The 121,896-nt window shown below is 44.7% G+C and overlaps 5 protein-coding genes across 6 annotated transcripts; 2 read left to right on the top strand and 3 right to left on the bottom strand.

The window, feature by feature from the left end:
- Positions 1 to 1,526: 1,526 nt before the first annotated feature.
- SCPEP1 (serine carboxypeptidase 1) lies at positions 1,527 to 23,217 on the bottom strand. The gene is made up of 13 exons (XM_033138742.1): positions 23,086 to 23,217; positions 17,467 to 17,612; positions 16,582 to 16,671; positions 14,922 to 15,077; positions 13,435 to 13,509; positions 12,691 to 12,763; positions 12,503 to 12,540; positions 11,197 to 11,325; positions 10,376 to 10,469; positions 9,696 to 9,809; positions 8,687 to 8,824; positions 5,361 to 5,524; positions 1,527 to 3,124 (listed from the first exon to the last, which is right to left on the bottom strand). Exons 1-13 carry the CDS (start codon positions 23,141 to 23,143, stop codon positions 3,059 to 3,061), a joined length of 1,341 nt encoding a protein of 446 aa, XP_032994633.1. The 5' UTR covers positions 23,144 to 23,217; the 3' UTR covers positions 1,527 to 3,058.
- Positions 23,218 to 27,329: 4,112 nt separating this feature from the next.
- Positions 27,330 to 39,003, top strand: COIL (coilin). The gene is made up of 7 exons (XM_033138741.1): positions 27,330 to 27,601; positions 30,097 to 31,267; positions 32,313 to 32,399; positions 34,135 to 34,182; positions 36,145 to 36,214; positions 36,804 to 36,892; positions 38,796 to 39,003. The coding sequence occupies exons 1-7, from the start codon at positions 27,345 to 27,347 to the stop codon at positions 38,883 to 38,885; spliced, it is 1,812 nt and encodes a 603-aa protein (XP_032994632.1). The 5' UTR covers positions 27,330 to 27,344; the 3' UTR covers positions 38,886 to 39,003.
- A 5,539-nt stretch (positions 39,004 to 44,542) lies between these two features.
- TRIM25 (tripartite motif containing 25) lies at positions 44,543 to 59,006 on the top strand. Of its 2 annotated transcripts, XM_033138739.1 has the most exons (9): positions 44,543 to 45,480; positions 47,197 to 47,292; positions 48,944 to 49,177; positions 50,011 to 50,167; positions 51,121 to 51,180; positions 51,425 to 51,517; positions 55,425 to 55,451; positions 57,201 to 57,308; positions 58,429 to 59,006. In XM_033138739.1, exons 1-9 carry the CDS (start codon positions 44,845 to 44,847, stop codon positions 58,956 to 58,958), a joined length of 1,941 nt encoding a protein of 646 aa, XP_032994630.1. In that variant the 5' UTR covers positions 44,543 to 44,844; the 3' UTR covers positions 58,959 to 59,006. The 2 variants fall into 2 exon arrangements, with proteins under 2 accessions (XP_032994630.1, XP_032994631.1); XM_033138740.1 differs by lacking the exon at positions 51,121 to 51,180 and having other exon boundaries at positions 44,544 to 45,480.
- Positions 59,007 to 71,854: 12,848 nt separating this feature from the next.
- Positions 71,855 to 80,962, bottom strand: LOC117040761 (meteorin-like protein). The gene is made up of 4 exons (XM_033138738.1): positions 80,591 to 80,962; positions 78,452 to 78,861; positions 76,671 to 76,730; positions 71,855 to 72,334 (listed from the first exon to the last, which is right to left on the bottom strand). Exons 1-4 carry the CDS (start codon positions 80,719 to 80,721, stop codon positions 72,018 to 72,020), a joined length of 918 nt encoding a protein of 305 aa, XP_032994629.1. The 5' UTR covers positions 80,722 to 80,962; the 3' UTR covers positions 71,855 to 72,017.
- Positions 80,963 to 98,167: 17,205 nt separating this feature from the next.
- DGKE (diacylglycerol kinase epsilon) lies at positions 98,168 to 117,233 on the bottom strand. The gene is made up of 11 exons (XM_033138737.1): positions 116,079 to 117,233; positions 109,611 to 109,770; positions 108,795 to 108,914; positions 107,012 to 107,155; positions 105,085 to 105,242; positions 102,664 to 102,715; positions 101,831 to 101,944; positions 101,598 to 101,669; positions 100,293 to 100,420; positions 99,937 to 100,048; positions 98,168 to 98,618 (listed from the first exon to the last, which is right to left on the bottom strand). The coding sequence occupies exons 1-11, from the start codon at positions 116,537 to 116,539 to the stop codon at positions 98,424 to 98,426; spliced, it is 1,716 nt and encodes a 571-aa protein (XP_032994628.1). The 5' UTR covers positions 116,540 to 117,233; the 3' UTR covers positions 98,168 to 98,423.
- Between the last annotated feature and the right edge of the window lie 4,663 nt (positions 117,234 to 121,896).

The following is a 121,896-nucleotide window of genomic DNA, read 5'->3' as shown; positions in this document are numbered from 1 at the left end:
AATATATCCTACAACCTCTTTGTGGCCAGATTTATTGGGGGGGGGGGTTAGAGGTTCAGATGTATTATATGTCTCAGAAAAATGGGCTGATGCACAGAAGTAAAACTGAACCAGATCCTCTGTCACTACGCTTGCTGAAAGATCAGCACAAGCGTCTTGGGTGGAAATGGGCAGAAAATGTATGCAGCAAATAGCCGTATTAAGTTGTCATCTTTTAAAGGGAGAATAAAAATAAAAATCTAAGGCTATGTTGTGCAATCCTCCGCTCCTCCAAAGTAGTGCCATGCCCTCAGCTCCAATCACAGCTGTTATCAGGTAGGAATTAATAGCTCCAGCGGTAGAGCATGAGACTCTTAATCTCAGGGCTGTGGGTTCGAGTCCCACGTTGGGCAAAAAATTCCTGCATTGCAGGGAGCTGGACCAGATGACCCTCGTGTTCCCTTCCAGCTCTATGATTGTTTATGCATATTAAGGAGTGGCAACACAGATTAGGTTTCTGAACATATTTCAGCTATGTTTATAGCCGGGGGGAGGGGGACTCTGGCCCCTCCAATCATCCCTGGCCCTTATAGCATCATGGTGAGAGGTGATGGGAAGTCAGAGGCGCTACAGGTTCCCCACTGCTGCTTTAGAGGAAGGTGGGCTGGTTGGTTTCTATCCCAAACCCAGAGAAATGGTGGCATCATGGCATACACAAAGCCTAGGCCTCCACAACAGGCAGCCCGAGAATGACGGAAGCTCTGTTTTAGAAAACAAAGGTGGGCATCTAAACCTTAACATATATGTTAACTGTCTATGGAGAAGAGTGGATCGGGCATAATGCTTCTCTAAAAAGTATGTTTTTTTCACTGCCCTATATTGAAAGATTTTTTGGCAGAAGGTGACTGAAACCATCAACAGGACTGTATGGAACAACTTTACATTTGCAGAGCATAATATCCTCTTGAATTATATATTCAGCACGTGGAACCTTACAAAAGGACAAGGCGAGTGGACTCTCCGTGCCCTTATCTCAATGAAAAGACTGATCCTGATGAATTAGAAAAATACACATGCGGCTCCCTTCTACAACTGGATTGAAGACTCATACAAACTCGCAACATATGAACAACTTGCATATAAACACAGACTTGGCATGGACAAATTCAATGACATTTGGAATCCAATCTTACAAATACTGTAATAGGTTAAGATCTGGTGAAGTACAATGATAACCTTGTAGAGTATATAGTTTTAGGATCCCCCTCCCCTTTATTTTCCCTTCTACACGGGTTTCGTTTCCCTTTCTCTTTCTCTCCTTTATTTATGTCTCACCATGTTTAGTGCACATATAATTATGTACTTTTTGAACTTTCAATAATGATGTTTCTTAAAAAACAAAGAAACCCATATATGTTAACTGTCTACGAAGAAGAATGGATCAGGCATTTCCAAAACCGGTATTCACCGGAAACATATAATTGTCTCTTAAGCGTATGTTTTGAAGAGTGCTGCGTGCAGAGTTTATATGCATCATCATGCAAATGTGGCTTCCATCCATTTATTATTTATTCAGAGTCATCAGAAAGACATGCATTACGTAAGTAAGCAACGTGGTTTCCATTTCCAACATCCGGCATATTTGAACAAGACACAGCGCTCTCCTGCTGAACAAATGTTCGAGAGATGTATTGCAATTTGATCTTGGGATGCTGCTATATCAACTTCTGAACTGGGGGGGCAGCGGCGGTGGGGACAGCCAGGAGAGGATAACGCAAAGCAGCATCCGGCAAGACCTTTTTCCTTCATCTTTCACGGAGCAACAAAGGTCAAGAGATCTGCATACCCACCATGGGAGTTTCTGGCTGAGGGCCTCATTTCATTCAAGGAGGGATTGTAAACAGCAAAAACCAAAAAAGCCTAGCAACTAGTCCTCATTAAGGTGGCAACAGCTGCCCTTACTGCCAGCTGCCCAATTTAACAAGAAAACGTGAAGCACAGGAAAGAATACCTACGGGGGGGGGGGGAAACCCCACAACCCATTACAATGTCGTGCTGGGTTTTTAAACAAGGTTGAGTTACTGCTCAGATCGTTTCCACTGGGGTCAAGTTGAAGTGGGGAAACTGGGCAGGGGTGCAAGGGTTAAGCATTGCCCCGTTCCCTGCTAGTCCCCTGCCACTGCTGGTTCCTCTGCCCAAGACTGTAGCCTCAATCACATCAACAGTGAAAAACAGGGGTGCAGAATGTTCACCCCCTGCATGCTGCAATTGCTGTGGCCCCACAGCCGTGTTTCAGACCCCTGCGCCGTAGATCAAGCTTCAGGAGGTTGCAAAAGGAAGAATGGTATCTTTGGGAGTTTAAAGCTCTGGCTGCAAGCCCAGACTGCCTGCGCCGGTGTAACAGTGCTTTTCTGAATGCGTGTATATATATATTTAAAAAATAGTCACCTTAAAATTAGATGTAATAAAATTTTCCTATCATAATTTGCATCTTCCCATCCCCACCCCACACATTTTAAGAGCCTGTGCAGTTCGGTGTCACATGCCCTTTTGTCTCCGGGGTCAGCCAAACAGCCCCACCAAGTCCGACGACAAAGTTGCTCCTAAATCAGTGTATTTTGTAGCCTTGTTTTGTGTTTTCTACATACAAGGTTGCCCCGAGCCATTTACAGCAAACGCTGTGGTTTAATAATAGAAGGGCTCGTCCAACAGGGCCTCTGCTTTTCGCTCGTCCTCCGGGGGCTCGGCAAACCTCAGCTGGTCCTAAGCTCTTACCTGTTTTAAGGGGGGGGGGGCAACAGTGCGGAAAGCAGATCTTCGGTGAATTACTTTATCGTACCGAAGGTCAGTGTGGGTACTGCGGAGGCAGAGGCTGTGGTTTTAAAGGAGTGCGAAAGGCAATGCTCGGCATCGCCTTTAAAAAAAAAAAAAAGCGCCTTGCATAGCGTACCATATAGGGAAAGGACTCAACCTCGCTGAAGAGCTACTGTCCCGCAAGGAGGGTTCGATGTGCAATGAGAACATTCCAACAGCATGATGCGCTCTTGTGGGAAAGCCAAGCCAGCTGGCCCCAGTTCTGTTAGTGGCATTGGCGGGTCACCATCTTGAGCATTTTCAGTGCCATATCTCCTTGGTCGGCTGGTACCTGTTAAGGAGAAGAATGTGATCTTTACTCTTTTCCCAGTTGTTACTTTTTTTATTCCACCTTTTCTCCAGAGAGCTCTTACACTAACACACTTCTCCCTGCCTCCATTTAATCCTTGCATCAGCAGCGTGAGGTAGGTTAGGCTGAGAGATAATCGGCTGAGTGGGGATTTGAACCCTGGTCTCCTAGATCCAAGCACAGTGGTACCTCGGAAGTCGAACGGAAGCCGTTCCGGAGGTCCGTTTGACTTCCAAAACGTTCGGAAACCAAGGCGCGGCTTCCGATTGGCTGCAGGAAGGTCCTGCAGCCAATCGGAAGCCGCGTCGGACGTTCAGGTTCCAGAGAACGTTTGCAAACTGGAACACTCACTTTGTAGTGTTCAGGAGCCAAAACATTTGACTTGCAAGGCATTTGGGATCCAAGGTACGACTGTAATGCCCTTTTATAATGAGGATGGGGTTTTGGGGGGTTGTTTTTGTTTTGATTTTGATTTTAACTTGTGAACCACCCTGAGACCTGCGGGTATAGGGTGGTCTACAAACTATTAATGATAATTATTATTATTATTATTATTATTATTATTATTATTATTATTATTTCAGGACTCTATCACATCATGTTGGCATGCATAGACTGCTATTAACTTTATTATTTGTCTGTCTGTCTGTCACTATGCATTTTTATTATGTTTTTATTATGGATGTTCTGTAACGTGTTTTTAATGTTCTATACTGCCCTGGGATCTTTTGATAAAGGGTGGTATGAAAACTGAACAAATAACAAATAATAATGAGCTAGAGAGAATGCCACAGGTAGCCACAGTGAATGATTAGTCATTTAGAAAAGGGGGGGGCAAACCCCAGCTATAATATTATTATTCATCTTAGGATTTGTTATCTTTTAAAGACAGTGAGCCAGAGATGCCAGTGTAAGGCTCCTCTCTCCTCCCCACACAGGATATATATATATATATATATATATTTGCATAGGTGGAGAACCGTAACAGAAATCTGAGGCCCACTGATTTCAAGCACAACCCAACAAAACCTTTAACTTTGTAGAGAAGACGGGATCGAAAAATTCCCAAAGAAACCAAGGCCAGTGCAATCTCATCATATCACTATTGTCTAAGGAAAGGTCTCAACTTATGGGAGCCTGCCATCTTGAATAAATTATTCAATCATCATTGTGCCCGCTCCACACTTCCACGCTGTAAGAAACAGCGACGTCATGAGATTTGTCGCATGCTGGCAGTTGGTGATTTCAGGATTTCCCCTAACTACGGGGTTTAGTCATTTTTATGTGGCCCCTTAAAGAAAAAAGCAATTGTGTTCACTTCCCTTTCCCTTTCATCATTTGTAGTTCTTATTCAGGCCCAGGCAGGTACCAGAAGTAAAAAAAAAGGTAAAGGACCCCTGGACGGTTCAGTTCAGTCAAAGGCGACTATGGTGTTGCAGCGCTCATCTCGCTTTCAGGCCAAAGAGCTGGCGTTTGTCCACAGACAGCTTTCCGGGTCATGTGGCCAGCATGACTAAACCGCATCTGGACACCCTGACGGAAGCCAGAGCGCACGGAAACGCCGTTTAACTTCCTGCCATAGCGGTACCTATTTATCTACTTGCGCTGCTGTGCTTTCAAACTGCTAGGTTGTCAGGAGCTGGGGCGGAACAACGGGAACTCGCCCCGTCACAGGGATTCGAACCGCTGACCTTCTGATCGGCAAGCCCAAGAGGCTCAGTGGTTCAGACCACAGCGCCACTTGCATAACTAGAAGCAGCCTAGCCTTGGCTCTGTAATAAACAGCTCCCCACCCTATTTGGGGTGCCTTTTGTGGAACTGTTATGACTATCAGCCTGGTGGTCACATATAACCTGTTGGTTTTTATATATTTCTCTCTCTTAAACACACAGGCCTGAAGAAAGATACTTTGCAGCTTGAAAGCTTCTAGCAGTATTTTATAAAACCAGCTGGACCAATAAAAGGTTTCAACTCAATTGTTCCGCGTTCCTTGTTCTGTGAAATATTAAGACGGCTATTATCATTATTTCCTTTGGCACCTTGCATGCGTAGAGATTCTCCATACTGTGCTAAATCCCTGCTCTCCGAGTCATTGCACCCAAAAATGATGTACTGCGACTGCCAACAAAGTAACTCCTTGAAAAGTCTGGAACAGGAGCATCTAATTTAAAGCAATCAAGTCTCCTTTATATTCTGTTCTGTTTCTTTGCCAACTTACCATGTGCCCAGCCTTCAGAATCCAGAAAAAGTCCAGGTTTTCATAGGACTTATGGAAAGCGGCCGTCGCTGCGGATTCTGAGCCTACATATAAAGGCTTCCATCTTTGCGCATTAAACCTTTTCAGCATGGGCCACTTCAGTTTCCGCAGCCACGCTTCCTGGCCTAAAGAGATAATGGGGGGGGGGGGGAGAGAGAAAATGCTCGTGTAAGAGAAAGGTGTCCTGTTTTGCCAGACATCACACGCCACAAAAGATGGTGGCAATAGCGGGAAATGTCATTATTGGGTTTTGCCGTCTGTTTTAGAAGACCCTGGAATACCACACTTTTCCCCCCAGCCCTGCAATAATTAGTATAATCAATATGAAAGAACAAAAAAGAGCTCTGCAGGCCCAACCAGCTGCCCATAGGAAGCCTGAAATGGGGGAAAGTCTAAGTCCAGTCAAAGGCGAATATGGGGTGTGGCGCTCATCTCACTTTCAGGCCGAGGGAGCTGGCGTTTGTCCACAGATAGCTTTCCGGGTGATGTGGCAAGCCTGACTAAACTGCATCTGGCACAACGGGACACCGTGATGGAAACCAGAGCACAGGGAAACGCCATTTACCTTCCCGCCACAGCAGTACCTATTTACTTGTGCTGCTGTGCTTTCAAATTGCTAGGTTAGCAGGAGCTGGGACCAAGCAACGGGAGCTCACCCCGACACAGGGATTCGAACCGCCGACCTTCCGATCGGCAAGGCCAAGAGGATCAGTGGTCTAGACCACAGTGCCAACCGCATCCCTAACTAACAAACTAAACCCTAACTATTGACCATGTGATTCCCAGTAACTAGTATGCAGAGGCATTCCCCCTTCTCCGATCCTGAAGGGTAGGACACAGTTGTCATGGCTAGTTGCTACCCGTAGCTAAATCCTTTGTGAAAAGCTTTATCAACAAGGGAGAAGGTTGTCTAAGATGATGGTGTTACTGGCCATGTTCAGATGCAACACCCGATGGTGGTTTAGCATTAAGTGAAAATGCCGATATGAGCCTTCTCTCTTCAACCCCAGTCCCTTCTCTACGGGCTTTGTGACATCCCTGAATGCCACGTGAAAGTCTACAATTAACCAGGTTCAGACAGAACAGGAAACCCAAGTTCAGAACAGGGCTGGGGTTTTGAATCAACTTCAAACCATGGTTTGAGATCCTGGGAGAATTATGGTTAATTGTAGACTTTTACACTGCTTTCGAGTGAGATTACACCCATGGGCACAAGCCTCTTTCATAGAACTGCAGAGTTGAAAGGGCCATCTAGTCCAACCCCCTGCAATGCAGGAATTTGCAGCTGCCCCATATAGGGATGATCGAACCTGCAACCATGGCGTTATCAGCATCACCCTCTAACCAAATGAGCATATCTTGACTTATTAAGTAGAGATCTGATTCAACAAACAGGCCTGATATGTATGTATGAAATCTGACAAACTGTAGTTAGTCTTAATGGGTGGGGAAAAAACACAGGAAAAATGGGTGGGGAAAAACACAGGGGGGGACCCACTATAAATAAGTCAGAAATTAGATTATAACACAAAAAACCCTATCAAAAAAGGCGTATAAAAATTTACTGCTCTCTGGCGCCATCTGGTGCTGCATGTTTATAGCACATTCAAATCACTGTTTCTTTACTAGCATAGATGAGTCCAATATCTTAGGAAGCCAAGCTAGAATTGTTAAGGAACTGTAGTTTGGGATTGGACATTACAAACTGCATTCTCCTCTTTGTGGCTGTACTGGATGAGAGAGGACAGAGCACTCGTGCAGGAAACACTGTCAATGGGCACTGAATCCAAACCAGAATGAGGAACCAAGGGGAGGAATATTGAAATAGAGTGACTCAACTGGCAACAGGATGAGATGTTACAAAAATGTGGGTTGCAACTGCCCAAGGGTAACCATGACATAATTAGGGTATATGCCTGTGACTTTTATAGTCACTGCCTCTCGTCTCCACCCTATCTTTCCTGATACTAACAATTATCGTCTCTGGAACTGCCTTCAAAATTACTTTTCTAAATTGGCTGCTGTGGATTCACGTCTTCCCGGCAGGTTGTTTGCATCTTAAATGCAAACCTGAGCCAGCAAGCTTGTTCCCGGTCAGGTCTCCACAAACAATGTTGCCTTAGGTGTAAAGAGATAACGACATAAAAGTGGATATTTGAATATAGGGTTTTGTACATTTTGCAGAAGTTCTTGTTTAAGCCTAGGACAAGACCACCTGGTTATAATCCAAATATTTGGGCAGGCATTCAAGCATGCTTCCAGAAGCCAGAGTTCTCATGGCTACAAGTCAATCTGTGTTCTCAGGGCATTGATCATATTGCCTTCTGATCAAACAGGCCGTGAAAGCCAGTCAGTTGTGCATATTATCAACTGCACACTGCAAGAACCCAGCCTGAATGGCTTATTAGCATTGCACATGTTTGCAGCTCCTCTTAAGCTGGGCCGATAAGACAGTTGCAGGGAGTGGGGGGGGGGGACACAAACAAATATTAGGTTTCTAGACCTTATAGCTTTGAAAACATTGGAGTAATGACTGGTGAAGTCTCAGAATGCGGCAGAGCCAAGTATTCAAACTCCTTGTTGTTGTTCAGTCGTTCAGTCATGTCCGACTCTTCATGACCCCATGGACCAGAGCACGCCAGGCACACCTATCCTTCACTGCCTCTCGCAGTTTGGCCAAACTCATGTTAGTAGCTTCGAGAACACTGTCCAACCATCTCATCCTCTGTCGTCCTTCTCCTTGTGCCCTCCATCTTTCCCAACATCAGGGTCTTTTCCAGGGAGTCTTCCCTTCTCATGAGGTGGCCAAAGTACTGGAGCCTCAACTTCAGGATCTGCCCTTCCAGTGAGCACTCAGGGCTGATTTCTTTAAGAATGGATAGGTTTGATCTTCTTGCAGTCCATGGGATTCTCAAGAGTCTCCTACAGCACCATAATTCAAAAGCATCAATTCTTCGGCGATCAGCCTTCTTTATGGTCCAGCTCTCACTTCTGTACATCAAACTCCTTAGCAAGCAAGTTTAACACTTACACCAAGGTTTCCCAAACTTGGGTCTCCAGCTGTTTTTGGACTACAACTCCCATCATCCCTAGCGAGCAAGACCAGAGGTCAGGGATGATGGGAATTGTAGTCTGAAAACAGCTGGAGATCCAAGTTTGGGAAACCCCGCTATGCTATATAGTATCATGACTGTGAGATGCAAATGGGATTTCAGAAACGCGACGCCTTGCCAATATCACCACCCTCCCTATCTCTACTGACCCCCTGACCCTTGAAATATCCTTACCTATGGTAGAAACGATGAGATCCAACTGCCCATTGTAGACAGTGACATTGACCTTGGCTGCAAGCAAGTCGTCTACGATATCTATTGCATTCTTCATGAAGTCTTCAGCCATATTCGCAAACACGTCTTTTGACTGGCCTGGAAGGATGATGGCAAAAACATTAAGAGACAGGGGGCAAGGAAAGGAAATATTATCAGCATGGCCTTACCACTCATGGGGCCAGGCCCTGAGTTATCCGAGTCAGTATGATATACTGCCAAGGAGAAGTGGAACGTTTTATGCGTTGGAGAAGAAATCAGAACACCCAATGGCATGCACTTTCTTTAAGAAACAACTGTCAATCGCCTTCCGTTTTTTTCTGTGCAAATAAAACTGCGTATCAACTCCAACAATGAATTTGCATTAAAAAAAAAATAGAAATGCAAATTTTAAAGTCTTCATGTATATACCCGGTATGCCCTTCTCATTAAACCGAGAAAAGTAATTGAGAAGAATATACTTCCACATGCTCTCTTAAAACTAAACAAGCCTTCCGAGGCAGACACGACTTTTCCACCAAGGTCCACAACTGCCATCAGGTCAGAATGTAATTTAGACTCACAAGGCTTGCGTCTAACTAAGTACTACTCAGAGTAAACCCATTGATATCAATGCAGCTAAGTTATGTCCAATAATTTCAATGAGTCAGCAAACTTTTTCAGCAGGGGGCCGGTCCACTGTCCCTCAGACCTTGTGGGGGGCTGGACTATATTTTGAAAGGGGGGAAAAATGAACAAGTTCCTATGCCCCACAAATAACCTCGAGATGCATTTTAAATAAAAGCACACATTCTACTCATGTAAAAACACTGCTAGCCTGGGATGATGGGAGTAGTCCCAAAACATATGGAGGGCCAAGTTTGCCTATGCCTACTCTATCAAAAGGACCGCCCCCTCATTTTTCCAGAGATCAAAGTATACAAAATACTGCTTATGTTACTAGGAAACTTTCCAGAAGTTATGGCCCTACCTCCCCATTTGACATGGTCTGGAATTATTTTCAGCTTCTTCCTGATGGGCCCGTTCATCAAATCACTCAGCTTGTCCTTACTTTGATGTTGTACATGACGCTGGAAGAGTTTCACTTATGGAAAGAGGAGGGGAGAGGGAGAGAGAAATAGAGAAAGGCTTTTATTGCAGACTGCATGAGCAGATTTATCTGGAAAGATGACACATATTAATTATGGAGCATATAGCCTTGCCCTTCAGTTCCAAGAACTGCAGGGCGATTTCTAGTAGACCAAAAATTAAAAAACAAAAACAGCCTACAATAGCTTGGGGGGAATCGGACAGCGTGAGGCAGCAATGAAACATCCCATGAGTAGCAGCAGAATCAAAACTAATAGCTAAAAGACAAATTAAAAAGCCATGGCTTGGCACCAAGTCATGCAATTTGGTGCTAGGAAAGATTCCCCGGGGAAAATATTTCCTTCCCTTGGTCATATGACCTGTCTAGTCATATGATCCAGTGCAGCACCGAAGGCCATAAATGAGGCCTTGCATGCAAAAACATAGAAATTCCCAAATCCTACGGCTGCCATCAAACGTGACGGTTGGAGGGAATGTGCCTGGGGCACAAAGATTATTTCTGGCAATGACAAATCCGCCCTCAAATAGGGAGTTTCCGATAATTGCTCCCTCTGAACTTACACACAGGGACTGTTTCACTTGCAATGGATGCAGCAGCTGTAGATGAAGTCGTATCCTGAGTCAGAATGTTATAGAAATTCACACCATTCGTGTACTAGAAAAGAAAAGGGAGAACGCAGGGAGGAGATTGAGAATGAGAACTTCTCACCAGAAGGCATCAGTACACCTCAGCTTTATACAGCTCTGGGTTTTCCCTCATGACAAGTCAAAATTCAGCTTTTTGGTGGGGGAGAATGAGCTTTTCAGAGAAGGAGATTGTCCAAAAAGTTGTTGTTATTGTTGTTTTTACATACACTTCCTGGTTCTGTTTGCAAAAAAAAACTAGACTTATGGCAACCCTACCAGAAGTCATGAGTTATGCCTCCTTTGCACCCAGTCATCCAACTGTCTCTGCTTCTTCAAAACTACTAATCCAGGGGTCAGCATGGCTTATCGGCCATGGGGCAGATCACTCCCGCGGAGATCCTGCGTGGGCTGGACTGGCACAGTGCAACGCTGGAAATGGCATCTGTGCATGTCCGTGGCACTGAATCGCTTCTGCGCATGCCCGGACGCCAAAAATTGTGCCTGCGCAGAAGCGATTTTCGATGTCTGGGCATGCGCAGGCATGATTTCCAGCACTGCAGACATGCACAGACATGATTTTCGGAGCCGCGGAAGAGTCCCTGTGCTGCGCTGCGCAGCTTTAGCACAGCACGGGGGAACTCTCCGAGCAAGTGGCTCGGTTCGGGGGCGGCTCATGGGCCGGTTAAGCGGCCCATGGGCCTTAGGTTGCCGAGCTCTGTACTAATCTGTTCACACAAACTCCTTACAAAGCTTACCTCCTCTATGGTATCTTCGGCCTTACTCCAAAGCAATGTAGCCAGCTTGAATTGCCTTTTATTCATAGCATCAAGGACCTTTTTGGCAGCCGTAGTGACTTGTTTCAAACCTTTATCGTCAAGGTAAGACTGCAGTGCAAAATAGGGGAAATGAACATACATGAAAATCATATAACAAGATGTGTCGACCACCCTGCCATATGCTGGGGACAAGGTCTCTATGTTGTTGTTGTTCAGTCGTACAGTCGTGTCCGACTCTTCGTGACCCCATGGACCAGAGCACGCCAGGCACGCCTATCCTTCACTGCCTCTACAACAGGCATACAAGGTCTCTATACTTTCAAGAAAACAGTCTACTTGAAAGGCATGATCTATTCAAAAGGATGTGTGGTCCAAGGATGGGTTAAAGATCAAGAAAAAGACAGCAGGGACCTTGAAGTTGCTTATCAACACTTAGCACCTAGAGAGCGGCCAGGTACACCCCAAGTCATAGTCTTCTGCACTGCGGTAGGGCATTTTGTGTATTTTAAAATTTGTATCTATACATTTAAATTAGCACATGTAATTCTTATGCAAGTCTGAATCCTCTTTTATTTGGTGATGACTGAAGCTCCGTACATACCATATCTATAAAGCACCCCACACAAACACAAGGTATCCCTGGAACTGCAATTTACTCATCACAGCTCAACAAATGACAACTTGCAGGATTATTTGGGAGGGAGGGAGAATGTGCTTTAAATGCATGGTGTGTACACAGTACAAGGGGCTGCCCTAGCATCTGAGAGTAAAGGTAAAGGGACCCCTGACCATTAGGTCCAGTCGCGGACGATTCTGGGGTTGCGGTGCTCATCTTGCTTTACTGGCCAAGGGAGCCGGTGTACAGCTTCCAGGTCAGCTTCCAGCCGCTTCTGGCGAACAAGAGTAGCGCATGGAAACGCCGTTTACCTTCCCGCTGAAGTGGTACCTATTTATCTACTTGCACTTCGATGTGCGTTCGAACTGCTAGGTTGGCAGGAGCAGGGACCGAGCAACAGGAGCTCATCCTGTTGCGGGGATTCAAACCGCCAACCTTCTAATCGGCAAGCCCTAGGCTCTGTGGTTTAACCCACAGCGCCACCCGTGTCCCAAGCATCTGAGAGTACTGCAGCCCAAACAAGAGGGAGTGGCTTCTGCATTTCACATGAAAATATGACCACCTCCCTATGGAAATAAGGATTCTGGGCTGAATGGGCATTAGATCTGACGGTTCTCATGAAAAAGTAAAAAACAAACTGCAAAAAGCATGGACCGAGTAAAGACTTACAGTGCTGTAAAGGTAAGGTCCCCAGGAAATCACAGAGTCTAAAGGGTAAAAAAAGAGAAATAAATAAATCATGAGTTGCCATGATACAATAGACTTCCTTAACAGCCAGGTAAATCCACTCGGGCTGGAAAAAAAAACCAATTACAAGGATGACAGGAGAGATGTTCTCAAGACTCCCATTAACATACCTAGAGGAGAAATCCACGAATCGCCAAGTGCTACACCAAGAAAATTGCACTTTATGGTCCCAGCTTGAATAGCCTTTTAGAAAACAAAACAAAAAAAGTCAACAAGAGTTTGTGTAAAATGAGATCTACATCAATACAAACATTTTGAGTAGGGTACAGGCAATTTGACAGTAACTCCTTCAAGAACACATGAACCTATAAACAGGGCCTGTAGATTTCAGGTGCTGTTTCAGAGCGAACAGAGAGGAAGCCCGTATAGTCGTACCTTGGTTCTCGAACGGAATCCGTTCGACTTCCGAAAATGTTCGAAAACCAATTGGCTGCAGGAGATTCCTGCACTCAAACAGAACCCACGGAAACCCACGTTGGACGTTCAGGTTCCAAAAAAACGTTCACAAACCGGAATACTCACTTCCGGGTTTGTGGCGTTCGGGAGGCAAAACTTTCGAGTCACAAGGCGTTTGAGAACCAAGGTACGACTGTATTCCTCAACTGATGGCAATGGTGGCAGGTGATTATTAGCTGGCACCCATGAGAAGAGGCATGTTGCTAAGGAAGAATCCAATCTCTTTAGCGCAGAGATTGGAAACCTGTGGCCCTTCAGACTCCATCAGCCACAGCCAGCATGACCAATGGTCAGAGATGAGGGAAGCTGTAGTCCAGTGACCTCTGGGGGCCCACAGATTATTGCCTCCCCCCCCAACCCGCCCTCTGCTTTAGCAGGGAAAGTTTTGATCCACGTACCTTATGCAGTTCCAAAGCAACGCCAGCAGCCATTTTGCCTCCGTAGGATTCTGAAAAGATGTAGAAAGGGACTTTCTACAAGAGACATCCCATGAAAAGCAGTTAAAGTTTTGAACACCATACATTTTATTCACCTGCCCCTCGTCTCCCAACAGACAAAAATAAAAGTTTCAGAGTTTCCTTCCTCCCCAAACGCACCGGGAATTGAACTATTCTGAGGAGCAAGGCCAGATGATAAAGTCTTCAATTCCATTTGCAATCATTAAGGGTAAATAAAACCACAGGATAGTGACCATACACATCACTGAACCACTCTGGTATGGCCTAGCCCTAGAGTCAGAGATTATGGGAACTGTAGGATCCCTTCTGAGGATTTGGTCATCAGATTTTTGCCACATTCTCTTTCCAAAGATAAAACAAACTCCTCCACTATAAACTAAGTATACCAAATTGATGTGCAGGAGATCTTACGCATTCCAGTTTTCACTTCTTAAAAATGAAGGACTGGAATATTATTTCATCCGACTCATCTCAAAGGAGCCCAGGGCACCTAGTTGCTCCATTTCATTCTTCCAACAACCCAGTGAGGTACGATGGAGCCAATCACTCTCTCAGCCTAAGGTTACCCAAAAGAGCTGAGCAGGGATTTGATTTCCTCAGATTTCCTCAAATGCATTGCTTCACACCGGCCCAATTTGAGGAAGCGGAGAATGTGAGGCAGTTAAGTGCAAAAGTGCAGGAAATACGCTAAGTGTTGAGACTCTCGTGCTCCAATCCCTGTCAATACCAGCTCAGTTCTCTACAATGGCTTTGGAAACACTCATGTGTTCCACTTTCTGGAAAGTCATTTGGCCTAGTAACTTAAAAACACAAAATGGGGATTCTAAAATGGAAGTATACTTCCCCTTTTCATTGGCTGTCATTTGCAGGGCAGGGAAATCCTCAACACATATGGGGCATTCAGATGTCGTGATAAAACGATGGTTTATCGAGACAGGAATGAGCTCACATGCTCCTCCCATCTCTCCCAATTTCCGGTGTATTTCCTGTGGTTCATCATAGTTCAGCATTCTGTCTAAACCCTAAACAGAGATTGATCCCGAGTATGGTTTGTTACAACAACCCACCGTCATAGCCCTTGGTTTGAAGACATGCCAGTTTTTCAGATTAATGGCAGTTTAGGGTTTGGAGGAACACTAAACCGTGGTTAATCAAACCGGAAATTTTTTTAAAAAAAAAAAACCTTCCAAATTCCACCATGCAACCAATGGCCTCATATGACACACATCACGGCAGGGATGGTGGGTGGAGATAATAGTGTCATAAGTAATCGCCATAATGTGTACGTTTGACTTCAAAACGGCAAACGTTGGACACTTGATTATAGGCTTGTGTGGCCATTCAGTGGACTACTTGCAGCTCTAGCTGTAGAAGTAGCATTTCCTATCTAATATTTAAAATTATTCCATCTTTATCTCGTCTCTTGCCTGGAATTCTGGCTTAGACTTGAAGAATTCTCTGAGAACCACCATCAGGTCCGTGGAGACTGTGCAGAGATTTGTGGCGTACGCAAGAGTATCGTTCACATAGCTGAATCCAGTGCCAACGGGGTTATCGACAAACAGCAAGCTTGCCGTCTGCAGCTGCGTCACAAAAAGAAAACAGAGTAAGCCTTCTATACAAAACACACACACACGCAGAGAGAGAGAGAGAGAGAGAGAATGAGCACTAGTGTGGCTAATGATGACTTGGCAACAGAGCAAAGCGTGACTCTGCATTTGGTAAAGAAAAACCCTCGCCAGAGTTCTCACATTTCCCTTTTCCATCAGGTTCAGGTGTTTGCAACAGATAGGTCCAAACTGGGCAAAACCAAGAAAATAATTTTGCTTTTGTTTTTTTAAAATAAATTTTTATTGGTTTTCACAAATTAGAACACTGACAAACAAATAACCCTAAACAAAGAAAATAATTTTGATGCCCCATAAGTGGAGTTGCTCAGAGGCATAGCTACCAGGGGAGGGAGGGTGGCTAACCAGGGTTTTTTTTGGCCCAGTTGAAGACTCCAGAGAGGCGCCATTGAGGCTCCCAGCCTCTGTGTGCGTGTGTGCGTGTGTGTGTGTGCGTGTGTGTGTGCGTCTTTGACCTGGGTGAAACAAAGCCTATTTTTGCCCCTGCTGTTCCAGGTCATTGTTTTTTTTTACTGCACTGTTTGAGGTTTTAGAAGATAATCTGTAAATATATATACGAAGAAAGCCACAGTACAAACTCTTTAACATATGCTTGCAGTTTTGACTATCAGCATAAGCAGCAATGACTTTTACCACCCACATAACATACAGAAATTAAGCAAGTGAGGCTTTTCCTGGAATTAGGATTCCATTTTTCACGCAGGAAGATGTTCCACCCACTGCATTTCTGCTTGTTGGGCTCGTTTGAAAGGATCGGGGCCAGTCAAAACTTCCATTGTTTGGTTTTAGAACATTTTTAAAATACTGTATAATTTTCATTATTACCATTTCCAAAATCACATTCACATTCAAATATGTATTTCCACAATTAATATCAATATTTATTATAAAACATTCAATAACTTCCCTTCCCCTTCCCAGATTCCTTTAATTTCCCCCACCATCCCTGCATATTCTTATACAGTATGCCCATTTGTCTCACTTTCTCCCTTTATTCTTCCTTTTTTAAATATATTATACCATTGAATTTACCTTAACCCTGCTAGCGTTTTCGCTTGTTTACAGTTATTTTCCAAATAGCCTCCTTTTTATTGTTGCAAACCACTATGACACATTTCTGCGATACAGCAGTATTTAAGTATTTTTTTTACAAATAAATGAATACAGTAAATAAAATAAGTGCCAACTCTGGTTCCAAGATGAAAACATGCAGGAAGGATCCTAAAACCCACATGTTGTATGGGCAAAGGAAAACAGAAACAGGAAACAGAAATTGCAATATAGTATGACCAACTGCAACGTGCAGAAATCATGATCTGGAAGAGCCATTCGTATTATATTCCATGGAACACTCTTTTTCCTGCTTAATCTCATAATCATGTGAGCAAGCATGGTCAATTCCGGCTTAGACAACAATGGGTGGGTAATGAATCTTCTAGTCACAAACCATGATACATACCCAAGTTGTCTTTCTTGGCTTTAGATCACTATCTAAAGGGCCAATCTCTTCAAAGTTTCCGAATCCTGTGCCTGAAGCCCCAGGGCCACCCTGTGAAGCCACACAGATTAGGGGGGAAAAGCAGAGAAAAACAGATTATAAACCTTTTATAGCCCTTCCCTTCTTTGTCTCCACAAAATCCCCGTGAAGTAGGTCGTTGGAGGTAGATGGTTTCTCCTATGGCTGAACGTGGATTGCGTTTCCTCAGCAGTCACCGCAAGGTGTTAAACTACAACTCCCATCATCCCTGACCATTGGCTTTGCAGCCTGGCGCTGATGGGAGCTGGAGTCCAACATCAACCCGTAGAGCTGGGCAATATCCGGTTTTCAACATCATGATGCTTCACCAGCTAAAACATCACAATACTGATCTATCACAATGTCCTAGGACCTAGGTAAAAGGTAAAGGATGCCTGGATACTTAAGTCCAGTCAAAGGCGACTATGGGATTGCGACGCTCATCTCCACTTTCAGGCCAAGGGAGCCGGCGTTTGTCCACAGACAGCTTTCCAGGTCATGTGGCCAGCATGACTAAACCGCTTCCGGCGCAACAGAAATCCGTGACGGTAACCATAGCAGCGCACAGAAACGCCATTTACCTTCCCGCTGCAGCGATACCTATTTATCTACTTGCACTGGTGTGCTTTCGAACTGCTAGGTTGGCAGGAGCTGGGACATAACAACGGGAGCTCACCCCGTCACGGGGATTCGAACCGCCGACCTTCTGATCGGCAAGCCCAAGAGGCTCAGTGGTTTAGACCACAGCGCCACCCGCTGCTGACCACCAGAGTAAACGGATAGCATAATCCTTCTGCAAATCACACCCCATATCCTGCCCGAACTTACCTGAAGCCACATGATCAGAGGGAACTGGGTGAAATTCTTTGCAGGGCTGTCGGCATAGTACAGCCACCAGAACATGCTGGCGTTGGGCCTGACAGTGACATACCCCCATGCCTGCTTCGGTTCTTTGGGTTCCTCTAAATACACAGCTGAAAAGGAGGAGGAGAAAAAAATACCGGTTGCTACACTTTATAGAAAGGTGGTCCAGGCACTTGACATAATAAATATGGACAGGAACTCTTTTGGCTCCATTACCAAGATCAACATTCAACTGTTTTCAACACACAGAGCTGCTTCTTCCTTCACTGTGTCAATGATTCTTTAGAAACTGCTACTTGTGCAATGGGTCAGGCTGCTATTGCACATTGCAACTCGAATCCAAGAAAGCAGTTGCATGCCGGATCATCGCTGAAAAATTACTAGACACACCCTTGCAAAAGATTCTCAGGCAATTCAGACAAACCGCAAGGCTGAGGTCAGAGTATCTGCAGAAGCCCAGAGGCCTACTCTTAGATACGCTCAAGGCTACATTGCAAAAGGGTATTTTTGGTGTGATTCAATGCAATAATTTGGGTTGTATTCCACACAGCACTCTCCCAGGACATTCTATAATAAAAAGATCTCAAAGTAGCTGTCTTAATACAAAGGAATTTCAGAAATAGACTGGAAAGAGAAGTGGCTGAATTGCAACTAATCACCAAACTTAAAACCATGGAGAGACCTGGTCTGAACAAAGACATTGGATTCTTATCTCATTATACATGACAAAGCTATCTTTAGCCATCTCACCCCTTGCCTTTCCCTGCAAGACTAATTGCAGCCGTTAAGAGTCGTCAACAGGTTTTCCACACCTATCAGCTGATCACCGATTCCCACCACCCTTCTGAGTAATACCCCTCCCCACTCCCTCACTGTATTTAAGGGTCTGGTGACTTCCGTTTCAGTGTATCTGAAGAAGTGTGCATGCACATGAAAGCTCATACCAAGAACAAACTTAGTTGGTCTCTAAGGTGCTACTGGAAGGGATTTTTTATTTTATTTTGTATTCACTGTAAGGATTTCTGCTTGCACAACAGAACAACCTCCCACTCTCCAGTGTGGTGTAGTGGTTAAGAGCGGCAGACTCGTAATCTGGTGAACCGGGTTCGCGTCCCCGCTTCTCCACATGCAGCTGCTGGGTGACCTTGGGCTAGTCACACTTCTCTGAAATCTCTCAGCCCCACTCACCTCAGAGTGTTTGTTGTGGGGGAGGAAGGGAAAAGGAGAATGTTAGCCGCTTTGAGACTCCTTAGGGTAGTGATAAAGCGGGATATCAAATCCAAACTCTTCTCCTCCTCCTCCTCCTCCACGTCACCTAAATATATTTTGGGGGTTCCTCTGGAGTAGATTTGGAAATTGTGCAGGGGACACATGGGGAAAGGAGAGGAGAAGTCCCAGTGTGCATCTGCCCAAACAACCATGACTTGGGTGGGCAGTCACCTCAGCTTGGCACTGGACATTTCAAGAACATCGCTAGCAGAAGAGAGGCAGCGTACGGCTCTTTCCGTAAAGTCTTGTGAACAGCTAGGATATTCTATGCAAAACCAATCAGGAAAAGGAGATAACTAGGTGACCTTCGCCCCCCCCCAGCTGTGTACTTAACCGTCTCGTTTGGATTATATCTCAGAATTTGTCACATTACTCAGAAGGCACTGGACGTTCTGCCTACACCCCAGGAAGCTATGTATTTTTCCTCTGGCATCCCAGGCATGGCACTGTTAATCTGGGACATACCTGAATATATTTATGCATTCAGCTTTTTGAAATGAAAATGGATGTGAGTAAGAGGTTGTGGTCTGGTTCACACATCCAGCAGAAAAGAGGTGGTGAAATGACTTTGGACTTACTAAAGTGGTACCTCGGTTTTCAAACACAATCCGTTCCGGAAGACCGTTCAAGTTCTGAAACGTTCAAAAACCAAAAACTCAATAGCCAACAGCTAGGCCTCAGGATCTTGCACTCAGTGGAAGCCGCGTGGCATGTTCGACTTCCGAGGCGTGTCCGAAAACTGAAGCATTTACTTCCGTTCAAAAACCAAAATGTTCGTCAACAGAGACGTTCGAAAACTGAGGTACCTCTGTTCTTCTGACTGCATGCAGGGCATGTCTGAATGCTCCTCCACTTAAGAACTCCCTAGAAGAAATCTAATACATCAGGAAGAAAAGTTTTGTATGTTATCTGCCTGCTGTGCTAGTTTTCTGCTTACAGAGATCACACACATAACATCCAGTAGTGCAGCTCTCCATCTGCAGTCAGAAGAGGCAGGCCCATTTTACCATCTCATCCTGCTAGATCAGGCTTCCTCAACCTTGCCCCCCCAAGATGTTTTGAGACTACAATTCCCAGCACCCCTGACCCCTGGTTCTGCTAGCTAGGGATCATGGGAGTTGTAGGCCAAAAACATCTGGAGGGCCGAGGTTGAGGAAGCCTGTGTTAGATGCTACCCACCATCCTCCTTGATCCAGCAGGTAGGGAGGCAGGAGCTGACATCATGACAGGTCAGAGGAGGCCATTTCTGCATCAAGTGGCCTGGTGTGGAGCTGTTTAAGCAAACAGGAAGGATTGTCACATTTCAGTCTCGCCACACTAACTGCGGCAAACAGCTTGATAAACACGGGCGTAGAAACCAACTCCTAGGCAAGTTTTTGCTGTGTAGGCTTCCAACAAAACCTTTATTGTCGTTCACTGCATTCCACCAATAGGATTCAGCCTTCCTCCAGAAACTGATGCCACAACAGTCAATGCAACTGCTCTGGGTGAGAGTAGCCTCCCCACCCATCTGTAGGTGTAAAGCTATGGTTGCAGATGGACTACTCCCAGAAAACAGTGCCACCTTTTTCTCACGTGGCTGTTATGAATTCTTTCAGCAGAAATTCAGCCAGAGCCAGCCATCGCTCCATCTCTATGCTGGGAATCTAATCCCCTGTTGAATGCATTTAATTGTTAAATCCAATGGGGGGGGGAGGGTTGGACAAATTTAGTCCCAGAGAGTAAAAGATGTACCCTGTGTGTGTTTCTATGCCTTTTAATTTCCCAGTGTTCCATGGGATTTACTCCCATGAAGAATGCAGAGGGTGGTCACTTTGGAAACACAGGGCAAATCCTGCAAACACACAGAATTTTCACACATACACTTATTTATGATTTACTGACTGATTTGCAGACTGCCTTTTAAAGGAACAGTTACCTTTCTATTAGTGTCATCCGCATGAATAATAATAACTACAGTAGTACCCCTGGTTACAGATTTAATTTGTTTCGGGGTGCCGTGCACACCCCGAAAAATCCGTAACTAGAGGCGCCGCTTCTGCGCATGCATGAGCAGCGGAACCCGTAAGTGTGGAGGTTACACAACACGAGGTACCACTGTAATTGCAAAGTATAAACACGTAACAGACAAAGTGGAGTTAAAAACTGCATTACTGCCCATAAAAATGAGAAGTCACTAGTGCAACAATGGACATGAATGAAGACGGTCAAATTAAAAATTTCAAAGATGGGGGATGAATTCTGCAATCACAGGGCCACCACCAGAACACACTTGCTCTGGTACCCATCACTCTAATGTCTTTTACTGTTGAGACAGACACATAGCTAATGGTCAAGGACAATAGGAGTTAAAGGTCAAAGTCTGGGGTGCCACAGTTCCCCATTCATGTGTTGGCTAATGTGCTGCAGCAGGGGGCACCATGAAAACTGCCTAGTATGGATACTCAGTGTGGTGCCCTGCCCTTGCTTTTAGGCTCCACGCTCCTGCCATCTCTGAGCTCTGGCCATATTAGCTGGGGCTCCCAGGAGCTGGAGTCCCATAACACCTGAATGCCACCCCACACAGACTACCCCTGCGATATTGAAAGCTACAGGGTTAGACTGCAGGGGACACTTTTAGTCATGGTGCACACAGGGGAATTTCAGCTCTTCTTTCCCTAACAGGCTGCATAAATACTACAATGCGATCAGCTTTGACCTCCAAAAAAATCATTTTCTTCCGTTCAGAGACATTACAGGTACAGGGGCCCCACCCTCCCTTTGCACCTGCACATCCAGAGACAAGGGCTGGGTGGGCAGAGGGGTAGGCAACCTAAGGCCCGTGGGCCGGATGCGTCCCCAATCGCCTTCTCAATCCAGCCCGCAGATGGTCCAGGAATCAGCGTGTTTTTACATGAGTAGAATGTGTCCTTTTATTTAAAATGCATCTCTGGGTTATTTGTGGGGCATAGGAATTCATAACTTATTTATTTATTCAAAATATAGTCCGGCCCACCACATGGTCTGAGGGACGGTGGACTGGCCAACCAATGTGTTTCACCACAGAGAGCTAGCTGCACAGATAAGCATCTGAACCATTACAGAATTCAGGCGGCTTAAAAGTAATCAAGGCCACCTGGCAGAAAGAGCTTCTCTGTAAAAGCAGATTCATTGTGCAAATCCTATACCCAGGACTTACGTTGGGGAGGGCAGGACACCCAGTTGCCTTCCTCCTCTGTCTGGCTCTCTCTAGCAGATTCGGAATGAAATGTCTCAACAACAGTTGTTTTAAATTACTTTCTTTTGACCCCAAGTGCTCAGAAAAATCTGTCAAAGTACAGTGGTACCTCGGGTTACATACGCTTCAGGTTACAGACTCCGCTAACCCAGAAATTACGCTTCAGGTTACATACGCTTCATGTTACAGACTCTGCTAACCCAGAAATAACGCTTCAGGTTTAGAACTTTGCTTCAGGATAAGAACAGAAATTGTGCTCTTGCAGCGCAGCGGGAGGCCCCATTAGCTAAAGTGGTGCTTCAGGTTAAGAACAGTTTCAGGTTAAGAACGGACCCCCGGAACGAATTAAGTACGTAACCAGAGCTACCACTGTATCTACTTTTAGCTAAGTATTTTTATTTATTTTCTTGATTGGGGGGGGGGGCAGCTGCCCCCACCTTTGGCTATACACCCACAATCCTATAACCAGAAGCAAACCCCACTGAATCCGACAAGTACCACTCCCAACGTACAGGGTTGCGGCTGAAAACAATGCGAGACCCAGAAGCACATTCCTTAAGATATCAGCATAGGCATAGCTGGGTGGGAGGGTGCAGTTGCACTCCCCCGACTAAATCAAGTAAATAAATAAAAAACACTTGACCAATTGCATTGCAGATAATTCGGTTCTGCTTCCCCTAACATAAATCCTGCCCCCCCCAAGCAAAAAACAACAACCCTGGCTACACCCATGGATACCAGTGAGCCCTGCTTCCAAAGAGATGTAAGTAGTTGGGAAACAATAAGTGAGCATGCATTTACAGTTCAGTTTACTTGTGTATAACAACAACAAATAATAGTTTATTATTCATACCCCGCCCAACTGGCTGGGTTTCCCCAGGCACTCTGGGCGGCTCACAACAGAATATCAAAAACGCGATAAAACATCAACCATTTAAAAACTTCCCTAAACAGGGTTGCCTTCAGATGTCTTCTAAATGCCCAGATAGTTGTTTTATTTCCAATCGGGCACTTCCCCTCTCGTAAGAGCTTAAAACAACACACACAAACAAAAGCCATACACTAAACTGCAGAGGTCAGTTCCCCTTAAAACTCACCTGAGCCCAAAGTGGCCAGAGAAAACAGCGCGATCGCTTGCGGCAGTTTCAGCAACATCTTTACTCTCGCCCCGCGATTTCCTGGCTAGCGGTCATATGACTCTGTCTGCTTGTCAGCTGTTTCTGCGAGAGGGAAGTACGCCTTTTATTGAGGGAACCGGGCGGCAGAGCCGGCCAAGGGCCGCCCCCTTTCCGCCTTAGCCGGGGATTGATTTCCACTTGCCAGTTCCTGAAAGCTTTTGCGCGTTTGCACCTTGGGTGTGGCGAGCGTTTTGGCACTCTGCGGGAAGATGGATGAGGGACACTTGGTTTCAGCGCGAGCAAGTTTGCGCAGAGGAATGCCAGCAGCACGCTGTCAGACATGCAGGCGCTTGATTAAATCGGGTGCAATTTGGTTGTGCAAATGGGAGGGCTGAAGAACTGCTGGGTTTCGCACCCGGTCGTGCTTTCAGTGCTGCGATACCAGTTTCCTGCGTGGCTGACGCAGGTGCTTTTCCCAATTCGGTTTAGCTCCTTTGCTCTCTGCTTTTTTTGGTTTTTGTATAATTTTCATTAAGTTTTTCAGTTTTACATTTTTAGAATATTCATTTAAACCACCTTAAAATTATCAAAGACTTCCCTTCTTTTCTTTACATGGTTCATTTTGCATGCCATAAATCCCTGCATGTTTTACATAAACTAAACCAGTTACAGGTAGGTAGCCGTGTTGGTCTGCCATAGTCAAAACAAAATAAAAAATTCTTTCCAGTAGCACCTTAGAGACCAACTAAGTTATAGGTAGGTAGCCGTGTTGGTCTGCCATAGTCAAAGCAAAATAAAAAATAAAAAATTCCTTCCAGTCGCACCTTAGAGACCAACTAAGTTTGTTCTTGGTATGAGCTTTCGTGTGCATGCACACTTCTTCAGCATGCACACGAAAGTTCATACCAAGAACAAACTTAGTTGGTCTCTAAGGTGCTACTGGAATAAACTAAACCATTTTTTATTCCACTTTTACATCCATCAAAACTTACTTACACAGTTGAATTTATCTTAAAGCTGCCAACGTTTTCAAGTGCACACAATTTTCACCCATATATTCAATAAACATTTTCCAATCTTCTTTAAACGTATGTTCCTCTTGTTCTCTTATTCTTTATGTTAAGTCTGCAAGCTGTGCATATTCCATCAGTTTAAGTTGACATTCTTCTTTAGTTGGGACCTCAACTCGTTTCCCATTTTGGGGCTAACAAAACACGGGCCGCAGTAGTAGCAAACATAAATAGTCTTTTTTGAAACATGGGAATTTCCATCTGGATTATCCCAGACTAAAAGGACTCTTGAGTTTTTTGGGAAAGTGTTTCAATTCATTATAAATTATTTCCCAATACTCGTTTGCCCTTTTACAAGTGCACCAACCTTTGCTCTCTGTTTTGATCCCCAAGAACCATTCAGTGTTTGAATCTGAAACAGTTTGGGACATTGCTGACCCATCGTGGATAGCTGAGTTGGTTAGAGCATGGTGCTGATCTTGCCAAGGTTGCAGGTTCGATCCCCGTATGGGACAGCTGCATATTCCTGCATTGCAGGCGGTTGGGCTAGAAGATGATCCTCATCCAACTCTATAATTCTATGATTCTATTTTGTGATAGACTAATAGGTGTGGTTTGGCACCCCGGCAGCACAAACAGTTTCTTGCGGCTGGAATGCGGCCCAGTTGGGGTTGGGCAAAAGGAGGTTGGACTGGATGACCCTTGTGGTCCAAGTCTATCTATAGTTCTAGGAAAAAGGGACACGGGTGGCACTGTGGTCAAAACCACTGAGCCTCTTGGGCTTGCCAATCAGGAGGTCAGTGGTTCGAATCCGCGCAACGGAGTGACCTCCTGTTGTTCTGTCCCAGTTTCTGCCAGCCTACCAGTTCGAAAGCATGCCAGTGCAAGTAGATAAATAGATACTGCTGGGTCAGGAAGGTAAACGGTGTTTCCATGCACTCTGGTTTCTGTCACGGTTTTCTGATGCACCAGAAGTGGTTTAGTCATGCTGCCCACATGACCTGGAAAGCTGTCTGTGGACAAACACTGGCTCCCTCGGCCTGAAAGCGAGATGAGCGCCGCAACCCCATAGTCGCCTTTGACTGGATGTAACTGTCCAGGGGTCCTTTACCTTTACCTTTACCTTTACAGTTCTAGGATTCTATGATCATTTCTCCCAGACAAAGGCCCCTGAAATGGGGGCATCTCCAAGTTTGTGCATGCTTTATCTAGGGAACAGCCTGGGCCAAAGGGACATGGCAACAAACACAAACATAGCAAAGCTGCACAATCACAGGACTGTGAAGCAGGGCAAAGTGACCTCAAAGAGAGTGAAGGAAAAGGTGTGGCACCAGCAGACACAATGCTGGATCTTGATTATTGTCAGACACTAGTGTTGAATTTCCCGTCTATCACTTGTGCTCTGCTTTCCTTCGGACCACATCAGCGAGGCCGGCCGAGAGGGTGGTCTAGGCAGCCCAGGACCTCCATACGCACTGTCCAAGCCTGCGCCCTGGAGAGAGGTCCCTTTGGGCACTGTGATTCCCCTAGTGGTTTGACTTCACCCCTGGAGGTTGTTTCCTGAGACATGCACTTATGCCAACCTAAGTCTAGAAAGCAGGAAGTTGAAACCCAACATCTGGAGAGCTGTAGGTCTGTGCACTCCCCACTGCAATGATCAATCTACTGGTGTCAAGACTACTTTAAAAAAGGCATTGAAGTGGGGGGTGGCGGCAGGGGATGAGCCCAGAAAATTCAAATGTGCCACTTATTTTCTTTTTCTTTTTTAAGTGTTGTTTGATAAAAGAAGGCTCATATCTCTGCCTACGATTATGGAGTTCTGTTTGCTCGTTTTCTACATGCCATAAACTCCTGTTTTCTAAACATGCTGCAGATACTGTGTACAAGGTTCTAGCTGTGTCTTATGTTCACATTTTTCTTTACATGCTTTTGTGATATGGTGGGCCAGCACGTTCCTTGCGTAGATGCTGGCCTTGACAGGCCAGCATTAACATTATGAGAAGCCCTCAGTTTAAATCCATTAATTCTTAGGGTTTGCACATTTTAACCTGCCTCTGTGCCTTTAACAGCAGCTGGATGTGGGTTGACATTAGGAAAAAAGGCTATGCTTAACCTGTTAATTTCTGTTTGCAACAGGGTTGTTAAACATGCAGGAATTAACCAGGGTTTCCTCCCCCTCCCCGGGTCAGCTGACAACCAAAGACATTGCCATTGCTATTAACAGTAATCCTTCTGGTTGGTTAATTGGTTTGGCAACTTCCAGGCACATGATGTGTGATGGTAATTATTTTCCCCAAGAGTTAAATTATAACTATGAGATTCAGGTGAGGGTGAGGGTCACATGACTTGTCAATCCCAGCAGGTATATAAGAGGACGACCCGGCCTGCCCAGGCCTTTCTATTCCCAAATGTTGCCCACAGAGCGCAAGTATGCTCAAATTGACACCAGGTGTCAAGGAAATAAACAACTATCTGACTTTTAGAAGACACCTGATGGCAGCCCTGTTTAGGGAAGTTTTTAATGTTTGATGTTTTATTGTGTTTTTAACATTTTGTTGAGAGCTGCCCAGAGTGGCTGGGGAAACCCAGCCTGATGGGCGGGGTATACAAATAATAATAATAATAATAATTACAACAACAATTTTATTATTATTCTTCCAGTACACTGACATTAATTCCCCTGCCTTCCGAAATGATATGCCGTTTTTTTCGGAAAAAACGTCGATGGAATCTTTCAAGGATTTCGAGAGGCTGCAAGTTCGAAGTGGGTATATAGTGGCAAAAGCAGCACAGTGTCGATTGCACGGTCGCCGGGTTTTACGTTGTCATGATCCACCTCGCACGTCTCCCGCCCCTTCCCGATTTTGGTAACGATATCGAGTCCTCCTTTTGTTTGTTTGTTTGTTAATGCACTTAGAAAATGCGGAAATTTTCCTTGGAAACATAAAAGTGCTGGGGGAAATCTTAATTTTTTTTTTAAAGGTCCACCTCTTTCTCCAACACACACACACACACATATATGTGACATATTGTGATTCTTATTATTTATTCAATTAATAATACGCATCCCGCTCGCAAATTTTAAAAGCAATAAAGCATAATGTAGAATCAGAAAAAGAACGGCGTGCTCCGGCAATAGCTTTCTCCCTTTTCGTCCCTCGCGGGGCGCCGTAGCCGAGGCCCCTCCCATCTCCCTTTCCCCGACCTTCCTCTCCCGCCCTTACCAAGATGGCGGCGGCCACCGGCGACGAGGCCCCCGTGCGCCTCCGGCTGCTCTTCGACTACCCTCCCCCGGGGACGCCGGCCTGCGGGTTGTGCTGGCTGCTCCTGGAGCCCCGCCAGGTGCGCCTCGTCACCGACCTGAGCAGCCTCGTCCGGGACAAGTTCGGCTTCAGCCGCCGCGCCAAGCTCAGCCTCTTCCTCGACGGGGCGCTGCTGCCGCCCACCGAGAGCGCGAGGATCGTGCGGGACAACGACTCTCTCCGGTGGGGCTGAGAGTGGGGCTCGGGGGGGGGGGGAGGAGAAAGAGGTGGGGGGCCGGGGTGGAAGTGAGAGTCGTCCTCGCGCGCACCCCCGCCTCACTTTGGCTTATGTTTATGGGGTTCCCCGCCCCTTTGTTCTGGCAAAATACAGGATGGGACAATTGGGGGGTGGGAGGACTCCCCCCCCCCAATCTGGAGCTCAGCAGGTATTATTATTATTAATTTGTTTTATTTTATGATTGAGTTTATATACCGCTCTATACCCGGAGGTCTCATGGTAGTTCACAGAAAAGGTCATAACATATATAATCAGAATAAAAACAGCAACCCAGTAACAACAACCCCCCCCCCCATCCCGAAAAGAGACACATTTTAAAAGAGTATAAGATGTCAAACAGATTGACCAAAGGCCTGGTTAAAAAGGAACAATAGTGGCAAAATACATTCCAAGGTATGAACTGCAGGCTATACAGTCATGCGGGTTATTTCTGGGTTCGGCGATTCGCATATGCACAGAAGCGCCAAATCGCGCTGCGCACATGTGCAGACGCAACGCTTCATGTTGCGTTCTGCTCATGTTGCGAACAGAGCTCTGGAACGGATCCCGTTCGCAACCTGAGGTACCACTGTACTTGGCTGTTACAGATATCTTTTACACATACACACTATGCCATGTAGGGCCAAACTTGGCCCTCCAGAGGTTTTGGGACTACAACTCCCATCATCCCTAGCTAACAGGACCAGTGGTCAGGGATGATGGGAATTGTAGTCCACAAACAAGTTTGGCCATGCCTGCACTATGCATACTGTTGCTAGCTAAAAGTTGTTATTATTGTTTATTGAGTTTCTATACCACCCAATCCCCGGAGGTCTCAGGGCAGTTCACAGAAAAGATCACAACATATATCATCAGAATAAAAAGGGCAGCCCAATTTTTAAAAACCCCAGAAAAGAGCCACATTTTAAATGGATGTCAAACAGATTGACCAAAGGCCTGGTTAAAAAGGAACATTTTTGCCTGCCGTCTAAAGGTGTATAATGAAGGCGCCAGGTGAACTTCCCTGGGGAGAGCATTCCACAGATGGGGAGCCACTGCAGAGAAGTCTCCGTTCTCGTGTTCCCACCCTCTGGACCTCTCAAGGAGGAGGCACACGAAGGAGGGTCTGGGTGTGTTCATAAGGGTAGAGCTTGAGAGACTTCTTAATCTCAGGGTTGTGGATTCCATCCTCACATTGGGGGGGGGGAAGATTCCTACATTGCAGAGATGGATGGACTCGATGACCCTCGGGGGCCCCTTCCAACTCTGCCTTTCTGTGTGATTACAGTTTGTTGCAACCTAACAGGATGGCCCCCTCTGGAATTTGTCACGCATGTGTACGTGTGCACACTCATACATGTGAATCTGTAAATCTGTCTGTGCTTGGAGGCCCAGAGCATAACACACATGACCTTTCACATGCCATGCATTTGGAGAGGACCCCCAGCTTCACACACAGAGAGAAAGCCTGAAATATAGGACAAAACGATCAATACTGAACATAGCATTTTACATTGAAATACAGGGCAATCCTGTATTATACAGGACAGGTGGAGCAATCCTAAACGCCTCGCAGGGTAGCAGGGGTATTGAAACCCTTGATGTTCATGTTGCTTGAGATAGAACATAGGCAACTGTGTCAGCTGCAGGCTGGTACAGCAGAGAGACCTAGGCTCCCTTGTGCCCTCGGCAAGGAGCTGTATTGGCGACCCCGTCCCTTGTGCCCTTGGCAAGATGTATCAAGCAGTGGAGTCACCTGGGGAGTGTGTGGACAGGCAGGCTCCTAACCACTCCAAGCCAGAGTGAAGAGACTTGGTTTTTGCTCCCCCAACCCCTAGGTGTGTCCATGACTGGTTTGGGTTTCCAGTGCAGCCATGGCTGCCCCAGCCCCATTCTGCCATGTCTTGAGGCTACTGCTTGTAGGAATGTTGCTGGCATGCTGTTGTTGGGTGTAATAGCACCATCTATGTAGAGATGTGCTTTTGGAAACCATCCCCACCTCTGTAGCATGATGCAGGGTTATGGTTGCTCACCCTAATGCTATTTACTTTCACGGAAAATGTTTCCAGTGTGAAACACGCACTGCAAACAGGTTGTTCTACTGAAATCCCTAAGATTTCATGGCCAAGTGTAGGATTAAAGTTTGGCGCGAATGGATGTTTTTAGAGTAACAATGTATAAATGAAAACAAAAGAAAAAAGAAACAAAATTCCTTCCAGTAGCACCTTAGAGACCAACTAAGTTTATTCTTGGTATGAGTTTTCATGTGTATCTGAAGAAGTGTGCATGCACACGAAAGCTCATACCAAGAACAAACTTAGTTGGCCTCTAAGGTGCTACTGGAAGGATTTTATTTTTTATTTTGTTTTGACTATGACAGACCAACACGGCTACCTACCTGTAAATGTATACATGATGCCATGATCATGACAGAACTTTCTCTTGCATGATATCCCGACAGAGTCAAATTGGAGGAGGTTATCGGGGAAGACGACAATGATAAAATTGCCAACGGTTTTGGTAACCAATCAAAAAAACGAAGGAAACGACACCGGCAGAAGTTGGAAGTGAAAGATTCTGACAGCGAAGATGAAGGTCACAGAAAAAGAAAGAAGGGCAAATGGAACTGTGAGCGTCTTTCTTGTCAGGAAGAGAGCGCAGCAAACATTCAGGACCCGAAGGCCCTTAAGAAAAGGAAAAACGCGATCGGAAGATCCTCTACCGCAGACAGTGGGAGCGATGATAGCACTTGCCATTCCAAGAAGCTTAAAAAAAAGGTTGACCGGGAAAAAGAGCAGGGGGCAGTGAGAGATAAAAAGAAAAGGAGAAAAGAAAAAGCCATAGAAATAAATAACATTTCACAAAAGACCAACAAGACTTTTTCTTTGAGCCCCAGCCAAAAAAGTGCAGCGAAAACCCCAGTGGCACAGTCCGGCACAAAGAAATGTGAAACCTCAAGCGACTCTTCCACTTCATCGAGCGAGAGTGACCACAATATAGCAGATGCAAAACGAAAACACTCAAATCAAACTAAGGTGGCATCGCAGCCCGTAAACAAACCACAACTGGCTTCTTCTGTGAAATCTGCTGGTAAAGTTGCCACTAAACAGAGAGGCAGCAATCCTCCTAAGGCAGCATGTAGTAAAAAAGCCAAGAGTCCGTCCTCAAGTTCAGATTCAGATTCTACTTCAGGAGAGCAGGAGGAGCAGAAGAGCAACAACTTGAAAAGTAAGCAGCCGTACAATAGCCAAGGAACTGCGGGAGGCTCGGCTTCAAGAAGCAAACCCAAAAGCTCCTCTTCAGAATCTGATAGCTCAGACTCGGAGGCCTGTACTGCTAAGAAACCCAAGACAAATCCTGCAGTCGTTCAGACGTTGGGAGGGAATGGCGGCAAACAGCTGCCAGCTGTCACTTGTGGACCAGAAATAAGTCCCAGCGACAGCAGAAGGGGTCGTGGCAGAGGAGAAAACCCCTTTTGGAGAGGGCCTAGGGTTCGTGGATGTCGTGGGATGATCAGGGGCCGGGGAAGAGGAAGGGGAGAGAATGCTAACTTCTTCCACAATTACAACGGTGAGCAGCAAAAGCAGCAACAGTTGCACGAAGTAGCAACAAACTCTTCAGTTATTATACAGGTGAGTCTGCTGGCGACTGCCTGCTTTTGTCTCCATGACATGTGATATACTTCTCGATGGAACACTGTTTGATAACTCACAAAATTAAAAGAAACAAGCTTGTTACTGTTAGTGTGATTGTGGTGATCCTGCCTACAGCCTAAATTACATACAAAATAATAGCCCACAAATTGAGCAGTGTGGGTTAAGAAATCCAGTGCTGCCATTCTGCTTGCAGAAAGGGTTTAGCTTAAGAGAAAGGGATATGGTTTTTCGCTGATTTTCTACTGCATTCCCCTGGAAATCTGTTCCAGGGAGTTGAGGTGCTTTTCAGGACAGCATGGGAGGAAGTGCTGGGGGAAGGGGGAATTGAAAAAAGGGAAATAAAATAATAATAATAATAATAATAATAATAATTATTATTATTATTATTATTATTATTATTATTATTATTATTATTATTATTTACCATTCACCATAAGGTCCCTGGTAAAGCAATTTGAAATCAGAAGAATAGAGTGGACCTAAATGTGTACCTTGGGTGTCAAAAACCAAGATGAAGAGGTGTATGAAAATCATAAAGTGACGGTAAAATGCACATCCGTGGGAAGGGAATTCCACAACTTAGGGGCTGCCACAGATAGTGCCTTCTCCCAGATCTCCCCCCAAAACTTCTGAGGGCAGTGGCTTCCCCCCTGCTGATCTTAAGACCTGAAGGTTATAGAGAAAGAAAACATTTTTCAGATGTTAGCAGACACTTCCACAGCCTCAGAAGAATTTCAGCAATTGGAACAGCAGCACTGGGTTTCACATTTTGTCTCCTGCAGAGGAAATATAGATAACCTCTGAAACTTGACGAGCAGGACATGAAGGTGGTGGCTTTCCATCCCTGGTTATTCCCAGTATCAGGAACCCAGAGGTAGAGTGCATCTGCATGTGGAAGTTCTCTCTTTGCCTCTGGTTTTTCCTGCAAATTTTTTCTGCTTTCTTTTGCCCTCTATATCACATTAATGCTCTTTACAGGGTTTGATTGTGGATGATAATGTATTTAATCATTGTTTCACAGAATCCACCAGAAGCTCCAAAGAAGGACTACAGCATATTGCCTCTGTTAGCTGCTCCTCCACAAGTAGGAGAGAAAATTGCCTTTAAGGTATGAAATCTCAAAACACTTTAGTTCCTCGCTTCTTGCTTAAATAATTTTTATCCTGCTCTTTGGTCATCTTGCAGCTGTATGGAGGGAAGACACTAGTAACATTGACAGGAATTTGAGGGCTGGAGTCAGACTTCTTATGGCGAGTGTGTTAGCATATTCTGTTGGGTGAGATAGACTAAAAAATACACACTTGTAGTGTTAACTTAGTTCTGGCATGAAGCCTTTAACCTGTCAAGCATATATTTTAGGTGGCTGTGATACTTGAAAGACCATATTCTCGCCTATTTACTTATATACTTGGGTGGATTAAATTGTTTCTTGCACTCTGTCAAGCTTGTTGGAAAAAAGGAGTGCAGAACATAATAAAGACTGCAAACAGAAGTCCGAGAAGATTGCACAAAAACTCAGGTAAATTACTTTAATAAAAAAATGTGTGTTTAAACTGGAAATACAAACACTAGGAAGATAGCGACTGGCTAAAAGGAAATGAAACTTCATCTCTCTAACAGTTATTAAATGGAGAGTAGCCACCATTGTTGAGGAAGTTGGTGCTTTCAACATAATTTCTCCTTCAGACTCAATCGGATAATGATGATAATAATAATAATAATAATAATAATAATAATAATAATAATAATAATAATAATAATAATACTATTTCTACCCTGCCCATCTGGCTGGGTTTCCTCAGCCATTCTGAGCTGCTCACAACAGAATATTATTATTATTATTATTATTATTAATAATAATAATGAAAAAGCGATAAAACATCAAACATTAAAAACTTCCCTAAACAGGGCTGTCTTCAGATGTCTTCTAAAAGTCAGATACATATATTCGGGCGTATAAGGCTACTTTTTAATCCAGGAAAATCTTATCAACAGTCGGGGGTCGTCTTATACTCCGGGTGGAGAATCTGCGGTCGAGTATATCTCAAACTATATTTTAACTGGAAAAGTTGGGGGTCGTCTTATACGCCGGAAAATACGGTAGTTTATTTCCTTGACATCTGATGAGAGGGTGTTCCACAGGCGCCACTACTGAGAAGGCCTTCTGCTTGGTTCCCTGTAACCTCACATCTCGCAGGGAGGGAACCGCCAGAAGGCCCTCGGAGCTGGACCTCAGTGTCCGGGCTGAGCGATGGGGGTGGAGACGCTCCTTCAGGTATACTGGGCCAAGGCTGTTTAGGGATTTAAAGGTCAGCACCAACACTTTGAATTGTGCTCAGAGACGTTCTGGGAGCCAATGTAGGTCTTTCAGGACCGGTGTTATGTGTCTCGGCGGCCACTCAATAGATGCATCAATTGGTTGGTTCCTGTAAGGACCGGTAGGGCAGCAACTCTATCAGAGATGTTACTAGAGAAGGAGAGTCAGGTGGAGACATCATCTTCATCCATGAACAGGCACATCCTAAGTTGAAACCAATCAGAGCTGTCTTACGTGGAGTCACGCTACATGTCCGCCCAGCCCGCTATTGTTTGCTCTGGTTATTGCCCACAGTTCTAGACTTGAGGAAGAAGCTTCTCCAGCCTTGCAACTTTGAAATGCTAGGGATTGAACCTGGGACTTGATTACTTGCAAATATGGACCAGAGTTCCTATTATTCTGACATCTATATCATTGGGTCTTATTCCCAGGTAAATGGAGTTCAGATTGCAGCCTTATTTGGATGATGTCATCTCTTGGAATTAGCAGCTTGTCTCATGTTTACTGTTTGATTTTCTTTTAACAGCTTTTGGAGCTAACTGAAAATTACACTCCTGAAGTATCTGATTATAAGGTATTGAGACTGACTACTGTTCATTGTGTTTTGATTTTAAAAAATCAAGCTAGATTGCATCTTGGCCTTTTAATATTGCCATTTCTCATTGCTTATTCTAATAATGGTTAGGAACACAAGACACATCAGAAGGTTGCGTAGTTCAAATTTGGATTTCACCAAGCTCTTAGAATCATAGAGCGGAAGGGAACAATCCCAAGAAAATCCACTACATAGCTTGTGGGGGGAAGAGAGAAATGTGCTCTGCTAATTTATTGCCAGTGGGGGAGCCTTCATCTCCTGGATTGAGGTTCTGTTTTGTGTGGCTTAATAAAATAAATGAACATTCCACAAACTGTGTCTGTACAGTTTTACCTTGGTTTTGGAACAGCTTAGTTCTCGAACATTTTGGCTCCCGAACGCCGCTAACCTGGAAGTGAGTGTTCCGGTTTGCGAACTATTTTGGGAAGCCGTACGTCTGGCAGGGCTTCTGATTGGCTGCAGGAGCTTCCTGCAGCCAATCAGAAGCCGCGCTTTGGTTTCCAAAAGTTTTGGAAGTCGAATGGACTTGCAGAATGGATTCCGTTCGACTTCCAAGGTACAACTGTATACATTTATTAAGAATTTACCAGTATGTAGGCTGAGGAACCCAGGTGGCCTGAGGGACCCAGGTGGCGCTTTGGGTTAAACCACAGAGTCTAGGGCTTGCTGATCAGAAGGTTGGCGGTTCGAATCCCTGCGACAGGGTGAGCTCCCGTTGCTCGGTCCCTGCTCCTGCCAACCTAGCAGTTCGGAAGCACGTCAAAGTGCAAGTAGATAAATAGGTACCGCTCCGGCAGGAAGGTAAACGGCGTTTCCATGCGCTGCTCTGGTTCGCCAGAAGCGGCTTGTCATGCTGGCCACATGACCCGGAAGCTGCACGCCGGCTCCCTCGGCCAGTAACACGAGATGGAAAGAATCCAGATTATTTGTTTCATTTATATATCACCTGTTCCTCCATGGAGCTCAACATTGCACATGGTTCTCGCCTCCCCATTTTATCCTCACAGCAACCTTGTGACGTAGGATAGTCTGGAAGACGGTGACTGTCCCAAGGTCACCCAGGGAGCTCCATGGCTTAGTGGGGATTCAAGCCCTGGTTTCCCAGGTCATAGGCCAACACTCTATAACCATTGTACCATGCAGTCTCATAGTGCATACCAGGGTTTCCCAAACTTAGGTCTCCAGCTGTTTTTAGATTACAGTTTCCATCATCCCTTGGCCACTGGTCTTGCTAACTCGGGGTGATGGGAGTTGTAGTCCAAAAACAGCTGGAGACCCAGGTTTGAGAAACCCTGGTGTATAGCAAGAAGCCTGTGCAGGTGGGTATTCCCTTACTCTGCACCTGTTGGGGTGGGGCATGCTCTAGAATGACCCCATTTTCTTGACAGGGAGCAGTTTCTTCCATAAGAATTTGAAGCTGCTTCTGTGCTTATCCTGGCTTCCGATTCAAGGCTTGAGTGTGAACTTGTTAATTCACACATGCACATACTGCATTCCTTTGTGGGGATCCCTGCCTATGAAGGTTAAACCACCCAAGATTAAAGGAGAAAAATCTGTCTTTGCCCTTGCTACAGCAGTGTCTTTTAAGTGCTTTTAAGGTTATTTTCCCCCGTAGGAACAAATGGTACTAATTCACTGTATATGTGAAAGAGAAAGGCACATCAGGCATGGGCTAATGCTGCTGTATCTCTGCTGAGCCTGCTACTGAGGATCAAGCCTGCTCTTATCTTTAGCCCCATCCATGAGTTCTGTTCCTGGGCCACCCTTGAGTGTGACGGAACATTCAGAACTGACTTGTGTATATAATGGCATTCTAATGACTTATGCCGATCTATTGCAATTTGTACAGGATTTAAACTTGGGACAGATGACATTTGTCCATTTACTCTTGACCTGGAATAAACACCGTTTTTCCTCCTTTATTTTTCTTTTCTTTTCCAGGAAGGAAAAATTGTCAGTTGGAATCCTGCTAACAAACAGCTAGAACTTGAGATTCTTTCTTTCTCGTCAGGTAAGAGATACGCAACTGCAGAGTTGAATGTGAATATGGGTTGTATTCAAGCAAGTTCTGCTTGGAGTAAACCCACTGAAATTAATGGTAGCTCAGTTGGTTAGCGTGTGGTGCTGATAACGCCAAGGTTGGAGGTTCGATCCCCGTATGAGACAGGTGCATATTCCTGCATTGCCGGGGGGGTTGGACTAGATGATCCTTGGGGTCCCTTCCAACTCTACAATTCTATGATTCTATGACCCGAGTTAGTCATGTTCATTCATTTCAGTGGTTCTGCTTTCACAACTAACATTGGCTACAACCCAGTATATTTTCTCATATGAAAGGCAACAACTTCTCTTTTAAAGTTGACTTTCCTTTACTCATTGTACATCATTCTGCTTTAACTGCACGTTACAGTGCGATTGTTAATGCATCAGAAATAAGTCCCACTGTGTTAAACGGGACTTAACTCCCAGGAAAGTGGTTATAGGATTGCAGCCACAATTATATAACCACCCTTGCAACTTCCATTCACATTCTGAGTACCTCCAAACCTTTGTGCGAATGTTCTAATTGTGTTTGTTGTGGTTTTTGTTTCTTCTTCAAGTTTCAAAAGAGCCAGGGAAGTTTGATCTGGTTTACCAGTCTGCAGATGGAGCCGAAAGAATAGAATATGCTGTATCTCATGATAGGAAGGTATGTAATTTCCTGAAATTACTTTTCAGTAGCCTCCTTTAAAACTCTTCCGATGACCTTTTATCTCTTACCATGTTCGTAGGGCACATTCCATTCTCTACTCAATTGCAGTGTCTCTGTGCGTGGAGGATTCTCAACCCTTTGCACTGCAAGTTACTTGCCGTATAGGACAGGCTAGAGGAGAGAGGAGAGGTGTCCCAGACTGTCCCCCAACTGCCTGTAATACTGCATTTGTATGTGCCAAGGTGTGTTTGGAGGAGACATGAGGGAACAGAGCTCTGTTGAGCCCTGCTGGAATTCTTTGTGCTGGAGGGTTTTTCATCTACATTGGAAGTGTATTGTCCTTATAGTGTGTTCAAAGGGCAATATCCAAATAATTTGGGGCAGTGTTCGACTAGCTAGTCCTGTTAGTGCAAAGATTACTTTGCAAGGAGACTTTCCTGTGCCCTCTCCAAATCTGCTCTGGAAGGTTGGGGGAACCCTTGCAACATATTTAGGGGAGGAGAAGGGAAAACATGATGTTGCACAAGGAGAAATCCTCGCACTTTCGGAACAGTTGTATTTGTGCTGTGTTGAATGCAAGCCTCATACTCAAAGCGGACCAAATGAAACCAGTGCATTGGTTTCACTGGTTCTATTGCTGATTAAGACACTAAATACCACACCAAGAAAATAATTGGCCCCAATGCAAATTCTTTCTCTAGTTCCCTATTTTTAGTATTTATAGAAGTCCGCATTGTTTCAAATGTCGTGTACAAATGAAATACTGCTTCATCAAGGCAAGTATACTGAAGTGCTGGCACTTTGCCTGCTGTTTTAACGTTGAGCATGCAATCATTTTGCCATTATTGCGATAGGGAAGAAGCCTAGGTGACCTTTGGGTTTAACACACTCCTCATCCAACGTGGCAACAGGGATGAGATTGGAAGCTTTTGCTTCTGCTTTTAATTAACTGCAGCTTTATGTGTCACTTAGCCCTGACAATCTGCCCCCCCCCAATTATTGTTTGCTTGAAACAAGGCAACTTCAAACCAAGGTACACGAAGCTGGCTTGTTTCATTAAGTCATAGAGATTAACCACAGGTTGACTGAAATAAGAAGTGAAGGCTTCTGATGATCTGATGGTCACACGCCATGGGAAGTGGGAGGATGCTTCAGGCTTGCTTAAACTCATTCCTGCCATGTTTATCATGATGTCATGATGCCTGAATGCAGCCAGGGAGAGAAACAGATTCAGCCTCGAAGCTATCTGTCAGGGAACTGTCCCCGGCTCAGCGCAGGGTGGTGGAAGGGCTCTCGGGATGCTACAGAGAGCCTCAGCCCCACCTGACCAGCAGCACCTCCTCGTCCAGCGGAGGGAGCAGCGAGGTCTCCAGTGGGGAGGGGCAGGCAGCTCGGGAGCTGGAGAGCCGAGGCTCTGGGGATGTTGGAGAGACCCTGCACTCCTCTCGCTCAGCGGGCAAGGAGGGAGACACGCTATTTCCGTTGCCCCAAGTACGCAGAGGGGTGAAACGAAAAGAGGGGAGGCGGAGATTTCGTATACCGAAACTCTTATGTTGGCGTCAGAACCGGAAGGGGCCACTCCCGGATTCTGCAGACGGTTGATACAGACATGGATTTTTAGCTCTGCACTGTACATAGTATGCACAATAAAACTACTAAAGAAACGGCTGGAGTTTTGCCTGGTTTCTCATGAGCAACCATCCAAGGACCTTACACTATCAGACATAGGTCTTGTTCAGTAATTTGTCTCTTGGGCAAGTGTGTGTTAAAATTGATTTTATTATACAAAAATAGTTTAATCACATTAAATTTATTTAAAAGGATTAATGCTGGTGAAATGGCATGTATCTGATCTGTTCATGTTGAGTCTTACATGCATTTCCTCCCCCCCCCCCTTTAGATAACTGAAAGTTGGGATGCGTTGATTGAGCCCAGACTAATAGTTGACCCTCCGAATAACGAATCAGGCACTGGAAATGGAAATCCCTAGGCTGTGAACTTACTTATCTGTAAATAGTCTGTGAAATGCTGTCCTTCTGTTTCTGAAGATAGTGTATGCATATTGCTGTGTTTTTTTTCTAAAAAAATAAAGGATTTCAAAAACTGAAATGAGGTTTAAGAAAAGTTTGTGCCATGGTTGAGGTGCTTGTTCTGAGATGTTTACATTAAGAGCTTGCTTGTGTTTTCATAGGGCTATGGGGTCTGTTTTCAGTGGAGCAACTTGATCTGCTCCCTGCCCCCTCCATTAAAGAAAAGAATAGGGAGGTCAACATTTCATTGGGAGTCTCTCCCATGGGTCAGATAAAAGGGTGAGGAAAGCAGGTCTTGCAAAAGAAACATCAAAACTTGAAAAAGAATTGATACAAAGTAAAGGTAGATTATATCTCACAGGTATATGATCTTCTATTAGAATGGGAGGTAAAGGAAGAACAAGTGGAAGCGGTAATGGTGAGATGGGCACAAGACCTGGGTTATAATATTTACATGGAACAATGGGAAAAACTATGGCGGGAAGACATAAAATTTACAGCCTGTTATAATCTCAGGGAAAACATAATGAAAATGATGTACAGATGGCACCAAACCCCAGAAAAACTTGCTAAAATGTATAAAAATAGATCATCTATATGCTGGAGATGTAACACACAAATTGGGTCTTACTTGCATATGTGGTGGAGTTGTACAGACATCTGTGTATTTTGGAAGAATATATATGAAGAACTTAAAAAAAATTATTTAAATTTACATTTAAAAAAGGCCAGAAATATTTCTATTAAGCATATTGCCAAAAGAAATAGGGAAATCGAAAAGAACATTGTTCATGTATGGGATAACGGCAGCCAGAATTTTAGTAGCAAGAAATTGGAAAAATACAACAATACCTAACATGGCAGAATGGCAAATCCTAATGGTAGAATACCTGCAGCTAGCAAAGGCGACAGGAAGGATAAGAGGCCAAACAAAACAAACATTCTATAAGGAATGGAGAATTTTTAAAGAATACTTAAAAAACTATGGTATAAAAGGAAACCTCTTGGCAGAACTAGACTGACCCTTGTATAAATATAAATTCTTAGGGATCTATAAAGAAACTAAATAAGAAATATCTAACTGTGCGGTATAAGGTAATAAATAAAGTACAGTGAGACTAATTAGAAGTCATTTTTAATTTATCTCTTCACAAGTTTTATAATTATTTGCACTGTTGGGTATATAAATGACGTTTGTTATATTAACTTTGCTGTTTTTGATATTGCTTGTTTTATTGTTTGTATGCTTGTTCGTTTATTTCTTTTTCTTTATATAAATGTATTTATTTTAAAACAATAAAGATATATTATAAAAGGGGGGTGAGGAAACGACAACTGTAAGATTAGGTAATAAATTGCATTGTGAAAGCATGCAAAACATACTTCCTGCAACCTAGCTGCCCAAGATGGGTGTAAAAGCTCACAAATGGTCTGCAAGGGCTTCCTCATTCACAGAGGGAAAGGTTGGCTTTTAGCAAGCTAATCTGTACATGCAGTAAAGGACGCAGGAGGCACTGCAGTCTAAATCTCTTGGGCTTGCCGATCAGGTCGGCAGTTCGAATCCCCACAACAGAGTGAGCTCCTGTTGCTCTGTCCCAGCTCCTGCCAACCTAGCAGTTCGAAAGCACACCATTGCAAGTAGATAAATAGGTACCGCTGTGGTGGGAAGATGAACAGCGTTTCCATGCACTCTGGCTTCCATTGCACCAGAAGCGGTTTAGTCATGCTGGCACATGACCCAGAAAGTGTCTGTGGACAAACACCGGCTCCCTTGGCCTGAAAGTGAGATGAGCACCGCAACCCCATAGTCACCTTTGACTGGACTTCACCATCCAGGGTTCCTTTACCTTTTTACATTTTACATGCAGCAAACAGCCTCACCGAACAAAATTCAGAAATGTGCTTTTCACATAGGTGTACCTTACACAGGTGTGAGGGAGGGGAGGCATTGTGGATGTGACTGCATACCGAGCACTTGACTCGCTTTGGTTATGCATTTAGCACACTGCAAAAATTATGTAAGCGATACAGCTTCCCACGTTCTTACTGCTCATTGTTTGCAATGTCATGGATCACGTCCAGCTGAACTTCCCAAGAGCACAAGCCGAACTTGCCAGCAAACAGCACAAGCTGGCGCAGCATCACGAAACCTGCTGCGGTGTGCTGAGTCATGAAAGTGTGTGCGTGGCAAACCCTACCTCGGGGCTAGGGTTCACCGTTGTTCAAACACTCGGACAGATCGTAATATTAGAAAATGCCTCTAAGCTTGTGGGGAGTGTGCTTTGTGGCGGAATAATGCCTGGTTCATCATGGGTTAACCTATCACTCCCGTGTTAGGTAGGTGTTCCCTGGGAGGCGGAGCTAGTTGGCATTCTAAAAGGAGGGGGAACAACCTTGAAAGGCAGTTGGGGGTTTGGCAGTTGGGTGTGGAGGTTTAGAAAGAGAAACTGCGAGGTTAGGCTTTGGGGAATGGGAGGAAAGGTCATTACCATTGCTAAAGGGATGCAGGAAATATTATAACTAAGCTGAATTACATGAGAAGAAGATTTGTATAAGTAATGACCCGAGACATCCATGTTTTCAAGTTACCTAATAAAGTTAAAAGTGCTTAAACGTTCGCTGACTGTGGCAGCGTATCAGTACCTTAAGAGGTGTGACTAAGAGGAGAGAACAAAGCTTTCCTGTGGAAGAGGAAACTGTTTGCTTATTCTCCTGTCATACAGAGGGCTGGACAGTGAATCCCAGTGTGCCACGTACCCTGTTTCTCCTAAAATAAGACATAGCCATAAAATAGGCCATAGCAGGATTTCTATGCATTTGCGAAATATAAGCCGTTCCCCAAAAATAAGCCATACCCCGAAAATAAGCCATAGTGACGTGGTACCTCCCATTAAAACAGCCTGGGGAGGCGTGGCTATGCAGCGTACCGATGTGACACGGTTAAAATAAGACATCCCCTGAAAATAAGCCATACTGTGTTTTTTTGAGCAAAAAAATATATATAAGACGGTGTCTTATTTTAGGAGAAACACGGTAGTTGCCTAAAGTGAAGGCAAACTGCAGTAGGTGGGAACCCTGGAAGGGAGATCCCATAGGTGGCAAGAGGTTTTCAAACGTAAAGCACTGAGGTACCCCAGAGACAACTCCCATATAAACACTGAAGGATTCATCCTAGTTGTCAGTGAAACTTAGGGAGAGTCACGGTTGGGGAAGTATCTACAGGGGAGGGAGTAGGATCCCTCACATGCTTCTCTCCACCACTCCCAATTAAACAAACGTCTCATACATTGTTTTCTCCGCACATGCGTAGGTTGCAAAGGAGCGGCGAAACTCATGGACATCAGCATTTATTTTAGGCATGAATGTCCACCTGTCCATTTCGGCAGGTGTCTTACTCATAAGGTATCCAATTCCAACAAGTGGGATTTGGAACAAAATGTTGTGTAGCCTCACTTCCTAGTATAGGGGACAGGGAACCTTAGCCCCACCCAATTGTTGCTGAACTACATCTCCCATCATCCCTGGCTACTGACCATGTTTGCTGGGGCCAGCAGGAGTTTTAGTCCTGCAGCATCTGGAGAGCCTACGGTTCCCCACATGCCCTAGCAAGAGGGCTCCCAATTAAGGGCAAGAAACCAGCCATATCCTCCACAGTACAGTCTCCCATATTTGGGTCTCCAGGTGTTTTTGGACTATTAAGTCCCATCATTCCTGACCACTGGTCCTGCTAGATGGTGAGAATTGTAGTCCTTTTCTTCCTTGGCGATCACTTGCGGCCAAGTAAGATTGTCTTCCATGAACACAGTCTTAACAGTGAGTCCGTAAGTGACTGTGGAAGCCAATTCTGGATCCACACGTCCTTCCACAGTGGAGACATAGGTTTCCGGGCGGGAGTTGATCACGGTGAAGGTTTGCCAAGCGTGCCTTCCTCTTAGCACGTTTCTCCCTTGCGTCCTGAGTTTGAGCGTCTTCAAAGTCCATGACACCTTTGGTCAAGGCTGTTCTCCAATTGGGGCACTGTGTTTCCCAGTTGTCGGTGTTTATACTACATTTTTTAAGATTTGCCCTGAGAGAGTCTTTAAGCCTCTTTTGTTGACCAAAAGCATTACGCTTTCTATTCTTAAGTTAAGAATAGTGTAGTTGCTTTGGAAGACGATAATCAAACATCTGCACAACATGACCAGTTCAATGAAGTTGATGTTGAAGAATCATTGCTTCGACACTGGTGATCTTTGCTTCTTCTAATTCGCCTGTCCCCCCCAAGTGATGTGTAAAATCTTTTGGAGACACCGTTGATGGAATCTTAGGAGGAGTTGGAGTTGGCATTTACAAGTATGTCCACGTTTCACAAGCATACAGTAAGGTTGGTAGTACAATAGCTTTGTAAACAAGCATTTTGGTTTCCCTGCAAATGTCCTGGTCCTCAAACAGTCTGCACTTCAACAGCAGCTGGAAACCCTACTCCCGAGTATTATAAACTGCAAAGGGTGCAAGGCGGCCAATTGATTGATTGTCTTTTCCTCCAACTCGACTGCCTCCTAAACTGCAGTAAGCAGGCTGTCTTCACTGGGCTGGTGGGAGAAGATTAATTCCTACTTAAAAATAAATAAATCAGCAAACCTCAAGGCCCGTCCCCATGGCATTCTCTTGTGCTCCTGTCTTGGTTCCCATCCTGCCAACACTCCTCACCTGAGCTTGCTGTTAGAGGGAGCGATTAGTCACCAGCAAGATATGAACAATGATGTGCACCTTTATACAAACATGATACACATTCCTCCTGTGCCAAGAACTGGTTCATGTCTATCGCTTGATTTTCCTTACGTTGATCACTTGGCATTGATGGATGGCGGAGTAATGCATATAAACTCTATCCAATGGTCGGGCCCCGTTCACACGTGTGTCGTCCTGTTAGGACAGCAAGCAACCAAGCGACAAGAAATGCACACACACCTTCAGCAACCTCCATCTGTCCAGCATGGACATTTTTGGGAGACGCGGCACTCGGTCGCCATCCTGACGGACCCTTCCCTGGGAATAAAGCCTCGTTTATAGGAGCCAACTCCTAAGGGGCTGAGGTCCCTTCGCCACCCCCCAATAAAATATTTGAGGGGTCCGTGGCACCCACAAAGTTAATTGGTATTGCCAGTCAAATGGTGTGGGCGTGGATGTGTGCACCGTGTCATGTGATCGATTGTGCGCTCGATTATGCGCGGCGGGGTTTACTTGCCCCCCCCCCAATATTTTATTCAAGTTGGCAACCCCCCTGGCCCATTCGACGGGTCTTCCGAGCAAACCTTTGCACAGTAACGGTGTGCGTGGACTGCAGTTCACTCCTAAAGCAAACAAGCATGCAAACATGGGCATAGCCAAGGGCGCGGGGCGTGGCAGAGAGGGACAGCTGCCCACCAATCAATAAAAATCCTTAACTGCATGGACATAGCCAGGGGAACCTCAGGGAGCTATGTATTTTTTTATTGGTTTTGGGAGGGAGCTGCCCCTCGCTGGCTACGCCCATGACTAGCTGAGGTTCTGCCCCCTCTAATATAAATCCGGCATGCAAAGGAGCTCCCTTTCGGCTGAGATCGGTTGGGCTTACTCGCGAGCAAGAGGCGACACCTCCCTCCCTCCCCCCGCGCGCGCAGGAATTGGCCGGGCGGGGACGAGCACTGGGCGAAATGCAAAAGAGGTGCTTCCGTGCTTTTCCTTAAGCGGTGACGGGAAGATGAGCTAGACGCTCACACGCGCCGCAGCCGCTCCGGACGCACCACCCCGTCCAGGCGCGTCCCCGCGGCTCTCCGGGGGCCACGTGATTTCCTGGAAGTGGGCAAGGCGCTTAGGTGGCTTTAAGTTTCGCTTTCCACTTTGCAAACCCTACCAGTCGCTGGTTGTGTGTCTCTGTTCCTCTGGCGCGCCCCAGCCATGGCTCAGCTGCTGCGGGCGCCTTCGGCCCCTTGCCTGGTGGGCTTGGAAGAGGAGCTGACGTGCTCCATCTGCCTGTGCGTCTTCGAGAGCCCCGTGACGACCCCGTGCGGCCACAACTTCTGCCTGCCCTGCCTGGAGATGACGTGGTCGGGCTTGCTGAGGAACTTCTGCTGCCCGCAGTGCAGGAGCTCCTTCGACAGTCGCCCCGAGCTGAAAAAGAACACGGTCCTGTGCAGGGTGGTGGAGCAGTTCCAGAGCACCCAAGGAGAGCCAGCCGAGAAGAAGAAGGGCCTTGGAGATGCCACCACCAAAACCACCGCCACCACCACCAGCAGCAGCAGCCCTTCGGTGGCCTGTGACAGTTGTCTGGAGAAGGTGGCCGACAAGACCTGCCTCACCTGCATGGCCTCCTTCTGCCTGGAGCACCTGCGGCCGCATCTGGAGAGCCCCGCCTTCAAGGGCCACCAGCTGGTGCCTCCGGTGAAGGACCTCCAGCGCCGGAAGTGCCAAACCCACCAGAAGCTCCTGGAGTTCTACTGCAAGGAGCACAACAGCTGCATCTGCTGTTTTTGCTTGGTCACGCACAAGGCGTGCGCCACCGTCCCCTTGCAAGAGGCCAAAGACGAGAAGGAGGTGAGACGGGGCCTTGCGGACAGGTGTCTGCCGGGCTTCCGGTGCCGTCCAGGTGTACAGTCTTGCCTTGGAAGTCGAATGGAATCTGTTCCGGAAGTCCGTTCGACTTCCAAAACATTCGGAAACCAAAGCGTGGCTTCTGATTGGCCGCAGGAAGCTCCTGCAGCCAATCGGAAGCCCTGTCGGGTGTTCAGCTTCCAAAAGAACGTTCAAAAACCGGAACACGCACTTCCGGGTTTTGATCGTTGGGGAGCCAAGGCATTCGAGATCCAAGGTATGACTGTATTGGATTCCCAAATCCCGTCAGCCCTGGCCAGCACAGCGAATGGTCAGAGGGGCGACACAGGGATTGTCATCTAAATTTGGAAGGCGTGGGGCCGGGGAAAGGCTGGTCTGTGTCGCAGATGTCACTCGTGCAACCTTGCAGTTAGGCACTCGCCTGGTAGGCACAGAGGCAAGTGAGCAGGCTGGTTGAGGAGGGTCAGAGCACTATGGTTCGGCAGCAGAGCGTGTGTTCCTGGCGTCCAGGAAGGGGACGTAGTGGACGGACAGAGCCCACCACATGCCAACCCAGCTCTCAACCAAGCCAGAACAGCACCAGCCCTGAGCCGCTTTGTGAGGCCTTGCAAAGTGGCTCACTGAGGGCGGTGAGAGAAGCACGCTGTGTGCCCTTTGATCCATGGACATAGCTAGGATTTATGTTGGGGGGCAGGACACCCGCTGGTCATTATCCTCTGTCTGGCTCTGTCTAGCACAGGCATAAGCAAACTCCGGCCCTCCAGATGTTTTGAGACTACAATTCCCATCATCCCTGACCACTGGTCCTATTAGCTATGGACCATGGGGATTGTAGTTCCAAAACATCTGGTGGGCCAGAGTTTGCCTATGCCTGGTCTAGCAGATTCAGAATGAACTGGTCTCAACAACATTTGTTTTAAATTCCTTTCTTTTGATCCCAAGTGCTCAAAATCTTTCTACAATTTCTACTTTTAGTCAAGTATTTCTATTTATTTATTTGCTTGAGGGGGGGGGGGCTATGCCCAGGGACTGGATCAAAGGGCATGTGGTTGTTGCACTTTTATCACGGCACCCTCCCCGGATCCTGGCTCAGGAAGCTCCTTCCCTCCCCTGCTATGGTTTCTATGCTGGGTGAAGAGGAGAGACAACTGGGCTGGTGGAGCAAGGAGGCATGTGTCTGCCATTCAAAAATCACAAGGTGAGGAAAACTGTGAAGCCAGCCAGGGCCTTTACATAGCTTCTCCCTGTTATTTCAGACATTGCAATATACAGTTGTAACTTGGTTGTCGAATGCCTTGGCATTCGGACATTTTGGCTTCTGAACGCCGCAAACCCGGAAGTGAGTGTACCAGTTTGCAAATGTTCTTTGGAACCCGAACGTCCGACGGGGCTTCCGATTGGCTGCAGGAGGTTCCTGCAGCCAATCAGAAGCCGCGCTTTGGTTTCCAAACGTTTGGGAAGTCAAACGGACTTCCGGAACAGATTCCATTCGACTTCCAAGGTACCGCTGTACCAGTATATTGCAACATTTAGCTGGTGATGTATCACGAAGTTAAAAACCAGATAGCGCCCAGCAGTACATTAATGTCCGGAAGGAAGCGGGTTCCCCTTTCTTGCACAAGAGCAGGAACGACGTGTCTGTGGATGTCAATAGCTGATCTGTACTCTTAAAGCGGAGCCTCTTGTATTCTCTTACAGTCCCAACTGAAGCAGAGACTAACGGAACTCTATGCTCTGAACGAGAAGGCTTCGCAGTCCTTGGATCAAGTGCGAGTGCAGCAGAAGCAAACCAGTGTAAGAAATGATTCGTGTTTTCACAGCTTGGTTTTGATGAGAGGGGCGGGAGATTGGCGCACCCCAAGCGACCCGTGCCTTGAGTTGAAAGGGAAGACCAAGATGGCGGATGTGAGCCTCAGTCAGATTTCTGGTGACCAGCTGGTTAACATCAGCCTGCCGTATCGCAGTCTTACGCTGCTGGTGGCAATAAATATTTTCTATTATCCCTGGAAACGGCTCACAAAACATGACGAAACAGACTCACTTTCCTACTCATACTGAAATACTGCCCCTCAATGTGGCCAAACTTAGATTCACAAAATGTTTAGGTGTATGCGTATCCCTGTGTCTCCCCAGAAAAAAGCACTGTGTGTGTGTAATGTGTGTGTGTGTATTATAATTTTTATTAAATTTTCTAAATTACATTTCAGAATATTCATTTAAACAACCTTAAATCGATGACTTCCCTTCTTCTCTTTCCGTGGTTCAATTTGCATACCATACATCCCTGCGTATTTTACAACATGAACTAAACCATTCAGTAATCCAGTGTTACACCCATCAAATCTTATTTACAGAGTATTTCCTTTTAAGGCACAACATGCAACGAAAGGTTGTTGCGTCTCCCTGTAGGGCTCAGGTTTGGGAGCTGCCTTTTGGTATTTAAAACCTGACCATTTTATTATACCTGTAGAGCAGGTTGTGTGCTACTTCTGGAGAGTAGCAAAGGGGTCCCTCTTTCATTTCCTCCTGAAACTCCTTGCGGCATACATCTCTACTCATCCCTTAGTACTTCCTGTAACTATGCTGGCGACTTGAGTAGACCCATTCCATTCCTTCTCTCCGCTCCCCACAGCCCCACCTTCCACCTCCGATTTCATCTACCAATTCCCTTCTTAACTGATACCCAAACATTTTGTACATCCTGGAAGCTCACGGTTCCTTGTCAATCCCTTTTGGGGTTGTTGTTGTTGTTGTTTTAGTTTTCTTTCTCATTTCCAAAATTTCTCTGTACCTCAGAAGTCTCTCCCTTTTTGTACAGGTGACTCTTTTCCAAGCCAATAGGTACATGTCCTCTTGAGTGGGGAGTAGAGAAAGAATATACAGTTTATTAAATCTATTTTTTAAAAAAAAATCCGTAAAAATGCCTATTTTAAAATGCATGCTATGGTCTTAGTGAATAAAACATTTCATTTTTTTAAATAATATTTTTTATTAATTTTCAATTTCAATCCAGTAATAGCCTCATTATAACAATACCAAATCATAATACAGTTACTAATACCAATTGTTCAAATACCAAATTATATAATTTATGTGGCCTCCTGCATGCTAAAATTGATGGTTTGATTATTTTCTTTATTTCTGCGTTCCAAAATCTTACTATTGACATTCCGGTCAAAATAACAATCCCTTATACAACAGCTGCAGTATTAATAACTTCTATTTGTGTTGACATGTTAAATGATTTATGGAACTGAAACATTTCCGAAAGCTGTGTTCAACATTCACTTGAGGCTCCAGGTTCCTTATTCCTAATCCCCCACCTTTCAGCTGTATAAAAATCTGACAACATTAAGCTTATTCAGTACTGATCATATAGAGTTCTCATTTGGCCTAATTACCCATTATCTGAACTCTTATTTCCAAATGCTTTTTTTTCCTTCAGGATACAGCTAATCGGAAGTTGGACCTGCTGAAGGCAGAATTCCTGGAAATTATTGCTTTAATTGAAGAGGAAGAAAAAGAAGCTGTGAAGAAAGTCCTAGCGGAGGAGAAAAGAGTCCAAGATAAATACGAGTATGTCTATAAAGTGCTGGGTAAGAAGAAAACCGAAATCCAGGGAGCGAGAGACCAGATTGAAGTGACCTTGACAGAGGATGACAACATCGCATTTTTAAAGGTAAACCTCTGTTTCCCTGAACCAGGGCCGGATTTAGGTTTGCTGAAGCCCTAAGCTACTGAAGGTAGTGGGGCCCTTTATATGTCCAGCTGTCCTTGCGTCAGCAACAAATTGTCGCTGTGTTTTGTGCTGAATATATGCCATATGGTAATTTATGGACCTAATAGGTATCTAAGGCCATTTGCATATGCAGAATGTAGGCACCCTATATATAGAAATGAGCAAACCAGTGATATTTTAGGGAGCAGGCTAGCAGACGGGGCCCATTACTTACATCATAGGAGTTTACACAACACAAAAAACAGTTGCTGTATGTAGGTTTTATTTTATTTGTTTTTTATCTTAAATTTAGGAAATGTACATCCATTTTTCCCTTTAATTTTTGGGGCCCCCCCAAGAGAGTGTGCCCCCAAGCTATAGCTTGTTTAAAAGGTAAATGTAAAGGGACCCCTGACCATTAGGTCCAGTCGCGGAAGACTCGCTTTACTGGCTGAGGGAGCCGGCGAACAGCTTCCGGGTCATGTGGCCAGCATGACTAAGCCGCTTCTGGTGAACCAGAGCAGCGCACGGAAACGCCGTTTACCTTCCCGCCGGAGCGGTACCTGTTTATCTACTTGCACTTTGAGGTGCTTTCAAACTGCTAGGTTGGCAGGAGCTGAGGCAGAAGAACAGGAGCTCACTCCGTCGCGGGGATTCGAACCGCCGACCTTCTGATTGGCAAGCCCAAGAGGCTCAGTGGTTTAGACCACAGCGCCACCTGCGTCCAGACAGGAAGGGGGTGTGACAGTGTGTACGAGCATAAATCCTCACGAGATCATCCGCTTTTATTTCAGAAGGCAGCAAAACTCCGGCAGTTACCCATCAAAGATGTCTTCATACCTAAACTGGAATTGGATCAAAACTTGATACACACCGTTTATCAAAAAGCCTTTAGCCTCAAAGAAAACGTGAAACAGTTCTTGGCTCAACCCCAGGAGAAGAAAAAAGAAGGTGATTGGCCTGTTTCTCATTTACTAGCATGTGTCCTTTGCTTATTGTATCTCAGTGCACACTATATTAAAGTTTTAAAGACTAAATGGTTTTGGTATAAATTATGGGAATCTCAGGTCCAGGGTCTCTCGAACTACTGCTTATAATGACAGAAAATCATGTTTTTGTTAATTACCCATTGCGTATTAATGTGCCCATGGGTGAAGGTGGGAGCCCGATTGATTTGTGAATTCTGCATAGTAACTGACTTGGAGTGAGGAGACCTAGGTTAGAAACACAGGTATATTATAAGTTAGGTGCCAAAAATCTGCTTAAACCAGGGCTTCAGTCGCCAAAAGAGAATGCCTAGTTGCCGTTTTGGGGCAGCCGACTGAGAAGTCGTATTTTTCAATACAACTTTTCGGTTCCTGAAATACATTCTGACAGTGCAGATAAAATGTAACGGATAGAATTCTACAGGGTGTGTTGCTAGTGTGTGAAAACGGGTCAAGATCCAAGGAGCCCCAGGCATGCGCCTGCAGGTGGGGGAGACATCAGGTGCCATCCTGGCGCCCGGGCATCTTCCCTTGGTTACATGTGGCTGATAGCCAGGTTCAAAATGCGCCTGGCAAATTTCGAACGCTATTTGAATCCTTTGGTCCAGTCTCTTGGCCTCACACCTCTCTTGTCTGTAAAATGGGTTTATAAATAGTGTCCCCATTGCAGTGGCGATCCTGGGTAGCTTACTCTAACCAGCTGAGCTATCCGCCCGCCAGGAATAATTCTTTCGGCGCATCGCCAAGGAGCAGATTTGGAACCGTTTGCCAAAGTAACTTTCGGCGACAGATCCAAACCATACCGCCAGATGTGTACACCTGTGGCGTTGTTCCTGGGGTGGGGGAGGGGAGCCAGGGCAAAGCACATCGTGAGAAGCTGTGCATGTCTGTACATGCATGCATATATTTTACTTTCAGGAGATACAAAATGGAAACCGAAGCCTTTTGTGCAGCCAGGGGAGAAAAGTGTTGCATCCAGTAAGTAAAACTGCATGTGACCCCCGTTGCTTGCGAAATTCTTTTTGCAGTAGCAAATACGCGTCTTAACTCCAGCCTTGGTTGCTAAGTGGGTGGAAGGTCCTACGACAGACTCATCGCTTCCGGTCATGCACATGCCCGTTCCTCCTTTTGCCTGGCTGTCTTTTAAGATATGCAGCAAGATTCTTGCTTGCTGCTGAAGACCAATATCTCCACCCTTCTAACTGGTGTTTTCTTTTCAAAGGCGCACCAAAGAGAGACAACCCCCCATCAACATCTTCGCAGGAGAAGACGGCAGAAGAGGCTGCTGCTGCTGCTGCTGCTGCTGCAGACACTAGTGAGTGTTGAGGACACAAATTATTATTGATAATTTCCAGAGACTTTTTCTTCTCTCTCTCTCTCTCCCCCCTCTTGTGCAAGCAAGCAGAACTCTTGAGATAAGAGGTTAAAGCAGGCATAGGCAAACTCAGCTCTCTAGATGTTTTGGGACTACAACTCCCATCATCCCTAGCTAATAGGACCAGTGGTCAGGGATGATGGGACTTGTAGTCCCAAAAACATCTGGAGGGCTGAGTTTGCCTATGCCTGGGTTAAAGGGAAGCCAGGGGCTCCTCCCAAGTTTTCTTAGTGTTACATGGTGCATACGCAGCCTAATCTTTGAGAAGGTGGATATTTATTGTCTTTGGGCAGGCAGCTATATTTTTTGGCCTTCCCAAAGAGAGACGCTGTGGCGTAGCAGTTAGAACACTGGACTAGAAGGAGCCAAATTCAGACCCTCACTCTGCCGTGAAGTTCGTAGAATAACCTTGGGCAGGCTATACGTTCTTAGCCTAACCTACTTCGCAGGTAGAGAGATTTGTGTACGCCACCTTGAGCTCCTTGGGGGAAAGGTGGAACAATAAAAATGAATCATTCTGGAAATAATAATAATAATAATAATAATAATAATAATAATAATAATAATAATAATACCCCACTCATCTGGCTGGGTTGCCCCAGCCACTCTGGGCGGCTTCCAACACATACCGTATAAAAATGCAGATTTTGGATTCTAAGATAACGGTAGGTGGCCTGCACACCTTAAATCCCATTTGTTGCAAGCCTAATTCTGGACATGTCCCTAGATTTGACTAGGCCACTCCCTCCCTGCCCAAGCAATAGTGCTTGAGGCCCTCCATGTTATTTTTTTTTTAAAAAATCTTATTTATTGATTTTTCACAAAAAACTTTACAAATTTTAACATAAACCACATGCTTCTTTGCCCACTGATTTCCCATCTTCCCTTTCCACAATTTTCATATTATTTACCCTTAAATGCTGCGCATTTCACCTCTAGAATTCAAGACATCCATTTTAACCCACTTACCTTAATAATTCATACAGTCGTACCTTGGAAGCCAAACGCCCTGGCTCCCGATCGGATGGGCTCCCGAACGATTCGAAACCCGGAAGTGAGTGTTCTGGTTTCCGAACGATTTTCGGAAGCCGAACGTCCTGTGCGGCTTCCGTGGCTTCCGATTGGCTGCAGGACGCTCCTGCAGCCAATCGGAAGCCGCGCTTTGGGTTTTCGAACGGCTCCGGAACGCATTCTGTTCGAAAACCAAGGTACCACTGTATTTCAAACCCTACTCGAATCTTTTCTTTTCTCGCTGTAGGAACTCTTTAAATACATCTCGAGTCCTCGATGAATTTTTCGTCAAGAGACCCTCCTATGTTACTGCTCCTTCTCTTCTCCCAGCTTCCTATAGGCGGTGCTGTTGTAAATATTAGCTCCTTGGTGCAAGCAGCGTGTCTTGTGCTGTTCTGCATACCTCATGGCCCTATGGAAAGGGTAAATGGGCGTTTCAGTTGCCGAAGTCCAAAGGTGATTGTGGCCCTGTTGTTTCCTTGTGTGCAGCAGGCCTTACCTGTATTTGCCAGGTGATGACATGGGCTGTGCCCTTTGTTTGACATTCAGTCCCTCCACCCATTACGTTTGTTCAGGAAGAAAGCATACCTGGTTACTGCAGTAAATAAGGCGTGAGGTTTCTGGAGACTGATTGGTGGGCCCCTTTCCCTGCCCATTTTCCACGATGATACTGTTGAATCGCATGCAATTTCTTCCCCAACTCTGCTTGCCTTTAAGAAAGGAAGATTCTTCCCAAAATGAGGTGCGTGTCTGCTGATGTAGCTCTGCCGCTTCTTTTCTGATTAAAAACGAGGCTACAATAATTATAATTTGTAATTTATTGCTTATACCCCGCTCATCTGGCTGGGTTTCCCCAGCCACTCTGGGCGGCTTCCAACAGGAGATTAAAAATACATTAAAACATCAGTCATTAAAAAAAACTTTCCTAAACAGGGCTGCCTTCAGATGTCTTCTAAAAATAATAATAATTTATTACTATATGTAATATTATTATTATTTATTCATATGCCACCATCTGACTGGGTTGTCCCAGCCACTCTGGGTGGCTCCCAACAGAATGTTAAAACACAATAAAACACCAGACGTTAAAAACCTCCCTGTGCACAAGTCCTTTGCGAGCATCGGCAACAGGTGTCATGTTGCATCACCCACTTTCCCTTTTTTTGTGCTTGTCTTGGTTCTTGGCTTCCTGTGTTGTTGGCAGGACACCTGCCCTACCGACTGCCTGTCGGAAAAACACTCTGGGGCGGACGGCAAACTCCCTAAGACTCTGGAGTGTTTCTCCCAGCGGCTCTGTCTGGCTTGGATTCCCCATCAGACCAGAGCGCTGGTAATCTGCGACTCTCCTCTCATGAAAAGAGCACACAGGTCTTTCAGCATCAAGCAGCAACAAGAAAGGACTCATCTGTAGAACTAAGCTACTTTATTTAGTCTTATATACAGAAACTCCTTTTTTAAATTTTTTATTAATAAGTTTTATTACATAAAATGTATACAAAAGTTTGTAAATTTACATATGGGTACAGACTTACATAAAAAACAAACGAAATAGCAAATAAAAGGAAAAGAAGAGAGAGAAAGGAAGAAGAAGAAGAAAAGAAAATAACGGAGTGGAAGGAAATAGAAAAGGAAAAAAAATACATTTTAAAAAAAGAAAAGTTACATTACAATTGGTTGACTTCCACCGCTGCGTATCACTACTTATTTCCAACTAAAATTTTTCTGCCATTCTTTCCTTTAACACCATGCATTTTTTTAAATGTTACTGCAATTCAACTTTAAATTATTCTACTCCAAACACAACCAAAACCTTTCATTTGATCCTTGTTTACTTAAATATTCATTAAAACATTTCCATTGATTTTGAATCACATTTTTTTGATTTTTGCCTTATCCAGTTAGTCAATTTTGCCATCTCTAGATATTCAGCCAGTTTGCTCTGCCATTCTTTCTTGGTTGGTACGATATTATCTTTCCAGTGGCTGGGCTATCAGGGTTCTCGCTGCTGTAGTCACATATAAAAAAATATCTACTTTCTCTTTTGGTATATACAGAAACTCCTTAAGCACGCCTGTGTTCTGTGAACACCAGTACAGAACTGCGACACTGCTAAAAGCGAAACTAAAACACAGTAATACTACTCAGAAGGAAGAGATCACAGTCTTAACTCAGACTCATGTGATTTACACCAAGCATACCATCATAACGATTCTGCTGTAGCAGCATAGGATAGATAAAAATCCCAACACTGCCCAGTCCCCCCTCCCAACCTATTTATTAGACAAACCACCAGAATCAAGTCGCAAGTTCACTGGTATTTCTCTTGAAGAATACCACCCGCAAGGTAACGCATGGTAGCTTATAACAAATGTGACGTTTGAAGAGGTTTTTCTTTTTTTAAAAAAAATGTATAAAAACGGATGATCAAAGGCAGATAAACTTAGATAACCAGGAGACACTGAAGAAGATGGCAGAACGGAACATGGTTCAATAAAAAACATGGAGGATGCAGCTAAAAGAACAAGGAAGAAGTTTACATTTTTAGAGTTTAAAAGAAAAAACGGGTTAGATTTGTTTGGGGCCTGCCTTACATCTGCTGCAGAATGAGATGTTGGAGGTAGACCGGACTTCAGGCTGCAGCTGGATAAATTCAACTCTTGAATGAAAGTAAGTTTCAGTGAATCGTCCAGATGGCAAACCTCTATTCGCTAGGCACAGGTGTGCTCCATTCTTAGCGTACGCTGAAGTTGGTTGTTTAAAAAATACGTTGTTTCATTACGTTCCCCAGTAACCACAAGCAATACTATACTGTTTCATTTCTCTCTTTTTTTTCCAGAGCACAGAAGGAGACCTGCTAAACGCTGTAAGTTCACACTTGCAAAAATTGCATTGTTTAAATTTGAGGAATAACCGACCTATCTTTTGAGCCTGGTGTCATAAGAGTGCTCTGCATGCACCTACCCAGACGTGTGGGGCAGCTTGGCTCGCAGCCCTATCCATAAAGTATCCCTGTCATCATGCTGTTTTATGTGGTTCTAAGCTAACAAGGTCCTAAACATATATCTCAGCTGGCCAAGAGGCACATCTTCAGCATATGACAAAAAGTTGTACAACGAGGATGACGGTTGCACCTCTGTGGGGAAGGAATTCCACAGTTTCAAGGGTTGTAAGCTAATTCTGTGTTCTAAACTCTGTACAGTCGTACCTTTGATCCCGAATTCCTTGGTGCTAGAATGTTTTGGCTCCCAAATGCCACAAACCCGGAAGTGACCGTTCTGGGTTTTTGAAAATTCTTTTGGAATCCGGACGTCCAACGGGGCTTCCGCGGCTTCTGGTTGGCTGCAGGAACTTCCTGCAGGCAATCAGAAGCCGCGCTTTGGTTTCCAAATGTTTTGGAAGTCGAACGGACTTCCGGAACGGATTCCATTCAGCTTCCAAGGAACGACTGTATTGGTTTTAAGTTGTATCATTGTTTTGCTGTAAGTTGCTTATGGCGGGTTAGAAACCTTGCAAACGAATAAATGTTTCTCATGTCAACTCCTACTGAAGTTACTGCAAACGAAATCACATTTCAGATGTGATCAAGCCACCAGAGGGAGTGTTAGAGGCAGATAGCGGCCAGGTGAAGCAGACTTGAGAGTCTGCATAAATTGCTTGCTAGGAAAGCATCCTGGCTATGCTACCATGGGCAGTGAACAGAAAAAGCTGCCTCCTTCGGAGCCAAGATCCATTTGCTTTCCATTTATGTACTGCCTTCCCAACCAAAAGCATTTTCAAAGGTGTCTGCTTTGTAAAACCGAATAAAGAGATGAAGACTCGGCTTTCTTCTTCTAAAATTTATCTGTGTTGCCTTGCCTTGGACAAGAGGGTTCAGCCTGAGGAGGCCTGTCAGTGATGTTGAGCGTCTAGATTTTAGGAAACAGATCTACTGCAAAACTCAGGAGAGATCTTCCAGTAAATCCTGATCTTCTTTCTGCCCACCCTTCTCCTAGAAGACTCAGAGGTGTAGGGAGAATAAGGATGTTTTAAAATGCCTCTGCTGCCTTGCTAGATCTCCAGTGGTCCCACAGTGGGAGGGAAGGAGCTCTGAAGTGCAATTGAACACAAGGACCAGGGAATGGGTGTTTTTTAAGTGATTTGAAAAGGGCTTTTCGTCACCTGGGTTAAATGATATTCATCAGCTCCTGGGTCTTGGGACAACAACAACAACAACAACAACAACAACAACTTAATATTTATACCCCGCCCATCAAACATTAAAAACTTCCCAAAATTATCAAAGTTTCCTGCTTTCCAGTTCAACGGCTGCTCCTGTATTAATCATTGGAATAGCGTGCAATCTTAAGCCCAGTTGTATGGCGAAAAGACCTTTCAGAATTGAGGAGACTTAACTTTTGAATGAATGAATGTGGCTACAATTTGGCTGCAAGGTCCTGTTTGTGCAACCTGTGTTGTCAGGTTGAATAAAGCCTTGCAGAAATTAAGTTGCCTTGTTTTGGTGATGGTTGTTTAAAATGTGTGCATTGTAAAATAATAATAATATAATAATAATAATAATAATAATCACATGACTCCGTTTCCCTTCCTCCCCCATTCTTCCCCCCTTCCCCAGCACAAAGTCCCAACCAGAGAGCACGAAGTTCTAGCAGGCCTCAAGCAGGGGTTCCGTCGATAACTCTGGAAAGCTTTTTAACTAAATCCCGAGAGGAGCTTTTGGAATGTAAGTCACCTAATTCTGTGTTTCCAAATTCACTTCCCGGAATTCCACCACGCTCTCAACATTCTGTCACATTGTGCCGGACTGGAAAGGTCCAATGTATTTTTTTTAAGTATACACTAGTGGCCAAAATTGTGGAAACCTTTTGGGGAAAGTGTCTTTCCGAGGTTTGATGGCTCATAACACCCGATTGGCTCTCTAAACACTCGTGCTCATTGGCTACCTTCAAATGAAGGAAAGCTACTACATATCAACTAAGCAAGTTGTGCTTCCTTTTTCTGGTTATTTGGCTATAACGTTGGATAGAATACAGATAATTGAACTAACCTTGCCGCATTACATTCCTCATTAAATTATCTTTCCATTGATATACAATGGTACCTCAGGTTACGAACTTAATTTGTTCCGGAGGTCTGTTATTAACCCAAAACTTAACCTGAGGTGTGCTTTTGCTAATGGGGCCTCCCGCTGCCGCCAGTGCGCGATTTCTGTTCTCATCCTGGGGCAAAGTTCTCAACCCGAGGTACTGCTTCCACGTTAGCAGAGTTTGTAACCCGAAGCATTTGTAACCCGAGTTACCACTGTATAATTTTATGGCATTACTCCACAAAAAAGTGGTGTTATGAGCCATCAAACCTCAGAAATACACCTTTTCCAAAAGGTTTCCACAATTTTGGCCAGTAGTGTATTAAAGTAACAGTACAGTGGTGCCTCGCTAGACGAAAATAATTCGTTCTGCGAGTATCTTCGTCTAGCGAAGCACCAAGGCAGAAAGCAGTTTTCGCGCGACAAAAAAAAAATTCGTCTTGCGAGGCAGCCCCATAGACTTTTTCGTCTTGTGGGGCAGCCTTCCGCTAGCGAATGCCTTTCGTCTAGCGAGGCATTCGTCTAGCGAGGCATTCGTCTAGCGGGGCACCACTGTATAAGTGTCCCCCGCCCCCCCCGTTCTCACACACTTTGTTATTTCTTTTTTCTCACTCTGTATCTTTCTATAAATGAAATTCTCTTAATAGCAAAGATTATCCTGCTCTTCTTCCCCACCCTTTCCAACTTTCCCCTCTTGCTCTGTAAAATGTCAAGTGGCCGTTCTTCTCACTTCTCCCCTGAACTCCCTTCTCCGCAGTTGCGACAAAATTCACTCTGGATTTCAACACCGCCCACAAGAAAGTGCTGCTCTCCGAGAGGAACACCAAGATATCCGTGTCGGAAACCCCCCAGAATTACGCCCACCACCCTCAGCGCTTCACCTACTGCTCCCAGGTGGTGGCCTTCCAGTGTTTCAAGCGGGGCATCCATTACTGGGAAGTGGAGCTGGAGCACAACACTTTCTGTGGGGTCGGCGTCTGCTATGGGAGCATGGCAAGGCAGGGGGCGGAGAGCCGCCTGGGGCGTAACGGCAGCTCGTGGTGCATCGAGTGGTTCAACTCCAGGATCTCGGCCTGGCACGACGACGTCGAGAAGTGCCTGCCCAACACCAAGGTGAAGAAGATTGGCGTTTTGCTGAATTACGATGGTGGCTTCGTCATTTTCTTCGGCGTCGGTGAGAAACTCATCCTCCTCTACAAATTCCGGGCGCAGTTCACGGAAGCTCTCTATCCAGCGTTCTGGGTGTTCTCCAGTGGAACCACTATCTCGCTGTGCCAGCTGAAGTGAAGAACGGAACCGCCACCATTTGTTTTGCTTTGTCTGTATGTTAACTCACTCTCTCTCTCTCTCTCTCTCTCTGTCTCTCTCTCTGTCTCTCTCTCTGTCTGTCTGTCTCTCAGAATCCTTGGCTTCAAAGCAAAAGTTCGCCATTTTAAAACTTCACCTTGCTTTCTGGGAATCTGAGGGCTGCTAAATCAAAGCCACAATCCACCAAGAATATTGTCTAGCAGAAGCCTCTCGATGAGAGTGTCCTTAGGAAACTTTCAGAGGTGTTTTCCTGTTGCGGTGGACTGTATTTGTCAGGTACACGGAACTCCTGGCATGCGTTGTACATGCAAGTTGGGAGCATTCTCTGAGCAGATCCTTGCTTTGCTTCTGCCGCCATTCCTAACACGCTGCCAGGAGTTCCGAGCACAGGATATCTAAGGTGCCCACTGTGTATCCCCGCTGCTGTGTCCCTGCCGGAAGAATTCAGTTCTTGGCCGTATGGGCACAGGCACCTGGAGGTGCACACTTACGCATGCCCAATCAATCACACTGTCTCAGGCAGATCAGGCTTCAAACAGATTTCTCTTTGAAATAGTCTGTTGTGATGCTTAGGGCTGTAACTTTGCATTGGGAGTTGCATTTTGATCAATGAGAACAGGGCACGGCTCTTGGAAGAAGAGCAGGGGCAATAGGTTGGGTATTGCTGCATGGAGGAGGGACGCAAAACAGTCTCTTCAGACCCGTGATGTTACGAAAGGAAACCCCCTCACCACCACCTTTCAATTGCTTGGAGCGTCCATGAAGATGCAGATAAGCCCCTCTTAGCTCAGTTCATTTCTTTGGAGTCATGGGAACTAAAGGAGCTGATGCTGTTGGAGGCTTTGAACCATATTCAGCATGCCAGGACAGGAAGGTTGGGCAGGAAGTGCTATGGTTGCACTTCCTGGTCAAAGGCCATTGCTGAAGGGGAACGGCTTCCTTTAGAACAACAACATCACAACAGCAGTCCATGCTTAACACCCTCTATGACGTTGACTGCCTGGAATAAAGCACTTCACTTCTCATCCCGGTCCTTGAAAATCTTAGCTGCGTGCGGCATTTTTTTCTGATTTTTGAGGTATTGGGAAGAGGCTGTGGGTGAAATGTAAGATCTTTCAGGCTAGTCTGGTTGATGGAATCTTCTGCTTTTCACTGTTGGAGGAGATTTTGATCCCTCTTGTTGGACACATGCAGTTCTCCAAGGGCAGACTTGGATAGCGTTTTGACTTAAAAGATCACTAGTGTGAAGAACTAGCATGCCCAACACGGATCATGTCTCTGAGTGATTCCCTCCTAGTGGGCATTTCAGACTTAATGTGTGATCTGCCAGTCAGCAAACTAGGAAAGACCTGAGGAAGCGGGAAAGCTAAGGCCAACATCCTTAGCATTCCTATGCCTTAGATACCTGCCGCCGTGCCTTTCTGACACGTTACGCATCGTAAGCAATTGAAGAGAACTTTGCGACCCTCTTTGTTAAAGAGGAACAAGCTGGAGGCACTGCTAAGGTCTTAAGAAAATGTGTGTTTTGTACTGTGTGCTAGTAGGCGACACGTTTTGCCTTTCTAGGGCCAGGACACGCACACTTTGCAAAGATGCTTTTGACCAAATCTCTTGCCTTGAAGCTCTCCAGTTTAGAAGCCCTCACATGCCAGGGGTCTTCTGGCAGAGGTGAAATGAAAACTGAGACGCATTGATGCTTGGCATAAGCTGAGACCTCTGGAGAAAGCCTGAGATAAAAGCAGAGTGCCACAGCAAGTTGGCCCACATGTTTAAGAATCAAGCCATGGGTTTCTTTCAGTAGTCAAAGGGTCGAGTGATAAGACACTGTTGGGAAAGAATTCCTTCCCAAATATTCCAAGCAGTGACATCTCGGTATCCCTGCTGCTAGCTGGGCTTTTGCACCAAACGACTCTTTTTCAGAATAGTCCAGGAATCTGAGGCACAAGTTACTGAGACCTCCAGTGGAGCTTATGAAAATGCATTAGATCGTTGGTCCTCTTCCAAAAAACCCCAAGGAAGTTCAAGAAAGCCAGGAAAGAGTGATGAATGAGCTGAAAACAAAGTAGGGTGTGAGGCACAGACATGGGGAACGTTAACAGCCTTAAGCTGTAGTGTGACTTTGAAACAAAATACAGAACAAACCACTGTTGAGGTAATGTTGGTCCCTAACAAACCATAGAGGGTTTGGGTAGAGGAATTGCTGGAATAGAGATCTGATGATTCTTCTCCAGTCTAGCAAAACCTTGGTGTTCAGGAACTCTGGGACCACATTTCCCCCTAATGACCCATGTATTGTAGGATCTGAGGACATCATCTCCCTCCATAGAGAGAATTTTGGATGTCTGTCCTTTTCTCATAAGGCCTACTAGCTTTTTTTTTTTTTTTTTTGGTAGAAGTGCCCTTGGGGACTACTTTCTCAAATGAGTTGGGTATTTTACTTTAGGTATTCTTCCTACAAATGCTTGTGGGCTCTTGACACACTTCTCCATGTATTTAAAGAACCCACAAGATACAAGGCGCAGTAGAAGCAGTTCCCCTTATCCAAACTTTGTGTGATTTGGGATGTTTCCTGCACTGACGCCCAAGCTGTCCTCCTGCTCTCATTACGATCTGTCTTCCTTGACCTTTGCTGAAGTCTTCTGATTATATTGCATTGGGTTTTGAGATGATGATCTTTGGGAATCCCACTGCTTTTAGTCTCTTGCCTGGCATAAATATTGACCGTTGGCTAAAAGTTGATCGCTGTTTTTGATTGTTGAGATAAAAATGAAAGGTAGTCTGTTTCTTCTTAGGTTAAGGCTTGTTTCCTAGCCTAGAATACCATGGGGGCGTTGTCTCATGGCAAGACAGGCAGTAGAATAATACTAATGGATCCACTCAAGCCAAATTTAAACGTATTGCGTCCTATTGGTTTTGAGTGGAAGGATGCAGAGCCTCATTTTTCAACTCTGCCTAGATAATCAATGATGCAATGTGCTTTTTCTGCTGCTGTTTTCCCAGTCCTGATGAAACCCCTCACCGAAAAGCAATGTTTGCCTAGCAGTGTGGCTGTGTTTACATGAATACATGGCTGGCTCAACTACAATAATCTAGTATGTAAGCTACAATTTTCCGCCCAGCTTTTCTGTGTAGTAAATGAAATGAAAGCTATCTTGTCTGCAACACCGCTGGGAAATAACTTCAGTATGCTTGGAAGCTTGTATCAAAGCACAGAACATAAAAAATATATATCAAAATTTAGCTAATGTTTCTTCTGGTTCAGATTGTGAACCATGTTGGTCTGTGGGTTGTTTTTAAGAAGCAGAGGTTAAAAATTAGAGAGTGAATGTTTTTGGCATTCCCCCTTTATTTTTCCGCTGGGCTGCCTTTGTGATTGGCCTATTGGAATCTCAGGCAAGACTCTGTCAAATGTAATATTGCAATGTATCCAAGACTGCACAGCCTTTGTTTTGCAGTATGGCTTGATGTTCATTAAGCGAAAATTCAATAAAGTTTGATTTTATTATCGTTACCGCGGAGGTGATGATTGTTGGAAAAGATGACCTGCTGCCTCTGCCGGGGAATGAACATGGGTTTAAAATTAATCCTGAAAACCTGAATTCACTTGTAGGGAATCTTAATTGAAAACAGTGGGACCTTCGACAAGTAAATGCTAGTGAAACTTGCATAGGATTGCAGCATCCACCTACACCATGGGTACGCAAACTAAGGCCCGGGGGCCGGATCCATCCCAATCGCCTTCTCAATCTGGCCCGCAGACGGTACGGGAATCAGCGTCTTTTTACATGAGTAGAATGTGTCCTTTTATTTAAAATGCACCTGTGGGTTATTTGTGGGGATAGGAATTCATTAAAAAAAAAAAAATAGTCCGTCCCCCCACTAGGTCTGAGGGACAGTGGACCGGCCCCCTGCTGAAAAAGTTTGCTGACCCCTGACCTGCACTGTGAATCAGGAAGTCTTTGGTCCAGATCAGGGGTCGGCAAGGTTTACCAGCCATGGGCCGGATTCACTTCCATGGAGATTGTGCGTGGGCCGGACTGGCGCAGCGCGATGCTGCAAATCGCGTCTGTGCATGTCCGCGGCGCCGGAAATCACTTCTGCGCATGCCCAGATGCCGGAAATGGCGCCTGCGCAGAAGCATTTTTTGGTGTCTGGACATGCACATATGTGGTTTCTGGTATCTGCGCATGTGCAGATGCCATTTCCGGCACCACTTGGTGAGTCCCCACGCTGCGCTGCGCTGGTTTAGTGCAGCGTGTGGAAGACTTGCCGCGCAGGTGGCTCGTGGGCCGGTTGCCGACCCCTGGTCCAGATCTCACTAGGAGATGCATCTATCTCACCCATTGGGGGAATTCTCTGCACTTGTGTGCTTCTTCCTTAGGTGCATGAGTTTACCATCTCAATGTTGACAATGCTCTAGTTATCTCCCGCTTGGACTACTGCAGTGCACACTACGTAGGGCTACCTTCAAGGTGACCTGGAAACTACAATTAATCCAGAATGCGGCAGCTAGACTGGTGACTGGGAATGGCCACCGAGACCACATAACACCGGTCCTGAAAGACCTACGCTGGCTCCCTTTAAAGCCCTAAATGGCCTTGGCCCAGTATACATGAAGGAGCGTCTCCACCTCCATTGGACACTGAGGTCCAGCTCCGAGGGCCTTCTGGTGGTTCCCTCGCTGCGAGAAGTGAAGCTACAGGGAACCAGGCAGAGGGCCTTCTTGGTGGTGGCGCCTGCCCTCCCATCAGATGTCAAGGAAATAAACCACTATCTGACTTTTAGAAGACATCTGAAGGCAGCCCTGTTTAGGGAAGTTTTTAATGTTTGATATTTGATCATGTTTTTAATATTCTGTTGGGACTGCCCAGAGTGGCTGGGTGGGTTATAAATAATAAATTATTATTATTATTATTATTAGGCATATCCATAGAGTTGCACTGATTTCAAAACTGACCACAGTTCCTCATTGAGAGGTTCTGTTTGCTGACCATTCAGAAATTGAGATGCAACCACAAGTTGGAAGCAAGCAAGTATTTCGGTGAAACTTTACTGAATTGGATGGCCCTTGTGGTCTCTTCCAACTCTATGATTCTATGAATTGTTCGAACCTTGCTTTGGGCGCACTTACTATTTTTTCTTTTTTGAGTTAAAAAATTGTTCCTCTACATTTTGAGCAGAATGTGCAACTTTTTAAGAAACTGCATAGCTCCGCACTCTGACCCACTGCTTCCACCCCCCAGCCCAGCCCTCCCCTCCCCTTCTCCTCCGTCTTCAATTGAGTGGCTGCTACTTCTCAAATAATCAATATGTCAGTTAAAAACATGTCACGGTGTGGTCATTGTATGGTTCCCATTCAAAGTCCATGTCATTTAGACTTTCATTGGCAGCTATTTTGTCCCATTAAAAAGTTCAAGACAGCAATTTGTGAATCCTGCTCAGCCAAGTAGAACTGTGAAAAAAGGAGTTATTTTAAAAGTCAATTAATTGTGGTCTATTGGAGCCCTCCTCAATTCACTTTTTTTCAGGCCTTGTCACGGGCGAGCATCTGTCAGGTCCGTGTTTCCCAGGCTGCTATCAGATGCCGTTACATTGTAAATAATGGGTTCATTCAGGCTCTTTATTGGACTTTGTGTGGTAGACACATTTGTATATCATTTTACGGTGTAACAATTCCATTTACATAAAATATAGGCAATTATGTGAGCAAGTCCGAAAAGCTGTGGGAGGGAGGGAGGACCCCCCATTAAAATAATAATAAGCTAATTGAAAAGAAGGAGATAATTTAGGAGAAAATGCCAACACTTCGAATTCATGGTTCCATGATGATTCGGGAACAGAGTGTGTATGTTTAAAGATAATATCAGAAATACTCCGAATGATACCTTTTAATACTACATATAATGTGTATTCAGTTGGATAAATAAAACGACACTTTTTTCCCCCTTCAATGATATTTTATTAAGTTTCAACACTCTTAACATATACAACCGAAACACAATTTCATCTTTTGTCAACTTCCTACCCTGTTTTTCCATGTTGTTGTTTCTCCCCTTCTGCTGCATCCTATCTTCTATCTATTAATTACAACCATGATATTATAATCTAATTACTTCTGTTGCTCATAGCTCAGATCCAGCCTCTTTCCCCCCTACCTTCTGTTGAAATAGGTAGTAAAACTCCCACTAGTTTTGCACATCACAGGAGCCTGCCCATAGTTTTCTTTTTAGCACCGTAGTTTGGTTAAAACGGCTGAGCTAGTGATTGTAGATGAAACTGATTTATATTTCTGCTGAGTTTACGCTCTTCCCACCATAGATTGCTCAGCCAAACGAATAAAGCAAATAAGTTTGTTTCCAAGACGCCAACAGTTGGTTTGGCTCCTTTGTGTGGATCAAAAATTCTTAGATCACGAGAGACTCCTTGCGTGTTTGTTTGCTATTTTTAATTCCGTGTGTGTGCAGATACATAAGGGGAAACTTTTAAGACCTCACCCCCAGTTCAGGAAGTTTTGAAGAAAGGGGAAAAAAAGCTTTTTCTAAAGGAAGAAGCACTTTTTGTTTCTAGTCAATTCCCTTGCACAAATTGTGTGCCTCTTTCTAAGGCAATGCTTGCTATCCATAAGCAGCTGCAGTAAATATTTTTCTACAAACAAAAAAATATGCCAGAATAACGAGCAGCATTTCTTTTAGTCTCTTAATTAATCAACAAATGTTAATATATACTTGGCAGCCCCCAAAAAAGATGCAGAAGAGCTCTGATAATCTTGAAAGCTTGGCATTGTCTTTTACCAACAGATGTTGTCTTTGGGGTTTGTTGCACCCAACATGTTTGACAAAGGCTGCGGTCAGATGGTTAATGTGAATCCTTAAATTCACCAAGGAAAGTCAGGGACTATTGAGAACTACTTAACTAGATGAGATAGTGTGGCACATTCATGTGTTTTGAATTCAGATCTCAACCTTGGTCCCGCTGGAAGTGAGGTCGGTGGGTAGGTCTTCCTTACATGGCAAAAGGCAGTTTTGAGCAGCGTCTGCGTCTTCTACAGGCAAATTTGAGGGGGGTGGGGATCAGCCAAACTCCCTTCCCAGGCCCTACCTCTATCCCTCCCAGTTGGAATCCAGGTTTCATAGTCAGCCCAGCCCGTAAGCTTCTTGTACATTGCAATTATTTATATCCCGTCTTCTAACATACAGATCCCTGCTGTAGAAACATCGATGAAAATGAAAATAAATTGCAAGACCACAATGAAAATTAACTTCTGTTTTGGTGTCAAGACACAGGGCAGGTCATGGGAGAGGAGGACAATCTGGGTTGGAGCTAAGCACTCAGGGTCACCGTTGCCTGTCTTGGTTTCCTCCTCGTGGGTCCGTAAGAAGAAGAAAATGAGTTTGGATTTGATATCCTGCTTTATCACTACCCGAAGGAATCTCAAAGCGGCTAACAATCTCCTTTCCCTTCCTCCCCCACAACAAACACTCTGCGAGGTGAGTGGGGCTGAGAGACTTCAGAGAAGTGTGACTAGCCCAAGGTCACCCAGCAGCTGCGTGTGGAGGAGCGGAGACGCGAACCCGGTTCACCAGATTACGAGTCTACCGCTCTTAACCACTACACCACACTGGTCAGTGGTAGATGGTGATATGATTTTACCACTGTGCGGTAAACATGGGTCTCTGTCTCATGCGTACTTGGGGGGCGGGGGAGAAGAGGCCACTATTTTATGCAGATGAGATGTGACGCTCATCTAGCCTCCACACCAGGGTGGGAAGAGTAGACTCGTGTATGAAGCATTTACGGATGCCATGGTAAAAAAAAAAAGGTAAAGGACTCCTGGATGGTTAAGTCCAGTCAAAGGTGACTATAGGGTTGCTCATCTCGTTTTCAGGCCGAGGGAGCCAGCGTTTGACCATAGACAGCTTTCCAGGTCATGTGGCCCTCAGGACTAAACCGTTTCTGGAGCAGCTGATCCCTGTGACAGAAACCAGAGTGCACAGAAGCACCATTTACCTTCCCACCGCAGCAGTACCTATTTATCTACTTGCCCTGGCGTGCTTTTGAACTGCTAGGTTGGCAGAAGCTGGGAAAGAGCAACGGGAGCTCACCCCATCACAGGGATTCAAACCACTGACCTGCTCGGCAAGCCCAAGTGGTTTAGACCACAGCGTCACCTGCATCCCTTTGGGATGCCATGAATAGCCGCTGGTGTTGCATGCAGCCGCTTTCTTGAGTCTTTTCTTTGATATGCGAGCTGCATTGTGTATTCTCTGATTCTTTTATTTATCTATAGCTCAATTCGATGCCAGTGTAGGGCGCTCAGCTATAAGCAGCACTCGGGATGTTATTTTTAGCTTTTCAAGGTAAAAAACAACACAGTTGGCCCATGCTGAAAATGGATAAAGCACCCCACTGGCCTTTTCTTTTTATAAAAAAAACAACCACCCCAAAACACCAATTTGGGCAAAACGTCATTGGTTGGGTCTAGCACTTGTAAGTCCCACATCTTGCATGTTTGGTCAGCTTTGGGAAACCTGTGACTTGCCAGATGTTAGGTCAGGAACGATGTAAGTTATAGCCCAATAATATTGGGGGGGGGGGATACATTCCTCATCTCATTGCAAGGTTGTGTTTCCACATACCCCATTTGCTTAATGCACAGCAGCATTAAGCTGATATTACTGTATATCCTTTTGAATTCAGAGGCCAGTTTGCTCACCGGAGCAAGACGGTTTGAGCATATTACACCGATTCTGGTCCGACTGGCTGCCAATTAGTTTCCGGGCCCGATTCAAAGTGCTGGTTTGGACCCATAAAGCCTTAAGCGGCTCAGGACCACAATACCTCAAGGACCACCTCTTTCCATATGAACCTCCCCGGACCCTAAGATCATCTTCTGGGGCCCTCCTTCGTGTGCCTCCAAAATTGGTTTGGAGGTTGGCAACACAAGAACGGGCCTTCTCTGCAGTGGCTCCCCATCTGTGGAATGCTCTCCCCAGGGAAGTTTGCCTTTAGGTGCCAGGCAAAAACATTCCTTTTAAACCAGGCCTTTGGTTGACCTGATCGACATCCTATACCCTTTTAAAATGTGGCTCTTTTCTGGTTGTTTTTTTTAATTGGGTTGCTCTTTTTACAGTGGTGCCCCGCTAGACAAATGCCTCGCTAGACGAAAAACTCGCGAGATGAACGGCATTCGTCTAGCGGAAGCTGCCCCGCAAGACAAAAAAGTCAATGGGGCTGCTTCGCAAGACGAAAAAATATTATTATTATTTTTTAGCGTGAAAACCTCCGCGCTCCATTGCCACTTCGCTAGACGAAAAATTCGCTCTACGAAAAAACTCGTAGAATAAATTATTTTCGTCTAGTGGGGCACCACTGTATTCTGATTATATATGTTGTGATCTTTTCTGTGAACTGCCCTGAGACCTCCAGGTATTGTGTGGTATAGAAACTCAATAAATAATAATAACTTTTAGCCAGCAACAGTATGCATAGTGCATATGTGTAAAAGATATCTGTAACAGCCAAGTATAACCTGGAGTTCATACCTCGGAATGTATTTTGCCAACAGCATAGAAAGCCTTGAGCTTGTTTGGAGGTTCTAGCAGCTATCGTATACCCTTGACCGAAGAACGGTACACTCCTTCTATCTGGGATGGTCGTCCTCTTCCACCGAGCGCGCAGCTTCGGGAGGGACGCACATGGAGCGGTGAGGGAGGAAGGGGACACCCACCTAGCCAGCCAGATCAGCCGAATCAACCCTGGCGATCAATGGGGTGACAGATGTCGCAGCCAGATCGCCTTCACATATGTAATAGTTAATGTACGACTCTGTAAAATATTGCATATATGATAATAAAAAAAGAAAAGAAAATGAGCCACCCTGGGGGGGGGGAAGCCAGTGTGGTCTAGGGGCTAGTGTCAGACTAGGACTTGGGAGAACAGAGTTCAAATCCACACTCGGGTGATGATAAAATAATAATATATTATTATTTATACCCTGCCCATCTGGCTGGGTTTTCCCAGCCACTCTGGGCAGCTGCCAACAGATTAAAAACAGAATAAAACATCACACATTAAAAACTTCCCTAAACTTTGTGACTTTGGGCCAGTTACTGCATCTTAGTGTAACCTACCTCACAGAGTTGATGTGGGCATTAAATGAGGGGGGGGGGGAACCAAACACAGCACCTTGAGCTTGGAGAAAAGGCGGCCCACAAACAGGAATCCCAACTTGAATAAAACATTGGGGGCCCAGTAAGCCCCGCCTGCATAAAATTGATCGCATGATGTGGCACACGCACATCGTTTGAATGGCAATGCCCATCAACTTTGGGGGTGGGGGTGGCTTGGCCCCTTCATGAGGGGGGCAGGGGGCAAAGAGACCTTGATCCCTAGGAGTTGGCTCCGATGGCTACAGATGCAGTAAGGAAATAAACAGGATGGAGATATTTTTATTAAAGATTTTCTTGATTTACAAAGGTAATGCAATGTCTCTCTCGTATTTTTCCATATAACATTTTTACAAATCGGTTGCTGTCATTGAGACATTAGGGAGAGAAGGGGGAGAGAGGTGGGTGGGATGGGTGGGGTAGGGTGACGATGTTTCTGTTTTACTTAATATGTGTGGGGTTTGGTGTCAGCATTGTCTGTGCAGGTTCTCTGTTGTTCGCTTGTGCTCCTTTAGTGGCGAGAGAGGTAAATATTTTAAAAATAAAAATAAACTGTTTATAAGCTTTGGGGGGGAAAATAGGATGGAGATGAAAATCAACTTCCATGAGTTAGATGTTGGGCTGGAAAGGTCTACTTTTAAATAGCAAAATTAAGAAATGACCGCATCTCTTCAGAAGGAAAATGTCGAACGGTGTCTTACAATATGCTGACTGCTGTCCTTTTTATTTTCCTAACAAAAGAGCAGCTTTAAATGGAAGGGTCTCGATTCAGTGCAGCTTAAGGGAGAATCCTTTCACAGGAACAGAGCAGAATAAGCTGCGCGGACTTCCATTCACATAGCCTGCCGTTTATAGGGGTGGTCCCAGTCACTCAAAAGCTCATTAAAGAGTTTTTTTCTCTCGCACAGACTTCATGATAGTGTGCTGAGGAGTGTGTGGTGGTGTTGGTGGTGGGGGAGAGTGAGTGCCTTTGCAGCCTGCAACCACCGCTTGAACTAAAAGAGGCGCAGGCCTGTGCAAGCAGCAGATGCGAGCGACTCCTGCACCTTTGATAACCTGTAAATGCCAGAGGTTGCGGCAACCCATCTCAATCTCCCCAGCAAGCCAGGCAAGGGGCATTACTATGGGTCATGGAACCGTCCCAGCCCGGCCAAAAATCTCTGAAGAGAATACATGATGGGGGCAGACAATCCCAAGGCCATTCTGGAGTATGGACTCCATCCCTGAGGTTCCTTGTACCACTGGCGTAGGAAGGGTGGGGCGTAGCGCCCCAGGCAGTGCGATCCTGGTAGGGTTCCATCTCGACTGCCCCCCACCCGCGCTGCGCGCCCCGCCCCCAGAACGCACACCAGCTCCGCCCCCGCCTGCTTCCCGCCCCTGGTGCTGGAGTGTCGGAATACGTTTCACGGATCCGCCATGGATTCATATTTATTTGGTTATTTTAGGAGTTTTTCGAGGTCTATTTTTTGTATAACTGCGCACAAAAGCGAAAGTGAAAGCATGAATGAATAGTGTGGTTCACTTATGAGATTAATCCGCCTTTATTTTATAGTTCCGGTCATGTTCAAAGTTGTTAATGAGCGTTAAACTTGCTTCCCGCCTTTTTGGAGGGCAGCAACAGTGATTTTATTGGTTAAGGCATTAATGATGATGTCACGTTTGTTCCCTAATAAAAGGCAGAGGCACCCCGCCTAGGCGTTCGTTCACGTTTACGTTCAGTTTTGGGTTTTAGTTGAAGTCAAGTTTAGTTTAAGGGATTAGGAGCGGGCTGGACGGGTTGGATGGGTTTTTCTTTAGTTAGAGTTAGGTCGCGGAAGATCATTCGGTTTTAGTTTAGATAGGTTCTTTTAGGTTAGCCTAGGGTTAGGCCCGCGGAAGATATTTCGGTTTTAGTTTATTTAGTTAGCCTCGCGGAAGATTGGGCGCGCAGGGACTTTAAGCTTAGGAGAACTTAGCTTAGGGGACGAGCCTATGCGGGTTCTGCCGAAGCCACTAAAGATACAACCGGTGTCTGTCTTCCTTTGGGGTTAAAGGGGGGAGTAAAGTAAAATTTTTAATTTCTTTAAGCTGGTCCGTCTATTCAGAGTCAGGGTATATATTTTATTTCACGAGGCAACTTTTCATTAAAGAAGGCAATTAGGAACTCACACATCATCGGAGTCGTCAATTGGCTTACTCAACATCCTTCAGACTGTGAGACTTGGCCGGCGACCGTGCTCAAAAGCACGCGGAACGCTGGCCGCTTTCCCCGCAACTGGTACCTCGTGCATAACCAGTCCAAGGCCGTGCACGAGGAGCTCCAGCACCCAAACCCCGACACTGGAGCATGAAGCTCCGCCACTGCCTTGTACCACACTGGACACAGGTGTGGCAGTGGAACATGGAACTTTCCCCAAATAGTACCAACATCTCCTTGTCTCTGTCCCTGTGGCAGTGTGCCAAGTTGGCTACACTGCCGGGCTAAACAAAGCCTCTGTAGCTGGTTAGTGGAGTTCAGAACACACCTGATATCAGAGACAATACAATTATGACTCATCCTTCCTCTGTTCTTTTTTTTTTTTAATTAGCAAAGTACTTTACATTCTTTATTGTTTGCCCTCACAACAACCCTGCGAGGTAGGCCGCTACAACTTTCCCCCTTTTACCAATCAGCAACTGGGTTGACTTAACTTTGCCCATAACTGCACAACGAGCCCATTGCAGGGAAGTGACTTATTAGCTAACATGTCGCTCCCTTTCCCTTAAAGAAAACGCACACTTCTCTTTTGACGTTCCACCTCTGCCAAACAACACGAGCGCCATCGTTCTCCCTTATACGCAAAGCTGTCCTGGAACTGGTCCTTTGGATCATCACGACAGGCGTGGCGGCTCATTAGTCAAATGGAAACTCGCAGGGATTCGCCCCCCTCTCAATGGCTTTTTGATAGATAGCACCGAAGTCTTTAAATCGCGGGGCACAGCCCAGCCAAGCTTCCCCAAAGTGCTCGTTGCCCGTGAAGAGGAAGTCGCCGGTTCCTTTCTTCACCTTACACTGCAGCAAGGTCTTGACGGGTCCTCGCCATTCGCCGCTCACTTTATCTTGCTGAAAGATCCGGTTTTTCTGCCTGTAGACCCGCTGCGCGCCGACTTCCACCTGGGACATGTGGTTCTCCGCATCGTGGGTGACGTTGTGGATTGATCCTCTCACCACTAGGTGTAAATTTTGCGTGTTTATTTAAGGGATTTGTGGATCACCCTTCCTCTAAACGGGCACAGGGCAATCCGCAACAAACATAAATTTAAAAACAGGTGAGAGCATTTTAAAACAACAAATCGTCGAAACACTGACTCATGTAATGGTGCTAAGGATTAAACACCACATTATCAAGCCTGGGAAAAGGAAACTGTTCCTTAGTTGACATCTGAAAACCAACAATGTGCAAGACAGGTGTAACTCTAGGGATGGAGATTCCCTGAGCCTGTGGGTCAAACTTGGCCCACCAGTGGGTCCAATTTGGCCCATGATGCCATTTCCCCCAAACCATGCCCATTAGCTGACATCACTTAACCGTCCTGCGGTCCTTTACCGTTTTTTTACCTTTTACTTTATACAATAATGGCTTGGCTTCCCCCAAATAACTATGGGATGTGTAGTTTGTTTAGGTTACTAACAGTTGTCAGCGGACCCCCCTTCCCCTCACAGAGCTACCGTCCTTAGCGTGGTTTAACAGTCAGTCCCTCTTTCCAGAAAATGCTGGGAATTGTAGCTCTGTGAGGGCAAGAGGGGTCTCCTGATGCTATTCAGCATCCTTGGAAAGCTACGATTCCCATGGTTCTTTGGGGGGAAGCCATGACATTTTTGAAGTGGTATCATGGTGCTTTAAATGTCCCTTGGGTGTGCCCAAGGTCTTCTACTCTGCTCAAGCTGGTAGGTCATTTCCCTCCTTCTCTCGCTTGGCCCTTCAGCTCTCTATATTGGACAAACAGGCCAAACCCTACGCCGAAGGATAAATGGACATAAATCTGATATCAGGAATCACAAGACAGAGAAACCAGTAGGAGAACACTTCAATCTCCCAGGACATTCTATAAAAGATCTCAAAGTAGCTTTTCTTAATACAAAGGAATTTCAGAAATAGACTGGAAAGAGAAGTGGCTGAATTGCAACTAATCACCAAACTTAAAACCATGGAGAAACCTGGTCTGAACAAAGACATTGGATTCTTATCTCATTGTACATGACAAAGCTATCTTTAGCCATCTCACCCCTTGCCTATCCCCGTAAGACCAAATTGCAGTCGTTAAGAGTCGTCCACAGGTTTTCCACACCTATCAGCTGATCACCCATTCCCACCACCCTTCTGAGTAATACGCCTCCCCACTCCCTCACTATATTTAAGGGTCTGGTGACTTCCGTTTCAGTGTATCTGAAGAAGTGTGCATGCCCACGAAAGCTCACACCAAGAACAAACTTAGTTGGTCTCTAAGGTGCTACTGGAAGGAATTTTCTGTTTTATTTTGTTTTGACTAAAGCAGTTAGCCGCACTGTTTTTCAGTTGATTAAGTAACTGGGTCACAAGCGAGGAAGTTCCTTCTTACTGGGCCTGCAAAACACACACACACACAGAAGACTGACAGATGTTGTGCTGAAGGCCACACGGTGGGGGGCATTTAGACTTAAAACATTCACAGAGCAGAAGAAATAGCCCTTTAAACTGACTCTATTTATGGCTTCACTTCCTTGTCCTGAGTTCAGCAGTCACCATCACCAGGTGTGTGTGTGTGTGTGTGTGTGTGTGTGTGTGTATGTGTGTGTATTAGATCAAATCTAATTGTGCAATTGACCCCCAAAGCACACTTAGCTTTATGGTTCTTAAGAGCGGAGGCCCTCGGACCTCAGGAGCAACTTGGAGCAGGAGGAACAAGAGCATTATAGTTTGTCAATAGACTTGACTGAAGCTGAGGGTGGGGGGAGAGAAGGGGAACGGAACAGGGGGACATCTGTTATGCTAAAAGGCTAGTGGCTCCAGGAAATTGGATTAACGAAGGAAGTTCCCGAAATCTTCCTAAGTAAGTTCTTTGTGCCCATGACATGAGTGAGATAATTATCCTCAGAGGGGAAGATTTCAAATGCTGCCTTCTTTTGCAGACAAATTCCATGATTGATTATTTGGCTTGGGGTGCCATATTTTCGGTCGCAAGTGGGAATTGTCCTCTGAGAGCTATAGGTGTGGAAATGGGCTTGTGACCAAATTAGGGATGATTTATTCACCCACAGGCTTATATATAGAGAGAGAGGGGGGGCGTGTTTTGTCAGGCAGAATTCAGGATGCACTCTAGGGCCTTCTCGGTAGTGGCACCCGCCCTGTGGAACACCTTCCCACCAGATGTCAAAGAGAAAACCAACTACCAGACTTTTAGGAGACATCTGAAAGCAGCCCTGTTTAGGGAAGCTTTTAATGTTTAATAGATTATTGTATTTTAACATTCTGTTGGAAGCTGCCCAGAGTGGCTGGGGAAACACAGCCAGATGGGTGGGGTATTTATTATTATTATTATTATTATTATTATTATTATTATTATTAGGACCCAGATTTCAATGCAGAACATCACCACGAATACAGTGGAGACAGATGTATGTGATGGATTATTCTGAAGTTCACAGTCAGTCTGGAATGGCGACAAAAATAAAAGTCCCCCCCCCAGCCCTCCCCTAATAGTGATTTGAATTGGCTTTGAGGAGACCTTTACACAATGAGCCAGTTCATACAACTTGCAGTGCAATATAAGTTCAGTGGATCTTACTCCCAGGAAAGTGGTTACAGAAGACAGAATGGCCACCACTAGGCATGATTGGAGTTGGCACGAAAGTTTTATCTGTGACGACCCGTTTGCTCATGAAAATCATTGCTTGATGTTTCAGTGATGTGAACCTTAAAGACCATTAGCAGCGTGGAACCATCGTAGGGCTCAACCCAGTGGTTCATACCAGATCCTGCCAGAACCAATTAGTCCTGCAGGAGACAAATTTTCGACAGTCAAACCAGTCAAAGGCACTAATGATACTACTTTAAATTTAAGGTGCCTGTGTTGCCATTGTCTCAGTGTGCGGTCTAAGACAGTAGCCTTTTATATTTAGGAAAATACATGAAGCAACCTTGAAGCAGGTTAGATTGTTTGTTCATCTGGCCCTTTTGCCATCTACTGTGGTTGGAATGTGGCCCTCCAGGGTCTTAGGCACACGGTTTTTCTTGTCCCCTGCTGCTGTAGGGATGGGGAACCTCTGGCCTTCCAGATGTTGCTGGAGGACAACTGCCACAAGCCCTTGCAAACAGGGGGTACCATGGCAATATCTGGTTGAGGCACAAAAGTCTCAGCATCATTGTCTCTCCAGGCCATTGTGGATTTCAGGCATCCAAAAAGCACTTTTGCTTGAGAGAAGGAATAGGGAACGCTGACCCTTAGACTGATATACCTAGCACAATAATTTAGCTCCCAATACACAGCAGGAACATTAGGCTTCCAGATGATTGGCGGAACAATTAGCTTGCCATGCTTCTCATCTGGGACCCCAATAATCTTCCCTTTACCTATCCACCTGTGATCCATTCTGCTAGGCTTATGCACCAAAGTCCCTCTCACAGAAAAGAATGAAAACTGCACTTAGAATCATAGAAGGGCCCTTGAGGGTCAGGTAGGTAAAAGGTAAAGGACTCCTGAACGATTAAGTCCAGTCAAAGGCGACTATGGGGTTGTGGCGCTCATGTCACTTTCAGGCCGAAGGAGCCGGTGTTTGTCCACAGACAGCTTTCCATTTCATGTGGCCAGCATGACTAGACCTCTTCTGGCACAATGGGACACCACGGTGGAAACCAGAGCGCATGGAAATTCTGTTGGCCTTCCCGCCTATTTATCTACTTGCACTGGTGTGCTTTCGAACTGCTGGGTTAGCAGGAGCTGAGACAGAGCAACGGGAGCTCACCCCATGCAGGGATTCGAACCGTCAACCTTCTGATCGGCAAGCCCAAGAGGCTCAGTGGTTTAGACCACAGAGCCACCCGCAGCCCTTTTCCTTGAGGGTCAGCCTTCTGCAAGGCAGGGATCTTTTTGTCCAACGTGGGGCTTGAACCCACAACCCTGAGATTAAGAGTTTTATGCTCTACCAACGGAGCTATCCCAGAGGGACATTTCTGTTCACATCAGGTGAGCATGTCCCATGTTATGTTATGATAGTTGTGCATGGTGAAGGGAGCATGCCTGCCTACTCTACCAGGGAAACAAGCGCTGCCTGAGCATGTGAACCGGGTATGTCCCATTATTTCCTTGCTCAAGGAGAGGTACATTTAGGAATGCAAAAGTAGCCTTCTGTGCTATGCTCCAGCTGATCAGCAAGAGGCCTTTCATTCAGGCTGCAGTCCTACCTGCGCACTTACCTGGGAGGACACCTGATGGGACACAGTGGGATTTACTTCTGAGTCTAAATATGCACAGGACTGCACCGTTTGCACCTCTCCAAAAATGATGTTCTCCCGCCAAGTTCACTTACCAAAATCACTGCTGCAAATAGCCATGAGAAGTTCCATGTTGTCACAGGGGCGGCACATAGCTGGGGAAGGAAAACACGAAGTCGATAAGGAGGATTGCTAGAGGGCTTTTGAACGAGTCCCAAATGGTAAGCCTGCTGCAACGACCTCATTGCTCCATAATTTAATAGAGAATCACCTGTGGTTGAGTTTGTGTATATCAGGCTCTTTATTTCCTATGTTAGGCAGTAGTGGTTACATACGGGTATTGACCACTGCTCCAGAGAAGATGTATGTACATTAAGGTATGATATTCTTATTTCTCTTAATATTATTTTGGACTATTTTGACTCTTGTTTATGCTGGTCACTGTCCTTCATACAATTAGTTATATATATTTTGTTATTCTTTATAGTGATATAGTGAAGAAGACCACGTCGAAACAGTGTATTTATCTGGAACGCTCTCTCACCGGATGTATTGGGTTACTTAGGTTGTACAGCTATTATTATTTCGCTGCAAATTATAAAGACATAATTGTGCCCATCATTCATCGGTCTATGTGTTGCCTCTTTCACACTAGGCTTGAAGTTCGCAACACAGGGGTTTATCTTATTCTTCTGCAACGACCTCATTGGCATCTGGATCAAGTGTTGCCTTCCTTCTCAACATCTGAGAGCATTTGCATGGTGACCACTTTCCTGTAACATGGGATGGGGGAGTAGGATCTTGGGTCCGGCAGACATTGGTGGACCAGAGCTTCTTTCACCCCTGGCTCTTGGCCCTCTTGTCTGGAGCTGCAGCCCAACATCTGAAGAGTCACAGGTTCCTCACCTCTGACCTTGAGGGGTCTTGTGATAATCTGCTCAGGAGCATCTGTTTCCAAAGCAGTACATAATTTATGTCAATTGCTCAGGCCTGTAGAGGTCAGCTTGATACCCTCCAACATTCCTCCAATGAAAACAGGGACATTTGACAAATATACGAGGCGTAAGGTCTTTTTAAGACAAGCACTCTCTGGAATTAGATACCTTGGATGGCTCACTAGGAATGCTTGCTCATACCATATTCAACATGTTTCTTCTTATATTATTTTAATTCTTTTTATAGTTTAACTGGTGGGGATGCAAGAGGGGGTCTTCTTGGTGGCTTGTAATTATTTGTATGTTTTAAACAGATTATATATACGTACAGTTGTACCTTGGAAGTCAAATGGAATCCAAAATGTTCGTACTTCCAAAACGTTCAGAAGCTGCAGAAGCCCCGTCAGGTGTTCGGCTTCCAAAAATTGTTCGCAAACCGGAACAGTCACTTCAGAACAGTTCATTCGGGAGCCAAAACGTTCGAGAACTAAGCTGTTCAAAAACCAAGGTACGACTGTACAGAGCTTTAATACTACCAAGGTTTAACTATTTTTTAATGTTTGTTTTCCCTATATTTCCCTATGTTTTTATCTGTAAGCTGCCTTGAGTTCCATCAGGGAGAAAGGCAAGGTATAAATATATACTAATTAATAAATAAATAATAATAATAGCAGAAAAATGGGTAAAAAGTTTTATTTTGCTCTTCAGGGCTGACGGATTGGCTGGCTTTTCTTTCATTTTATCTTTTCACCTGGTTGTAGCTGCTGATGCGAATAGCTTGCTATTTCTTTTATATATATATACTTTTGGTATTTTATTGATCTAATTGTTTTATTAGCAGCTTTTTGGGGGGAGGGATGGGGTTATTTCGTGTGAACTTCTTGAAGAGCCCCTGTTTGAACACAAATTGGGAAAAATGAGACCCACACGTAATTGTTTACCTTCCACGAGCGCCATTTTCTGGAAGTCTGGGCCTGTGACGCTCTTGTTGCTTAGCAACTCATACTGGAAGCTGGCTGTCCTGCGGCTGATGTCCCTCTGAGGACTGGCCTGCAGGAAAAGCGCCACCCGCTGGGGCGTGCGGGTGCTGAAGCAGGAGACTTGGTGCAGGCGGGGCTCCTCGGCATCATTCAGCAGCAGGTGGAGCTGCCCGTCCCGCTCCACGTAGATGTTGGCACCTTGGAAAGTGTTGGACGGCTTGATGCAGACGGCGGTGTGCTGAGCGCTGGACAGGTTGGGCTCCAAGATGACGCGGAGGGCTCGGGCCGGGTACATCCATTCCAGGAAGCCCTCGGTACAGCGCAGGTGGACCTGCTCCACCGCACGGGAGCGGGGCTCCCAGCTCAAGCCGCTAGAAAACAGAGGGATGGGCAACTGTGACAACCAGGGTACAAGGAGTAAGAGGCAGCCAGAGAAAATAAGGCCCAGGGCTTCCATTTTATTCCCACTAGAACTGCCAGGTCCACTCCCTAAAAGGGATCCTGTGAAAAGATAAAGGTAAAGGACCCCTGGACGGTTAAGTCCAGTCAAAGGCAACTATGAGGTTGTGGCGCTCATCTAGCTTTCAGGCTGAGGGAGCCAGAATTTGTCCACAGACAGCTTTCCGGGCCATGTGGCCAGCTTGACTAAACTGATTCTGGTGCAATGGAACACCATGACAGAAACCAGAGTTCACGGAAACACCGTTTACCTTCCCGCCACAGTGGTACCTATTTATCTACATGCACTGGCGTGCTTTCGAACTGCAAGGTTGGCAGGAGATGGGACAGAGCAACGGGAGCTCACCCCGTCGCATGGATTTGAACCGCCAACCTTCTGATCGGCAAGCCCAAGGGGCTCAGTGGTTTAGACCACAGTGCCACCCACACCCAACTGTTACCCAGAGGAACCTCAACCCCCCTCCCTGTAACTCATACATATTTTTGGCTTGGTTATTAACTTAACTGTGGATAGCTCAGTTGGTTAGAGCATGGTGCTGATAACACCAAGGTTGCAGGTTCAATTCCCATGTGGGATAGCTGCATATTCCTGCATTTCAGTGTGTTGGAAGAGATGGTTCTCAGGATCCCTTCCAAGCCTACAATTCTAAGCTTCTGATTGTATGCTGCTACTATTTTCTGCCTTATACACAGAACCTGCATTTTGCTTTGCACCTAGTTACCAATACATATTATTTTGTTGTTTTTGTGTGTTGTTTCATGTTATTCTTAATTTTTTTTTAAAAAAAAAAACTACACACACAAATTCATACATATAAAACTAACCATATTGGCCTTTTGACTGGTGTGCATGTTTCCTCACATAGGAATTTATCTCTGGACTGGAGTCACATTCACCAATAGCAATTTTAGGACAGATATTTAGGAAGTCAGTCTTTGAGCGTGAGTAGGCCAGAGGCTAAAAGGGGAAATTGTCTACTCAGTCAAATATCAAATCTAACTAAGTGACTTATGGATGCCAGTTCAGCTTTCAGCACCTATATGCTTCAGATTACAGAGCAGAACACAGCCACTTTTAGGTAGCCAATTGACGCATTCTGTACATTGTCGAGACAAAAAAGTTTTAGCTTTTTTTTTAAATAAGTAAAAATGTAATTATACAAGGATCATTTCAGAACAAGAAGTCCGTATTTAAGAACTGCAGAAAGTTAGAGCTTGATGGGGTCGGGGGGAGCCTTTTGTGGCGCAATTCTATACATACAGACTCAGAAATAAGCCCCATTGCATTCAGAAGAACAATATTTTATGCAGTTGGAAGAGTGTATATTGCCCCAGCCTTAAAATGCCTTTGAGTTCAGTGGGAGAGGGAAGTTGAAATTGCTTCCACTGAACTCAATGGGACTTAAACTTATCAGACTGTTGCCAGGACAATGTGCCAGGTATTTAAAATTATGCTATTATGCTATGTGAATTATGCTGTTAATGTTGTGCACTGCCCTGGGATCTTCGGATATAGAAATTGAATTAATAATAATAATAATAATAATAATAATAATAATAATAATAATAATAATATCCATTTCCTCGGGCGAGTAAGTTCCGCGTCGCTTTGCCTCGCCCTCCCCGGCGCCCGCGGCTTACCTGCCCTTCCAGCTGCAGTAGTCAGCGGCGCACGGCTGCAGCCACAGGCGGAGCAGCAGCGAGAGAAGCAGCAGCATCCGCGGAGGCGGCGTCCCTGCGCGCTTGCTCCGCGCCTCCCGCTCCGGGGACATCAAGCCGCGGCTTGGGGGGCAGCTGGGGGCCGAGCCAGCGCGAAGCCAGTCCCTCCGTCGAGAAGGGAAGGAGAGGGGAGCCCAAAAGGTGCTTCGTTCGTTCCCTTTCTCTCTCCGCGGGAGGGAGAAGGAAAGCGGCCTCGTTGGAGAGCGCTGGATGGAGACTGGAGAGAGACAGAGGCGCGCGCTCTGCGCAACAGGACGAAGCGAATGAAACGGGAGAGCCTCTGAGTCTCCGACCCTCCCTACCCGCGTCCCATGCCTGAATTTCAACGAGGTCTAATCTGCGGTTGAGTTGACAGATGTCCCTGGGTTTTCCAGGACTCCCACTTCTCCCCCCAGCATCGCCAAACACAGGGGCTGCGCTTTGTTGCAAAGAAGCCCCCCCCACCCCCCCCCGCCAAACCAAATTATACATACATAAGAGAGCAAGGAGCATTCTCGCCATTATTGAATGCCGAGCTAGTGTGTATGCGTGCATTTAGTTGTTCATGTATGGGCTGTGGGTTGGAAAGGCGGTATAGGAAAGAAGAACAGCAACTTATTATCGTTACAGGTAGGTGTTGGTCTGCCATAGTAAAAAAAATAAAAAAATCCTTCCAGTAGCACCTTAGAGACCAACTAAGTTTGTTCTAAGCTCTAAGGTGCTACAGGAAGGAATTTTTTTATTTTTTATTTTGTTTTTATTATCGTTGTTATTATTTCCATCTAATTATTACATTTTTTCTCCTGCAGCCTTCACCACGAATGTTGGGAAAACAACAACGGGTCAATACAGACCACATGAGATTATGACGAAATGGCAAAATTAACCGGGAAGCTCAAAAATCAAGAAGACAAGAACTTTAAGAAAACCACACTTTTAAAGTAATGGAAACTATGGAATTCGTTCATCCCCCACCCAATATAGTCTGCCCCCCCCAAGGTCTGTGGGACAGTGGACTGGCCCCCTGCTGAAAAAGTTTGCTGACCCGTGACCTAGGCCTTCTTCAGCAAGAACCCTTGTATAAATGCTATAAATATTGCAGTTGTCCAGCTGATCGTTATAATCGGGTATGCCAGTTGCACTTAGTACTTCACCTGCTCTTTGCACACTTTTGCGAAGTGCACAACGCGGACCTGAGGTTTTCTTCACAGCTGCACGAGGCTTCGGTCCCCCCCCCCCCATGTTATCCATTTCCCCCATCCTGCAATAAACTTACAAGAATGCACCTTCCGATTTTAAACAGCCTCTGCCTTTGGTTTCAGAGTACAGTAACAGTTGAGAAAGGCTCAAAAGCAATGACAGCGCCAAAGAGGAAAACAATCTCTGTCTTGCTTGGCTCTTGAGCAGTGCGGGTTTTTAAAAAGCCAATCACCTTTGGGGAGTGGATTGGTGCTTCTAAGCGTTGCCAGGTTGCCACCCGGGGAAGGCTCCTTTGTTATTTTTAAACCTGCTGCTGTTTAGTCCTTCCTCTTTTGTCTTTGCCAGCTGTAGTGAGCAGGACTCTAATGTGCTTCACAGCAGGCAGAGAAGAGGTGAATTAAAAGGCCAAGGAGGAAAACCAGCAGGAAGCCCCAAGGCTTTCCCCATCCCGTTAAAGGGAAAAAAGGGGGGGGGTTGTTTGTTTTTTTGCAGAATTTTCAGGTTCTGTGCAGCCAACCTGACTGGTATTTCATATTCGATGTACAAACATACATAGTAACTAAATCTGAAAAAGCGTTCCATGGAAATGCATTCTATTAAAATGATTTTTCTAACTTGCTTTTTTTTTTTTTTAATGGAGGAAGCCACCAGTATAATTGCCAGCTGCCATTATAATTGAACCCCACCCCCCCACTGCCAATTCATTTTCTGTGAAACAAAAGTGCCTGTTTTTCTTTGGCCAAACGCTGGTGGTTATGAAATGGTTTTAATGATTTGAGCACAAGGGACTGTGAAGTGGCTACAGCTGGAGACCAATTGGACCAAGATAAAGCAACATGGCTCCTTTGTGATAATAACCTTCTGGGAAGTTTTAAATTCTCCTCGTCTAAAAGTCAAGTGAATCCACCCAAAGTCAGGTATAGCTGCGTCCCACTGATTTCAAGAGGAGTTCCCAAGACCGAACTGGGGAAAAAAAACACTGAAGAACTGTGAACCTTTTCAGTGGCGTGGAGTGTTTGTTTGGGTTTTTTTTTGGTAGGGGAACAGTTAGGGCTGGAGGCACCAGCTTGCGAGTGATCATGTGAGCATCATGCCCCCATCCCTAAGCCAGACAAAATAAGCTTCATGGGTTTGGGGAAGGAGATGCCAGGCCTCTGACCAAGATGCTGGAGTCCTCCTGCCTCCTCCCCAGGCGAGCTTTGGGAAGGTGGTGGAAGGGCTCTTGGATCCATCAGAGCATCGCACCTCCCTCCCTATGGTGGGTAGAAGCTTCCTGGGCTTTGGGAAGGAGCTGCCAGCGGGAAAATTTAGGGGACTAACGTAGTTCCCCTGGTCCACTGACCGCACTCCACTGCAGCTCTTGGCTTTTAAAAAAATGGGAATGCAGCTATGATGTGTTATAACAAGTCAAACCACTGGGCACACTTCTTCTCTGGTGATCACTCGTAGCTGGTAAGTGACTGTGGAGGCCAATTCTGGATCCACACGTCCTTCCACTGTGGGAACATAGGTTTCTGGGCAGGAGTTGATCATGGTGAGGGTTTGCCAAATGTGCCTTCCTCTTAGCACGTTTCTCCCTTTCGTCCTGAGTTCGAGAGTCTTCAAAGCCCGTGACGCCTTTGGTAAAGGCTGTTCTCCAATTGGAGCGTTCGCAGGCCAGTGTCTCCCAGTTGTCGGTGTTTATACTACATTTTTAAAGATTTGCCTTGAGAGAGGCTTTAAACCTCTTTTGTTGACCACCAGCATTACGCTTTCCATTTTTAAGTTCGGAATAGAGTAGTTGCTTTGGAAGACAATCAGGCATCCGCACAACATGATCAGCCCAAACTTAAGCCAGGATTGTCTATACCAGGCATAGGCAAACTTGGCCCTCCAGATGTTTTGGGACTACAACTCCCATGATCCCTAGCTAACAGTACTAGTGGTCAGGGATGATGGAAGTTGTAGTCCCAAAATGTCTGGAGGGCCGAGTTTGCCTATGCCTGGTCTACACTAACAGAAGTCAAAAATTAAAGAATCCAAGAACTCTGGCCAGGCGGGAGATCAATTTTAAAGTCTTCAAACAGTTTAAAGGAAAAGCATCATCTTTAAACTTATACTGCATGATTCAGCATCTATAGATGTAGTACTGCTCTTTGAATCACTAAATGGACCACACCTTACTTTTCCTTTAAATACTACAAACAGTGTGAGTAAGTTAGGCATACAGAGAATTGGTACACCTTGACCATGAAAATCTAGGTAAGCTGTTTTTGTTAGTTATATACTGTGTAAATTATGGATTTAGTTTGGTATAAACTGCATAACTAATGGTTTCATGAAAGGGTATAATGTATATAAGCACTTATAAGTATTATAAGATTTAGTTCTAACGTACGATTTCTTAACATTCCAGCTGAGGAAGAATTAGCAAAACAGGGCCCTGTCCTGGAATTTGCTTCTATATTAATAAAACTGTTTGAAGACTTTAAAATTGATCTCCCGCCTGGCCAGAGTTCTTGGATTCTTTAATTTTTGACTGCTGCGTATCACCAAGAACTCCAATTTATACAGTGGTCTACACTAACAGGCAGCTGCTTATCGGGGTTGTAGGCAGACGTTTCCCCCACTTCCACTTGGGACTCCATGCAAAACATTTTATTAGTCACCCCTAAGACCCCTGGGGAATGAGCGGTGAGGAATCTCTGCTGCTGGATCTCACTGTTGGCCTGGCTTGCACATCCGGCAGTTAGTTGCACCGCCAGGCCGACGTGTGCACCAACTCGACCCTCTGGCTTGGAAAGCACAGCACAGTTTCAAAATTGGCAGCACCCTGTTGGTGAGCAGTGAAAAAGTCCGCCCGAGTGCACCGTTACCCAAAACCCCTTCTGTCCCACAAAGCGCTCATTCTCACCCCTTCTGGCTCCGGCTGACGGTTAATGAGGAGACCACCTCCTTTTGTCTTTGGAAAGAAAAAAAAATATATCTTAAAGTGATTAATAAGAGTTTCTCACTGCACTTTTAAGAGCCAACAAAACAGAATCTTGTCAGCGCAATCAAAGCAAACATTGAATGATTGATGGAAATTCAATGGCTTTAACTTTGGCTTTCAGGATCGCCTTTCAGGGGTCCCTGCACAAGAAAGCCCCGGGGGTTCCTGCGATTATCATGCTAAAAGCCCGCTCTGTGCCTGCCAATAATTAGATTTCTATATGCATTGCCTTTCCTCGGCTTCAATGTGCTACATGGGGAGCTGCTCTTTTGCGGGTCTCGAGGAGCGAGGCTCCCTTTCGGCCTCCCTTAAGCGTGGAATCGGGATTTCGCACCCAGGCACAGACAATGGCTGTGTGCGCTGTTGGGTGGCACATGCTCAGCTCTGTGCGCTATTGTTCTCCCCCCCTCTCAAAAAGGCAAGGCTCACGGGCAGCAAGACTTTTAAGGCCATCTGTTACCTTGTTGCCAACAGAACGTTCTCACATTGTCCACAGCTGCCCAGAGCAATGGGAGTGGCAGCTCGGAGAGCCATGGCTCCGGACAGCTCCTGGAGCAGTGTTTTATGCTCTGCGCAGCCTGCCTCTGCGAGGGAAAGAGGCTCTTTTTAAGGCCAGCCAATGTGAAATGGAGAGCGTGGGTCAAGGTGGAGTTCCTGAGGGACCCCTGACCATTAGGTCCAGTTGCGGACGACTCTGGGGTTGCGGCGCTCATCTCGCATTACTGGCCGAGGGAGCCGGCGTACAGCTTCCGGGTCAGGTGGCCAGCATGACCGAACCGCTTCTGGCGAACCAGAGCAGCGCACGGAAATGCCGTTTACTTTCCTGCCGGAGCGGTACCTATTTATCTACTTGCACTGACGTGCTTCCGAAATGCTAGGTGGGCAGGAGCAGGGACCAAGCAACGGGAGCTCACCTGGTCGCAGGTGACCCCAAGAACACCATCCCCACCGTCAAACATGGAGGGGGACATATTATGCTTTGGGGGTGTTTTTCTGCTAAGGGGACAGGACACCTTCACCGCATCGAAGGGAAGATGGACGGGACCATGTATCATCAAATCTTGGGTGAGCACCTCCTTCCCTCAGCCTGGGCATTGAAAATGGGTCAAGGATGGGTATTCCAGCATGACAAGGACCCAAAACACATGGCCAAAGCAACAAAGGAGTGGGTCAAGAAGCACATCAAGGTCTTGGAGTGGCCTAGCCAGTCTCCAGACCTTAATCACATCAAAAATCTGTGGAGGGAGCTGAAGGTTCGAGTAGCTACACATCAGTCTCAAAATCTTACTGACTTGGAGAGGATCTGCAAAGAGGAGTGGGACAAAATACCTGCTGAGATGTGTGTAAACCTGGGGGCCACTTACCAGAAACGTCTGACCTATGTAATTGCCAACAAGGGTTTTGCCACCAAGTACTAAGTCATCTTTTGCAAAAGGATCAAATACTTATTTCACTCATTATAATGCACATCTACCTCTGACTTTTGTCTTCTGGGTTTCTGGGGGGTTTTCCTGTTGTTATTCTGTCTCTCACGGCTACAATAAACCTACCATTAAAATTATGGACTGGTAATTTCTTCATCAGAGGGCAAACAGGCAAATTTAGCAGGGGATCAAAAACTCCCTCCCCCTCACTGTATGTATGTATGTGTGTGTGTGTATGTAAAAGCTTTTCAGGTTTATACATTTTACTAATTTTACAGTTATTTTAACATTTCAAAACTTGACTTCCACCCCCCTCTTCCTGTGGTTCCTTAAATTTGTTTTTAATATCTTCTGCATATCCAAATTAACTTAATTTGCTCATTTATTCACCTACTTTAAATATATACTCTTATCAAACTGCAGGTTATTACAATAAACACTCACACACAGACCCACAATTCCACCACGGAGAAAAGGGCTGCAAGTTCAATATGCCCTGTTTAGGGAAGTTTTTAATGTTTGATGTTTTATTGTGTTTTTAATATTCTGTTGGGAGCTGCCCAGAGTGGCTGGGGAGGCCCGACCAGATGGGTGGGGCATAGGCAATAAACAACAACAACACTTCTTTGAAGTCTCTCAGCCCCACTCACCTCACAGAATGTTTGTTGTGGGGGAGGAAGGGAAAGGAGAATGTTAGCCGCTTTGAGACTCCTTCGGGTAGTGATAAAGCGGGATATCAAATCCAAACTCTTCTTCTAATAATAATAATAATAATTATAAAACTGATAACAGTTTTAAGACAAATAGAAAGCCAGGCATAGAAGAATCGAACCAATTAAGCAAATGGTTCTGTAAAAGTACAGCAGGAGTGGGGAAACTGTACCCCACTCAGATGTTGCTGGGGTCCATCACCACAACCATCTGGCCCCAAAAGGGCAACAGTCATTTTGGGGACTGTAACCTATTTGGAGGAGCCATTTGGCACCTAGCTTATATATGCGAGTTTCTTTTTTCTTAATTTTTTTTTAAAAATTTAATTTTCTGTTTTACAATTTCAAATAAATGATTTAACAACTTTGAAATATTCAATGACTTCCCTTCTTCTCTTTCCATGGTTCATTTTGCCTACCTTGCATCCCTGCATACAGTGGCGGAGCTTCATGCTTCGGTACCGGGGGCGGGAAGCAGATGGGGGCGGGGCTGGTGCGCGTTCTGGGGCGGGGCTGGCGTGCATTCTGGGGGCGGAGCACGCTAAGATGGAACCCTATCGGGATCGCACTGCCCAGGGCGCCCTGCCCCCTATGTCCAGCCTTTCCTACGCCAGTGCCTGCATATTTTACAAAAACCATTCCAATCAATTTCCCACTATTACATCCATCAATAATTATTTACTCTGTTGAATTTATCTTAATGCTGCCAGCGTTTTCAGCTGTACGCCATTATTTTCGACGTACTCAATAAATGTTTTTCAGTCTTCTTTAAACGTATGCTCCTCTTGCTCTCTTATTCTATATGTTAAATCTGCGAGTTGTGCATATTCTGTCAACTTAAGTTGCCATTTTTATTTAGTTGGGAGCTTGCTCACTTTCCATTTGGGGGCTAACAAAACACGGGCTGCAGTTGTTGCATACACGAATAATCTTTTATGATACCTGGGGATTTGTCTGGGTTATCCCCAGCAGAAAGGACACTGTTGTTGTTGTTTTTTGGAAAGTAATTTGAAACATTTTTTTTCAGTTGATGATAGATCATTTCCCAATACTCTTTTACCTTTTTACATGTCCCTATACATATGAGTTTCTAATACTGCCTCCTGCCATTTTCACACGTGAAAATAGGGTCTTTTACTATTATTTTTGCAGAGATTTGGCTCACAGCACAATGTGAAAGACAGTTCTTTTCACATGCTAGAGAATCAAACAAAACTCTCCCCCATGTAAGTAGTAGTATAACTCGAGATGAGATGTGTTAACTGTCATTACTGATCAAATATAATCAGATTCTAAGTGGCATTGCAAGTCAGCTGCTGCATTCAAACATTAAATACAGTGATACCTCGACTTACGAATTACTCAACATATGAATTTTTCGACTTATGAATGAAAAAAGTGCCCGCATGCCTATGAATTTTTTGACATCCGAAGGAGGTCCGTTGGCGGTTTTAGATGGGGTTTACTCGACTTACAAATTTTAGATGCGGTTTACTCGACTTACGAATTTTTTTGAATTTTTTTATTTCCAATGCATTCCTATGGGAAAATCGCTTTTTTTGACTTACGAATTTTTTGACCTACGAATGTGCATTCGGAACGGATTAAATTCGTTGCATGGCAACTGTTGCATGGCAGTGATAACATCTTGTTAAATGTTCTTCACCATTACAGGCCAGTTTTCCAGTGCTTTGCTTCGGTCAATTTGTTTAACAATTTCTGAGATTGATCACTTAAATACACTTGTGGAGAAAAATGCTCCAAAAATGAGATGGCATAAGTCAGCCATTGCGAGCCCAGATTTTAACTTGTAACTAGCTTTTATTGGCATAAGTTAAAACAGTAAAATCATACAAACTCATCCAAATAAATTGTTAACCCAAACACATACAATATATGGAAAAAGACTAGATAACCACCGAATAAATTAGGCAATTTTAGCTTTAGCTTTAATGATCTCGGCTAAGCACCCCGAAACAATCTTGGTGGTTTCTGGAGTTTCATCCCTCAACAAATATTGAATTACAGGCTCCTTGCAAATCGATATTCTGAGCTGTAAGGGAATCGCAAGGAGATCTCTGCGATGGGTGTTGAGAAGAGGGCAATCTAAAATTATGTGAGCCCAGATGTTGCTGAAGAACTCTCATCACCCTCGGCCATTCACCATGGTCAAAAACATCTGGAGGGTGCACCGTTGGGTTCAGAAAGGATGGGAATCTTTGTTTCTCTATTACGGGGGGCTTAGGTTAATTTTAATATGTCACACAAAAATAATTTTGCAGTTGCCAGCCTGAGGAGGAAGGAGGGAGCTTGTGCTAACAAAAGGCAGCATAGCGATCTCTGAAGCTCGGTTCGAGACAATCATGCCGTCGCTCAGAGCAAAACGTCGGCTGAATGTATCTGACCCGACCTCATTTTGGAATCAAAAGCTACATGCAAATAGTCTTTTAAAAGGTCTGATCGCAGTCACAATATCGGGAGTCGAAATGCCAAAGCTCCTCCTTTGTTCCTAATCAGTCAGGGAAGCAGAAAGGAAAGGATGTTGGGAGGGTGCTGACACCATGATGAAGTGACCCCCCGGGAGGGTTCATTCAGCCCCAACGTACCCCGCACTCAAAACCAGCCCATCTGCTGCCATTAGAAGCCATTGAGACACCTGATCTCTGAACTGCTCTTTCTACCACCAGCAAACTCACAGCCCATTCCCTCCCTTCCCCAGTGGACATCCGTATCCACAGCTAGTTGGGTTTGTCAGTGGGCCCTTTTCCCCAACTGCAGGCCTAGTGAAAATGGGAAATGGCGGAGCCCACTTTGAGAGGGCAGGAGGACCCCAGTGCGGGTTTATATTTTACGAACATCTGAAAACGCCACAACTACCTGAAAATGATTTATAGATGGTATTTAACTCTGAGTAGACTTGCTAAAATGTGTAAGTCCGAATCAGATAAGTGCTGGAGATGAAATGAGGTTGAGGGTACGTTCTATCATATGTGGTAGACCTCTAGAAGGGTAAAAAGAGTATTGGGAAACGATATATAATGAACTGAAAAAAATGTTTAAAAGTACCTTTCCAAAAAAAACCAGAGTCCTTTCTGTTGGGGATAATTCAAAGGGAAATTCCCAGGTATCAAAAATATTATTTATGTATGCTACTACCACGGCCCATGTTTTGCAAGCCCCAAAATGGAAAATGAGCGAGGTCCCAACCAAAGAAGAATGGCAACTTAAACTGATGGAATATGTGCGGCTTGCAGATTTAACATGCAGAATAAGAGAGAAAGAAGAACATATGTTTACTGGAAAATGTTTACTGAATATATGGGTGAAAATTTTGTTCATTTGAAAACACTGGTAGCACTAAGATAAATTCAACAGTGTAAATAAGTTTTGATGGATGTAACAATGGATTACTGAATGGTTTAGTTCATGTAAAATATGCTGGGATGTATGGTATGCAAAATGAACCACGGAAAGAGAAAAAGGGAAGTCATTGAATTAAGGTTGTTTAAATGAATATTTTGAAATATGTGTGTGTGTGTGTGTGTGTGTGTATGAATGAAAACACCACAATGCATGGAATGCTTTTTGAACTACAGAGCAATTCTCGTTTCTGCATGGCACTGGGGTTTCCGCTGCCCACATCCCAGCCTATTTTATGAAACCACAGCCTGCCTTTCTCAAGCTGCTGCGATTGTACCACCCCGACTTGCAAACTCCATGGCCTGCTGCAAACGTAACCAAGGCCACGGTTTAGTTTGGCTTTTGTGTGTTGAAAGATCATAAATGGGGCTGTGCACTCCTCCTCTTCACATAGTCCATTTAAGACTGCATGGTTCCACAAATCAGCTCGGTTCACCTCTGAACCAGCAAGCCATGGCTGATCATCGTCTTTCAGTTTCGCAGGGGAAAACAGCTTCAAACTATAGGCCTTTCTGCCCTAACTCGGAAGGCGAGCACAGAACCTAGTTGCTGGTTTGGATGGGGGAGTAAGCTAGAGTTTGCCAGAACCAGGAAAGAACAAATTGGATTGCATCCAATGGTGTTGCTCACCTGATCACAAGGTTAGCAAAAGACAAGAGCAATTTCAGCAATTCCCTCTCCCCCCTTGAAGGGTTCCCCACACACCTCCCCTAAATCTGCTCTGAAGGAGGCTCCCCCAAGCAAATTTATAGGGGGCATACAGGGGACTGGACTGCAAGGGGAAGAGGGAGTCACTAAAAAAATAATAATCCCAACCTGTTTTGGGGATGCAAGTCTTACCCATCGGCACAACGAAACCACTGGATTCAGCCCACTGAAGGTTGAGTTGCAAACCGACACTACACCTCCAATCCTGCAAAGCATGGTTTACATTAGGACCAGAACATCATGGGTAAAACAACCCATGACTGGAAGATTCACTTATTAGCTACTGTATTAAGCATTTCAACCAGGGGTGGGGAATGAGAAAATTTGCAGCTCTCTGAATAAATTGTTTTACAAAGGTAAGCTAGGCTTTTTCATGCAGAGGAATGGACGGGTTCCTGATGAACTCTCCAGGGACCAAAGTTTAAAATTGGTACATGACCATTTTTAGTTCTTAAAAAAATATATTTCGGGGGGGGGGGGGGGTCTCACAACAACCTTTTGGTATCACTGATCACAGCAGGGGACCTGTGAAGGCATCTGCTTTTTGTTTTCAAAGGGCAATTTTTGCCTTGGGGGCACCCCACAAAAAACTTTGGAGAGCTCACATGCCTCATATGGGCTGCAGGTTAGAACCCCCTGCTTTAGGGACATAGGAAGCAGCATTATACAGAGTCAGACCATATGGCCCACTATTATTTCACCAGGGTTTCAGAAAAAAGTCTTCCCCATCCAACATAGAGGTACCCAAAGTTTAACTCAGGAGCAACCACAGGCAAACTACATTGTCTATCCTAAAGCCCTTGTTTAAAGTTTATGATCTACGTAACCAAATTAGTGGCTCTTGTCTTTTCACTTGTGGCAAATTCCAGGCAATAGGTTTACTTGTTTATTGCTGCAAAAGCAAAAAAGCATCAAAGCACCCCAAAAGCAACCATTTATTGTGGCACCACTTTCAGACTAGAGCCCACATGACATCAAATGTCACACACCTCTTCTGTACCGACACAGGCCATTTATATTTTTGTTAATAGGTTGCTTGATTGGAAACCATTATTATTTTTTAAAAAAAGAGGGACACAAACATTAGGTGCCAATCTTTTATTAACAGATTATGTAAACAAAACAAAACAAATTCAGATCAGTGTCTCACCAAAGAGCAGACAATACAGATTCAGATCCACACACATTTTCTTCGGTCTAAATTCACACAAGAGGAAAACAAACAAGCAAACCGACCGATAGAAACACAAGGAAACCGAGTAACTCTCCAAAGTATGAAAACAGGGTCCCTTAAAAAAGAGGAGACAAGAGGTTTCTTTCTAGCACATCACCTGTGCAGCATCATGGAAAGAAAGATGTACAGAGAACTCTTAAAACCAATTCTGACTGCTTGTAGGAATTGGGAGCCGTGCAGGATAAAATTCAGGGTGGAGAAGAGGACATGGTGACAAGCGAGCAAACATAAGCAAGGAAGCAGACTGTATCACAGGGAAGTGGAGACTTGTGGCACTCTGAAAGCTGCTGGAATATAGCTTCCATCATCCCTGATCACTAGTCACATTGGGGTTGAAAGGCCAGCATCACCGGTATTTGCTTTGGCCATAGTTGCTCTTTCCTCACTAGGAAGGACCCCAGACACATGCCCTTGAACTTTTGAAGGCCAGAACGACAGCTCTTTGGCTACCATCTCTCTCTCTCTCCCTCCCTCCCTCCCTCCCTCTCCCTCTCCCTCTCTGTGCTATCAGAAACATGGGGTGTATCCCTGGAAAAGGCTGGTTAACCCCTCCATACTTCTCCTACATAACCTCAGCTTGAAAGCACGATTCTGGCTATGCACAGACCATGGTGGGCAAAGACCATCTCCGAGGAAGAAAATGAAGCAATCGTGAGAGCGGAGGGAACTGCATGCACTATGCCAAGAGCATCCAGTTTTCAAAGTAAGCCCCGCACACACACAAGGCCTTGAAACACCATCCTTGCCCTATGAGCCGTCACCACTTGCATGCTCTAATTGTTTCTGTGCGCCTTCTATGTTTCAACTAATTAACCTGAAGACAAATTCAAAGACAATCAAGTACAGCGGTTAGGGACTTTTGGTTAACGCGAACTGAACATGCGGACGACACGCACACCTTTTGAAAGATAGCGCTTCCCCCCCCCCCCGCTCGGCGAGAAGGAAAGCATTGCAAGGTAGAATAGCTCACATTTAAAGACACCCATTTTAGATGTGTGTGCATTAGGAAAAACAAAAAAGACACAATCTGGAATGCAAATACCTCAAGCAACATAAATCATATAAATATACATTAAAAAAAAATACCTGAGAAAGATGCAGTGCTGGTACTGAAGAGCAAACAAACGAGAGATGTCATTTGCAATGGGGAACGACATAGCGAGACAGTTTGCACTCGAAACGGACATAGTGTAAAGGGTTAACCTTTAGGAGGAACTCTTATAAAGGACCACAAGGCTGAAAATCCCAGCGCCCCATCTGGAATGTTTACTTCAACTTGTGTGTTGGCATCATGCTGCTGAGAATTTTCCTGCCACCAACAGAAAGGGCAGAGGGAAGGAAATGCTTATTGTAGGAACCACAAGGCAACTCGGACTACGTGCCACTTACAAAGGAGGAAGAGGGGGCTGTTGTCTGCAGCAGCGCTCACCCCGTGTCTATAACCAAAGCACACCGCTTCCCTCAGTGCTTTAAAAACCTAATGCAGCAAATCTGAATCAGGAGCAGCAGCTCCAAGGGGACACCTCAAGTCTTCTTACCTGCAACAGGTTCCCCATTTGCATCAACACCCAAACATGCGTCCCTGTGCTCAGAAATCTGCTGGCTTCTCATTCTCTCGAATGAGGGACCCTGCGCATAAGCTGCTCTCTACATGCACCGCAACTCCAACCTCTGGATTGGAGTGCCTTCCAGCATTTGAAATGGATAATCCTTTAGGTTAGAAATGCTCAGCGCTTTCTCACAAGTGAGCTGTGAGGCTGGTACCCTGAACTTGTGGATCATTTCGGGGAATCAATCTTCCCAAGTTCTGTGTAGCAGATTTACTTCTGAACTGTACTCAGAGGACTCCTGGTTCTTGCCTCCCAGCTTTTTGCCTTGAGATGTGCAAGGGAAGTCACAAGCAGCCCTAACTTCACTACAAATAAGATACAACCCTTTTTTTTCTTGGGGCAAGGGGTGGAGAGCTATGTACTCAGACATAAGGTGGACCCTGACTTAAAGTTAAAATGGGACTATTTTAGCTGATGCAGACCATATAAGCTCAGACGATGACAGACAGGTCTACATTTCTCATTGGCCTAAGTTCTCACGACGACATTACGCAGCGGACTATAAAAGAACATATCACACAAATTATTCTAAGAAGAATAAACTTGAACAGCATCTAGACATCAGTGCTTCAGTCGCTTTATTTCAGTAGCAAAGTATTTCACACAATCCAACAATTCCCTTAAAAAAAATCAACTTCCTTAGAGAGTTCTAGAAAAGCAGAACCATGTGCATCTGTTGCTCTTCTGTCTTATCCAAAACCAGTTCGTAAAGTCCCACTAGCCAGGGAGCAGCAACTTTTAACTCACTTCACCCAGCCTGAGGAGCTGAAGCTACTTAAGTATTGTCAACGGTTTTGCACAACTTTGCTCCAGGTTTTTTAGTATATACTCCCAATGTTATGACAGAAGCTCGGGGTGGCAATCTCCTTGGTAGCTGTTTCTGCCTTATTTCTGTCACTTATTAGAGGGTTTGCACATAACAATTTGAGAGCAGCAGTCAAGAGCTTATCCACTCATCACGCCCTCCAGACACCACACATCCAAGTGGTTGCTGCACCATAGTGGTGCGAAAAGCTGCCAGGGCAAATAGATCCCCTGAATCAAATGGAACGTCTGTGTGATATAGGCTTTCTACACAGCTTGCCACACCTACAATGCAATAACTGCCATGGTGTTCATTCCAGGTTATAATAATTTTATTATTTGTACCCGACCATCTGACTAGGTTGTCCCAGGCACCCTGGGTGGTTAGTAGTAGTAGTAGCAGCAGCAGCAGCAGCAGATCAGAAAGTGTTAAACAACAACCGATTCTTACAAATCTAGTCATAATGTAAACTACTTGAGCGGGGAAACCACAGCTCATATTAGAGCTATAACTCAGTAACTGAGCACCCTCTTTTGGATAACTGAACAACTGCACTGTTTGAGGGAGTTGCCAAGTCCGTTGAATTTTGTTCAAGATTCAGTAGTTTAAGTAATTTTTAAAAAGAACTGTTATTTCCTCTCAAGGGTGTGTTCCCTAGCTGATTTACGGGAACAAATATGGAAATCAAACTGGAGCACCACGTGAACACATTAGAACCAGCTCACGCACCCAACAGCCTGGGAAATCCTCTATTTGCAGTAGGCATGTCCTTGCACCTCTCACTGTTGTTTTGACGTAATGAGGAGTACAGGGATTATGCATGGAAACACGAGAGCGCGTGACAAAGGTAAGATTTCACAAACTGGAGATGCCTGCTTATAACTGCATCGCATAGTAGAGTGGCCCACGCCACCTGGAAGATTCCTGGGTCTGAGAATGCATCAACCAGACCGAGGGAGTGTCACCATTCCATCCTAGTGAGCCCAACAGCTGCTCAGATTGTCTCCTTGATAGCTAGATGAATAATACGATGGCACAGGAAGCAACCCAAAGCAGGAATGTCCTTGCAGTCCTGGCAGAATGAAGTAGTCCAGATAACAGAAGAATAAAGGTAAAAGTGCATTGCTACCTCTCCAAGGTGCTGAACTAATAATACATTCTTCAGCAGGAAACGGTAAAGCATATTCTTTCTGGAATCCACTTACGGAGATGCCTATGTAAACACTAGGACACTCAAAATCAGAGCACAGCACTTAAATAGGAATCATTCAAATAAATAAGAACAGAAATTGAATGGTTAGGTCTCTATTAACATCCACCTAGCAGCTCAGAATCTGTTCCTTGGTCAAGTGCTTTGAGGACACGGATAATGACTTTTCATATACCTCTTTGCTGTTCTTATCAGCTAAGAAGGTACACAAGAATTCATAGCAATTTTCAACGAGGTACAGGTGGTGATTGAAGGCCCCTTTCGTCTTCTTTGAGCAGTGATGTTCCCCACAGAACAGATTCTTGGACATGGTTATCGAGAGACTAGTGCTGACCAAGAAGTCCTACAGCAATGATACCCCGACCATGAGGTCCTGGCTATCACTAGTGTGTATTTCTCTCAATAACACAGCTTACTCGTTCAATGCATATTTGGTAACTGTCCTGTGCAACAGAAGACATACATGGATACAAATGGACCTTCAAGCACACTGCTAACACTACAAAAAGCTTAAGAATACAACTAGTTGACTGTCAAAATCAGTCCAGTGAAAAAAGGTTTAACACAAAAACAAATGCACAACCACTTTGACTTCAATGGATAATATTTGGTCTGTCAATTTACATAGTCTGCTCCAGCCCATGACTATTAAACTATATCACCAATACTGAAACTTGCCTGATTTCTAGACGTAGTTTTCCTTCGCTCAAAATGAGCATGGGGGGCACTCTTAATTTAAGCTATACAAGCAAGTGTTTCTAAAACTTGTAACTATACTACCCAAGTGAATAACGTGCATTACTAAACAGTCTCTTAAAAGTACTACCACACATACACATGGAGTTGGGAATCTTCCCTAAGGGGGAAAAGAATAATTCAGTGTTAAGACCAAGGGCATAACATGCCAGGAATGTATCCCTCCACAAGCCTCACTGAAACAAGGAGGAATTTCTATCCTTGTACTACTTTTGTTTGTTTCAGTGGGATTTGTGAACAGCAAGAAAAAAACAAAAACGTATCTGTAACCTAAGCAGACTTGGGAGTGTGCTTCCTAGTGGCAAGAGTGATTTTTCACCAATTCCTGTTTCAATTGACAGCCCCCTTAAAAAACTACTTTGGAAGGTTGGGGGACACTCCGGAACAGTAAGGGGGAAATAACTGAAACCTGCCTCTTCCTTTTTTCCCCATCAGGAGTCCCTGCTGGATTGCAGTCCCTTCTGCAAACAGAAGGCATTTTGGGACTGGATTCGGAGATAGTGGATAATATGTTCCCATTTGAGTTCTTCTTTCAAAGTGGTCTGAACAGAATCAGCGCATCGTTCACAGACTGTTTAGGAATTCTTTGAAATTTAAAATTACAAGTACTGGGACTGTCAGTCAGTTGGCGAACCTTCGGTTACTGAATTTTGCAAATCTGTTACCCTGAAAACAAGACCACAGTTGCACTGGACAATTTCATCTAGAATATTTGTTGCTATTGTCTTGTATAAGCATAATTCAGGGATCTAACACATCATTTTAATCTCTGATCAGCCAGTGAGGAAAGAAGGGTTACATACTGGTCAAATACTCCTTCTTTGAAAACCAGAACCATATGTATCTATCAGGCCTTGACTGGTTAGATGAGCAACACACTGTTCAGGAACTCTCTCTGTTCAGCACCTAAGAAGGTAACAATATCAAGTGCTGTGATATGCAATGGTTTTTAATTATCTATGAGGCCTAGTGACACTAAGTGCAAGTCAAATAACATCTGGTGTTGTGATTCTATTATTGAAAATGAAGATAGTCATGGTTTGGTGCAGACATAGCACTTGCCCCATCAAGAGTATCCTGTGGTTCATCATACTTCACTCAAGTGCAAATTCCCTATTCCCTTTAATTTTCAAAGCTAACCACGGGCAGTGAAAACCTTGGTGCTGACATGGCTTAGCACCAGGGTTGGCTCAAAAGAGGAGGAGGGAAGGGGGAATTCATGAGAAAAAAATGGGATGGAAATCGAGCACTTGAGTCCACAGGGTGCTCAAGTGATCAGACAGGGTCCTATCAGCACAGAGCCAACATGTCCCCAAACAACATTTCTTCATGCTCTTCAGATCTACACAATTAGACATCACAGACACCAGCAGCTAGTCCATAGGACTATACACAAACTCTGAGAGAGAGCCTACAGAAGAAGGCATTCAGTCTGCAGAGCAGTCAGTGTAAATTAACCATGAAAGTTTTCCCCCCCATCCGCTTCAGCTTGATGCTATAAACCAGAGTAAAAGTGCTTGCTGAATTTAAGCCTGGTTCAGCTTTTATATATATCTCTATCTCTATCTCACTAAAAGCATGGCTTAGTTACTCCTGTGCCAATTGTAAGTACAGAGATGGCATGGTGTTAAGAGGTTTACTGGAGACGGAATATCTAGTGCTAAGCTTTTCAGCCAAAGCCAAGCTGGAGTTTACCATTTTTTAGCATGCCAAAAACTTGGCCCAGAACTAGGTATCTTCATCTGTCTGATCCTTGGCAAGTTCTTGTTCGGATACGCTGGACACGTCGTCGTCGTCTGTCTGTTCCCCTGAGTGATAGAGCATCAGCGCGTGCGTCTTGTGCGTAATGGTGACAGTGCAAGGGCCTTGTGCCCAGGGCTCTCCGTCCACCTGCATTGGCATCTTTGAATTCTTCAAGATTAACTGGAATTGGGAAGGTACGTAAAAGGAAAAAGAAGCAAAGTCAAACCACTGCAGAGACGGCAAAACCTGAAAGCCATGTCAGGCCAGGCAACTGAACTAGTGCAGGATGCTTGATGTCTGTAGCAGATCAGCCCATGGCATTTATTAAATGGCAAGAGAAAGTTTAGGGGCAAAAAATAAACTTCACTGGGATTTAATGGGAAAAGAGGAGTTTAAAAAGGGGGGCTTGAGGGGAGGAAGGAGGCAATTAGCGGTTCAACTCAAGACTGTTTAGACTGGTGGAAGGAGGAGACTTCCTTGGCTCAAACCAGCAGGGCTACATACAGATAATGAAAGGGGATTCCTGTTTCCTTCCTTCCCTATTCTTTCTTTCATGCTACTTGAGCTTCTGTTCAAAACAGCAAAACCCACATTTGTTAAAGTCCATTAGTGATCACCGCTCCCTGAGACAGGGCAGGCTAGAAATCCACGAGCATGTATTTTATGTTTTTAAGTTGAATTGCAGCCTGCCCCAACTTCTCCAGATGAAACAGGGGTTTAAAAATAGTAGATTTAATAAACAAGTAAGCAACCACCCCATTTTCCAAACCAACCCCCAAGACTGTGTAGATCATGGGTAGGCAAACTAAGGCCTGGGGATCCGGCCCAATCACCTTCTAAATCCGGCCCACAAACTGTCTGGGAATCAGTGTGTTTTTACATGAGTAGAATGTGTCCTTTTATTTAAAATGCACCTCTGGGTTATTTGTGGGGCCTGCCTGGTGTTTTTACATGAGTAGAATGTGTGCTTTTATTTAAAAGGCATCTTTGGGTTACTTGTGGGGCATAGGAATTCGTTCATTTTTTCTTCTTCAAAATATAGTTCGGCCCCCCACAAGATCTGAGGGACAGTGGACCAGCCCCCTGCTGAAAAAGTTTGCTGACCCCTGCTGTAGATCATGGATAGAGCATTTCCATATGTATGGTTTGTGAATTCCTAGAATGTCACTTGAAACTGAACGGGTTGCTCTGAAGCCACTATTTGGGGTGTAACGCTACCAATGCCCCAATAAAATTAAGTTGCACTAACTCACTGCAAGCTGACTGCCTGCTGCAGAAAAAAAAGCTGGTTAGCCAAGAGTTAACTAAATCACCAGTCAAAAGCACATGCCTAGCACTTATTTTAAAGATACAATGCAATCACACAGCATCCTCCTGAAGGGCCTCCTCTGCTTTGGTCAGCCTGTCCACACAACAGACTGAAGTGACTCAGTGCCAGAGGGCTGAACCAAGAGCATGGAAAGTAGCCCTGGAGGCACACCCCGAAATTATCACCTACCCTCACAGTGTGGGCCTGTCCCAGCCGAATGGGATTTGCAAGCTTCACTTGAATCTGAGCGCAGTGAAAAGAGCCATTGACTCCAACAACTTCCAGCAGCCCATCATCATGCCTAAGAGAGAGAAAAAAGGGGAGCTTCTTACCATTACAAGCACAATTTTAAACATGACTTGTCATAAAATAACTCTTCAGCCATACTGCTTCCAAATGTTTCTGCTGCTTCAGGAGTCCAGTATGCATGATGCTGCAAAACAATTTTACAAGCCCCCACTCAGCGAGCAAATCCCTGGATCCACGGGCCCCAAACCTTTTAGCAAATATACACAGATCATGTCCAAAAGAGTATATAATCTTACCTTGCCGGAGGATAAAGCTCATCCCCCATTCCTTCCCACAGTCTACAGCCGCCTCCCCAGTAGGCGATATTCAGAACTATGATGCCTTCCAAGCTGGGCAAATCAATTCTCTCTCCATCCAACTCTAGCTTTAAAATAGATACAACAAATTGTTAGCAAGTTACATTGGCAAGAGAGAGACGCCATCTCCAAGTCCTCGGAAGATTCCATCAACGGTGTCTCCGAAAATTTTTACACATCACTTGGGAAGACAGGGGAAACTGATGGCAACATACTGGAAGAAGCAAAGATCACCAGTGTCGAAGCAATGATTCTTCAACATCAACTTTGTTGGACTGGTCATGTTGTGCAGATGACTGATTATCGTTTTCCAAAGCAACTACCGTATTTTCCGGCGTATAAGACGACTGGGCGTATAAGACGACCCCCAACTTTCCCAGTTAAAATATAGAGTTTGAGATATACTCGACCGCAGATTCTCCACCCGGCGTATGAGACGACCCCCGACTTTTGAGAAGATTGTTCTGGATTAGAAAGTAGTCTTATACCGCCAGAATATACAGTACTCTATTCCGAACTTAAAAATTGAAAGCGTAATGCTGGTGGTCAACAAAAGAGGTTCAAAGACTCTCTCAAGGCAAATCTTAAAAAATGTAGTGTAAACACCGACAACTGGGAAACACTGGCCTGCGAGTGCTCCAACTGGAGAACAGCCTTTACCAAAGGCGTCATGGACTTTTGAAGATGCTCGAACTCAGGACAAAAGGGAGAAATGTGCTAAGAGGAAGGAATGCTTGGCAAACCCTCACCGTGATCAACTCCCGCCTGGAAACCTATGTCCCCACTGTGGAAGGACGTGTGGATCCAGAATTGGCCTCCACAGTCACTTACGGACTCACTGTTAAAACCGTGTTTATGGAAGACAATCTTACTCAGCTATGAGTGACCGCCAAAGAAGAAGAAAAGAAGACACTGGCAAAAGCAAATTCAAAGCTAGACTTTTGGGTATGTCAGGAAGGGACTCTAAGTGAGGCATGCTGCCATTTTACACAGAAGAGTTCTGAGGGTTTCAAGGCAACCTCCTTTTTTTGGCTCAATAAAAGTGAGAAGACTACAGGGAGTGAGGCCAAGCCAAATAATCCCATTACTGACCGAGGCCCACTACAAACCTCCGATTCCCATCTGCACAGAGGGTCAAACATTTTTGCTAAGGGCATTTTGGATTTATTATGTCTGAGACGGTTTCTCTGCCCAGCTCTACTACAAAATGAATTAAGTATGAAGTGGAGGAAACAACCATCTTACCTCAATCTTTTTGTTCAAATCCTTACACTCCTGTACTAAGCAATCTTTGGTCCCATAGAAAAAATATACAGCCTAGAAAGAAAGAAAGAAAGACTGTTGTGAAAAAGAAAGCTTGCACACAGGGGAGCTTTTACTTTTGCTACCACAACTTCTTTTGGAGATTTTTCAAAAATTAAATGTTAGGATTCTGAAAAGCTAAGTATTAAAACAAGCTTTGGTTTCACCCAACGTACCTTGTTAATAATCCTACTGGAAAAGAGAGAGGGAGACTTCTCACGATGTGCGTGAAAGTTTAGAGCCATGAGGGCATCTGGACCTGTAGAAAAGTAGTTGTTCATTGTGAAGACCTGCAAGAAGAGGGAGCAGCGTTAACAGTTTTAGCACCTGCTCCTTTTGTGTTGTACAGCCTGATCTGTGGATCTTCCTGAGTAGATCCCACTCAAAAAACTGTTGCTTTAACAGATTTATTTCATTTCTTAACCTTTTCTATGTTCGTAGAAAAATTTGTACAGTGGCAACTTGGTTGTCAAACTTAATCCGTTTGACTCCCGGAACTATTTGAAAACCAAAGCGCGGCTTCTGATTGGCTGCAGGAGCTTCCTGCACTCAATTGGAAGCCGCGGAAGCTGTGTCGGACGTTTGGCTTCCGAGAAACGTCCGCAAACCGGAACACTCACTTCCGGGTTTGCAGCGTTCGGGAGCTGATTTGTTCGGGAGGCAAGCTGTTTGCCAACCAAGATACCACTGTACAAGGTGATTTAGGCAGTTGTCCGAACCCATGATCCACTCACTGGAGGGTGGTAGTATATGGAACAGAAGTCTCCCTTCATGCCACCCCTGGAGGGTATAACTAAGATGAACCCAGAGGTCCTGAGAAACCATGATTAATTAAGCAGCAGCTTACTGGATCCAAAATTTAACTAGTCCTCTATTCTTTCCAAAAATCCCAGCAACCCACAGGACCAATATGTTTCAGTGCCAGAAGGTGTCCACTGGTGACCAAGCAGTATTTTTTGTCCACCCCAGGTTTAGAGATTAAATACATGCACACATTTCCAAATCGTACCTTAAGCTTCCTTAAGTTGTAGTATCCTTTATTTGTTACCTGAACCTTCCACCTACAGAGGAGGGAAAAATGCGCAGATTGTACATTTTGTTTGCATTCCAAGCCAAATTCTCAAACATGTGGGAATGTTCAGGGATGCAGGAGAGGCTATATTGTTTAATGATATTCTTCCTAACTTGCGTTAGCAAGTTCTATATCCTAGCGGAGTAACATTCCCCTTTAAACGCACAGCGGTTTGCTTGTTTTAGGCTCGTCTGAGCCTCTCGATATAAGATTCCTGGTAAGATCCCTTCTGCTCCCTCATAAAAAGAACAGACATGACCGTCTTATTAAAGTCAATATAAAAGTAGTTTACTCACAACCATTCAGTTCACAGTTGGATCCCTGAAGGCAGACTTTGTTTACAACACTATATACAAATGTGGAACTATCCCATAAGGGAGTTAGTTCCTGAGTGACTGCGAACAGGCAGTCACTTCTGCGAACACATGGAAAAGCAAAATGGAGAAGAGAGCAAAAGAAGGAGCTCTGCCCAGGTTAGGCCACACACACACAAACACACACAGATACACACAGACACAGACACACGCGCACGCGCGCACACACACACACACTCACGGCTCTAGTCACATGCAGAGGAAGTTTGTCACAGCTCAGGAGGAAACGGGAAGTTTTCTCCTGACTGATACAAAGCATCCCCTAGCATGTCCACTCTAGGAATGTTGTACTTGACTGCTATGTGTTTCACATCCCACAAAACAATCCTCAGGCGGCATGTCAAAACACCTAATAAAGGAACGTGCAACGTGGCAGAGATGGCAACTTGGCTCTACTTGCCCTACACGTTGAAATTGACATTAGGAAAAAATAAATAAAACAACCCCTTTGCAACATTATGCTTTTAGGAATCATGACAGTTGCTGAGCAAGTCCTTCAAGATAAGGCTTCAGGAACAGGGCTGCAATCCTAACCCAAATTAATTTGAAGCAAGTCCTACTGATTTCAAGACATGTGTAGGACAGTGCTGTAACTGTGTTCATCATTCATCATATGAGTGGGGTTAGGCTAGCCTTTCTTCATCGGAAACAAGGTATCCTGGAGCACAACCCCTATTCATAAAAGATTTCTATTTAAGACTTTATAGAAATGGACAACATTGCCGCATCAATCCCTCAAAGGGCAAGGAAACCCCACATTTATATGCAGTATGAGGGACAAACATAATTATTTTGCAGCTCCCCCACCCTGAACTAACTGTGCTCAGCTATCTACATGAGAACGACCATTTTCCATCACTAGCGCAAACCTCTTGAACCATGGTCCTGCAACTTTCTTGGGCGATTTCCCCCAAAAAGCTCAAACTGCTTGTTGCGTCTGGATTTTTACTTCTTGAAATATGGCAACCCTATTCTAGACTGTAACAGCCACAAAGAAACATGGCTTCGCCTTACTACATTTTGTGTGTTTTAAAAAACTCTATTGAGTATAGGTCATCTTGAGGGTCCTGGTTGTGTGTACAAGTTAATTTAGCTATGTTATAAATCTATATGTGTGTGTGTATGAAGGCTGAGGTGTACATTTATTTGTAAAGAAGGCCCACTGTATGCTGGTGCTTACCACGGAGCAAATGGGCATGATGGCGTTTCCTGTGAATGGAAGGGGCATGTTGCCAAACACAAAATGACCCCTGGATGTTTCAGTCGGTTGAGCATGAGACTCTAATCTCAGGGTAGTGGCTTTTGAGCCCCAAATTGGGCAAGACTCCTGCATTGCAGTGGGCTGGACTGAATGATTATCCTTGGGTCCCTTTCCAACTCTACATTCTGTGATTCCATTTGGAGACCACCTAGCATCCGACTGGACCTAATGGCCAGGGGTCCCTTTACCTTACCTAACATCCCAAAGCCTTGAAAGAGTGTACAAGAGAACAAATTTTATATAAAGAAAATAAATACAGATAGCATATGCCATGGGGCCCCCATTAAAATCCTGTTGCAGTTTTATAAACTGGAAATGCTACGCTTGTACTTGCCTGCATTTGGATTAAAAATGAGACATTCAGTTTCTGCAAAGCAGCTTACTGAAGGGTTCCCTGATCTCTAATCACCATGGGCTTTGCTTCCATGTACAGCTGCTTCCTATGTGACCTCTAACCCTTCCCCCCTTTTAATTGGACTGCCCTCCCCACTCACCCCTGGGTTTAATCTTTTTTGGTTAAATTAAATTAATCATAACTACTCACATCACTAAAACATTACAACCAGATATGATTCAGGCAGGCATTGAAATAGAGCTGCAGCAATGCTACTGAAGACAGATGTCAGAACTCACGTAGCAGTTCCCCTATCATGATATTTTAGAGAGGTTAGAGGGTGGGGGGAACAAGCAAAAATCTTAGAGATGGCTTGCTTGGAAGCTCACCTATCCAGCTTGATTCCATCAGCATCCATCACGTTGCGCAGAATCTGCTCCACGGGGACCTCTCCGGCGTACCCAGCCCCCCAGCCCAGTGTATTCGACAGATCATTCCCCGTTCCCAAGGGTAAGATCGCAACCTGTGGGATGTAGCGCTCTTGGCCCTGCCAAACAGAAGTATTGATTCAACATTAAGGCTCTTGATTTTACATGGTTGGCAACTCCTCAAATTTAATCCCAGAATATAAAAGGCTGCCTAAAAACACCATTAACTGGAAATCTGGTTCAAAAATTACTATTAAATGTTACAGCTGGAAGGCTAAAGAAAGCAGATGACAAAATTATATTCTAATCAAAGGAAAGGGTATGTAACTTTCCTCTTCTCTACCTTTACATATATATATATATATATATTAGATACCAACAAATAGAGAGAGACCAGTCTGGAATAATAATAATAATAATAATAATAATAATAATAATAATAATAATGAATGCTGGGAGCCTGAAATCAGCTGCTTGTAAGAAACCTATATAAACAGGGATTCTCAAATGGAAAAACGGGGTTCCTTGGGGTGTCTGCAACCTGCTTCCAAAGCTATGATAGTGTTTGAGGTGGGGAAAACAAGTGAAGTATTATTTATTTCATTTATGTACTGCTTTATACCAGAACAGTCTCAAAAGTAGTTTGTAGGATAAAAAGCCATACAACTCAAAATGCAACCACCTTTGAGATCAGTTAAATTGAAACTGATCACCCGACAGTAATGCCTAACAAAACATCCTTTCCAGTCACCAAAAGGGTAATTGTCACAAAATAAAAACGATGCCCTAAAAATAAATAAATAGCGGAACTAAAACTACACCAGCGACCAAATGCACCTAAAAGCAGGCAGTTCTTTGCTGGAAAAAATTAAGCAGTAGCAAAATTTGCAGTAATGAAGAATGAAACAGGAAAAATGACAGGGTGCCATTTTGGGAAGCTGTGTGTTAGAAGCACAGAGCAAGGGTTGTGGAACAATTAAATGTGCCCATGCACAACATATGGGTGGAGAGAGAGGAGGGCTGACTACTTATGGCACCTTTGCCAATGACCTATGGCAGACTTATTTAGAAATATGAAAAGGTAGCCTTCCTACATGGTCTCCGGAATAAACACTTTTCACTTATTTCTAATGAATTCATTTATAATTTTATGCTCTTAAAAATGGCCTTTGTGCCTGTAAGGGGTTTCAGTGATTGCTCATGAGTAACCAGCCTGACGCCGAGGTTTCTAAAACTAGGTTTCTTTATTGTGCAGATATGTACAGTGCAGCCACAAAAGTACGTCTAGCTCATCCTTCGGCAGAGTCCGGGAATGACCCCTTCCGGTTCTTTGCCTAGCATAAAAGTCGCGGGATGCGGAACCCCCGCCTACCCCCTCTGCGTCCCCCCCCTGCACAAGTGGGGAGATGGAAGAGGTGTCTCTCCTCCAGCCTCTGCTTGGTGCGAGGGCACTCCTTCCCTGTCAGAGCCCTGACTCCTACTTCCCAGTCCCATCTCTTGCTCCCCACTAGAGGGATCACTGTCTTCCTCACTGGAGGAAGATGAATTGCTAAGCAGTTGGGGCGGGGGCTCGCGATACAGAAAAAGCCCTGGCAACTCTTTGCCTTGAGGTGAGGGCAGCACCCTGACAGTGCTGTTAAAGGTTTGGAGAAATCCAAGGCCACACCTTGCTGAGAACATTCTCCTCCTCTCCCCCCCCCCCCCATAAAAGTTTTAAATGGTACTCCTGATAAAAAGGAAAAAAAGCAGGCAGATTAAAGTTACTCCGGGAGCATATAGTAAAGTGACTACATGGGTTGTTTGGCCTGCAGTACTGGGTCGGGTGAACCTGGCACAGATGGAGTGCAAAGAAATCAGTGGGTTGCCAAGTCACTTTGGGACACCATACCTTGATCTTCATGTCATCAATCGCATCCAAGACCCAGCCCACAGTGCCATCTCCACCACAGACAAGTACTCTAACAGAATTGCAAGGCAGCCAAGTGCAGAGCTGCAGTGCTTTTGCAGGTGTTGTTTTGGTTAGCTCAAAAATCTGGAAATTAAATAGAATTTATTTGTTTAATGGCAAGGATTTATAAACCACCAAACATACAAAATACCAGAGCGGTATATCTTTGAAGACTTGAAATCATATACAGTACAAAATAAGAGACAGATTTTTTTTGTACCTTTTAAAAAGGAGCTTATTCCTAAAATGGCAGTCAGAAATATTTTACTTCACAGGTCAAATATTGTCACTATGATAAGAAAGCTGCACTGATACACTACAATCTAATTGTGCCTAAAGAGAATTTCCATCTATATAGCAATGATTTTCTGACTTGTCTTTACAAGCAAGATAAGCTATTATTGAATACATTAGGTGTGTTATGCTTTGAGGCTATTTGCGATACAGCCTGTTTGCACAGAGAGTTTCAAGAGCCTGGCTCTCCTAGATTTAAAAAACTCACTTGAGATTTGGGAGGAAGAGAACTAATAAAATTAAACAGGAAACTTAAGGAACAAAAGGCTCCTGTCATAGCATCCTGTGCCATTGCCCACTTGAGTTCAAGGCCCAAAACGTAGGGAGAAAGCTGCAAGTGTTTCCAAAAGCAAGTGGGTTATTTTAGTGCGGCTTTGAAACAAACAACGAAGAAAGAAAATACACAACGCAGAGAGAAGGAGAAAACCAGCACCCATTTCTCCTCCTCTCTAAAAACACACTTTACATTCCTGACCAATTTAAAACGGAGAAATGAGAAGGGCCTTTCTTCATAGCCCATTTTCCAAGTGCAGTGCAACCATAGTGCAAAAAGCTTGCATGAAACAACTGTGCAAGTGTCCAATCTGTAAGAGTAAACACAACAATGTGCTGCCCTCTTTTTTTTTGTAGGAGATATGTTTGCTGCCGTGTAGCACATTTGATTAAATCCTGCTGTGGACACACACAGCCTGATCAGCAGGGAAGCACAGGAAGGAACTCCAAAACAACTGGCAATGGAAGGTCACAAAACAGCATGACACATTTAAGGGGAGGGAGTCGTTGTGTTGTCCCTGACCACAAATGATAACCAAGGACCACCCTATGTCCACAGAACCAATTTAACACATCAAGATAGGGCTGCCATATGCCTGGGATTTCCCAGACATTACCGGGATTTCAAAGGTGGAAGTGACGTCCCGGGGGGCAGGGTAGAGTTCTGGAAGGCAGCAGTTTATCCTGGATATCTGGCAGGTAAACCGGAAAATCTGGGTGGTTTTTTTGTTTGCATTAAAAAAGCTCAATAATTTTGGGCTCTTCCTAAAAAAAAGGGTGTCCTGGTTTTTACTTTTTGAAATAAGGCAAGCCTAATTAAGACCCAGGTCAGAAGATGGTGTATGCACTGTGAATATGTACATCTTGTGAATTTTGTCCATCTTTGGATAGAAAGTGTCCATCCCCCGCACAAGCCCTACCCTGTTTACCTTGTCCTTGTCTTGAAGCAGAAGCCTAAGAACCCAAGGAATGGTTTTAAGGCACCTGCTGTTTCTGCAGCAAAAACCTTAAGACAAAACAGCTTGGAACAGAAAATGTGTTTGTGTGAGGTTTGAGGGTTATGCAGAATTGTCTGTGGTTATTTGATGTACTAAAAGTAAGAAGTAAGATTGATTCAACAACAAAACGATTTCAATGAATCAGTCAGTACAATTACCTGAATTGGGTTTAGTAACATCTTAAATTGCCCAAGCAATGTTTCTCCCATATTGTTTCCACTCCGAGTATTAGCCAGAATGATTAGGGGAGTCCAGTTTTTCCCACAGGAGGCAGCCAGCTGCAGAACAGAAACAAACAAATATGTATTTACATGCAGATCTGTGCGATGAAGCAGATAAACAGCACTTGGTTCTTTCCCTTCTTATTTCATTGTTGGGTAACTAACTGAAACTATGAAAGAGAGACTGAACCCCTTAGAATAAAGCAAAATAAACAGCTTTGCAGTTTAGACCAAACACTACTTTTTCCCACTTCCAAACAATATTTAAGGGCTAAACCACATAAGCTAATTTGTGTGTCTGTATTTTATGCAAATTTAATGCAAACTTTATGCCACTGACACCTTTCAAAGGATCAACTGCTCCTACAGCATGTAAGAACTCCGTGAGATTATTACCTAATCCTTCAGATGTAATGGAGCCACGAGCATTGGGTTAGCATGGTTTATCTGGAATAAACAGCATACCAACCGCTCCTGCTTCGCTGCCCGTGCCACTGTATTAGCAAAACGAAACAAACCTGGAAGCCTTGGCTTTATATTATGTGCAAACCAGTGTTTGTAATTTGTTGCCCTCTATCAAACCATGACCAGCGAGTCAGCAGCAGACAGAGAGGGACAAACAACACTCCCTGGTTTGGATGTAAAAGGGGAAACCAAGGTTTCCTGGTTTTTCTTTTTTAATTCCCACTTGCACGACGTTCTCCAACGTCCTATGGAGGGCTACAGGTTCCCCATCTCTAATGCAGCTCTTACCTTGCCATAGTCCACTCTTTTGTCTTTTCGCATCTGACTGACGTTGAATAAGTAATATGGAGGAATAATTAAGTTGCGGAACTCTCCTAACTCACATGTCCCGTTCTTCAAAGCGCTCTGCATACATTCATCGTGTACGGTTTGCTGACACCACACACACCTGAAAAGAAAATAATAGGGTTGACTGAACTCAAGCATCTGTCGTTTTTGTTTTTGCCAGGCAGCTGCTGAGAAAGACATTTTTAATAGGCTCCAGAAGGAAAGTGGGTGGGGCCACAGTTCCCACGGTGCAATCATCAAATAAGAAAATCTCTGCTGCCTCCTTATTTCTCTCAACTCACGAGTAGTTACGTGGATTTTGAAGGATGAAACAAGTACCCATCTTCCCCAACTCTTTTAGAAAAATGTCCTCTATATATCTATATGGTCTCATATATATGGTCTCATATATTGGCCAAACTGCGGGAGGCAGTGAAAGATAGGCATGCCTGGCGTGCTGTGGTCCATGGGGTCACGAAGAGTCGGACACGACTGAACAACAAATACACACACACACACGTAATTAGTTTTCAGTTACTATAACCCAATAAAAGCCTCATAGTCAATACCAAATTATAAATACAATTGTTCAGATGCCAAATTATACTATTTTGTCGGCCCCCTGTATGCTAGAATTGATGATTTGATAATTTACTTTTAACTCTGCATTCCCAAAACTTATAAATTCCAATTACACACCAGTCGGAATCCATATGTCTACACAGTCTCTAAATTTAAGTTGTTGATTATAACAGAAAATGAGACGACCAGACCGGGGAGTTTGTATGACCAACTTTTTAATGTTCTGGGTTTTATCCAATGCTGCTGTTCCACTAGCACTTGCCGACTTCCAACTGAGCAACAGAACTCCCTGCTCCTCTCACCAGCAATCCCCTCCCTCAAAATCTGCTCCAGAGGGTTGGAGAACTGTCCAGAGCAGATTTTGGGCACCTATGGGGAGAGGTAGGGGATTCCCTATCATGTGAGTGGAGCTCCGCTTGCATAGCATTTGCTACAACACTCAGACAATTTGCCTGTTTTATTATTTTTTTGCAGCCCCTATTTTCTATTTTAAACCAAAAGCCACCTACGAGTAAAAAAAACCCCGGTATATAAATGCAGTAAACAAACAAGTCTACCAAGTGTTAAAGGGCAAAAGCCCCAATATACCAGAGACTTGTTTCCCCCACCTCCGCATTATTCTCTCTGAGGCCCCCCCCCCACCTTAAGGATGCATGCCAGATTCACTCAGCAAGGACATATATAAAAGCACTCACAGCATTTCCCACCAGTTACAAAATTCTCTCTTGCTAAAGACAAGCCCAAGTCAAATCCTGAGCACTTGATGGAAGCACTGCAAGATCTATGTTTTTGAGTTTGTCTCAGGGTTCAGGGGAAAGTAAGGAAAGTTCAGTGCATGATTCAATTTTATTCAATTTTTACTGGATTTTTTTTTATTAAAAAAAACATTTTTATTACTATGTAACCACACTATAAAAACGAACATCAAAAAACCAACAAGCAGATAGAAAGATAGAAAGGCTTATATAGTAATCTCTAGCAATAGTCAAGCTATTTTTTTTTTTTAATCTACATACCGACTCTGTGCCTTTGAACTGGAATAACAAAATGTGTATAGCTACCGTAAAAAGATCTCCATGGTGAGTGGTATCCCACTAAGTTTTACTCAGAGTAAACCTACTGGGCCAGATTCAACTAAACAGCTGTGCTAGCAAGAGGCGGTAATAGGACTCTCATGAGTGCAGAGAGGTTTCCCCCACGATTCCCTGCCCGTTCTCGAAACTCCCATTGTTCTAGGTGCATTTTGCGACAGGGATTTTCATTAGCGCCAGCCGTTTCTGAGCTCTGGGCGCAGTACTCCGCCTAAGATTTCGGATTAAAACTGCAGAGTGGAAGGAAAGGAGGATCTTTTTCTGTCTGCTCACTTCCAGCTACTCTCTGAAGGCTGGAGAAGAGGCCCTCTTAAGAATATGAGGGGGGTAGACAAGCCCGGGGGCTGGATCTGCCCAATCGCCTTCTAAATCTGGCCCGTGGACGGTCCGGGAATCAGTGTGTTTTTACATGAGTAGAATGTGTCCTTTTATTCAAAATGCGTCTCTGGGTTATTTGTGGGGCATAGGAATTTGTTCTTTTTTCCCCTTTAAAATATAGTCCGGCCCCCCACAAGGTCTGAGAGACAGTGGACCGACCCCCTGCTGAAAAAGTTTGCTGACCCCTGTACTAGACCATGTAGAACATAATATTTTAGCGGCAGTTCATTCATTTTCAGCTTTGTATTCCTGTTATTAAAAAAGCGCACCTGGACATTCCATTTTTGCGCCCAAAACCTAGGTTTAAGGTGCCATTTAGCTCCTAGCTTTCATATCTCAGTTTCTAACACTGTTCCCTTCCCCCAAATCAGCTTGGGGAACAGGGGGTTTCAGGAAAACCCCCAGAACAGTGCACTGGGGTGGAAAGGCTTGCACTGATGGAAAAACTGTAATAGTGCAATGCTGGAATTCCACCCTCTGAAATTAATGGTCCCAACTTAGCCACGGTCATTAATTTGAATAGGTCTACTCGGAGTAAAGCTTAGTTACATAACACCCTACATCACAACAGGTGTGATCACAACTTCCACTTGACCAAAGTCTTTCACTCCCTGACCCACCTGGAAAATGCACACGATCCTGGGTCTGACAGTGGTGCTGCCAAACCACGTTTTGTATAAAGATGGATGGCTATAATCTCCTAAAGAACTGCCAGGGCTAACAAATAGTAATAATTTCGATGCAGATATCCACTATAACCAGGAAGCAATGCTGGCTGTTGCTATGTTCATAAAGGCACATCTACAAATAGGATGCAAGAGACTAGCCATAAATATCTTCCCTTGCGAAGGGGGAAAAGCATATTGATGTATTGGATGTTCTTGCTGGAAAAGGTACACAACGTACTCTGGTACAAACTTATTAATATTAAACATTGTAAAATACTACATAGTAGGGATTCATTGAGGATAGGAGTGAATGAGGTCCTTAATGCACACTAAACAGACTAAGCTATTAAGAGGACATTTAACTCAAGCTTGGCTAAAAGCTTGAGAGGCAGTTTGGCCCGGTAACTTAAAAAACCACAAGGTGAAAAAAGCACTCAAAAATCCAAAAGAAACAATTCCTAGAATCAACTACGTTGCTCCCTCTAAGTGCCAGATCAGCGATATAAGACCCACCAGGTGAACAGGGCACCTTTATGGACCTTACCACCTGCTGCCAGAATTTAGAAAGAGATGTATGCTTCCATTCAAAAGAAAAGAATTTTATAGCCCTCACCATCACAGGGAAGTTGTCACCGTGAGAGCCCTTAGTTGGAACGGTGACCAAAAATACTTTCTGAACAAATAGAAAGGAAAAAGCGAATGAAGAACCCAACTGCATTATGTCCAAGGCACTGCGATGCACAAATAAAAAGGGCCATTAAATGCATTGCATTTTAACGTACTATTGTTTCAGCCATGTCATTTGCCTGGAAGAATTAGCCCCTGCCAGATGGCAAACTACCTGCCTCTCTCATCCCACCTCTCTCTGGCACTTACACTTCCCTGGCCAGGAAAACCACAGTGCATTAGTTTAGCAGTTCATTTCTCTCCGCTTCCTGATTGCTGAACTCAACTGCACCAGAAGACAGAGATTAAAACATATGCACTGAGACCAGAGATATTCTGTTATGCAATCAAGACCTGGGCTTGATTCCGGGGGGGGGGGGGTGTGAGTGAGTGAGTGAGACTGGAGCAAGATGAATAAAAATCAATGATTAAAAAAATTAATAATATTTGGATTTATAAAATTTTAAATTGGATTTTTTAAAATAAAATGCTTTTGGAGGAAAAATATTTCTAAAGATAGTTTTCGATTTAAGTTACATTATAGTCCAAAGGCTATTCATCAGGAAATAAGGATATGTTTTAAGTTTTTCATGTGTAGTAAAACTCAGTCTGGTTTGTTTTTTTTAATCGTTTAACCACATCAGTAAACAAACATGGATACATATGCTGTAATGTTATTCTTTTAGTTAAATAAATTGTTTAAATTGTTACAAATGATTATTTTTCTCCTTCCAATAAGTACAGCAGAAAAGCTGTCCAAATAAACAGTTAACTTATTAAACCTCACAATAATTTCATAATTATCTGTCCATGTATTTCTAATAGTATAACCAAATCAGTAATTTTTGATATAACTGTAAAAGCTACTCTGAAAACTTATTATTACAAAAATGAAATCTTCATCTGGTTGTAAATATTAAGATTATACCAGCAAGAATGAGTCTTTTTTGTAAAAATAATGATTTAAATCAAGTCTTACTGACTGGAGGAAGGCAATAAATTGGGGGGGGGGGATGTGGAATTAAGAAATGAGAAGAATTTACTATAATAATCTTTCAAACATCTCTTTGCCACAGTTAAGAAAACTTCATGCAGAGCAGGAAAATGCACACACGTTTGTCTGTGTGCAAGGATTCTGACCCACTCAACTGCTACAGAGATGTTCATGCTGGGTTAGGGTAGGTGGGAAGAAAAGCTAAACTTCAGAAAGAGGAGATGTGTTCAGAAAGTTTGCAAAACACTGCCCTAGGTTCTATATATTCCAGACCCTGAAAGTGCACTACTCAAGCAAGATCAAAACCCTAGGAAATAACTTTGCGAGTGGTGCATAATATGGCCTATGTATGATAACTGGACAAGAGGTGGGATTCTCACTCTTACTCTCCAGAGAGCAGACTGAAAAAGCCCTGGACACTATATTTAGGACTCTATGTGTTAATCCAATTCTAAACTAGAACAGCAAGACACAGTGGCTAAGAACCTAATGTTCCACTCATAAACCTTCACTCTGATTTTAGCACACAGATGCCAAATTATTGCACAAGAACTTGAATGTATTAATGTCCAATTGATGCATGACTCGGTACAAAGCTCTTAATGCTTTAAAATTTCAGCTACATTTTTGCCTAGAGGCCTATTTCCAAGGCCAAGGCTCAGTTATGCAACATCACTGAATAAATGAAACAGAGCCTTTGAGCATGTGCAGAGAACCATTTGCTCACCACAGATGAATAATACTTATCACCAGCTTGTTCCCTTGCAATTGGGATTAGGGACTGGGCTTCCACACTAACTGGGGTGGTTTACATCCCAGCATTTCTGCCCTTGGTTAATTTTTCACGCAGCAATCTAATCCAAAAATGCATTTCAGTTGCATCAGAAGAATCGCACTTTCAGTTACATTGCCCTTGGGCACAACGGTCCTCACTCAACTCATCACTAACTGTGAAAAGACAAGAGAGGCTTTCCCACCCATTTTTGGCTTCCAAGGGGAGGGTTGTCAAGAAAAACCAGAGGAAAAAGCTGTAATGTGCCTGTCACATTCCCTATAGCAAAGATCCTCCAGATGGTGATGGACCACAACTCCCATAATCCCAGACAAGTGGCTGCACCATCCAAACTAAGAGATAAGATGATGCTTTGTAAACACACTTGCTGTACTTAACATACAACACATAGATGACTCTAGAATTCTACAAAGTAATTATTCTGGTTTGATTTATCCGTCATCCTTATCCCACTAGGCTGGCTTGGCTGACTAAGCTAAAAGACCATAAAAATATTTACTAGCCAACCTATATGAATCATTTGGCAACCTAAAATGAGCAAAACAACTCCTGGGAAGAAAGTATTTGCTCATCACAAAGCAACCAGGAGTGTATGGGGCCTTTCAAGCTTTCATTAGGTCAGCTTGTGGAATAAAGAGAATGAACACCTTCCCTTCCTTTTAATATATATATTTCAATCTTTTTAACCTACTAAAATGGAGTCTTGTGTACTTTTAGTATTAAATTAAATGCCTAAGCCAGTAAGAACAGGTTGTACTGCTCTCCAGGAGACAGAAGCTCTAAAGTTGAAAAGCATTCACTAAGAACACCTCACTACTTAGCCTACTTTCTTTGTAGTTTTTGGAAAAACTGTAAATCATAGCTTCATTCAGCAGGGTACAGAGATCATAGATAAAGAGTACTCATCATCTTGTTCGTAGAAAGCTAGAGGTAGCCTGTGAACACGATGAGAAAATGCAGAGCACATTTCTGATGACTCACCTCCACAAGGAAGCATTCTGCCACCACTGTGTCTCGTAACTGTGACCCATTTGTGGTGTAGTAGTTATGTGTTTGAATAGGATTGGGAGACCAGGGTTAAAATCCCCACTCAATCATGAAACCCACCTTTGGCCCATCACCATCTCTCATCCTAACCTACCTCACAGGGTTGTTGCAAGCTTAAATTCAGAAGGGGGAGAAGAGCGTACGCCACTTTATGAGTACCTGGGCTACAAATGTAATAATAAATAAATAAAACTGTGCTCCCAGCATTACCTGTAATCACACAGCTTGGGCTGGGTACCACATTGCTGTTTGCACACGACACAGTAGCTGCACAGAGGGACGTTGCCACGGATCCAATGGTGTACCATAGAGGTCCTGAAGCCACTTTCACCCCTCATTATTATTTCCTTGCAGAGGAAACGCCGGTCGGCCTTCTTCAGGCACTCTTCATCGACACACAGCCCACAGCAGTTGCAGAAAGCTCCCTGAAGGATGTGCAGAGAGCAGATGCAGCAATAGGTGGGCTGGCTGAAGAGATCTGTGTCCTGCCAATTGTGCTTGCTCTTACGCAAAATGTCCTGCATCAGTTCCTGCCTCCGAGATCGCCGAAAGCTGCACCACAAGGTGATCAGTACTGGAACCATCACTGAACACAGAGTCCAGAAGGCTAGACTCCATTCTTGAAACAGTCTTGGAGAGAATATGGAGCTGTTCCTTTCAACCCCTTCCATCCTTAATTGATTTAGTATCAATCTCTAGGTGTCAAATTAAACCAGATACAAGGGAGCACGATTTGATCATGTAGGTCCCAACATAGATTTGCTTAGGTTCATTTCAGCAGTTTTCCCTAATCTGCCATCATTAACCACATTGCCTGTTCCTTCCTCATTAGGCCTTACCGCACAAAGTCTCACTTTTTCCTTTTATTTGTGGCACCCCTAAAAAAAGGCTTAAACATCTGTGTCTTGAAATCAAATATCCACTTGTCCTAAAATACCTGACAAAGTAGAAGACTTAGTTTTTCATAATTCCAATACTACATATATTTCTTGTGTCATTAAATAGTTCACCACAACTTGTTTTTCTCATATCAAAGTACCCTTACACCATCACACCATCATGACAACAGTGACTGCTTTCTTGCTATAGCTCACCTGTCCTTTGTTATAGCAGAAACCCAACACTAAGCCGATGCACAGAAGCAAATGCCAACTCCAAAAACAGAGTCAAGCACTTTCACCTTCCATGCTATACACAACAGCACCTAGTTTCTCTCCTTGTTATCATTATCACTACCTTGCTTCTTTCTCTACACACATACAAGCACAAGAACAATCAATTTACCCCTTAACACCCACCCACACCCAGGGTGCAACACAGGTGGTTCTCCCCCCCCCTTTTAATGCCAGGCTTGCGCCTCTTGGGCCAACTCTAGTCCACGAGGGCAGGACAGCAGAAGGGCACAGCAGCTCCGGATTAAGTCATCTGAAACAAAACAAAACCCGAGTTAGCCTGAGGGTTGAGGGGGCGGGCAGTAGATGCTTCATATTCCTGCACTGCAGAGGGTTGTAGCCTACTAGTAGACGACCCTTGGGCTCAACTCTACAATTCTACGATTCCACGAAAACAGTGGCTGCTCGCTCAATTGCGGGACCTCCTTCCACCCTTAATAACGATGATAATAATTTTATTACTTGTACCCCCCCACCCATCTCACTGGGTTGCCCCAGCCACTCTGGGCGGCTTCTGACATATATAATAAAAGGAAATGAAAAGTTACACAACCTAGATTCAGGTAGGTAGCCGTGAGGCAGTCGAAATAAAAATAAAATAAAAAAATAAAAAAATTGTCCAGCAGCACCTTATAAACCAGCTAAGTTTGTTCTGGTTTAAGCTTCTGTATGCATGCATGCACACTTCTTCAGATACCAACCTGCCAACCTTCACGTAGAAAAGCGCACCTCACTCAGCCCTCGTTCCCCAGCAAATCGGGCCTATCGCTTGGCTTTTCCTTTTCGTAACGAAACACCCCCCCCCCCAGCTCAACACACTGTGGGGCCGCGAAATCCCTTCATAAACCTGGGGCGGCCACCTGCCCCTCCTACAAATTCACCGCCCCAAGGCATTTCCACCACAAGCAGCAGCGAGCAGCTCTAGCAATTCTGATGCTGCTCCTGCTTCTGCTCCTGGTTCCCACCCAAAGTCCCCTCAGCCACACACACCCGGAACCGCCCCCCCCCGGTCCCTCACCGACAGCTCGACGGGACTCTCAGCAGAGGCAGCCAGGCAAGGGATGAACGCCGGAAGCGGAAGAGCTCTCTGAGCGGGAGAGGGCGGGGTCAGGAGGAGGAGGAGGAGGAGGAGGAACGGCGGGCGGGAAGCTGCTGATGGGGGGGTTGCTAGGCAACGGCCGCCCGGCCGCCGACCCACGTGACGAGGGGGAAGACGCCGAACAAGGGATGCTGATGAAAGGGACAGGCGAAGAGAGGGAGCTGATCATCTGCCGCCTCGCTCTGCGTCACTCCCCTCCTGCCTGTGCTTTTGACTATACTAATTCTCTTGACTATAATTTGCTTTTTGAAAACAGCAGCCTTTCACAAAAGATACGGGTGCTCCTCCAACCTGCAAAAAGATCCAACTTATCCATCCGTAAAGAAATCAGCTCTGAGTGCTCACTGGAAGGGCAGATCCTGAAGTTGAGGCTCCAGTACTTTGGCCACCTCATGAGAAGAGAAGACCCCCTGGAAAAGACCCTGATGTTGGGGAAGATGGAGGGCACAAGGAGAAGGGGACGACAGAGGATGAGATGGTTGGACAGTGTTCTCGAAGCGACTGGCATGAGTTTGGCCAAACTGCGGGAGGCAGTGGAGGATAGGGGTGCCTGGTGTGCTCTGGTCCATGGGGTCACGAAGAGTCGGACACAACTGAACGACTGAACAAACAACTATACCCTCCAACATGTCTCCGATGAAAATAGGGACGCCCTGTTCCATATTAATAATAATAACAGTCATAATAATGATAGTCATAATGCTTATTGATTATATCCTGCCTATCTGACTTTCCTAATAGATAGACCCCTGGTACCATCATGCATTTTCCTTGTACGCTGAAGATGTCGTGCCTTTCCACCCTGATCTTTGGCAATGGACATACAGTGGTACCTCTGGTTACGAACTTAATTCGTTCCGCAGGTCCGTTCTTAACCTGAGGTACCACTTTAGCTAATGAGGCCTCCTGCTGCCGTTGCACCGCTGCCACATGGTTTCTGTTCTCATCCTGGGGGCAAAGTTCTTAACCCGAGGTACTACTTCCGGGTTAGCTGAGTCTGTAGCCTGAAGTGTCTGTAACCCGAGGTACCACTGTATATATAGGACTCCACTTATTCCCCCGGCTATAATTTGCTTTAAACTGTTTTATATAAGGTATTTTAAAATTGTTGTAACCCACCCTGGGGTCTTGGTATAGAATGGGGGGGAATGAAATAATAGTACATTCCCTCCAACCTTTCTCCGATGAAAATGGGGGCGCCCTATTCCATAATAATGTTGATGGTCTATTATTTATATCCCGTCCATCTGACTTTCCCAATTAGGTAGACCTCTGGCACCATCATGCATTTTCCTTGTACGCTGAGGACGTTGTGCCTTTTCACCCTGATCTTTGGCAATGGACACATATATAGGATTCAACTTATTTTCTTGACTATAATTTGCTTAAAACTGCTTTATACAGTGTTTTAAAATTGCTGTAATCCACCCTGGGGTCTTGGTAAAGAATGGGGAAGAAAATGAAATAATACATACCATTCAACATTTCTCCAATGAAAGTAGGGTTTCCTCGTCTGTTGTTGTTGTTGTTGTTGTTGTATTATTTATACCCCACCAATCTGATTGGGTTGCCCCAGCCACTTTGGGTGGCTTCCAACATATATAAAAAGATAATAAAACATTAAGCGTTAAAAAAACCTCCCCTATACAGGGCTGCCTTCAGATGTCTTCTAAAGGTTGTATAGTTACTTATCTCCTTGGCTCAGGGGTCACACATAACTCCATTTTTCCGATGAAAATAGGGTCATCATCCTAAAGCAAAGTGGGACATTCCAGGTTCAAATCAGAAACCGGGATGGCTTCTGTAATTTGGGACTGTCCCTGGAAAATAGAGACACTTGGAGGGTCTGGTGCTCCCCACCTTGTAATTCAAACATAAAGTGAAGCTAAAAGACCAATATCAACAGTGCTATCAGGAGGGGGTTTCCCCTCGCTAATTATATCACAACCACAATCCATTTGTTGCAGGATTAAAGTCTTAAAGAGTTGTACCCAACTAAGACCTACCCAAGGTAGTCGCACTGAAATTAATGGATTTCAATTAGTCATGCATGTTAATTTAAGTGGGTTTACAGAGTGGAACTAACCTCAGATAGAACGCAGAGGGATTTATTACAGAGAAAGTGGATTGGCAGATTGCAATCCCGCTAGAGCTAAATTGAAAGAAGATGAGGAAGAAATGGAATACTTTTCTGAGATGTGCTGTTTGTGTGCTGAGCTTGAGAAGCCTCATTCAAAGGCTGGTGCCTAAACCCATTTGCCCAAATGCATGGTATAAGTTATGTTTCCAACTGGCTAAGTACAGTAAATAGAATCACAAGCCCAGCTTATTCCTGCGCCTTTAACAGAGGTTTGATAACGCAGAAGTGAACGGGTAATACTTTAAATGGCATGGAGCCAAATGTGATTGCTGGCTCATTTCTTCAGATCAAATTGCTGTTGCAGCTACGGATTCCAAGTTCAGAAGCTGACAGCCCTAGACTGCACATGGAACAAAAGTGGATCTTGGTAAGTTCAGTAGGATGGTGTTGTTTTGAAACGCCACCAGAAGGGAGTCGATAGAATGCAGTTTCCCCACCCTGTCTCCCCTCTGTCAGGCCTTCAAGGCCCACAATAAGGTTTCCTGGATGATATGGGCTCTGGATCTAAAACCATCACAGCCATCTTCCTGCATCAACTTCAGAAGATGATGGCAAAAAATGAATTTTTATTTCAATATGGTCCATTGCTAATCGGCGCAATGTTTGTTTTCCATACACACCCTCCCCTCCCCCAATGCCTGTTGGGTGAGGAAAGTGAACTGAATATAACGGGGAGAAAGGAGAACTCGGCATGGTGTAGGAATTTCCAGTAGCGAGCCCTGGTTGTTGATTTTATAACCACCCCTTCACCAACAGGTCCTATGACAGGTTACAAAAGTTTAAAATTCAGTAGTAAAAACAGTTAAAACCAATTACAGCCATGGGAACAAGATGAGTCCTGAAAACACAGGTCTCAGGTGCAAAGTGAAGGTACCAGATAGATGCATCTTCGTGGGGAGGGAGTTCCACAACTTAGGGGCTGTCTGGTCTGTTTCAGAATCTAACTCAGGGGTCAGCAAACGTTTTCAGCAGGGGGCCGGTCCACTGTCCCTCAGACTTTGGGGGGGGGTAGACTATATTTTTTTGGCGGGGGATGAACAAATTCCTATGCCCCACAAATAACCCAGAGATGCATTTTAAATAAAAGCACACATTCTACTCATGTAAAAACACCAGGCAGGCACCACAAATAACCCAGAGATGCATTTTAAATAAACAGACACATTCTATTCATGTAAAAACACGCTGATTCCCAGACCGTCCACAGGCCAGATTTAGAAGGCGAGTTGCCTACCCATGGTCTAACTCATCTTAGAATCATAGAATCATAGAGTTGGAAGAGACCACAAGGGCCATCCAGTCCAACCCCCTGCCAAGCAGAAAACACCATCAAAGCATTCCTGACAGATGGCTGTCAAGCCTCCGCTTAAAGACCTCCAAAGAAGGAGACTCCACCACACTCCTTGGCAGCAAATTCCACTGCCGAACAGCTCTCACTGTCAGGAAATTCTTCCTAATGTTTAGGTGGAATCTTCTTTCTTGTAGTTTAAATCCACTGCTCTGTGTCCGCTTCTCTGGAGCAGCAGAAAACAACCTTTCACCCTCCTCTATATGACATCCTTTTACAGTATATATTTGAACATGGCTATCATATCACCCCTTAACCTTCTCTTCTCC

The sequence above is a fragment of the Lacerta agilis genome, chromosome 2 (assembly GCF_009819535.1).
Source record: "Lacerta agilis isolate rLacAgi1 chromosome 2, rLacAgi1.pri, whole genome shotgun sequence".
In the NCBI taxonomy this organism is placed as follows: Eukaryota; Metazoa; Chordata; class Lepidosauria; order Squamata; family Lacertidae; genus Lacerta; species Lacerta agilis.
This window is presented reverse-complemented; position numbering and strand designations above follow the sequence as displayed.

Bases quoted from the DNA above. Each gene is read 5' to 3' on its own strand.
- LOC117040761 (XM_033138738.1), bottom strand. From the start codon at position 80,721: ATGTCCCCGGAGCGGGAGGCGCGGAGCAAGCGCGCAGGGACGCCGCCT. The intron at 78,862-80,590 runs GTAAGCCGCGGG...TCTGTTTTCTAG, and splicing joins TACTGCAGCTGGAAGGGCAG to CGGCTTGAGCTGGGAGCCCC. The intron at 76,731-78,451 runs GTAAACAATTAC...TTCCTTCCCCAG, and splicing joins GAAAATGGCGCTCGTGGAAG to CTATGTGCCGCCCCTGTGAC.
- DGKE (XM_033138737.1), bottom strand. From the start codon at position 116,539: ATGGAAGGGGTTGAAAGGAACAGCTCCATATTCTCTCCAAGACTGTTT. The intron at 107,156-108,794 runs GTAATTGTACTG...TTTAATTTCCAG, and splicing joins TGTTACTAAACCCAATTCAG to ATTTTTGAGCTAACCAAAAC. The intron at 101,670-101,830 runs GTACGTTGGGTG...CTTTCTTTCTAG, and splicing joins CCAGTAGGATTATTAACAAG to GCTGTATATTTTTTCTATGG.
- SCPEP1 (XM_033138742.1), bottom strand. From the start codon at position 23,143: ATGTTGCTGAAACTGCCGCAAGCGATCGCGCTGTTTTCTCTGGCCACT. The intron at 17,613-23,085 runs GTGAGTTTTAAG...CCTCCTTTTCAG, and splicing joins TCTGGCCACTTTGGGCTCAG to CTGTGTATTTAGAGGAACCC. The intron at 11,326-12,502 runs GTAAGTCTTTAC...TTTGCACTGCAG, and splicing joins GACCTTACCTTTACAGCACT to TCTTACCTTGACGATAAAGG.
- TRIM25 (XM_033138739.1), top strand. From the start codon at position 44,845: ATGGCTCAGCTGCTGCGGGCGCCTTCGGCCCCTTGCCTGGTGGGCTTG. The intron at 49,178-50,010 runs GTAAACCTCTGT...CTTTTATTTCAG, and splicing joins ACAACATCGCATTTTTAAAG to AAGGCAGCAAAACTCCGGCA. The intron at 51,518-55,424 runs GTGAGTGTTGAG...TTTTTTTTCCAG, and splicing joins TGCTGCTGCTGCAGACACTA to AGCACAGAAGGAGACCTGCT.
- COIL (XM_033138741.1), top strand. From the start codon at position 27,345: ATGGCGGCGGCCACCGGCGACGAGGCCCCCGTGCGCCTCCGGCTGCTC. The intron at 32,400-34,134 runs GTATGAAATCTC...TTCTTTTAACAG, and splicing joins GAGAGAAAATTGCCTTTAAG to CTTTTGGAGCTAACTGAAAA. The intron at 36,893-38,795 runs GTATGTAATTTC...CCCCCCCTTTAG, and splicing joins CTGTATCTCATGATAGGAAG to ATAACTGAAAGTTGGGATGC.